Here is a 119,796-nt window from a genome sequence, read left to right as displayed (position 1 = left end):
ACAGTAAGTCAAGAGCTGAATGAAGTTATTAATAATAGCTTGCTGCACACCTTGTTAAACATAAATCAATGTAAAATCTTTATATTGTTTAATATGAACACAAAATAAATCTAAGTTTTATGGCCAAGGTTTATCTAATGCTTGCTAATAACGTCAAACGACAAGCCATTGTTTTGCAGCCTCTGCTCGTAGTCCGTGGTTCCAAACGCAACACCAGGAGTCCACACGCCACCTTTGGGGAGTTTATCGCGGTTTTCCAGCACGAGCAGCGCCGCCTGGACGAGAATGATAGGCGTCGTCACGTATCCAATCTCCGGACCTGTTACTCGCGTGATGATCTCCATGTCCGGTTGCTGTTTCTTCCCGGGTGGAACTTTGCTAGCGTCCTTGAAGCCGCGGCCAACGAACACCATCGAGAAAGAGGAGTTATCAATCTCCTCCTGCGAAGGCCCCGTTTTGCTGAAAACTCCGCCTGTGAAAACCTCCCAGCTATACCCACCTTCCTGTCCTCTGGGAGCTCACCCAGAACGCGCTTGCCAGTGAATCCAGGAGCCCCCCAAGATGATCACGTCTACCGCAGCGCTCTCCATCTTGAACAGACACTAGGAACTGAACGGTGAAGCTCAAAACCGACAAATAAAGAAAAATGTAGATACTTTTGCTAGTCCAAAACTCCATGCTTCGATAGCTTTTGTAGCCATACGGTCGTTTCTGAGGATCCATCTTCAGGGAGACTCTGCGGGAAAGCAAACCGTGATGTTAAACCATCTGAAAATTCTGGACGACAAACAAGCTTAGAGAGTTCACGAGAATTTCAAATCTTATGTAAGAATAGTTGTAGCAGCATCCAAACTCCTTGCATCCATTTCACGTGGAGCGGAATAAGTGCGTTCTAAAACTCAAAAGCCATTGTTAGAAACTGGTTCAAAGACATCTATACTGGAGCTTCAAATTGATCATTTTATTTGATCTAATTGAATTATGAATTTATCATTTGATAAGTTGATTGATCAATTCATTTCAATTTATGAGTTGATTGATCACTTCACCCATTGATGACTAATCAATTTTGTTATACATCCACGTGGACAGTTTATGCAAAATTTAGGGCCTTAATCAGGTGGTAGCAACATGACACCTGTCTGTTTGTCCACCAGGAGGGGTAAAATATCTGTTTGTCCCCCAGGAGGGGTAAAATTCTCTTTTTACCGCGGCTCCTCCTCTGTGGCAAAGCGTCCACTGCCCCAGGCAGCAGATCACCCAGCCCAAGAGGAGCCGGCCCCTGAGGACACCAGTGCTAGAGATGGAGGCCCAGAAGCTTGTGCTGCTTGAGCATGGGGATGTTCACGGTTCATGCAAAGTTTATCATCTTCCCTGTTGCCAGAGCGCTCATCACAAGGTATACTACACACATATGAATTAGATTGTGTCAGCAGGCTTGAAAGCTGTGCATCATCCTGGTCCATTCAAGTTCTTGAGGCTTGGAGTTCCAAGCAAAGTCAAGTACATTAGGTAGTAGTGTCTTGGTCACCAAATTCCAGTTCCGTTTGGGAAGGCTCCTCCACTTTCTTCTTTAGGCTTTGTCTTTTTGGATCCATCCTTCCATGGTAAAAATTGTTGTGTGTGCTTTAGTCTGTTTGGTATTATTTAGCAGTAGGATAGTAGGGTTATTGATGATTTTATGACTTAAATATTTTCAAGAACTTTGCCAATTAGGCAATATCAACAGTTGTAAATCTTGCTGGGTCTATGAATACCAAGAGATTACCACCAGGATTCATGGCAATTTTCTAGCAAGTCTGAAGATTTTTGCCTCTCCTTTATATGGATGGAATGCTTGGGGACTATAATCACGCTACACAGCCTGGCTAAAATAGGTGCACTAAGTTGGCTTTACTTATAACTTGAGATAAGGTATGAATGATGCCAAAGTCTTTTGCCTATATAATACTTGAAATTTATAGTATTTTTTATGCCTTGAGGGGGAGTATTATAAGCTTGGCACTAAACATAATTATATATATACTGGATACATGTTGCATCTTCAGGTTTATGTAGCTTCTCATTCACATGACGATGTCCCATATGCTTGCCTAGAATAGGAGAATTATGGTAAGCATAGAGAAAGTGTGGAATAAATATTAAAAGCACTATAAGTTGTAAATGATTATTAAGATTTATCCCCACAAAATAAATAAGGTTGTCTTTCAAGGGTTGAACACCCAGTCAATGTGATAACACCTAGTGTCCCTAGGCTCTAGATGTTTTCCTAGATGATAGTAGACTTCATAAGCAAACTCCAATTTGAGTTGATGAACCTCATGTCTCCTCTTATATCCACTGTTATGAGAAAGCTTCAGTGGGCCAGTAGCATTTCAGCATGAGCAATATTGAAAATATAAATGCTGAAATAACAAATTAATAAGTGATGCAAGATTTTCAAATGCATCGCAAAACTTTTGGATCCATAATTTAACCTTTTGAGCCTCATAAACTTCGTCAAGTGAAGGTAAATTTTGTTCCACACATTGTGGATATTGAACATCAAGTACAACAACCATTAACAGTATGGAATTTTGTTAATTCATAGATGCTAGAAAAATAAACTCATAAAAAATATAAGAAGAGAGCGAAGAAGGAAGAAGAACTCGAAAAAGGGTGTTAATATCAGCCATAAAAGTCCTTAAGAAATCAAAATTATATATCTAAAGCTTCAAAGTCCATTAATTAGTACGACAAATTAAGTTCTTTCACTTTAATAATGAAATAATTGCAACATGATCACCTTTTAATAATATCTGAGAACTATATAAATATGCATAAAGTTCCTTGAAATCCCAAACTATTGTTAAACACTCCTCTGTCATAAAGTAGTTTACCTCTATTGATTGTAATATACGGCTAATGTATGTAATGGGATGGTATTGGCTAGGCACACTCGGGCTCTCTTGAATCAACATACCAAGATTGATATTAGAAGCATCTATATACAAAATGAAAAGTCAAGTGTAATCAAGATATGCCAAAATTGGAAATAACTCTTTAAGATCTATAAATGCCTGTTTATAATCCACATACCAAATGAAAGATGACATTAATAACTTCAACAATGCTCACAATAGTGTAATACAATTAGAAAGATGAATAATGAAATAGCTAAAATACTACACTTTGCCTATAAAGCATTATACATTATTCATACACTTTGAAGTATGGAACTTAAAAACACCCACAAGTTTGTCAGAATCAACTTACAAATCTTTACGAGAAATATGGTATCCAAGATAAGTCGTGTCTTTAGACACAAAAACACATTTCGACTACTTCAACTTTAAACCAATTTCCTACAACTGATCCAACACCTTGCAAACATTACAAATGTATTCTTCTCACATCTCTTTTGAATGGATCAAGACATTATTGATGAAGTCAACAATCATTTCTTTTCAAGAATCTTATCTATCATCTATTTGAAAATTGTTAAAGCATTGTTCAAACCAAATAGCATTACCAAGAATTTGTACAAACCAAATGGTGTATGAAAAACAATTTTAAAATTATTTTCTTCGGCCATTAGCACTTACTAGTACCTAGAAGCAAAATCTAATTTGGCAAACTAATGATTTTTCCTAATCCAAAAGATCAATAGTGTGAGGAAAAGGGTACACATCCAAGATCATTATATCGTTTAACAAACGGTAATCGATGCAGAAACAAATACTCTTATTAGGTTTCGTGATAAAATGAGGTTTATATGCCCAAAGACTTTACAACTTTCAGATAGCACCCTTTTCCAACATGTCCTTGATATTTGCACATAAAATCTTGATGTCACAATAAATAGGAACCTTGATTGAACAAGTATCCCCCATTGGAATAGGATGATGTATTTCAATCTTGGATCTAAATGATAGGTCAAATTCAAAAAGATCAATGTACTTTTTCATGAGCTAATCAACTATTACAATACAAAAACTGTTTAAAAGATTGGAAGAGGGAATAAAAGAATAAAACTGAAACATAAAAAGAAGTTATAAGGAGATAAAGTGATAGAAGCAAAGATAGAAGTAAAAGGATGAAAAGGAACAAAAATGAGAAAAATGGAAGAAATATAAGAAAGTATGAGAGAAAGAGGAGAAGCTTTAAAGTCACATTTAGCATGATTACTCTGCAACTAATCCATACCAAGGATAATATCAAGAGCTTAACTCAACACCACTTGAAATGATTGAAATTCAAATCATCCATATGCACAACTAAGTCTACCCCATCCCATGCATATGCATATGTACAACTATTGCATAAAGAATGAAAATTGGCTCTATTGCACAATGTAAATATAGATGGTAACATATGGTAAAAGACCAAGCAATAGAAGATAAACTTGAGCCTATATCAACCAACACGAAAAGAATAATAAAAGACCTCTTATTATTAAAATGAGCTTAGAAAGTAAAAATTAGATAAATTGGTGCCAAGTGAACCTTTTGATGATACTTTTGAAAAAAGGATAGAAGGTCATTGATTTATTCACACAAAAATCCTCCACTACTTGTATAATTTCTTGTTTCTCAAAAGTATTTTAGTGTCCAAACCTTCCATTGCAACAACACTAATAGAACGTTGCTGATGTCAAGGTTTCCACCCAAAAAATAAAGAATGCTAATCCGAAAAACACTGATAATGCTGATATGTGTGACCAACCTTATCACACACCCAATAGTGGCTATCATAGCCACAACCACGTCCTCACCCTTATCATTGAACTCGGGTAGCAGTAGCATCAACTTCCATTGGAACATGACCATCTCCCACAGGAAGTGGAGTTAAAAGACATGCAACAAAAAGTGGAAGCAGTGATGTCTCATAACATTGCCAGGTGAAGAGCATTATCAAGGGTGGCTAAAGCAAGTGTTTACACAAGTCTAATAAAATCCTGACTAAGTGCTAGTCACAACATTCCTAACTTGATTTGCTATAATATATTTAGCTTTATATGAAGCAAGAAACTCTGGAAATGAATATCAAATTGCATCACTGACTCAAATGGCACTTGACAAAGATAATGCAATTATTACAAGGCATCATCACAATCATTAACATATCCAAATATGCATTTGAAGCTGTTCAGAAGAATGTTCCAATCCACATGAGTGGCTGCACTCAAACTATTGTACCATTATTACACCATCCCTTACAGATATATGGGAAACTCATATGAATGTTAAACATCATCCCTATAATGATATGTGGCCATTAATGTAAATGATCAAACCAATGGTACACGTCATCCTTAGGATTCTCACAGAAAAACTCCGGCCAGACACTATGAGACACAAATCCCTAAGCCCCAAAGTGGAGTTGAAAGTCTATATGGTAGTGGTTGAGGCAGAAGCCAAATGAGTGTAACATGTTTAGATTAAAAGCTTCAACTTGAAAAAGTCGAGAGTGGGAGTGGAACTCCTAATGAAATGCTCAAGGGCCGAGCACAAAATGAGTAATAAGTGAGTCTCTAGAAAAGGGGATATAAGAGGACCAACACATGACACGTGGAAGTGTCTAAGATGGAGTTTGAGAAGGAGTCTAAGATGGAGTCCAAGATGGACCCAAGATAGAGTTTGAGATGGAGTTCAAGGTGGAATCCGAGATGGACTCCAAGATGGACTCCAAGATGAAATCCAAAATAGACCTGAGATGGAGTCCGAGATGGACTCAAGATGGAGTCTGAGATGGACCTAAGATGGAGTTAAAGATAGAGTCTGAGATGGACTTGAGATGGAGTCCAAAATGGAGTTTGAGATGGATATGAGATGGAGACCAAGATAGAGTCCGAGATGGAGACCGAGACTGGGTTCGAGACTGAGACTGAAATTGAGTTTGAGTCTGAGTCTGAGTCCAAATATTAATACAGGCTTTGGGGTGAAAGCCCAAAAGCAATCGTTCCTCTAGAGGGGGTTCCAAAAGTATAGTAAGGAGAGTGTGAGGGTTGGATTCCAATAGAACTAGTTTGGCCAAGAAAGGCTAGTGTGAGCCAAGAAGGTTATACCCTCATGTTAGGTGATGATATAACCACTAAAGAGTCCAAGGCTAAAGTGAATACAAACAAACAAGTGGGGTAGTTTGGTGAAGTGTTCAAGAGTTAACTCTAGCTCTTCTAAGGGATCAAATAGTCAACGGTCCCAATCCAAATGTGGGTGGCACTACCTACTTGGATACTTAGCATGGATCATCAAAACCTTGCTCTAACCATATGGCTAGAGCACCCAAAGATGGAAGGTGGGGAGAGTAAGTTTGCGTAGGGTTGTGGTGTTTCAAAATGTTAATTTAGAGTCCTAGATTAAGGAAAGGAAGAAGAGCAATCCTCTTATATGGTGACCAAGGATGTAATCACATGGCAAAGAAATTCTAAAAGTCAATAGGATGTAGCAGTTGGCCTTCAAACCCTAACTTAGTGGCAGTGTTGGTAAATATGGCCGTGGATGGAAAGAGACTTAATAGAGACCAAAAAAGGGATATTAGGGAAGGTTGTTCTTTGCATCCTAAAGATCCTAAAAAGTGGATCTAGGTTGATCACTCATGGATAGATGAATTAATCTTTAAGAGATGAGATTGTGATGTAGGTGGTGTTAGATCATTAATGTAACAAAGGTGAATGGGTATGGCATTAGATATGTTAATGGTACCTTTAGGTGTCAGTCATAGGATTGAACACATAGAGCACTTGGACTAAGTGCAAAGATTAAATGGCATAGATACTATTCTTGGGGTTAGCAAGTCCCTAAGTCTAGAATAAGACTTATGGAGTTTATGAGTGAGACTCTTTCAAGTGGTTGGAGGTGTAGTTAAATGATTAAAGTAGAATGAAAAATTTAATCGTTTATAATTTGGTATTAGAGATATTCCTTAGTCCAACTCTTATTAGTGGTTAAATATATCACCACTTGATATTGGCATCGAAAGGTCCCAAGAGTGGGTCTTCCTCGAGGAATAGCATGTCGAGAGGGTATGACTCTCCACCTTAGTTCATATATGAACATGTTAGCAATATGGTGAATAAAAAAAGGCCAATAAAAGAACAACTTTGGGATCTTGGGAACAAGGTTATTCTCAGAGAGTTGAGGATATGATTCATAAAGGTGTTTGACTTAGCAAACTAGATAATGTGGTTGTTGTAAACAACTACAATTGGGATCACATGAATGATGAAAACTCCTAAATGATAAAGGAGTCATAAGATTATCCTTATATAATTGAGGATAGTGCTCAAGAATTTGAGATTGGAGTTAATGACCATAACAGGTTAAATATGGATGAGGATATAAGTCCTTGAAATAGTAGCTGGAGCTACTTTCAATAAATGTTAGAACAACCCAAAGAGTTAGGGGTATTCTTAGAAGATGAGTTAGTATTCTCATTATATAAACAGATAGTCCTAAAGGGTAAATATATCCCATATGAAATAAAAAAAATAATCAAGTGTTGGAGAAACACTTGCAAAGATAGTCTTTATAAGTAGGATATGAATACAAGAAATTGTATTCTAGTGAGTGGACATCTCAAAAGTAAGACCTTATACATCATTAGATTAGTAAAGTTCAAAAATTAGATGACTCAAGTAGAATAAAAAAATGGTCTAAAGGATTGATGGAAGCATTTGTATTAAGGTGTGTTGTACATTACAAAGGACGGAAAAGATCATAAGATCCAAGGATGAGAGTAGTGGGTATTTCATTGACAGCAGAACATACCATACTAAAGTCATAGGTAAGGTATTGCCGGAAAAAACAACTTTGGCACAGAGTTGTGTAGGAACACTATGTGAGACACAAAATCCCTAGGCCCCAAAGTGGAGCCGGAAGGGCGCCACATGGTAGTGGCCGAAGCGAGAGCCAAACGAGCGTAACATGTTTGGACCAAAAGCTCCGACTTGAAAAGTCAAGAGCGGGAGTGGAACTCCCAACGAAGTGCTCGAGGAACGAGCACGAAGCGAGCAAAAGGCGAGGCTCCAAAAAGGGACCCAAAAGGACAAACACATGACACGTGGGAGTGTCCGAGATGGACTCGAGTTGGAGTCCGAAGTGGAGTCCGAGATGGACCCGAGTTGGAGTCCGAAGAGGAGTCCGAGATGGACCCGAGTTGGAGTCCGAAGTGGAGTCCGAGATGGACCCGAGTTGGAGTCCGAAGTGGAGTCCGAGATGGACCCGAGATGGAGTCCGAGATGGAGTCCGAAGTGGAGTCCGAGGTGGACCCGAGATGGACCCGAGTTGGAGTCCAAAGTGGAGTCCGAGATGGACCCGAGATGGAGTCCGAGATGGAGTCCGAGATGGAGTCCGAGATGGAGTCCGAGGTGGACTTGAGATGGACCCGAAATGGAGTCCGAGATGGAGTCCGAGATGGACCCGAGATGGAACCCGAGATGGAGTCCGAGATGGACCCGAGATGGATCCGAGATGGAGTCCGAGATGGAGTCGGAGATGGAGTCCGAAGTCGAGACCGAGACCGGGACCGAGACCGAGACCGAGACCGAGACCGAGATCGGGACCGAGACCGAGACCGAGGCCGAGGCCGAGACCGAGCCCGAGCCCGAGTCCGAGTCCGAATCCGAGTCCGAGTCCGAGTCCGAGTCCGGAGCCTGAGAGGGTGAAAGCCCAAAGCGTTCGTCTCCCAGACCCTGGGGGGTTTGGTGAGCTCCAAAAGTATAGTAGGGGGAGGACTGCAGTGGAGCCAGTTTGGCCAGGAAAGGCCAGTTTGGCCCAGGAAGGCCGGACCCAATGTTGGGTGATGAGCTGCCCACTGGGAAGTCCAAGACTAGAGTGAACACAGACCGACAAGCGGGGTAGCTTGGTGAAGTGTTCAAGAGCCGGCTCTAGTTCCCCCGGGAGATCGACTGGCCGATGCTCCCAGTCCAAGTGTGGGTGGCACTACCTACTTGGATACCTGGTGTGGCTCAATGGAACCCGCTCTAAGCCCATGGCTAGAGCACCCAAGGGCAGAAGGCGAGGAGAGTACCCAGGTGGCTCGCGTAAGGCCACGGTGTTCCGAGATGTTGTCCCAAAGGCCCAGACTATGGAAAGGAAGAGGAGCAGTCCTCTGGGGTAGTGACCAAGGACACAGTCGTGTGGTGAGGAAGTCCCAGAGGACCGTGGGACTTAGTGGTCGGGCCTGTGGGTCTTGATCCAGTGGCAGTGTTGGCAAACACGGCCAAGGGCAGAAAGGGACTTAGTGGGGACTGACAGAGGGATATTGGGGAAGGCTATTCCCCTTGTCGGTGGGCATCCTAAGGATGCTAAGGAGTGGATCTGAGATGACCACTCACGGATGGTTTGCCTAGTCTTGGAGAGCCAAGACGGTGATGCAAGTGGTATTGGACTACCAGTGTGGTAAAGGTGATTGGGCATGGCCTTAGCGTAACGGGCTGCTATGTCGGTGGTACCTTTGAGTGTCGGTCATGGGATCGGACACGTGGAGCACTTGGACCAAGTGCAAATGTTGAGTGGCATGGATGTCATTCTCGGGGCTAGCAAGTCCCAAGTCCTGGATTGGACTTATGGAGGTTGTGAATGAGACTCCTCCAAGTGGTCAGAGGTGTGGTTAAGTGACTAAAGTAGAATGGAAAATTTAGTCGCTTACACACTATAATGCAATACTAACTGATAGATGGCATGAAAAACAATTATTTTGGTTTTGGCAAAGATCTAGACATAAGTGGAAAGTGTTGTGAAAATACGCTTGTGGAGCTAATGGAGTGGAAACCCCAAGTGTCTTAAGGGATGAGGCCTTGAAGTTAAGCTAGTTGGTTCATAAGGACTTTTGCCAAATGAATCCTGATGGAAATGGGATTGGCATGGCCTAAGTTGGAAGGCATGTGATTCAAATGTGTGGACCCAAATAATGATGGAGGTGTAGAAACACTAGCAATGAGTTATAGAAATTGACGACTATGAGGCAACTAAACAAAATATATGGCATAATTGAGTGAATTAGTGGAAATCAATTTCCTAAAACTTTTTATTGGGATAAGAAGGAAGATAAATATATCCCTTAAGGGATAAATTGTTTATGTAAAAGGAAATGTTTGTTGTAAAAAAAAGTCCATAATGAGGACATTTAAGCACTCTTAAACACCTAGAAAGTTGGTATCATGAGAGCATTAGATAAGACCGTAGTGATTAAGTCCCCAAAGAATAATAGATATGAAGCGCTATCCAATGTCTAAGTTGCAAAAAGCTAAAGATGGGAGAAGTCTATTTATCTAAAAATGGATAAAGCCAAAAAAGATTTTGGCTAGGCTAGTGATAGACACACAAATGCCCATGAATATTAATGTTAATCTCAGCATGTGGGATTACAAGAGGAGCATATCTAGATTGAGAAACCACTCCTTAGGCTATCGGGTAGGTTCATCTCTAAGAATACTTGTTAAAGCATGGTAAAAAGTGCAAAGCTATTTTCTTAGTGTATAGGAAGAATAACCAAAGGCCACATGTAAGGTTGAGAGCAAATAATAAAGGGATAGAACAGAACTATAGAAATTGAAGGGCATAACTAAGGGTGGTTATATAAGTTAGAAGTAGAGGATTAAGTGGGTGTTAGAAAGTGTTACCATTGGTAACTGTGATGTCGTGGAAAGTCTAAAGTATAGAATTGTCTATATTAAACGATATAGCAATTAAAAGGCTTACGAAAGGAGAGGTTTTAGCAAGGGAAAGGACAAAATCCCTTTAAAGTTCCCAAAGACAATTCTAGGTAAATTAATACCTAGAAAGACAAGTATAAATAGTTCATAGGAATATATGAAATTACAATGGCACAACAAAAGTGTAGTCTTGAAGTTTGCCATAAAGTGAGGCTATCAAGAGTAGGGAATTAATCCCCGAGTGTTCAAAGAAATGACTTTGAATAAAAGTAGATAGCTAAGGACTTTCATGATTATACATGAAACTATATTACACTAGTCAGGTGACTTGCTAAGTGAGATTGGCAAAGTCGAGGGAACAAAGACTCTAGTTGAAGGTGTTAACTTAAAAAATGGGTGGCCCATGAAGATGGAGGAGTCCATGTATAATCCCAAACTTGTTAAGTAAGAAGACTTAGCAGTTCGGAGGGACTAAGTTCCTAACTTGTAATCCATAGTGCACTTTGGGTATAGTTGGTGCATTAGCGTGAGTAGTTATACCAAGCATCTTAGATGATGCTATTTGTAAATGCATATATAGAGGTTGAGTTTGAGTCCCAACTCACTAGAATATGGTGATGGTTTAGAATATAAAGACACTTATTTTTTAGTGATCATAGACTCTTAATAAGGAGATTGGTTTAGGCACACCACCAAATAGGGGATGCCTCATATGAAAGCTCAACATATTTAATTTGACCACTTTAGTGTAAGTGGCACCAAAGATGTGGTGGATGAGATGGGGACACCTAGTCTTAGTTATTATGAACCCTTTGCTAGAAGGGTTGGCTTGGGTGCACCGCTAAGTGTGGGGGATGCCTCTAGGGTCATAGTCAACAACTAAAGGTCTAAAAGACTTAATACCTTTTGGCAAACCTATTAAAATGTCAAAGTGATATCACTATATGATCATATGGATAAACAAAAATAAGGTTTTTGCTAGGTTAAGAAACAAGGTTCTCGATTCAAAGTGTTAATTTGAATTATTGGCAATGGTATGACTTGGTCGAGGTGACCAAGTGGGAAAAACACATAAAGGAAATAAGCAATATAGTGAGTCCAAGAAAGTAGTTTTTAAGAAAGACCCATAGGAAGGTCATAAAGTTAGGCCATGAATAGAGCACATAACATAAAATGCTAAAGGGATGAACACCCTTTAAACTTAGCAAAGCTCAATTGGATTTAGAATATGCTACTAGGTCTGTTGCACATTTGAGAATAATACTATACATATGTGCAAGGAAATTGAAGGAGCATATTCTGTCAGGGATTTAGATATGCTGCCAAGGGCTCAAAACATTTCTTGAGAATAATACTCAAGGTACCAACTGCAGCTAATTTGCATAATATAGCCTCCTCCCTTATTTAGGAGTACCTAACTATCAAATTCCTCTAGAGTCAAGCTACTAGTTGCACTTGATCAGCTTCGGCTGTTGTCAAAGCTGAAATTTTTCCTTAAAATTCAACTCAAAAAATATAAATACAATTAGAGAAATCGGGGGGAATTACACAAATGCACCTCTAGCCAAAAACATAAAGTTTCCAAAGTCATGATTGAGTGGGTAATTGGTCTAATTCCATTCCAACTTAACACAACGATCAAGATCACAATTGAGTGGACAGCTAGTCTAATTTATTCCAACTTATTACAATGGTCAAGAGGAAGAGGCCACTCTTTTAAAGTGTCATTTCAACCTCTTGCTCTACACAACTATAGTTAAGTAGGCTTACAACTAAATTTAAATACTTATAAAAGCACAGTTGAGTATGATCTCGTGTTGGTTTGCATGGTATCTAGATGTTCATTTCTAGGTGATATAAGAGATAGCAATCAATTTTTTGTGCTCAAGCTTAGCAATAAACCTTTTTTTCACATGGAATACCTTGAATAATGGCAGTATCTTAAAGAGTGAGAAAGAGCAATGAACACCTTTACTTTTATTTTTTATAGTTAAAAAACATATTACTCATTAACTTACTTCATGATGCATATAGTAATGCTTGGTTTCTTCTCTTGTTTAGTATTATTATTAATATAATTAATCAATAATTATAAACATGCTAATAATTTATAAACACAAGATTAATCTGATTGCATATCAACCAATTAGATGATAAAATATACTAAAAAGTGTTTAGAAAGTTAAATACAAAATTGTCTAAGGTAAACTATTCTAAAATATTTAAGCATAGCTACGCTCTTTGGGCCTTGGAGAGTCCTCCCCCCTTCCTCCCTCTGTCGTACGGTAGGTGGGGGCCCCTCCCCTTTCCTACTGCATGACATTGGCCCTTGCCAAGCAGCCACACCACCCCCGAGGCTTGCCTCCCTTGGAAGCCCGAAGGACCACACTGTTGCCTCCCTCCCCCTTGCCCAACAGGCATGCAGATGTGGTCCCAAGGTCATGCCCATGGACCACACAACACGACTCTACTGAACATTGGAGCGGGTGTTAGGGAAGCTATGCCAAGGCTCTCTTCACAGTCGAGAACCCTTGCACAACCCCACCCCCCATCAATATTGGGGAGCCCCCCACGCCACTAGCTAATGGCCATGAGCACTCATACATGCAACACTGCTCAGGCATTCTATGTTAGGAGTTCTATGTCTAGATCGCCAATTGGGTAACACCTGGACAGATGCTGCATGTGCTTGCCACTAGAGCACTTGAGCACCGTTTCCTTCGGCCAATGGGTACAGGAAGCCCACAAGGTGAGGCACACAAGAGGAGCCATCAAAGCACCACGATATAACCTTGGCAAGCAAGCCAACTCTTGTTTGTATGGGAAGTAGAGTTAGGCAACTGCGATTCCCCAACTGCCCGAGAGCCTCCACTCCCCACCCATCATTCTATAGGTAAGAAAATCTCTCCTCTTTCTGGGACAACTAAGTATATTCACTACCATCTATAGAAGAAATACCTAAAATTCATGACAAACTAGCAAAGCCCTAGCTTTGCAAAAATCCAAGTGACAATAGGTTTTCTATTATGTATCTTGATTGGCAAAGTTATTATTTTCAATGCATACAAAGTTAATTTTTCTAGAATTTGCTACCATCTATATTCATTGCATCCTGCATTTGCTATATCCTTATAATTTATTAGTTGGTGGAACTTAAGATGGTTTGAAATATTCATCATCTAGATGTCATTCCATGAAAGATAGTAATGAGTAGTTTATTTCAAAGATAGACAATTATTAGATTGTCCATACATTCTATATACTTTATAGAGCAGTTTTAAGTCGTTTTAAAATCGTAGTGTGGAGTCAATTAAGTATAAGTATGTAGCATCAAGTGTTTTTATTTTCCATTTTGCTGTTAATTGTCTCAAAAGTTTTGCTTTAGTTGTGTATGTGTAAAGGACCTAATGTAAGAAGCTCATATTTCTTATTTATTTTTCTCCTTATGTACTAAGAGTTTTTTTTTCTTATATCATAGATAAAAAACCTTCAAGGCTCCTTTGTGCTGATGTAATAATACTTGCAATGATCAAATGATAAGGAAAGATAAAGTAAAATATCAATGCTGTAATTTTACCATCCACCCAAAGATACAAAAACTATTTCAAAAAACTTTTACATAAGAGAAACTTTATATATCTTCTTTACCATTTATCTTATTTTTATCTTAGCTCCATTTTTACTGAATATGACATTTTTAATACAACCCTAACAGGATTTATCAACTTCACATAGTTTCAACAATCAACAGTTTATAAGACTTTTTGCACCAAGAGAAAAAAATTCAATATTTGAGATAAAAAGGAACTTTAAATTTTATGAAGACCAAGAAAAGTTCAATATAAATAAGAGTTTTAAATGATATAGAAAATGGTAGTTTAATAATGGTCTTACTACTTGTAAGTAGCATCATTACAACCTTGAAATAGCTGTTTTCTATGAGAAATAAATATATGGAGAAAAAAAACTGGTTTAAATTAATAGGCAATCATCCAAGTTTTTTTTTTTTAAGGAATGCTTTCATGTAAACAACTTCTGCATGCAGCATGTAAGCTTTCGTTAGTCATGCACAATTTGCCCTAAATTACCCTGTTTTGGACAACAGACATTGGCAATTCACTCTCTGCTCAACTTTAGCCGCAAAGCACCACAAAAATAGGTCCAGAAGAGCTTATCTACCTGAGAGCATACAAGAGATTGTAAACCTTTAGAAGAGAAGAGACTGTAAATACCTTGCTTAAATAGCTAGCGCTGCCATCTCTACAAGTAAAAAAGCCTTATTTTTTAGAAAAAAGAGCAAGAATTCCAAAGAAAGTATTTACCTTCGATTGTTGAGAGATCAGTATGCTGTCATAGCTGTGGCTGTGGCTAGGGCCCTTGCAGCTCATCACCTCTGGGGTGATGAGCATTGCACACCTGCATCACTACCCACCATTCCTCTCCTCATGAAGCCTGCCAAGGAGACTATTCCAGTCCATTGCAGCTGTGGAGCTTGGACATGAGCCAGAGCTCTCTCCTAGCCTCCCTCCCCAATCAAAACATCTTCCCAGCATAGCTCGTGACACCTTGAGTATGAAAACCTGGCCTTGGCGCCCACAGCCCAGCCTGCCAGCATGACCCACCCCAACAGTGCTAACCGAAGCGATAATTTTGTAAAACCTTTACTCCTTATATCCTAAAATTATTATTAATATACAAGTATTACCCAGCAAATGCTGGGTGAATATAAAAATCAATGAATATATTAGAATATAATATATTCCTAAGCATAAGTAAGAATAAATATTTATTAATAAAAAATCAGATACAAAGTACTATTTGGAAATATGAATATATTTAAAGGGATGAGCTTATATCAATATTTATCAAACAAAAGTAAGATAATAATTAGTAAGAATAATTATTACTAATTTAGTTATTAGCAAGACCTTGCTTAGTTATGTGTTTTAATGAGTATAGAACAATAAGATTTTAAGAAACATTAATATATTACTACCTAGATAAAGTCAAGGAAATAATTACTAAGAAAATGTTTTATAATATATATGTTATATAAACTGTAAATTCAAATATTATATTCCATAATATGTACTAAAAATACTACATTTTTAGTTAGAAAAAGTATTTTAAATATTACTGCTTAATCAAATTCTTTTTCTGGTAAGGAGTTAAATTGTAAACGACTAAGGCTAGATATAAGAATATAATATATACTTTTTTTGTTTAATTTATTTATATTAACAATTGGAGCTTTCATTATAGCCTTACAAACTTATAAATCTAAACAAACCCAAATTTAGCCACTTCAGTGGTAACAGCTTTTATATATAATCACCTAGTGTTAGGTTTTATATGTTTCAGTGATATCTAAACAGGCCATTTGTATAAAATATAATTTTCTTGATATATTTTTAAGTACTATTAAAATAAAATTATAAAAGTTGATTTTGACCTAACATATTCAAGATTATATTACTATAGAAAACATTTTTTTGCTGGGATACCCACTCTAGGTACACCTCCCATCTTGAAAGGTGTACCTCCCAAAAACTTGCAAGCACAAATTGCTTGTTATAGTTATATATATTTTATGTTTTTACTTGAGATATAAACAAGATTAGAATGTTAATATTTCAAGAAAAATAATATATTAAAAGCAGAATTACTAAAAATAATTATTAATAATATATATATAATTGCAAAAGGACAATTATAATTAATTGTAGTTTCCTATTCATTTGTGTTAATGGCATTTGATTTGATGGGGCATTTTCCATACTTAACTGCTAACAATGAGTATGTTATTATTGTTTTTAACTTGCTGAGTGGAAATTTGTGCTTTTGTTTGCAACTATTATTAGATACTTCTTCCTCAATTGAGTGGTATTCTAACAATGTTGTCTAGAGCATTTTTTTTGGATAATGATCCCACATTTATGGTTACATTTTAACATTTAGGTTAGGGATACACCACACTTTTGCAAATGTTTATCATATACAAATAGATGGTTTAGTGGAATAGCTCATTTGGATCTTTAAAGAGATGATCATGAAGTATGTAAACTTTAGCATTTGGATAAAAATGGTTATTTGCCATTTCTTTGGTATACATATATCATAAAGGTACAAAGTTTTATTGATGCTTTACCATATAAACTTTTATATAGTTATAATTTGATATTAACAATGGAATTGAGTTTACCTTTGTGATTGCTACAAGTTGTCAATACTAAATCTTGGGATTAGTATTTAATGAACATTCTTCCATTTGTTTGAGCAAAGTCTACTAAACATTTAAGCCACATACAAGTGGGATAACAATAGCATTACAATTCCCATTATCATCCAATTACAAAGTACAAAGTGGATGATTTAGTATTAGTTTGTTTTCTCAATTTTACAGTATGTGGTTTATCTAAAGGGCTTTTTGCTCAGTGGAAAGGACCATATTAAGTGTTGTAGCAAATTGAACTACAAGTTTATAAGATATTCAATAGGCTAATCTTCCAAAAATTTTACATATACAATAGTTGAAACACAAAATAATTAGAAATAACTAGTACTACCTACAGATCTACCAGTGCCTCCTCCTAGTGTTCCTCAAGATTCTGGTCTGTCAACCAACAAACCCTAACTGCCTTCTATCCTTCTGAGAGGATAGGATGATATGAGCTTTAAGTGTATAGTTACAATGCTATATATTAATATTAATGACCGTACACTAATATTAGTATAATGGGATTTTGATAGTTGTCATATTAACTTCAATCTAGACCACTCACTTTTGTATATAAGTTAGGGTTTTTGGGTTAATTGATATGCACATTTCTGTATTCCATATCCATATTCCATGCACTCATAGCTTTATTCTAAAAATATTTGTGATTTTTATAATTCAAAATATAAAAAGTTTTAAAATATTTTATATTAAAAATTATAATGTAATTTTAGCGTATTTTAGCTACATTTTTTAATTACTTTGTTTTACCACTATATTATATATTTTATTTTCTTATGGAAAAAGCCATATATTCTACTTAAGGAGTCCTCTAGTGAACACAAATGATACCCACTAAAATAATAACTATTTAGGAGTTTATAAAGTTTTATAGAAACTAAATTTCTTTTATACAGATTAAGTTAAAATTAAGTACCTCATAAAAATGGTCTGCATTAGTGGAATATGTTCTTATTTTTATACTGTTTTAATTTTTTTGATAGATAATTTTAATGGTTGTGATTTATTTTCTTACTATGGTTTAAAAATCTTACACTTCTGTTGGATCTTATGGTTGAGATAATTAGTACTATTTGATGGCTGGAAGAGCTTAAATTCTCCCTGCATGAAGGTAGGAGGAGTTCCTTAGCTGTTGTCTAAGTACTTTGGCTATTATTGTCCTGGTGCTCAATAAAGCTCTCTTTCCTACAAAAGCTCAAAATAAGAAGATCCTGTATTCAATCTCTCTTTTTTTAAGCTATACAAGTTGTTACAAACACAAGGAGATTGAGATTTATTTTGGAATAAGGTTAAAGTATTTCCTCTTATGTTTTTAAAGTTTGATTATAATTTATTTTACATTTGGGAGAGTTTGAAGATATACCAAGCTGGAAGTAAAGTTTAGTCTTGGATTTAGTGATCTAGAGTATAATATTATGGCTTTAGTGTTAAAAATATTAGTTCCCATTATTATTTTTTACAAAGCAGGTTTGACACTCCAACCTTGTAGTTAACAGCCACCATAACTTTATAATAATTATTTTTATTAATTTGAAAGATTATAATTTATTCCTAAAATAGCACAACAAGCTACAATCTTTTCTATTTGAACAATTTTCTATTTTAATAAAACACCTTTATGTTTATCTAGGCGAGCATAGTTAGATTCTTTTCTAGTTTCGTGCAAATTTGTCCAACTAACATCTAACAAAATATGGGTGAGATTATATTGTGATAGATTGTGAGCATATATTATGTTGGGATCTTATGCTTCTAGATAGGCACTGCAAGATCTAAAAGAAAGCATATATACGTATTACTTTATAAGTATTGCAATATATTAGTAGCAAAGTTGACTTCCTCCACTTCATATGAATTTAAAAATGTTTAAGTGATCTAGGAAACATTCATCCAAACTACTCAGAAAACCTCATCCAAACAAGATGAGGTTTTCCTGTATTATTTCATTTTTCAGCATACTATTTTCTTTTGCATTATGCACACATTTACCACCACTACCCCAATGTGTAGATGGAATAATCATATTTGGGGATTCTCTTTCAGACACAGGAGCCTCTGCTAATGTGTTTCCAAGTAATCCAGGAAATCAGTCTCCTTATGGTATAACTTATCCAGGAAGTCCAACTGGAAGATTTTCAGATGGAAGGCTTATTATTGATTACATAAGTATGGCTATGTGTGATTATGAACTTTTCTAACATCTTCTCGTAGGTGCTGGCTTAAAGTTCAAGTATCCAGAGCCTTATTTTGTGACTATTAATCCAGATTATAGGACTGGTGTCAACTTTGCTCAGGCTGGCTCAACAGCACTCAACACCGTCTTTCAAAATCCCATATATTTCTCTTACCAGCTACAACAGTTTTTGCAGTTTAAACAGAGATTACAATCAGGTTACAATTCAAACAGAGGTAATTATATTATAGCAATTATGAGAGTATTAATCTATTTTATTTTAATCTATTTTTGTTTTTAAACAGATGCATATAGGAAGTCATTACCTCCACCAAAGTTTTATCAAACTTTCCTTTATGCTGTAGAAATTGGAATTAATGACATTATTAATAATATAATCTACAACAATAAATCTCTATCATATATTGCAAACATTACTATACCACAAGCAGTTGCAGCTATCAAATCTTCTTTACAAGTGAGGTTATTTTGATTTCCAATAACCAAAACCTTAGCGCTGTTGTTTTGCTAGTTACTTTATAACGAAGGTGGTAGAAACTTTTTAGTGTTCACAATAACACCATTGGGCTGCACTCCACAATTTAAGACTATTTTTGCCTCTCCAAATCCGACAGCATATGATTCCTATCAGTGCCTTATTGCATTTAATAATATTTCTCAATATTTCAACTCAAAACTTGTGGACGCTGTGGTTTCTCTACGAAATCAATACACTGACGCCAAATTCTACATTGCAGATATGTATAACCCTTACTATAAGATCCTTCAAAATAGTTCAACTTACGGTAAGTTTGATGCTGATATATGCTATTTACTTAAACTTGAAGGCAGGTTTTACTAATATACGAGATGCTTGCTGCGGAACTGGAGCACCATATAATTATTCTCCTTTCCAAATATGTGGAACACCTGGTGTATCAAGTTGTCTAAATCCCAGTACTTACATATCTTGGGATGGTCTTCACTACACCCAACATTATTATCAAATAGTAGCAGAGTTCTTCTTAAGTGGAATATTTTTAGATCCATCAACGAAAATTTGCTAAACAGTAAGTCAAGAGCTGAATGAAGTTATTAATAATAGCTTGCTGCACACCTTGTTAAACATAAATCAATGTAAAATCTTTATATTGTTTATTATGAACACAAAATAAATCTAATTTTTATGGCCAAGGTTTATCTAATGCTTGCTAATAACGTCAAACGACAAGCCATTGTTTTGCAGCCTCTGCTCGTAGTCCGTGGTTCCAAACGCAACACCAGGAGTCCACACGCCACCTTTGGGGAGTTTATCGCGGTTTTCCAGCACGAGCAGCGCCGCCTGGACGAGAATGATAGGCGTCGTCACGTATCCAATCTCCGGACCTGTTACTCGCGTGATGATCTCCATGTCCGGTTGCTGTTTCTTCCCGGGCGGAACTTTGCTAGCGTCCTTGAAGCCGCGGCCCACGAACACCATCGAGAAAGAGGAGTTATCAATCTCCTCCTGCGAAGGCCCCGTCTTGCTGAAAACTCCGCCTGTGAAAACCTCCGGATAGCTGAGCAGGAGCTTTCTACCCCAACCAAAGTTTGCCAGGACGTAGAGAATGAATCCCGTGAGCAGCAGAAAGCAGACCCTCCAGAGCTCCTTGACGCTCAAGTAGACGCCAAAGAGCACAGGCTTGATGTCCGTCCACTGCTTTAAGGACTGTTCTTGATGCTTGGAAGCTGTAGGAAGGCCGTCTGGGTTCTCAGCTACTGTTGCAAGAGTCCTACGAACCAGGACTGCGTCGGACGAAGGGATCTTGACGGCCCAGGAATTTACTGCGTCCTCCCAGTGCACCGCAGGGCGTTTCAGCGGCACTCCTGGAATCTAGTAAACGAACAAAGTTATCCACGGAAAAAAAAAAAAAACAGGACGACGCACAAACAAACCTGGAGTCTTGGCGATTTAATTGGCCTCGACTTCCTGAGCTTTTGAAGCTCCCCAACGCTCGCAATTCCCAGGACCGCAGACTCAAAAGTTGCAAAGTTGCCTTTCATCCGCGTCGAGGAACGCAGCGTGAGATAGGCGTCAATGCTGTTGGGCTTCGAAGAGCCTTGCCACTGCTTCGTATTGAAGATGACCCCAAACTCCGCCGGAACACTGTCGAACCCACAAGCGGACACCACCAGACTTTCCCTGTCCACGGCCTGCTCGTGGTACTTGGCCCTCATCCTTTCCATGAACTCGGGCTCGCCAGTGATGTCCAAGTAGTCTATTCCAGCTTCCACGCAAGCAGCCACAACAGGCTCTCCATAAAGCCTGTACGGACCAACGCAGCTGACCAGCAACTTTGTTTTCGAGCACAACCCCCGAAGAGAAGCCATGTCGTGAACATCAGCCTCGAATATCGGCACGGACGACTTGAGCCTCTGTTCTCCAGACGTATGTCCGAGAGCCCAAGAGAGGGACTCCTCCAGCTTTTGGCGGCTTCGCCCAGCTATGCCCACCTTCCTGTCCTCTGGGAGCTTGCGGAGGAACTCACCCAAAACGCGCTTGCCAGTGAATCCAGAAGCCCCCAAGATGATCACGTCTGCCGCAGCGCTCTCCATCTTAAACAGACCCTAGGAACTGAACGGTGAAGTTCAAAACCAACAAATAAAGAAAAATGCAGATACTTTAGCTAGTCCAAGAGTGGTATTGCCTCCATGCTTCGATCGCTTCTGTAGCCATACGGTCGTTTTCGAGGATCCATCTTTCTGAAGGTCAGGGAGACTCTGCGGGAAAGCAAATCGTGACGTTAAACGAGCTGAAAATTCCTTTCAGCTAACCTCTTGGATGGAACAGCAGGAATGCAATGCTTTGCAACGTCAGCACCGTTATCATTGAGAACCAACACCGACCTGCAAAAGTTACCGCCATGAGAGAAGCCTCGAACAAAAAAAAAGGTGGAAAAACGAAAGGAGAGGACTTACCCCACCGGCAACTGTGTAGAGAAAGATCCATCAAATTCTCCCGGTGCAGCGACGGACAGGCTCGATCCAAATACAATGCTGCATTGGCTGAGCAGCGAGACGGTGCAGAACGGCCGTAGAAAGTCGTGGTGATCAATATGAGGTGGGATACAGTCGCCTATTTCATAGATGTTGACGATGCAGCTGTCTGGAACGCAGGTGGGAGAGAGGACATGCCAGCGAACGAGGCGCTTGATGGTCGACTTGAGTAGTGGCGGCAACGGATCAACTTCCTCGTCTTGCAAGATGCCTGGAGTATTTCCAAACTTATCCTGGACAACAAAAAGGCTTAGAAACTCTTCACGAGAATTTCAAATCTTACGTGAGAATAGTTGTAGCAGCATCCAAACTGAAGCGTGACTCTCCCTTTCCCTTGCATCCACTTCCGTGGAGCGGAATAAGTGCGTTCTAAAAGCTCAAAAGCCCACGTCAGTACCATCGTTAGAAAATGGATCAAAGACATGACCTTTGAGCTCGTTCCGCTGGCCTTTGAGCTCAAGCTCGAAAACCATGTCGAGAAGGCGAGACTGTTCCGCGGCACTGAAGATGTTGGTATGTAGCTCTAGACCTTGGAGTATGTTGACTCTCATGCCTTTGATCCACTCCATGCAGACAAAATCTTTTTTCCTGACGACTTGCAAGTACCTGATGTGCTCCCTTTCTTGAGGCGTCAGCACTTTCTTCTGGCCCGCCCTTTGAGAAATCGAGGCACTTCCACTCATCACAGACTGCGTTTCCGAGCATCCTTCTCCTTCTTCATCTTCTTCGTCTTCTTCTTCTTCTTCGCAGTCTTCTTCCTCTTTCTGGACCTTCGCTGCTCTGTGCATTGTACATGCCCCATCGACGCTGGCATACTTCCTGCCGATGACCTCAGCTAGCTCCAAGCCTGCGACCAAAAGCCACAAGAAAATTTCAACAAGCTCCCAGTTTTCCAAATCAAAGCTTACCTGTGGCGATCCCCGATAGTCTTGTCGACAAGATCTGGCAGCAGGACGGACACAAATCCTCGAATACGGCCGGAAGGGCGCCTGCGAGGATCTTCATCGCTTGCGAGAGCGCATTATCCGCAAAGATTTCGCCGCTGCGCCTCGCCTCGCTCCAATCTTTGCCGATCCTTGCCACAGCGGCATAGCATTCCAACGGAGCTGACAGATCGTCTATTACCTCGTCGGGGCGCCCAGCTTCCCCCATAGCTGGAAGAACCCTAGATTCTATCCCGCCCAAAATAAGGAATATCCAAGGTACGTTGTCCAGGCAACGAAGGTTGGCTCAAACGGCATGTGGACGAGAAGATCTTCGGCATATTCCAGCTGCCCCGTGCGAGCAAAGAGATCGACGATACAGACGTAGTGATCCACCTCGGGCAGCAAATCACAGCCGTCCGTCATTCGCTGGAAGAAATCCACGGCATCGCGTACGAGGCCTCCATGGCTGCAAGCAAAGAGAATGCTGTTAAACGCCACATGGTCCGGAGATATGCCTTCGAGATCCATCCACCGCCAGATTCGAACCGCGACCTCCTCGTACCCATTCTCGGCATTTGCTCCAATCAGCGCCGTCCACGCGGAGAGATCGCACGGGTGGATCTTGCGGAAGATGCGCCAGGCATCTTCCACACCGCCGTGCTTGCCATAGACGTTGATGAGCTCAGCTCCAATCCCAGCCATCCATTCCATGGCAGGGCTTTTGCTTGAGAAGGCCGCGTGAACGAGCTTTGCCTCGCGCAAGCTATGGCATGCCGGAAGAACTGAAAGTATCGTCACTCTGTTCACTTGGATTCCTTCCAGATCCATTCTCTTGAAGAGCTCAAATGCTTCTTTCGTATAACCAGACCGGGTATATCCTCCGATCATAGCGTTCCACGAGGAGATTCCCAGAGAGATTCCATAGGTTCCATCAAAGAAGCTCCTTGCATCGTCCAAGCGCCCGCATTTCACATACATGTCAATGAGCGAGGTCGTGATTTCCGGACTGTTACTAGAATCGCCAGCTTCGATCTCATTGTGGATCACTTTTCCAAGTTTTAGATCCCCCATTTGAGATATCGCTACAAGAACTGCAAGGTAAGTTACTTGAACCGGTGACTGGCCCTCGAGATCCATGCAACAAAAAGTTCTCACCGCATCTAAAATATGCCCAGTTTGGGCATATGCTGTAAGAAGAATATTCCAGGAGACAACGCTAGCCATAGGCATAAGTTGTAGCATCTTCTTTGCTTCATAGAAATTATTTACATGTGCGTAAACTGTTAAGATAACGTTCCAGGAAACCACAGTGTGATGTGGCATATTCTCAAACACCCTTCTTGCGAGGCACAGATGCCCATTCCTGGCATATGCTAGAATCATCCCCGTCCATAGCACGACATCTCGCCGAGGACGATCAAAGATAAGCTTAGCTCTCTCAAAACACCCAATTCTCCCATACACTTTTACCAGAGTAGTTCTCACCTCTAAGCTCGATTCAAGCTCGGGAATCCTTGCCAGAATTTGGTGGATTCGCTCCACCTCGATTCGATCCATACACGCTTCCAGCGCAGCAGTTATTGTGATCCTATCGAGATGAATCCCCTCCTCCACCATCGCCCAAAACAATTCTAGAGCTCTATATTCCTTCTCGCCGCTCTTCGCAAAAGCCCCAATCATGGAATTCCAGGACACAATGTCACGCCATGGCATAACGCTAAACACCACAAATGCCCGCTCTAGATGCCCGTTCTGGGCATTTGCTGTAAGAAGGATATTCCAGGACCCCACATTCCTTCCGTACATGGAATCAAACGCATGCCGCGACCTCTCCATGTCTCGTGCGTCTCCGTACATCTTAATCTTCTTATTGCCCCAGGAGCTTGTAATCACTTGCTTGCTGCATCGATTTTTGGTGGCATCCATCGATTCTTCCAATATATGATTGCCACATTGCCTAATTCTCACTCCATTCCATCCCATTGGCTGGGCTATTGCTATTGCTCGCTTCTTACTCTAAACGTTACACGAATCTTCACGCAAATAGCAGTAGAATATGCGATATTCGCTGGAAAGACAAACAGTGAACACTTAGATAACCGGCGAGCCTTTAAAAAATCAAAGAGGAAGAGCGCGCATGGCCTTCTTGAATATCATTTGGTAGGGTTTGTGCGTTTCTTGGCGGAGCTATGGATCATTGCTGCTGCGCGTCGATCTTGCTGCTCCTCCTGTGCGCGTGCGCGGCTGCTGGCGCTGCCGATGACGATCGGAGCGGCGGGATTTTCAGGGTTTCTCTGAAGAAGCAGGCGCTGGACAAGGGATCGATCACCTCGTCTCGCCCGGATGATCGCCTCGGGTCCGGGTCCGGCTACAATCTGCCGCTCAAGAACTACATGGATGCGCAGTATTACGGCGAGATCGGCATTGGGAGCCCGCCGCAGGAGTTCACTGTGATTTTTGACACTGGTAGCTCGAATCTCTGGGTTCCATCGGGAAAATGTGTTCTGTCGGTAAGTATTCCAGGAATTCCACACGTTTTTTCATGGATTCTTGCAGCCTTCTTGTTGGTTTCATCGGAGATTCAAGGCGGGGCAGTCAAGCACATACAAACCAAATGGTGAGCTTGCGCTGATTGTTGTGGTGTGTGAATCTTTCACTTGGGAACTCTTTACTTGCTAGGCACGTCTATTTCCATTCAGTATGGTTCTGGATCGATGTCGGGATTTCTTAGCGTCGACGATGTTACTCTCGGCAAGCTTACAGTGAAAGGAGAGGTACGTTACTTGTAGGTATTGATTGGAGAGCCCACACAACGTGTTCGTTTCAGGTCTTTGCGGAAGCAACAAGCGAGCCCGGCCTAACTTTTATGGCTGCAAAGTTTGATGGAATCATGGGACTGGGCTTCCAAGCTATCGCACAAGCTCGCGTTGTTCCTATTTGGTGAGTTATCACGATTTTCAACATTGATTTAAACGATAGTTTTTGTTAGGTACCATATTGTCGAGCAGCAGCTTGTTAAAGAACCTGTATTTTCCTTTTGGCTCAATCGCGATGCAACCGATGGAAATGGGGGAGAATTGGTTCTCGGAGGAGTAGATCCCAAGCATTTTAAGGGAAAGCACAATTACGCTCCTATTACTCGTGAGGGATACTGGGAGGTAATTTTTTTGTTCTCTTCTCCTCGAGTTTGACTTGGCTTTATCAACATAAAACAGATCCGCATGGGAGATGTTCTAATTGATGGTCATGGCACAGGTTGGTATCCGCGTTAAGTCTACCTGAAAAGCATTACTGGTGGTTGCAGGCATGTGTAGCAAGGGATGTGCTGCGATCGTTGATTCTGGCACATCTTTGCTAGCAGGGCCCTCGGTAAGTAATTTTTTCAGTCATATTTCTTTAGTCATATTTGTTACAATTTAAACTTTTTTGCAGGCCATCATAGCGGAAATAAATCATGCTATTGGAGCTTCGGGAGTCGTAAGCCAGGAATGCAAATTGATAGTTGATCAATATGGCAATATCATAATCAATCTTCTGCTCGCCCAGGTGAGGGTATAACTACTTATTCAAAATGCTCTGGTTTTTATTTTTTGTATCCAGGTGTCACCTGATAAAGTCTGCTCACAATTAGGTGTATGCTCAGCTACAAGAAATGAGTACTTATACCTTCTTTATTTTCTTTGTTGCAACCAAAACTTTGTATGTTTTGCAGACCGGATATTGCAAGTGTCCTTGATAAGGAGCGAGAAGGTATTGACAACGACCTGGCTTGTGAAGCTTGCGAGCGAGCTGTTATCTGGATCGAGAACCAGCTACGAAAAAACCGGAGTAGGGAGGAGATTGTGTCCTACCTTGACGAGGTTTGTGTCCTTCGATGCATCTTTTCGTCCTAATCCTTCGATGCATTTTTCTTGCTTTCTGCTACTGATTACAGCTCTGTAGCCGGTTGCCTAGTCCAAATGGAGAGTCCGCAGTCGATTGCAGTTCCGTGTCTCGCATGCCGAAGATTTCCTTCACTATAGCTAATCACAATTACGAGTTGTCGCCGGAGCAGGTAACCGGATTTGCTAATTTTCTTACTTTGTTCATTCTTGCATTTGTTTTTCCAGTATATACTGAAGATTGGAGACGGGAACAAAAAGCAGTGTCTCAGTGGATTTATTGGACTGGATGTCCCGGCTCCAGCAGGGCCACTCTGGTATGCAATGATACGTTAATTGTTCTTGACCTCGTCAATGTTCTTCCTTTTTCTCAGGATACTCGGGGACATTTTCATGGGTGTGTACCACACCGTTTTCGATTTCGGAAACAAGCAAGTCGGTTTCGCCCTTGCAGCCTGAGCTAGCTTGCAATGATTTTTCCGTTCGATCTATCGTCTGTTTGTAAATAATATCAGTGTAATATCTACTGCTCTGCTGTTTCCATTCTTTCTTTGTTCTTCCGTCCTTGCAAGATCTGACAACAGTTGCAACAGATATTATTCCTGGTACGAAATTTTAAACTATTGTTTCTTTCCTATCTTACATTATCATTTGTCTCTTGCACAGGTTATAAGCTCTATAGATCGACAATGGCGAGCGAGCAGTGTTCACATATGCAAATTTAAAAGGTTCCCGCTCACCATTTTGAGTTGATGACTGACTGTGTGATATTTGCAGTATCTGCGCCATTACTAGGCCTGTCTGGACCATGCTCGTTGCTAAAGCGAAAGGGATGCACATGGGAACCTGAAGGTTTTTCTTGTTTGATATGGTTAACTCTTAGCTCACCACCAGAGAATATGAAGACAACCCGGTGAGTCTCGACGACGAGCTGTTCTAGTTTTGTGTAGCTAGATTTCCAACTGGATCATTGATCTGTTATGTGTGCTTTTGCGCAGTGCTAAGGCGACGAGAGGCTGGGAAAAGTGTGTATAGTAACTGTCGTGTAAGTTTGCAAGTCATTGCTTTAGCTGTGTGCTGTAGTTTCTGGTTTTCAGTTTGATACTGACCATGGTGCAGCCCTTTGAAAGGCAATTCACGTGAGCGTGTCAGGGAAAGTGAGTTTGGTCGCCATTTAAGAGAGCTGATGGGTGGTCCTTCCTGCATTACTCGTCGTAAACAGGTACTGTTTTGACGCTGTTTGGATTTCTAGTGATTCCTGTTTTGCTTTCCTATCTAAGCAAATCTGGCTGTCTCATTCAGCCTGTGGATCCACTCGTTAATGCATGCTGGTTGCCAGGATCTTTGTTAGCGATGAAGTGCAAAGTTGCAAGTAGCGTGTCCCTTCTTTCCGAGTTGGTAGAGCTTCGGCATCGCGGCATTTAGTTCGATTGCGTAGATCTTTAACCTTTTTCATCGCGCATATCAGGGAGAGGGGGAGGGGGAAGCACGACAATTAACAAACGTTTGCAGAAAGTCGCAGGAACATTTACGAGTGGTGGGGGGATCGTGTGTCACTCAACTTCACTCCTTCAAACGAGATAAGTTGGTTTTAAAAAATTTTATCATGTTGTTGACTTGAACTGGGAGTTCACTCTACAAATCACTCGGGGCAAGTAACGAGGTGAAATAATGCTCGAAATGGAGAGCGAGCCCGACAAGAAGTAGAAGACGATGCTTCCGGCGATTTAGAAAAAAAGAGGCCAAGGGCCGAGCGCTGGGATTCCTGCAAATATCACGGCTAAGGCTAAGCTCTGATGCGCATGGCAATCTAACGGCCTGGGTCGTGCCACGCACGTCCGCCGTCGACGCGCGTGTGGTGACGGGCAGCGACGGGCTGAGTCCAAGCAAGAAAGACAAAGGCCAATGAAGGCAATGCGGTGGAACTCTACAGCAGTAGCAGAGCGGGCGCTCTCACAGGGGGATGGCTATGGCCGAGCAGGGAAAAGGGTGTGTGGAGCTGGACTCCGCTCGCTGGAAGATGATTAGATAGAGCGGAATGGAGGGGGGAAATCTCGGAATCTCGGCATTCATCCTCTGCTTCTTGCTGGAATGAAGCGGCGGCTTGGAAGTTCTAGAGCTGAAGTCTCTCAAGCTGAGCAAGGCCATGTTCTTGGGAGGCAGAGTAGCGTAGAGCAGGCGAAGCAGTGGGTCATGGGAAAACAAGCTACATTGTTTGGGAAGACAGTGAAGGCCAGGAATTTGGGTCTGAGGGTGCACAGATTCTAGAGCACGAGAACATAGGCAAGATGCGACACCACGGGTGGGAGCTTCCTTACCATCCTCTGCAGGTAAAAATTGCGTTTTTTTTATGGTTTTTTGCTGATGTCTAGCCTCTAGGTGGTAGCTATTGCAGTGTTCGTGTCTCTAGCATTCGCGTTCTACGTTTTCTTCATCCCTTTTCTTGGTAGCAAGGTCCTCGAGTACCATGTCATCGCTATCTTCTCTCCATTGGTAAAAATGGCTCCTTTTCTTTGGGTTTTCGAGAAAACACAACTCCTTGTGCAGGTCATTCTGGTTTTTGCCTTGTACATTCGCTGTGCAGCCGCCAATCCAGCTGATCCCGGTATCGAGAAGCATAAGCTGTATGGAAAAGGTGGTTCCAACAAGTCGAGCAGTACCTCACTGTCTTTTTCCAAGGAGCACAACAAGAAGAGCCTTGATGTCTCGGCCTCCAGCAATGCAGGGGATAATGCACTCGGCTTCTGTGCTCCGTTTGGATGTCTTGCCGTGGGCTTGAAGAGGCTGATATGCTGTTCGTGGAGGAGGAACGCAGAGCGATCCAGACATCAGGAGGACTTGCTTTATTGTAGCTTATGCGAAGCAGAGGTACACTAAGTCATTCAGGCCAGTGAAAGTTCTAGCCTAAAATCCAGTGTGGCGATCCTGATTTTGTGTCCTGCAGATTTTCAAGTTCAGCAAACACTGCCGTGCCTGTGACAAGTGCGTCGATGGATTCGATCACCATTGCAGAGTAAGCTCTTGTTTTGTTTATGTTACGTGTTCTAGAATGTGGCTGGTATGCAGTGGATAAACAATTGCATTGGAAAGAAGAACTACAGAACCTTTGTGTCCTTGATGGTGTCCGGTTTGCTGCTGGTGAGTAGTTGTTTTTTCTGATGGATTGTCTCAAAGCTTACAACCGTGTGTATCTCGGACAGCTAATTTTGCAGTGGTCAGTAGGAGTTTTCGTGATCGTCAGGTGCATGCTCAATCGTAAGGAGTTTCAAGACAATATTGTTTCGAAGCTGGGAAGCAGTTTCTCTATCGTGCCGTTTGTCGTTGTAGTGGTAGGCCAACAATGCCAGCAATGTTTTTCTCGACTTGACTAACGAAAAGTGAAACCAGGGTCTCTGTACAGTTCTGGCGTTATTGGCAACATTTCCTCTCGGGCAACTTTTCTTCTTTCATCTCATACTGATTCACAAGGTATGTTCTTCCTAGAATCCTTCCGAACAGCTACAAAGTTGACATGACTACGTGGTACAGGGAATCAGTACATATGATTATATTGTCGCAATGAGGGAGCGGGATCAACTACAAGGTGACATGCACAGCTTGCAGTCTTCGCCTGTAAGCTCGGTTGCAACCGCCGTTAGCAACGTAAGTTCTCTCGGAGCTTTGCAAAGGAGGCCATGGTGTACTCCACCAAGATTGCTGGTGGAGCATCAGGTAAGCTCGCTTCTTTACATCTCTATGTGAGCGCCAAGCTGACGTTTGTGAACTTAGGACACGCTTGTGAAAGATCCTCTAGGCGGCGACATCGAGAGCGGCAGCAAGGAGATTGTCCCGCTGCCTCTGAAGAAGGACGAGGCCGGAAAGAAGGCGAAGAAGCCAGTCAAGATCAGCCCCTGGAAGCTAGCCCGTTTAAACGCAGAAGACGCCTCGAAAGCAGCAGAGCGAGCTCGAGAGAAGTCCTCGGTGTTGAAGCCCGTGGGGAACGACGCCTCGATCATAACCGAGACGGACAGCAGCCCGGAAAGTTTCGGCAGGAGTCCAGGTGCCGAGATAGTCCCACTCCCATCGAGCCGAAAGACGAAGAGAAAGCGCGACATATCCCCGGCGATCGCCAAGGACACCAGCGGCAGCAGCAGATCATCGAAGCAGCACTGGGAAAAGCAGAAACTCCCATCGTCCGTGGCGGAAGGTGGCGGAGTTCCAAAGCATCACAGCACCAAGAAGAGCCTGGGGAGCGATGACTCGGTGGCACCACTGCAGCTGGAGGCCAGGAGCGCGTTCTTGCCAAGCACTCCAGGGAGCTCCGCGATCGTGCCTTCCACGTCGCTCCTCTCGCCGGACGAGAGCGAGAGCTACCTGGTCGCGGGAGAAGTAGCACCAGCAGCAATACCACCAGATCTCGTGGCAGCATCAACCACAACTGGCGTCCATGGGACGTCCTCGCCACCAGCGACGAGCTTCTCTCGGCCGTGGCTCCAGAGGTCCGTGAGCGATGGCTACGACGCATCCGGTGGAGAGAGCGCCGACGATAGCGAGCACGGCCGGAGGCTGGCTCACGCATGGAGCCGCCTCAAGCAGAGCTCCACCTTCATGAACAGGAGCACGGTGAGGAGCGTGACCGCAAAGCCGCCCCCGTGGGTGGCGGCGAATCCAGGTGGTGGTGGTGGTGGCAAGGCCCGGTTTAACAGCGCCGCCGCCGCGAACTCGAAGATCGAGGCCAGCATTCTCAAGCACGTGAGTATGGGATGGTCGGCGCCGCCGCCGCCTCGCAGCAATGGTGGTGGTGCCATCGGCGGGAACTCCACCGAGGAGAGCAACTCGGAGTCCATCTCGCAGTACAACTCCCCCGACCGCGACTCGGATTTCTTCAGTGCCGGGGACTCAAGCAGCCGGCATCTCGCGGCGGCGGATGGCCTCCGGCATCACCATCACCACCAGCATCACCACCAGCACCAGCATCATCACCATGCCCACCACCATCGCAACCGATCTGGAGGCTCGCTCAAAGGCATCGAGGATCATCACCTCCAGTGAGAGCTCTCGCTCAACTTTTACAGTGAAAGATCCAAGCGTCTCCACACTTCCAAGATCATCACCACCATCGTCAAGTTTGGAGAGAGGAGAGAATGGAGAGAGAGGTGTTCTTCTCTCTCCTCCCTCTCCTCTTCTCTCGGCTACGCGGCTATATCCAATCACTTCTCCATATCGGCTTCTTCGTTACTTGTTTGTCCTTTTTCATTCTAATCGTTTTGACAATGAAAGGTTGTTATTTCCCTGCGAAAATTTGATTGAAAGGAAGCCATACCTCATCAACTAAACAGGGAAGCTCTCGTAGTAAAGAAATAACAAGCACTCTCTCGGGCCTACCTACAAGAACTGCGAATTAGTGGGCGTTTGAATGAATCAAAGCAAACAATCCCACCAGATGAGCTCTCTCGTTCGTCGTCAAATGAATCGATCCATACTTCGCTGTTATTTACAGTAGCCTCCACCATCTCACATCTGAAGGAGGGCGTTGCTTATCTTGCGTAGCTCTGCCAATGCCACCATTGCCGAAACGTGGCCCTTGCCACCGATGATGGCCTTGGAGATTTGCTCGCCTTCTCTCACTTTCTGGGACAGCACACCTTCCAACACCTGTAGGAAACAAAGCAACTTAAAACATCGCGAAGAAATGTGAGAGTTTTACCTGGATGTGTTCCATCATCGACTGGCCGAGCGACTGCAACGCCACGGGGCCCTTTGGTCTCCTCGGAGAGTCCCCTACTTCGTCTCTCTTCATCGAAATCTTCCTGAGAGCAGTAAACGGCGACGAGCTCGTGCTGCTGCCGGGTTCCTCCTCGGACGAGGAGCCGCTCTTCCTTGGTGGAGTCCTTGGAATGCGCAGCCTTGCGCTGGAGCTTACACCGAGAGGGTCATCAACAATGACAACCTCGTCACCATTGGTGTTGCTTACGCCGCCTTCTTTCTCGCTCGATCGGCCAGCTATTTTATCAACGTCGTCCTGTGGCGGCACTGCTTCTGCCAATGGAGCATTTGATGTGGAAGCAACAGCATCCTTCACAGGAACAACATCCGGTGTCTCACCATCCGATGATCCGGCATTCGAAGCAGGAGCGACTAGACCAACGTTCCTCTGCATGGCTTCTTCGCCATCCGAAGACTCAGACTTCACAGCCTCCTCGACAGGCCCCTTGGCGTCACCGTGTTCGTTGTCCAGATGTTTACTATGAGCTTGGACCCTGGAGCCATTTGAGCTGGGCTTTGGCGGAGTTACCGTCTCGGTTCTTTCTCTAGTATTTTCACTTGGACCATTGGAAGTTGATCCCTTTGGCTGTTCTGTTGTTCGAGAAGCTGGTCTCACGTCCTCAATACTAGTTCTTTGAAGGACCGAAGTCTTCCACTTTTCTTCCCAATATCCTTCTGCCAGAAACATCTTCAGCAGCTCTGGCGAACAGCCTGCTGATCCCTGCCGCAAAATGCCAGACTTGGCACTCTTTTGTGGAGACTTTGTAGTCCTGCCGACCTTTGCCACCGCAGGAAGGGGAGTCCCAGCTGTTTCCAGTGCTAAGTGCTGCAGACTCTTGGCATTCTCCAAAAATTTCCTGACGTCTTGAATGTGAGGTGAGTTTAAAAGCCTTTCCAAACATCCGGTGGCGTCGGGAGCAGCGAGTAGAGCAGCACGAGAGTGAAGCAAAAGTGACACCGCAATCGCAGAGATGATTGCACTTCTCGACGAAAGGCTGCCGTCCGCTGCGGAGTCACCAGGCGGGAGAATAGCCTCATTGGATGCAGCAAAAATGGCATCCCAGACCAGAAGCAAATCCTCCAGGCCAAACTCGCGTCCAAAAAGTAGCCGAAGCCATCGAAGAGCAAAGTACTGAGGTTGGACGCCAAGTGCCACAAGCTGCGTGTAGAGAGCGATGTCGGCAGCGGCTAAGGTGCGGTAAAGAGCCGATGATGCATCTGGAACACCTGACGTAACAAAGTAGTCGATCATACGAACCGCGCCGCCCCGACCACCCAGCAACGCATCGAACATGCAGTAAGCGTCATGTTCCATAAACCTCGCCGCAAACAAGGCCCCGAGCTCTCCTTCTGCTCCATAACTATCACTACCCTTGACGATGACCTTGAGATCGACGTTCAACTCATCGTGCTCGAAGATCCCCTGACTGTCCTGATAACCATTCACCCCCTGTGAGTCTTCAGCCTCAGAAAGATCGAAAGGTGATTTCATTCTTGACGACTTGTATTCTCCGTCTTCATCAAACCTGTCGTCGAACAGGTCCTCGTACCGCTTCTTGATTTGCGATAGCTGCATGACATCGACGTGAAGTGCGTAAAGCAGTGGAGCCAGCAGTTCATGCATTCCTAGAAAAACACAATAAGAAAACAATAGAGAGGAAAGGAAATGCATTACCTTGCCGGTAGCTCAACTGCGGATGGATCAAAGCCCATACTAAAAGAATTCTCCGGAACATAGCCTGGCAGCCAGAGCCTTGAAAAAAGCTACCATGCTCCGGGTATAACCGAGAAAGATCCTTGTCGATCACACGCTCGATCTCAGCGTTTCTGAAATACTTGCCCCACACACTGTCTGCCAAGACAAAGACACTCGCTCAGTAAGAACAAAAGAAAATAACCACACATAAGACAAGAACGTATGACACACACAGATAAAGCTAGCTAGTTGGGAGGGACCGCCTTCTTCTCTAGAGCTAAATTCCTCAGCAAGAACAACAAGAAAAAAAAATCTTACAGTTCCACAAATCTTGCCAATCCATTGACTCATGCACTTCTCCAGCTCTCACCAGGATCTAAAGAAAGTGGATTATCCATGCTGACGTCGGGTGGCTTCTGGCCCTCCTCCATGAGATGCGGATCGACCAACAATCGCCTTCGTAGATCTGCGTACCTGCGAAAGCAAAGTCGAGAGGGATGAAAAACCACACTGACAAAAGCCCCCTACCTATATTTTAAGCTAGACAATGAAAAAGAGCGCAGTACAAGGGAAGAACTCATCACTCACCTCCGGCGTCCATCGGCGGCAGCCCTACGCAAGGAATCCACGGAATCGCAGCGGCAGGGAAGAACACCGAGTTGCATTCTCCACAGCAATCCTCGCAGCCTCCACTTGCTCCTCTCATCCTGCCTCTCGCTCCGGGGGCTGGTGCTCTCCTCTTGATTCTCCACCGCGGCGGCAGCCTCATTGAAAGGGAGGCGCTGCGGCATCGCTCGCTCGCCACACTCAAATCCGCAGCGATGGCGTACCTGGACCGAAATCTCGTCAGACAATCTAGAATCCACAAACGCGATCGCGGCGCACCTTCCATCCAGAGGGAAGCAATCCAGCTACGCACAAGCCAAGAGCGTGCGTGCCGCCACACAATTCTCCTGGCGCTTCCCCGGCAGCTTCTGCCGCCCCTAGGGTTCCTCTGTCCCACAAAGTTTTTCACTCTAATTCTTGAAGGGCCGTGTCCTTAGCGGAGCATTTACATTGCCGTACACGTCAATGTCCTAGTCATACCAGTCAGCAGCCACGTAATTAAGCTTACCTAGTCTTTCCAAGCTAGAATATGTATTAATAATAATAATTATTATTATTATTAAATAAAAAAAGGTTTTTAATTTTATCACAATGAATTTTGGCCATTAAAATATTTTACTGTGTTGTAATAACTGTTGCTAAAAGAAAAGTTGATATGAAGTCAAATAAATCAATATCTAATCTTCACATTCTTAAGCTCAATGCCGGGGCAATCAATTTCTGTGGCCAATAGTCAACGCTGTCAAACGGTGAGGACATGCCGTTCAACGCTCCCATCCACGCTCATGTCGGTTGAGGTGGAGCATCGTCGAGGACTTAACGTTTTTGTCAAGAAGATCGAAGATTTCCCCTTGTTCTCCAGGTAAGCCAGTTTTTTTCTCTTTCTATTCGTTCTCATTGAGTTTTTCAGCTATTGATTCTCAGCATCAGCAATCTCTTCGCTGGAAGGTCTTTCTCCTCAGAATCTAAATCTGAATGGAAAAGCTTCGTGTTTTGAAAATAGAGCTACAAAACGATAGCAATGCATCAGCCGTCAAAATAGCTTGCAGCGCGCATTCTCTAAATTCCTGTACTCCAGATTCTCCATCGATCCTTCACTATAAGAAACCTTCACCATCGCTTCTTTGCGCAATTCAGCTCCAGTGATTCATGCAAATGCCCATTCTTGGAGTCTTACAAAGACTATTCTGTGAAGTTGGAGAAGCCCTCCAGGGACTTCCATTCAAAGCGCCGTGATTCCCGGCAGGAAAGCGTTCTCTCGCTGAGGGGGCGAGGCCCCTCCCGTTAAACACCCCCACCCGCCCGCACTCCCACCCGCCCCCGCGCCCAGCGTGCGCCCTAAAATTACTTCCACGTGGCCACAGCCCCAACACTTAGCCAAATTTCAATCAGCGCGCGCGTGGACGTGCTTTACGTGGCCAATGAGTGTCATCGATGACCATTAAGAGTGGTAAACGTATGAAATCTTCTCACTAATTTAAATATATGCAATGTAAGTATATAAAGAGTTTGTTTTTTTATTTATTCTTTGCTAAGATTGAGTTTTTCATTTAAAGAGCTTTTCTTTCTTGTCTTCCTCTGCCTAGTAAAAGGAGTTGCTTCTAGACTACTAGAAGCTTTTCTTTTACCTGTAATTCTTTCCACCAAAGGTTTTGCTCGCTTCAAGGATGTACCATAATTATCAACACGCTGTTGAAATTCTGCTGCAGGATGAATAAGATCATCTGGCCTGGCTTTAAAAGTTGCAACCTTCTACTATATCATTTCAAAATCGTTGTCAACCATAGATAAAAAAGCTTTTTCATCAAGAAGATCTTGTAAAATATCCATCATCTTTTGTTATAATGTCGTTTTTGTAACTTTTGATAGAGTGATATCTTCCTGCTTAAAGTTCATATCAATATTTAAAATTTACTTAGTGTAAATTACCTCTATAGTAGTCCTTAGTTGAATTTCTTGTTGATGCTGTATATTTTGATGGATATCTTCCTGCTCAATATTCATATATATTAGTATATAAAATATGTTAGTTTACCTCTAATGTAGTCTCCAACTGAATTTCTTGCTCATGATAAACATCTTGATGGATGTTTTCCTGCTCAAATTTTTATAAATATTTCAAAATCTTAATTAATAAGTGAATTACCTCTGTCATATCTTCCAAGTCAAGTGCTTCAAAAACTTGGTGACGATAAAATAAATCATCTAGCCCAGGTTCTAAGATTGCATGCGATTGTGATGGTTGAACTGTAAGGAACCAACTCGCCGAGGTGTCGTAGGCTAAGGGAACCCCGAAAGCATAACCAAAATGACAAAGAGTTCATCGGATGGGACCAAGTCAAAGATCGAGTCCAAGACCGACTCTAGGACCGAGTTCGAGATAGAGTCCGGAATTGAGTCCAAGACCGACTCGGGGACCGAGTTCGAGTCCGAGTTCGAGACCGAGTTCGAGACGGAGTCCGAGATCCGAAATCGGGTCCGAGACCGAGTCCGAAGTCGAGTCCGAGGTCGGGCCCGAGATCGGGTCCGAGATCGAGTCCGCGATCGAGTCCGAGACCGAATCCGAAGTCGGATCCGAAATCGGATCCGAGATCGAGCCAGAGACTAAGTCCAAATACTAATACGGGTCAAGGGGTGAAAGCCCAAAGCATGCATCCCCCAGGGGGGGGGGGCTGCAGGGGGTTCCAAAAGTATAGTAGGGATAGTGAGGTCCAGGAACCAGTTTTGAAGGGACTCTCCAGTTGGGCTTCCAAACCGACTTGAGGTTGGGACTGGGACTAAGGGGCCTTGGGTGGGAGTGAGCAAGGACTTGGCTGGTGCCGGAGGGGCCATCCAAGGAAGTGCTCAAGAGCAACTCCCACTCCCGAAAGGGAAACCGATTGCAGTGCTCCCGGCTCATGTGGAGTGGTGCCCCACTTGAGTACCATGCGGCTCATTGGTCCTCGCCCTTCCTAGGGGCTTGGGCCTTCCTTCGGGATGGAAGTGGGGGGCGAGAGGTACCCATACCGGGCCGTTAGGCCACGGTGTTTCGCCCCGGCGTCCCGAAGCAAGTGTTGCACTCAAGACTTGGGATTTAGAGGGTCCCATGATCAAGTCTTGTGGTACCAAGGGATGTTAGGAACCTGGAAGCTTGGTGTGCTTGGCTGCTTGTGCTTGCGGGGAGTGTAGCCGAACCTTAAGTCCAGTCTAACCCGGGGAGGGGGATTGAGAGTGATTTGGGAATCCGTGGAAGGATGGCTAACACTCCGTTGCTCGTGCAGTGAGTAGCTGAAACCAAGTAGGAGCTGGTACCATAGGCGAGAACCTTGGCAAGGGAACTTAGCAAACGCCAAGGCAGTGTTGGACGGATAGACGAGGTAAGCTGGCAAATTGGAAAGGAAAAATTTGTGGCTTACAATTTGGTATCGGAGCCTTTATCTCAGTTCTAGCGAAGGATAGAGGCGGATTGCTGGGAGATGGCAAGGGCAGGGCGTAAGCGAACCCAGGCGGAGACGGAACCTCCGCCGGAGCTGGAGCCTCCGGTTGAACAAGAGGCAATGGATGAGGAATCCTTGCATGAGGAGGACTCCAGTGAGGAAACTTCCAAACAGAAGTCCGGTGGCGAGATTCGGTCGTCCAAGGCTCGATTGGACGTGCTAGAAGGACAGTTGGCACAGACCAATGCCCTGCTGGAGACTCTCGTACGCAAGTTAAAGCGTGACGAGAAGCGGAAGAAAAAGCGAAAGACTGCGGATGCTGGCAGCGCAGAAGGTGCGGACCCTTCGGCAGGGACTGAGGCAAAACCAGACAAGGTCGAACAGACCGAAGTGGAATCAGTCCCTCAGACAGTTCCCAAGTACAAACCAAAGCCCCCATCAGTGTTCAAGGGAGTGAACGACTATAAGGTAGTGGAGGATTGGTTTTACGATATGGAGGACTACTTCCGAGCGTTGCGGTTACCGAGCTCGGAGAAGGTCCCATGTGCAAAACCATACTTGGCAGATAATGCCAAGTCTTGGTGGAGAACAACGGAGGCCAACGAAGGACCGGTGGCCACCTGGGACATGATGAAGGCGAGGATCCGCGCGACATACGTTCCTCCGAATGCCACTCTGCATCTGAGAGATGAGTTGAGTAGGCTGAAGCAGACTGGAACCATCCAGGAATATGTGAATGGGTTCATGGCAAAGAGGATACTTGTCACGGACATGGGGGATATGGATGCGTTCCATGCCTTTATATCAGGTTTGCAAACCTGGGCTCGCGGTGAGGTGATGCGCTGGAACCCGACCAACTACAAGGAAGCGTTGGATGCGGCCATCAAGGTGCATTTCAACGATAACCTGCGAAAGGGGAACACGACGGGGTCGGGATCCACGTTTCAAAAAGGGGCCAAACCGAGGGGAACATATAGCAAGGGGAAATTCAAGAAGAGTTTCTCTAAGAATGAGTCCTCGGGGTTCCGGAAAGGCAAAGCCGGTGGCCAGCGAGCGAGTACGTGGGGAAGTCAAGCGAAAAAAGACAAACCCACGGATAAGAAGGTCAAGTCGTATAGCAGCGTGGGCAACAACGTATGCTACAACTGCGGCGAAGCGGGACACTTCTCGAGGGAATGTCCCTACCCGAAGAAGGCCAGAGCCAATATGGCCATCAAGTCGGGTGAAGTCCAAACTGAGGTATGTGATCCAGTCCCTAACTCAAAGTTACTCATTACACGAGAAACTTTGGTAGAGAGTCGTTCGCGACATCTATTAGCCCTCCGAGGGAAGCTCGGAGGTAGCTTTGTTAAGATCCTTATTGACACGGGTGCTTCGGATAATTTTGTGGCTGCAGACATAGTCCGGCAAGCCGGACTAACGGTGCAGCGGCTAGGCGAACCAAGGACTATAGAGTTTGTTCAGGGTAGCCAAAGCACCGATGAGATACTTCGACAAGCGAGAGTCGAAGTGGGGACATGGAAAGTGGACATGGATTTCACCGTCTTGGACATGGCGGGATTTGACGTGATCTTCGGAATAGATTGGTTTAATCGGTTCGTGGTAGCCCTGCATGGACAAGGTAGGAACCTTGTGGTATTGGCGAATGCCCAAGGAAGAAGATCTAGGGTGGAAGCCCAGGATCTAAAGGTAGGGCAAAGCAAGGCCAAAGAGTCATGCTTAAACTTGGTGTCCACGAGAGGACAACTCACTAAAGGAACTAAGGCAGCCTTTTTGTGCTTACTCTCGGTGAAGAGTGACAAAAAGACAAGAACGGAAGAAGTACCTTTAGTGATCCAGCAGGTGCTGGACCAATTCCAGGATACCATGCCAGAGGAGCTACCGGCGGGGTTGCCCCCCGCACGACCGATAGAACATAAGATTGAGCTGGTCGAGGGTGCTGAGACGGTGGTTCGTCCACCCTATCGATTGAACGAAAAAGAACTCAAGGAGCTCAAGAGCCAACTAGAAGAGTTGGTGGGCAAAGGGTATGTTAGGTTGAGCAAGTTGCCGTATGGGGCGCCGGTGCTATTTGTGAAAAAGAAAGATGGATCTATGCACATGTGCATAGACTACCGGTTGCTCAACAAGTATACCAAGAAGAACAAGTACCCTTTGCCAAGGATCGAGGACCTGTTCGATAGGTTGGGAAAGGCAAAATACTTCTCGAGGATTGACCTAAGGTCAGGATACTACCAGATTAGGGTAGCTGAGGAAGATGTTGAGAAGACAACCTGTCGAACGAGGTATGGGAGCTTTGAGTTTTTGGTGATGCCCTTTGGGCTGTACAATGTGCCGGCAACGTTTTCGGCGTTGATGAACCACATCTTTGTACCCTATCTGGATCGCTTCGTGGTCGTCTATATTGACGACATCCTGATCTATAGCGAGACGCTAGAGGAGCATGCCGAACACTTGGCGAAGGTGTTTGAGAAACTAAGGGAACACAAACTGTATGCTAAAGAGAGCAAATGTGACTTTGCTCAACAAGAGGTAAAGTTTCTCGGGCATGTGGTGGGCCAGGACGGGCTCAAGGTGGACCCGGAGAAGGTCCAAGCGATCCAGGAATGGGAACGACCATCGAATGTACATGAGTTGAGGGCGTTCCTGGGGCTATGTAACTACTATCGAAAGTTTATCAGACACTATTCGAGAGTAGCCCTGCCCTTAACGGACCAAACAGGAAAAGGGAAGATGGTATGGACAGCGGAATGCGAGGCGGCATTCGTCCACCTCAAAGGGAAGTTGAGGAAGGCTCCGGTGTTGGCATTACCAGACTTTGGTAAGGACTTTGAGGTAGACACGGATGCTTCGGACTTTGCGTTGGGCGCAGTTTTGAAGCAAGACAACCATCCAGTAGCGTTCTTCTCGAAGAAGCTGGACAAGGCTCAACGGAAGTGGCCTGCCCACGAGAAGGAATTGTTTGCGGTGGTCAAGGCGCTCAAGGAGTGGCGACACTACCTTGGGAGACACTTCAAGGTTTACACGGACAATGTGGCAACGAAACACTTCTTGTCACAGCCCGACCTAAGGGGAAAACAAGGTCGGTGGGCCAATGCTTTGGCCGAGTTTGATTGCGAGATCCTGTACAAGCCTGGGAAGAGCAACATCGTGGCAGATGTGCTAAGTCGAAAAGCGAGCTTGAAGTTGGCGATATCTAGCGCGACAGCAACCTTTTGGAACGATGTGCGGACCGCATACGAGAGTGATGGTCTAGCACAAGAAGTGTTGCTGAGGAATCTGGAGGCGCGGGAAGCTCACCAGAGAGGTGAGCTGCCAACGGAAGAGAAAACGGGCTATGCGGAACGCAACGGACTCATATATTACAAGCAAACGAGGGTGTATGTTCCAGAAGGGGAACTAAGGAAAGTAGCCTTGGAAGAGTGTCATGACGGACCTCTCGCGGGACACGGCGGAGTGCCCAAGACGATGGGCTTACTCAAAAGGAAGTATCACTGGCCAGATATGGCTAAGGACGTCCAAGACTATGTAAAGACATGTCCAACATGTCAGCAGGTCAAAGCCGTGATGAAGGCTAGTGGGGGCTTGTTGCAAAGCATCCCCATTCCAGATCGTCCGTGGAAATGTCTCACGATGGACTTCATCACGGGACTACCCCCAAGCGAGGGGTTCGATGCGATATTCGTGGTGGTGGACCGATTTTCAAAGATGGCACATTTCATACCCACCACAACGGATGTGGATGCGGAAGGTGTGGCGAAGCTGTTCTTCGAACAAGTGGTTCGAGTGCGGGGAAGGCCGGAAGAGATTATCTCAGATCGAGATAAGATCTTCACCAGTAGGTTCTGGAGGACACTCCTAGAACAGTATCGCACCAAGTTGAAATTCAGCACGGCCTATCACCTACAGACAGGTAATGGGTATTGAGTCAAGATTGATGGCACTAACACTTCTTGACAGACGGATAAACGGAAAGGGTGAATAGGCAGCTGGAGGATTATTTGCGATGCTATGTCTCGGGAGACCAGACCGACTGGGTAAGTCATTTGGGACTTGCGGAAATGTGTTATAACAACTCACCACATTCGAGCATCGGGGTGAGTCCATGGGAAGTCATCAATGGGCGAGCTATTGAAGGTCCTGTGGAACTCGGCGTGGCCGAGTATCATGGAGAGTTACCCGCAGTGGAGGCATTCACGGCGGAAAGACTCAACATTTGGAATCTAGTGAGGGATTCCTTGGAACGGGCTCAACAAAGGCAAACTAAGTACGCGAACCAAAAGCGTCGAGATGTGGAGTTCCAAGCTGGGGAGAAGGTGTGGCTGAACACCAAGAACCTCAGGCTACCAAGTGGGATCAGCCGGAAGTTGACCCAAAGGTAAAAATGCATGTATTCCTGTAAATGAATTGATCTTGAGTTCCTTAAGCAGGTTCGCGGGGCCTTACGAGATTGAGGCTCGAATCGGTAAAGTGGCTTACCGTCTTCGACTTCCTCGAGAGATGGGGAAGATGCATCCCGTGTTCCACGTGAACTTACTCAAGCCGTATTTTGAGGATCCGCTTCGCAAGGACCAAGTAAGACCTTTACCTGAGGTTATCCAAGGGGAGGAGGAATACGAAGTCGAGGCCATCCTCAATGTGCGCAAGAGCAAGCGACAAGGACGCGAGGTGAGAGAGTTCCATGTGAAGTGGAAAGGATTTCCACACTGCGAAGCAACATGGGAACCGGAGGAGAACCTAGCGAACGCGCGAGATCTAGTGGAGGAATTTCTGCATGGCAGAACTCTATGTACTTATGCAAAGTTCAATTAAAAGTATCAATTTGAGAAGTTGAGCAATGGCATATGTTGGGACCCAAAGGCGCGCCGAAGGTAAGCTAATTAGCATGGGTTAGCTAGGTCGACCAGGCGTAGGGAGCTACGCCCGACTCCCTGCGGGGATGTCGAAACCGTAGACGTATTCTACGGAGGTTGGGTTCGAGTCCCAACCCCCTAGTAAAGCAAGGCTGGGTTCAAGTCCCGACCCCATACTAGGGCGTGGTGAGGGGAGGAGTATAGGGACACCTATATTCCGTTGTCATGAGCTCTTGGCCGGGGAGGCTAACTTAGGCACACCGCTAAGTGGGGGGATGCCCCCGGAGACATGGTCAACAAGTCGTAGGATAAAAAAAAAAAAAAGAGACGTTCGATGTGGGCATCGAACTTCTTCTATGGGTGGTGGAGTTGTAAGGAACCAACTCGCCGAGGTGTCGTAGGCTAAGGGAACCCCGAAAGCATAACCAAAATGACAAAGAGTTCATCGGATGGGACCAAGTCAAAGATCGAGTCCAAGACCGACTCTAGGACCGAGTTCGAGATAGAGTCCGGAATTGAGTCCAAGACCGACTCGGGGACCGAGTTCGAGTCCGAGTTCGAGACCGAGTTCGAGACGGAGTCCGAGATCCGAAATCGGGTCCGAGACCGAGTCCGAAGTCGAGTCCGAGGTCGGGCCCGAGATCGGGTCCGAGATCGAGTCCGCGATCGAGTCCGAGACCGAATCCGAAGTCGGATCCGAAATCGGATCCGAGATCGAGCCAGAGACTAAGTCCAAATACTAATACGGGTCAAGGGGTGAAAGCCCAAAGCGTGCGTCCCCCAGGGGGGGGGGGCTGCAGGGGGTTCCAAAAGTATAGTAGGGATAGTGAGGTCCAGGAACCAGTTTTGAAGGGACTCTCCAGTTGGGCTTCCAAACCGACTTGAGGTTGGGACTGGGACTAAGGGGCCTTGGGTGGGAGTGAGCAAGGACTTGGCTGGTGCCGGAGGGGCCATCCAAGGAAGTGCTCAAGAGCAGCTCCCACTCCCGAAAGGGAAACCGATTGCGGTGCTCCCGGCTCATGTGGAGTGGTGCCCCACTTGAGTACCATGCGGCTCATTGGTCCTCGCCCTTCCTAGGGGCTTGGGCCTTCCTTCGGGATGGAAGTGGGGGGCGAGAGGTACCCATACCGGGCCGTTAGGCCACGGTGTTTCGCCCCGGCGTCCCGAAGCAAGTGTTGCACTCAAGACTTGGGATTTAGAGGGTCCCATGATCAAGTCTTGTGGTACCAAGGGATGTTAGGAACCTGGAAGCTTGGTGTGCTTGGCTGCTTGTGCTTGTGGGGAGTGTAGCCGAACCTTAAGTCCAGTCTAACCCGGGGAGGGGGATTGAGAGTGATTTGGGAATCCGTGGAAGGATGGCTAACACTCCGTTGCTCGTGCAGTGAGTAGCTGAAACCAAGTAGGAGCTGGTACCATAGGCGAGAACCTTGGCAAGGGAACTTAGCAAAAGCCAAGGCAGTGTTGGACGGATAGACAAGGTAAGCTGGCAAATTGGAAAGGAAAAATTTGTGGCTTACATGAACCTCATAACTAGTTGTAGTTCAATCGGTTTTTTCTCCTTGTTTTAACATAATAACTTTTGCTTGATGCTTGCAAAAGTTTCCTTTAATTGCCCACAGATAATTACACTAAGTCGAAAAAGCCCAATCACTGTGTCCTTCACCTCCAACAAAAAGATATCATATAGTTGGATCTGAAGAGAATTATACATAAGATTTGAGAGTATTGTCCTTATCGAATTTTACTTGAGAGTCGTTAATATTTCTTGCTTTAACAATCGCACCATTGATTAGCTTTTCATATGCATGGTTTCGAATAAAACCATAATCTTTGCAATAAGTAGTAAACCAGTACCTCGCATGAACCTTAGTAGTAAGTTGATGAATTGCCCAATCCATCCTTCGATTGCGAGCATGTTTTTTATCATACGAGAGTATAGCTTTCATATTTGCATGGAATGCCTCAATCGAACTATTTGTTTCCTTGTTAGCATAAGAGAAATTTCAAGCAGCAACAACCCACATATCTATCAAATATAAATTAAAATAAATTATAAAAATTAAATTATTGATTCACTTACCAACTTTGTCCTTCCATTCGTCTTGAAAATACTTGATAAAGGCTACTTCATTTTGAAAATCCACCTCAAAATGTTCAATAAGTTGTTTAATCTCAGTTCGCATAATATTATCATCATGAAAAGCTGCATGAATTGAATGATACATAATATCTCCGAGACGTTTCCATATTTCTATCCTAATATCCCAAGATTTCACCTTACAAATAATATGTTTGAGCCAATTCCTCCTTACATGCCAAATACATAATAGAATTTGACAATCAAATGTAGCTCTATATAGAAGAAAACAATTAAATTATTTCATATCAAATTAATTACCTTATAGCATTAATCTTTGCTTCAGCATCATCAATCATTATCGCCCGTGGTTTCCAATTTGGCATGTGTCCTAAAACTTGTTTTTTAAGAGCTATCATCCAATTCTTCATATGTTCTCCTTTTTCACTAGAAGTTAAAACCCATGCAATTGGAATACCATTTCCATGATAATCAAAAGAAAGCATGGTGTATAATGGGAACTGTAAATTATTAAGTATTAATCACTTAAAATTGAATGAAAATATTACCTTGTAGCAATTAGTTCCAAAAGTTGTGTCAAGACTCAATAAATTATTATTTGAAAAGTCCACCATCTTTTGTAGTTGCCAAGTTGTTTGGATCCCAATAGTAAAACAATCTTTACCTTGATCACCTTCCTGATAGAAAAATACTTTCTCGGGATTTGTGTTCCTCCAAATACGTACACTTTGTGCATCATTTTCATGTAATCGATAAGTTGAAAGCAAATACTTCCTATGCAAATTGTTGATATCCTGCATAGTTAGAAAATCATCTCGATGAGGAGGTTCACCAGCTGACTTATTCCTTTCCACAATCTGTATATGCTCATTATAAATCTGATTTGATGTGAAATCCTGCTGAATCATATGAATCACCCAATATCGAATATCTACTAAAAGCTTCTGAGGAAATAATGACTTTCCTCCAGTCAGATCAAGTTGACCATGACAAGGAATCCCATTCTTATCACAATGTTCTCTATGATAATATGTAATCTGCACATAATCAGGCCATTTGTAAAACTATTTGACCAAAAAATTGCAAAGGCAGCCCCGCTTATTAGAACTTCGACCTGGTCTACTTCCAAATCCTGACTTTGGTGTAGATTCAGCAACCATAATAGAGGATGTTTCACGAGCATTTTGTTTTCCATATTCACACCAATACCTGTAGCATGAAGTTAGTAATTATATTTTGTTAAAAAGATATACCTGATTAATGATAAAAAACTTGTGTTTTTGGGTCGTTTCAAATCTCTAGGATCACGATTTTTGTTAGAAAATCGCCAAAAATCCACTCCATCACCCCTTCTCCTTTCACCATCTAGAAACTTATTCACATCCTTCTGGAATATATACACAATAGGAACTATAGTTTCATTTGATTTCAATCTAAATCATCTGCACAAAAACAATCCTTTTCATGGAATTCTTGCACCTCATCAAACCATGGGGGATCCTAAATGATTTTCTTGAATCAATATGAAATTGAATTGATTGCTTACCTCTGGAAATTGATGTGCTGCTGCCATGATTGATCATAAAAGAAACAGAAACGTTTTTAGGTCAATTATGGGGCAACCATCCGGCGTGAACAGGTGGACCAGGGCGCGCTGATTGAAATTTGGCTAAGTGTTGGGGCTGTGGCCACGTGGAAGTAATTTTAGGGCGCACGCTGGGCGCGGGGGCGGGTGGGAGTGCGGGCGGGAGCCGTGAGGGCGAGCGGGCGGGTGGGAGCCGCGGGCGGGCGATAGCCGCGGGCGGGAGTGTGCAGCGGCGACGGACGGGAGAGGGAGTGCGCTGGAGATAAAACAAAAAGGAGGGCTGATGCCACGTCATCGCCAGGTAAGCGGAGAGAGAGTGAATCAGGATGGTGTTTAACGGGAGGCGCATCGCGGAGGCAGTTCCAGAATGGTCAGTTGATCTATATGCCTCCATCAAGCGCAAGCCCCCAGCGATCGCCCAGCTCCAAACTCGTTTAAAAGTTTCCTAAATCTCTCTGAATTCTTTCCTTGCTTTATACTGCTGGTGCGAGGCATTGTGCACTGCGATAGCACTAGAAACATACCAGTGGTAGAAAGACGGCACCAGTGTCAAAGTTATAGCCATAGACTCACTGGGCATCTCTTCGCTATATACCTTGACGTAAGCATGCAACCGGGTCAGGAAATCTGAAGGAAAAGCGTGGAGGTGAGCCACGGTGACGGTGTCGTCATGGTGTGGAACGATTTGGTCCTCGGACACACCTTGTAGGTTCGTGCTCTGCATCGCCGGGCAGCCTCTCAACTAGCACGGCCCCTTCGTCATGAACACGCGGGAGGATATAATAATAGAGGGGATCCGGGACTACAAAGGCTTTAGGATTGGATTTGTGTGATTGTTTTATAAACTTAAGTTTGAAACTAAAAGATTTGGTGCTTGTCACCAGAGATTTCAATCGCTCAAGTAGGCGTGCAAGGATTTCGCAGTGAGGATGGACGCGCTGAAAGTGGTATCTTTAAATTCATCCATGTTAGTTTCTTTTTTTCCTCTTTAGAATTGTTCTGTTCATTGCTAAATGTTTGATAGACCGAACCTTGCAGAAAAAAAATCAGGCTGGGCATCAGGTCGAGAATGCTCTCAGAACCTTTCTTCATCACGGAAGCAGCAAGCCACATTGTTGTGGCTTCATATTTCCTGCCAGCCTCGTCTAGAAATTAAGGTGACGGACTGCAGCTCTGAGGGGCTAATTTGACCTTTCACTTTGTTGCGTCTTTCTTTGCTCCAGATCAATCTCCTGCTGCACACACCAAACAATCACCACAAGAACTTCGAAGTATCAAAGACAGCGGATTGCCAGAAACCAGACATCAAATTATTCAAATTTTAGTACAATTTTTACTAAAACCGTTCAGCCTGACAAGCCAGAAAATTTCAAAACATGGGTGATCTTGTTAGGATACCTTTCCTGGCCCGCGTTCTAAATCCTTGAAGAGCAGGAGCTTTAGGCTTCTCAGGCTCGACAAGGGCACTAAACGCACATACTGCTTCGTTCAGCCTCCTCGCCTCAGTGGCTTTCGTTTCCTGTTGCACTGAGCCTTCGCCTTGGGAGGCCGAAGGACCACTTGGGCTTGATGATCGTTGAGCTCACGACAGTCTCCATCATTCGGTTGCATTCGTGCAATTCGGGCCACCTTGCGAGGCTGGGCAAACGGTGACGAAATGTTCTCGTCCTGAGCCTGATCAACTTGGGGCTGCTGCAGATGCTCAAGCTCTCCTTGACACTGGAGTTTACAGGAAAGCGAGCTTTGTGCAGGACCCTCCTGCAGTGGCGGCAGACTACCGAGTTTGGTTGCACGGAGATACAAGATCGGGTTCCTGTTGATTCTAAATGTTTCCAACCCCAATGTATCGATGACCCGTTTCGCATCGCACAACATGATTGCCAAAAGGCGGCTTGCGACTAAGATCTGCGAAGTGTTCGTGTGGTCGCAAGTTCCATGATAGTCTCTGCATTCTTGGCTGAGTGGCACCTTGTACTCGATGCAGAGCAGGTTCTTCCTGGGTGTGGAACTGGAGTGGCGTTGGAGGATAATTTAGGTAACCTGGGGCGCACAATGCCTCGCGCCAGCAGCCATCCAATAGAAGAAACTATCATGATAAAGCAAGAAAAGAAAATCAGAGAGATTTAGTAAACCTTTAAGTCAACCAGCTTAAATAGTGCCTGTCGACGAGTTTGGAGCTGGGCGGGCTTGCGCTTGATGGAGGCATAGATCGCGACTGACCATTCTGGAACTGCCTTGGAGGCCGACCGAGCTTGCGCTTGGGAGGCATCATTTCTGGAGCTGGCCCCTTGCGACGTCGACCGTGCTGCGCTTTGGAGGCGTGGCCTCGAGAGAAACCATCTGTGGCATCGTCGCTGCGAGAGAGCGAGAGAACGCTTTCCTAACGGGAATCACGGCGCTTTCCTGGAGGAACTTGACAGCATATTCTTCCCCAAGAATGGGGCATTTGCATGAATCACCGGAGCGATGGCGCGCAAGCGATGGTGAGGGTTTCTCAGAGTGAAGGATCGATAGAGAATCTGGAGTACTGGAATTTAGAGAATGCGCGTTGTTTGGTCTATAAGCGAGAAAGAGTTTCAAAGATGGAGGCTAATTTGGGGCACGAGTTCTCGTCGTGGGCAGCCATGAATTTGCCGATTTGCCGAGCATTGGCTATGGCAGGGCAGGACTCCCCAGAATCGTCAACCAAGAATCGTCACCAGGTGCCTCCCAATCAAGGTCATCCTGGCGGCACTCCAGCGGCCCCTGGGCCTCGTCCGCGAGGCGGTGGAGCTTTCTTCCACCCCTGCGCCGCCGAGCTCTCCCAGAAGCCCGCCAGCTCCATGCGACGTCGTGCTCCACACCACGCTGCTCAACAAGTACGTGGCCTGATTAAGGCCCAGAAGCTCTTCGACCAGAAGCTCGAGCCCAACAACATCACCTTCTCGGCCTATGCTAGAAACGGCCACTTTGGCATGGAGCATCGAACAGGACGGCTACAAGCCCGACAGCGTCACCTTCACGCACGTCCTCTAAGCTTGCAGCCATGGTGGCTTCGTGGACCTTAGAGCGACGCTGGGAAGTGGGACATGGCCGCCAAGGTCCACAAGTTGATATCAGGGAATAAAGAAGCCCGGCAGCAGGAGCTGGATCGAGATCAATGGCAAGATGAACGAGTTCATCGTAAGCGATTCCTACCTCGCCCAGATCTGCCAGAGAAGTGATGAAACAATACGTCTACATACCTGATACAAATCAAAGGCAGCATGACGCCGAAGAGGATGAGAAGCAAGACATTCTCTACTTCCATAGCTAGAAGCTGGCCATGGGGCAAACTCCTCCAAAGACGACCATCAGATTGATTGTTATTATTTATGTGAGTAATTCTGTTACTTAGCACTGATTATCATTTTTAATATAGTCCACCTCTCCAGAGAAGTAGCTGGCTATGGTGTCCCACGGATTTGGAAGATTATCATTGGTCACATAAACCCAGCCCACATTCTGCTGGTAAGCACGATCAATAACATCTCCATAGTCAAAGCTTGACACATTCACATCCGTGACATTGTAGAACAGGGCATAAAAGTTATACCTCGAATACTTGCTCGTCCAGGAACTCTGAGTCATAGACAGCCCACCAACACCGCTCTCAAAAATACAAATCACATCGGCTACCCGAGAACCATTATAGAAGAGGTATGTCTCCAGGGTTGGAGCTCCGGGATTATTAACCACTAGAGAACTCGAATTCTTGGACTTCACGTAGTTGTAGAGGCTTTGATAGTAAGGCTGCTTCCCGTCTGTGTTGGCAACTTCGTCGAAGAAAATTCCATTGATAGTTGGATAGAAGCTGTACCACCTATCGACATCGTCTTGGACCAAATTGGAAGCTCGGTTGCTGTAATTAGTCGAGACATAGCCGATAACCAGGCCTGTTTGGCTCTGGAGGGCCGTAATAACATTCTGGTAGCTTGATTGAGCTGCAGAGCCTGGACCATTGGACGGATTTGCGATTGCTACGATCCGGTTTGGTAGCGTGGTGGCAGCAGAATTGAGAGAAGACCATGCCTGGGAATTTGAAGAAGGATCGAAGTAGGCCGGTACCATGATCCTCATTTTTTCACATCTTTGGGACCACACTAACTGGCATGCAAGGCTGAGCACCTGGAAGAACAAGAGAGCAAGAGAAAGCATGGTCTTCAGGATTTTCCTGAACAATGAGCTTCAAGGTCAGGGTAAGATGGCTTAAGAACTCGACCACGAACTTACTGAGTAGTTTCAAGCAGGACAGCTGTCATTGAACTTATGGCTCAAGGTACGTAAGATTAACGGCAACTTTTAAGTCAAAGCCGTTACGTAAGCAAGACCAAACTTCGCAGCGAACATGATAGCTACACAACATCGACGTACCAGCAGTTCATGCATTGCTAGCAAAACACAATAAAAACACCATATAGAGAAAAGGAAATGTATTACCTTACCGGTAGCTCAACTGCAGATGGATCAAAGCCCATACTAAAAGAATTCTCCGGAACATAGCCTGGCAGCCAGAACCTTGAAGAAAACTACGGTACAACCGAGAAAGATCCTTCAGCGTTTCTGATTCTCCATCTTGAGGGCTGGTGCTCTCCTATTCTCCACCGCGGCGGCAGCCTCGTTGGTGGCATCGCTCGCTCGCCACAATCAAATTGCGTACCTGCCAACCGAAATCTCGTCAGATAATCTTGAATCCACAAATACGATCGCGGCACACCTTCCATCCAGAGGGAAGCTTCCCCGGTCCCACAAATGGCTCAATGTCCTAGTCATAGGCGTCAGCCACCATGTCAGATCCCTCATTAGAAAAGTTGACAAGCCTTTTGAAAATATAATTGTCTTTAAGCAGGGGCACCAAAGATCAAGAGTGCAAAGTGTGTAAACAGTTTATGAATAAATGAAGATCCAAGATTTCCCCTTGTTCTCCAGGTAAGCGAGATTTTCTTTTCTTTCTATTCGTTCTTATTGATTTTTTCAATTAATTCTAGCAATATCTTCTCTGGAAGGTTTTTCTCCTCCGAATCAAAATCTAAATGGTAAAACTTCATGTTTTGCAAATAGAGCTGGAAAACAATAGCAATGCATCAGCTGTCATGGTTTCAGGCTTTGTTGGACATCAAGAACATCCCTAGGTGTTGTTCTGCATTGAGTGCAAGGTGCCACTCAGCCAAGAATGCAGAGATGATCAAGGGACTTGCAACCACACAAACACTTCGCAGATCTCTGTCCTAGGCCACCTTTCCACACTCAAAGTGTGCAATGTGAAGTGGCTCATCGATACATCACATTTATCATCAATAATAACCTAATCTTGTATTTCCATGCCAGAGTCTAGTGCCAAGGAGAGTTTGTTGGTTGCGTTATAGCATGATTTCTTCTTGGCAAGAAGTTATGGCTCACTCCCTTACTAGACATATAGTTATCTTATTTTCATTGAATAGATCTTGACATGAAAAATGTAGATAATTGCCATGGCAATAGAAAAAAATTGATTGTTGTCCTCTTTTTGATTCTGTCCTATATATAATATTTTACTTGAGTGAATTTAATTTTTGTCCGGCAGTCCCTGGCCATAAAACAATTATAAGTAAATATGCAACAACTAAATATGAAACTAAATGTCCAAATTATGTAAACATAATATGCAACTAAATGTCCATATAGCTTTGGTCTTTCTTATGATGAATCTAAAGTTATTTTAGCATCTAAAAAACAAACAGATAAAAAACTTTAAGTTCTAACTTAATATCCCAATATAGAAAACTTAATGTTCACATATTTAGCATGCTAGAAAAAGAACCCTAAACCCTGAGAAGCAATTAAGAAAATTAAGATACCTCCAAAGCTAATCCACTACTAGTTATGTGGACCAATATACCCTCAGCAACCTGATCCAGGCAAGAGAAATCAAAAACCCTAGCAAGGATAATGTGGCAAAGAATGAGTGGGGATGATGCATATAGTGCCAGGGTGATGTATGGGCATGAGCATGAGGGGCATTGATTAAAAAGAATATTCTACTTGGGACATTTAATTCACACTTTGATCATTCACAAGATTGTGATATATCTTGCCTAGTTATACCTTCCCTTTTGGGAGGTATACCTTTCCCCTAATACCTGCAATCACATATTGCTTGCCATACCAAATGACTAATATATTTTCATTACACAAGTTTTTCAAATAAACTTTTATATAGAATAATTAGTTTAGATCACATCAAATCACATAATCTATTTTCATGTTTATTGCTGCTACCTATAATATAAATTTCTAAGCATAGATCATATTCAATTTTGACAAATTTTTTATGAATATCACCATCCACCACTATATAATAATACTAGAAATCTAAGAAATAATGACCTGTGCCGATTTAGTTTAGTTATAACATTTAAGCTAAACATAGGTTACAAGTAAGTAAATGCATTTGCCTAACTCCCGCTCATGCATTAAAATCTTAAAATCTTCTCTATCATTCGGTTGCATTCGTGCAATTCGGGCCACCTTGCGAGGCTGAGCAAACGGTGACGAAATGTTCCCGTCCTGAGCCTGATCGACTTGGGGTTGCTGCAGATGCTCAAGCTCTCCTTGGCACTGGAGTTTACAGTAAAGCGAGCTTTGTGCAGGACCCTCCTGCAGTGGCGGCAGACTACTGAGTTTGGTTGCACGGAGATACAAGATCGGGTTTCTGTTGATTCTAAATGTTTCCAACCCCTATGTATCGATGACCCGTTTCGCATCGCACACCTTGATTGCCAAAAGGCGGCCTGCGACTAAGATCTGCAAAGTGTTCATGTGGTTGCAAGTTCCATGATCGTCTCTGCATTCTTGGCTGAGTGGCACCTTGCACTCGATGCAGAACAGGTTCTTCTGGGTGTGGAACTGGAGTGGCGTTGGAGGATAATTTAGGTAACCTGGGGCACGAGTTCTTGGGCAGCCATGAATTTGCCGAGCATTGGCTATGGCAGCGCAGGAGTCCCCAGACTAGATGCTCAGACGAGGCGTCTCCCAATCAAGGACATCTCCATCCTGGAGGAGAGATTGATCCAAAGCTGGAGACCACGTTGTACACCAGTGCTATCGCAGTGCACAATGCCTCGCGCCAACAGCAGTCATCCAATAGAAGAAACTATCATGATAAAGCAAGAAAAGAAAATCAGAGAGATTTAGCATACCTTTAAGTCAACCAGCTTAAATAGTGCCTGTCGACGAGTTTGGAGCTGGGCGGGCTTGCGCTTGATGGAGGCATAGATCACGACTGACCATTCTGGAATGCCTTGGAGGCCGACCGGGCTTGCGCTTGGGAGGCATCATTTCTGGAGCTGGCCCCTTGCGAATTCCTGGCGGGAATCACGGCGCCTTGAAATAAAACCCTGGAGGTGGCATTTGCATGAATCACCGGAGCGATGGCGCGTAAAGAAGCGATGGTGAGGGTTTCTCAGAGTGAAGGTTCGATAAAGAATCTGGACGCGCTGCAAGCTATTTGGTTTTCTTTTGGTCTATAAGCGAGAAAGAGTTTCAAAGATGGAGGGCACGAGTTCTCGTCGTGGGAGCCGAGCATCTGCTATGGCAGCGCAGGACTCCCCAGAATCGTCAACCAAAGAATCGTCACCAGGCGCCTCCCAATCAAGGTCATCCTGGCGGCGCTCCAGCGGCCCCGGGCCTCGTCCGCGAGGCGGTGGAGCTTTTCTTCCACCGCTGCGCCGCCGAGCTCTCCCAGAAGCCCGCCAGCTCCATGCGACGTCGTGCTCCACACCACGCTGCTCAACATGTACGTGGCCGGGTTAAGGCCCAGAAGCTCTTCGACAGACGCTCGAGTCCAACAACATCACCTTCTCGGCCTACGCTAGAAACGGCCACTTTGGCATGGAGCATCGAACAGGACGGCTACAAGCCCGACAGCGTCACCTTCACGCACGTCCTCTACGCTTGCAGCCATGGCGGCTTCGTGGACCTTACAGCGACGCTGGGAAGTGGGACATGGCCGCCAAGGTCCACAAGTTGATATCAGCGTGACCGGGCAATAAAGAAGCCCGGCAGCAGGAGCTGGATCGAGATCAATGGCAAGATGAACGAGTTCATCGTCAGCGATTCCTGGCACACGTACCTCGCCCAGATCTGCCAGAGAAGTGATGAAACAATACGTCTACATACCTGATACAAAGAAAAGGCTGCATGACGCCGAAGAGGATGAGAAGCAAGACATTCTCTACTTCATAGCTAGAAGCTGGCCATGGGGCAAACTCCTCCAAAGACGACCATCAGATTGATTGTTATTATTTATGTGAGTAATTCTGTTACTTAGCACTGATTATCATTTTTAATATAGTCCACCTCTCCAGAGAAGTAGCTGGCTATGGTGTCCCACGGATTTGGAAGATTATCATTGGTCACATAAACCCAGCCCACATTCTGCTGGTAAGCACGATCAATAACATCTCCATAGTCAAAACTTGACACATTCACATCCGTGACATTGTAGAACAGGGCATAAAAGTTATACCTCGAATACTTGCTCGTCCAGGAACTCTGAGTCATAGACAGCCCACCAACACCGCTCTCAAAAATACAAATCACATCGGCTACCCGAGAACCATTATAGAAGAGGTATGTCTCCAGGGTTGGAGCTCCGGGATTATTAACCACTAGAGAGCTCGAATTCTTGGACTTCACGTAGTTGTAGAGGCTTTGATAGTAAGGCTGCTCCCCGTCTGTGTTGGCAACTTCGTCGAAGAAAATTCCATTGATAGTTGGATAGAAGCGGTACCACGTATCGACGTCGTCTTGGACCAAATTGGAAGCTCGGTTGCTGTAATTAGTCGAGACATAGCCGATAACCAGGCCTGTTTGGCGCTGGAGGGCTGTAATAACATTCTGGTAGCTTGATTGAGCTGCAGAGCCTGGACCATTGGACGGATTTGCGATTGCTACGACCCGGTTTGGTAGCGTGGTGGCAGCAGAATTGAGAGAAGACCATGCCTGGGAATTTGAAGAAGGATCGAAGTAGGCCGGTACCATAATCCTCATTTGTTCACAGCTTTGGGACCACACTACCTGGCATGCAAGGCTGAGCACCTGGAAGAACAAGAGAGCAAGAGAAGGCATTTTCCTATTCATGATCTTTAGGATTTTCCTGAACAATGAGCTTCAAGATCAGGGTAAGATGGCTTAAGAACTCGACCACGAACTTACTGAGTAGTTTCAAGAAGGACAGCTGTCATTGAACTTATGGCTCAAGGTACGTAAGATCAACGGCAACTTTTAAGTCAGCGCTCGTTACGTAAAACCTCGTGATAGCTACACAACATTGACGTAAGGAAATGGGCCAGCAGTTACTAAAAGAATTCTCCGGACGCCAGAACCTTAAACTACCGTTCTCCGGGTATACCCGAGAAAGATCCTTGTCGATCACATGCTCAATCTCATCGTTTCTGATTGGCAGTGTTGTACACGTCAATGTCCTAGTCATAGGCGTCAGCAGCCACGTCAGAAGCCAGCCTTCCCTCATTTATCATCTTCAATACGGCCATGTTAACTGAAGCACATTGACATATCACCAGTAGACAATAATGTGCCAATTTAATTTGTTGTAACATTTAAGCTAAACATAGGGTACAATTAAGTAAATGCATTTGTAAGTCGGCTTACCTAGAACTCACCTTGAGTTTCTTTCACCGTAACGAACAATGGAAAATGGTGCTTGAGAGAAACCAAACCTTGATAGTTAAAAGTTTGGTTTATGGAAAATGGTGCTTGAAATTCCCTGAAAGAAAGCAAACCTTATCTTGGTTTCGAAGAGATTGCCCGTCCTTGGTTTTGAAAGATATTGGCTGAAGAATAGCTTGGTTTTGAGACTAACACTTTGGGAGATGATGAATCAAAGGCAGTTGAAACAGGTCGAGATAATTTGGATGAACCGCTTCAGAGTTGTATCGAAGCTCCAGAGTTGACAACAAAGTGATGTATAATGTTTCTTTCTGAGGTCTTGGGTTCGATCTTATGCGGCGCCAAAGGAATAATTCCATTTGCCAAAATTATCCAGCTAGCATATTCCTTCCCAGCGGTCAATGCGCTGAAATATAGGGCACCTCGCGCCCTAGGGTTTCCCACACTGTGCCCTTTCTTTCTCTCTTCTGCCTATCGCCGCCTTTCGATCTTCTTCGCAAGGATGCCGCGCAGCCGTGGCGGTGGTATGCGCCGCGCAGTGCGATTCCAGTTCCCAGTTCTAAGCGTTTTCTTTTTTCTTGTCTTGCAGCTCGACCAGCTCCTCGCGCCCCAGCCAGGAGGGCCGCTCCGCCCCCCCAGCCCGGTAAGCGCGTGCTCGAGATTCATTCCTTTTCATCGGCATTTACGGTTTGATTATTCTGCAGTTCATCACGCGCCAGCTCCTCCCCCGGCTCCACTTCAGGCTGGAGGCGGTGGGATGATGGGTGGTTTGGCCGGTACCATCGCCCAGGGTAAGAAATATCTCTCTGAAAATAGGTCACCCTTACCTTTAGAAAAAAGAAAAAGACTCCGTTTTTCTCTTTGATGGTGAACTCTTTTCGCTGAGTTCTAAGGAGATCTCTCTCTCCTTTTTACTTCTAAGATCTAAGAACTGATTGAGATGGTGAACGTAGGTATGGCGTTTGGAACCGGCAGTGCCATCGCGCACCGCGCTGTTGACGGGGTTATGGGACCCCGCACTGTGCAGCATGAGGTTGCTGAATCTGCAGCATCGCCGGCATCGCCGGCGCTTGCTACTGTTTCCGCCGATGCCTGCAGCAATCAGATGAAGGCTTTTCAGGACGTAAGTGAGACTGGACTCTTTTTTTTCTTTCTTTTTGGCTTTTCATGACTGTTTTTTCTCTCTTTTTTTTTAAAAATTTCCAGTGCATCAGCAGCAATGGTAGCGACATTGGTCGTTGCCAGTTCTATGTTGACATGCTGAACGAGTGTCGCAGGGCTCCTTCCTCCTCTTCAGGTATCTGTCTACCCAAAAACGATATTTTCACTTACTGTGCTTGTGTTTTTTTACCAGTGATGCTTTGAGCAACTCCGAACAAGTGATAATTTCATAAGCATTAGCAGCATTTGCTTGTGAACTCTAGATTTCAATCTATGTTGTCCTATGTTATGATCTTTTAAACTTTGAAGAAAGTCCTTGTTGAGCTAAACGACTGATGGTTTCCAGAAATCCATAAAATCCAGGTCTGCGATGCCGCGCAAGCCAGCAGCAATACTTGGGTTCTTCGCTTTGGATCATCGGGCTGGCCTCGATCACCTCCTCTCCTTGTCGACTATAGCCAGCCAAGAAGGCCAGGAGATTCTTGGTGGCTACGGGGATTCCAAGCGAAATCTCGTCGTCATTCCCGATGTAGCCGTGGACCCGCATCTCAACCAGAGTTCCAGCGAGGAAGAGTCACAGCCAAGCTTGGAGTGCAAATCCCTCTCGCCGGGATCTCTAGAGGCCAGAAGCTCCGCAAGCCATGGCAGCCGCAGTGAAAGTGTGGTGATCGGGCGTGGGACAAGCTCCGGTGGTGGTCATCCGTGAGAAGGGCTGTCATTGCCTGGATGTATCATGGGAAAAAGAAGGGACATCCGTCTATGTTTGTGTGCTCATGCCTTACGAAAAGGAGAAAGCTCTTGGAATTTCAGGAAACGTTGCAGCATTTGCCCCGCACGGGCACTTCTTCAGGGCTCTTGCTTTGCCTCGTCGCCGCATTGTTTTAACGGGATGGCATGACATTCTTCTCCACTGGTCTTGAGTTCGTATACACAATGGCGGCCTGCAAGGAAGAGCGTCAAGGGCAGAATTGGTGGGCATGTAGCAAGATGCGTTGCAGCATTTGCCTGGCTTGGGTATTTTTTGTGGCGCCTGCTGGTTCGTCAAGACTCTTGAGCCGGCATCCAGCTCGCCACGGGCACGGGTCTGGAGCATCATCTCCTGAGCGCCTTGCTTCTTCTTGACATGCTGAGCGTGGCGCTGCTCATGCTGCTCTTCCTGCGCGTGCTGTCCAAGGCTTACTGGCAGCGGCAGCTGCTGGCCATGGGAAAGGACGATCATCTTTGGGTGATCGACATACCTGGTCTCTGACGCTTGCGAATGCTTGAAGGAGAAAGTGTGCTAGCTCTGTGGTTCAACAAATGAGCGCTTTTCTAGCATCCATTCTACGGTGGTTACTCTATCGCCTCTCAGCTTGTCAGCTTGTCATAATCGACAACTTGTGGCTCGGGAACGATTGATTTCAAGGGGTAGGAGATAAATCAGTTTATCTTCTCATGGAGCAGAGGAAAACCAGAGCTACAACGGACGTGAAATGCGACGGACAGGTTGATTTGAGTTTAGAGCAGCAGCTCTGGAGGAGAGAAGTGATAAGTGAAAGCAGGGCACTTCAATGGCTTGCCAGAGGCACGGAGGATGTTTATCTGGAGACTTCAGACTTGCCACTCCAAGTCTGGTTATCCGGAGTTGGACAGGGCTTACAGACGAGGAAGGCTCTAGGCTGTGGAAAGCTTGCCAATACTGGACAAGGATAAGGTAGATGCCGCCGGAGTTCACCCACGCGGTCGGATGCTCAGGGACATCCAGCTTCAAAGAATAAGCGTGCAATCCCGATCGCAGTATCAGCTGCAAGGTAAGTTTCGTGGCGATGAAATTTTCACTGCGATCGTCAACACCATATAGAAAGTCTTGTGGCTTGGAAGAGCCAGCTTCAGGTGGTGACCGCCACATGGTTTGTGGATTTAGCTGGTTCACCGAGAATGAAGAAGTGCTCTAAAAACCTGGAACATAGAAAAGCAGCCTCTTGTTTTTCCAGGGCGATGGTGATGATGCCAAACACGACGGTGGCTGCAAGCCATCACTTTTTGGTAACTCTCGCTTTTTCTTTTCCTTTTCTTACCTTGGTTCCTGCTTTCAGGGATGGAGTTGAGCTAGCTCTGTGCTAGCTCTGAGCTAGCTAAAGTGCTTCGCGATTGGTCTACCACAGCTGCAGTTACACTTACACAAGCTTGTGGAAGCTTCAACTGGTTCCTCTCGACGTCCAACACCTGATGCACAGAGAGATTACTACGGTGGTTACTTTGGTGTGCAGCGACATGGAAAGACAAGCACTCAGGAGTTGCTGCTCATGGATCAGGCGATCTACGGCTCACAAAATGAAGGTCAAACGGTTTAAACTAAGAGCTCCAACAGGAACAGCAACGAGGTTGTGCCTCTACAGCGAGTGGAAGTTGCTTCCTTGGAAGGCGAGCAGCTGAGAAAACGACGAGCAGCTTCGAAGAAGCTTGCAACTTCTTCTTCCAAAAGAGCATGGTCTTCATCACAAAGCTGCAGCTCCGACTCTTCTTCTGGAACCCTGGGGCGGCGTCTCTTCGAGATCTTCTTTCAAATGCGGACGAGAAGCTACTTCAACTTCCGAGCAATCAATCGCGGGCAGATAAAAGAAGAGTGGCCAAACCTTGCCTTCCACCACTTGTGCAATAGGTTGTCCTGCCAAGGCTCTCGGAGTCGGGTGCACCGCTTTAAAAGGGAGAAACCCTTGAAGCGAGTCAATGTTTGAGGCGACACTTGAGAGTTTTCGGGGCGTCCGACGTCCAACGTGTGATCTACATCATCCAGCTTTCGAAGTCAGAATGCTCAACTCCAATCCGGATGGTGATGGCTATTTGAGGCAGCATCCACATTCTATCATCTTGGTCTCGGAGTTGTCAAGCAACTCGACTCCAATCCGGATGGAAGATATTTGAGACGCAGCATGGCTGCACCGCAGCATCGAGATTAGTTTGTGATTTGGAGAAGAGAAGTGATAAAGCAGCAATGTCGTTGTGGTTCAACAGAGGCGAGTAAAAGAAGATCTTGGGACGTCAGCATGGAGCGGCTCAACACGAGTTACTAGTTCGTGTTCTTTGGCTACAAGAGATCATATGAAATTTTACTTTTTGTATTGTCACTTCCTTTTCCAGTTTTTCGCAATGGAGCACAATGCTCTCTTCTATGCTATTACGAGGCTTGGCGGACTCTTCCTCTTCTTCTTCTAGTGGACAGCGCCAAGAATCTCCTCGAAGGCAGGAAGCTCCATGGATTTCTGCGCGACACCGGGCAAGACCAAGACACATTTCTTGGGAATCTCCTCGTCCAGGTGCATGGGGGCTGCGGTAGCACGGATGAGGCATACGCTGCCTTCTCCAGGATTTCCAGGCGGAATGTCTTCTTGTGGAACATTTTAATCACAGCATTTGCCCAAGCCGGGCATTTGCAACGAGCGGAGATTTTGTTCCAGAAAATGCCCGAGCGTGATCAGGTCTCCTGGAATGTGATCATCGCCGCTTTTGCTCGGGCCGGCGACATCGATCGGATGCTCAGGCTTTTGAACGCGATGGAGCGACAGGGAATCTATCCAAACAGGCTGACTCGTGGCTCTTCTCGACGCATTTGATAGCAGCGAGATGGATCCATCACGATCTTCTGAGGAATGTAAGCTCCTTCACTCCAAAATCTCGCAGCATGGTTTCCATTTCGATCTCCAGATCCAGACTGCTCTGATCAAAATGTATGACAGACTGGGGAGCGTCGAGAAAGCCATCGCGGTGTTTGATCGGATCAGCAGTCCAGACGCCATCGCGTGGAACAGTCTTCTATCAGCGTTTGCTCGGAACGGAGATCTCGCCGCCGCAAATGCTTTGTTCCAGCTAATGCCGGAGCGAAGTTTGGTGTCCTGGAACATCGCCATCGCTGCGAACCTCCACTGCGGCCTTGCAAAGACCGCTCTCTGGTTGCTCTAAGTTATGGATCTCGACGGTGGCGATACCGCAGATCGAGCGATCTTCATCACTGCTCTCTATGCTTGTGGAGTACCCGACGAACTGAGACTGGGCGAAGCCATCCACTCCGAGATCGCTGCGTCCGGCCTGGGAACAGATGTTTGCATCGGAACAGCCCTGATCAGCATGTATGGAGCTCGAGATTGATAATGGAAGTGGTGAGAGAATGGGAGGAGAGTAAATTGGGCGATTTCGGTGGTGGTTTATAGTGGCTAGAATGACAATCGCTGAAGGGATTGACGATGTTTTTGGCGATCGCAGCGATGGGCGTGGTCCACAGCTGGACATGCAAACATCCGCTAGCTGGCTACTATATGAAAAACATTGACCTAAAAGAAATCTGTGTCATCTACCTTTATGGAACTTACAGATTTTCGTTTATCATTTAGTTAAGGTGGCAGATCTTTGAGTACCAAAATACTTCCTGGAAAAGAAGAGGATTCGAACAATTTAAGGGTTTTAGTTATGTCGTGCGATGGAGAAGGATGTTGGGATTTTGTGCTTCGCGAATTCCTTCCCCGGTTTTAGAGCTGTTCTCAAGCAAAGGTATGGACAATGCCGCGCTCTCTTCAACCATGGTTGCATTCTTTCATTCCGTTCTTTCAGGTACTCCGACTTCATCGTTAACAAGGTGGATCTCGATGGCAATGTGGTGCAATTGACGAGCTTAACAGCGCCACCAGAGGTCCTTTGACGTTTCCATTCTTGATCATGGCTGTTTAGCTTCGTTTTTCTCTTTCGTCTTTCAGGATGAAACCCGGAGTGATGCCGCTGCCGCGGAGTTTTCCGTGGCTTCATACGAGGCTCAGCTCGATGCTTTCAAGGAACTCGCCGGCGAGGAGAATGCTCGTATTGTCAAGCAGCTCCTTGACAAGATTTCTCAGGAAAAGTCCGATGATGGAAACTCACTGGTGGAAACTCCCACGCCAAACGAGGATAAAGGCAGCCGCACGGTATCTTTGCTGCTTGTCTTTCTTGTTGTCTATGAAAGTAAGTTCTTCGTGTTGCAGAAAGTTCACGCGTTCTTTCGGGAGAGAATGCCGATGCTTATAACTGATACTGTGGCGGACAATCGCATTCGCGTGAGATACGGTGGCGGCTCAGCTTCTGACGATCGAGCTGGCAAAAGGAATCGAAGCTGGAAAGGAAAGCGAGGCCATGAATCGAAGCGACAGAGACAAGACAGTGACAAGTTTGATCGTCGTGCAGGAAACTACTGGCCAGCTGATAGACACAAGTTTTGCCAGCAAGTTTTTTTGTCTTCCCTAGTTTTTTTTTCTCAAGCTTCGGTTTCTTTTCCTTGTAAGGTTTTACCTATACAAAGAGAACAAGACTACGCAGTCGGCTTTGATGATTGTAGCTCAGAAGATTGGCGTAAAGGTAACCTAAGCATAAATGTTAGTTTTCCTAAAGGATCTTACCAGGCAAAGAACATGGGTTTTGCGGGGACGAAAGATAAGCGTGCAGTGACGACACAGCGGGTAAGATCCACCCATTAGAGTTTGGAGAAAAACAAAATGCTATCTTTTGTTCCAGCCCACTGTTTACAGCAACACAACTCGCAGCACTTAACAAATCCTTGTTTGGTATCAAGCTAGGAAACTTTAGGTGTTTATTCTCTCTACCATTCTTTCCAATTTCATTTTTTCTTTTCTTTAAATTTTCTTAGCTACGTTGAGAAGGGCTTAGCTCTTGGAGAGCTTTCTGGAAATCGCTTCAACGTGATTTTGCGGTGATTTCTAGCCGATGGAAAGCATTCTCTAATGGACTGCTTGCAGTGATGTCGTTGCGGAGTCCGAGAATGCGATCAAGGAAGCAGCTGAGGGCATGGGGAACTCTGGTTTTATCAACTACTATGGCTTGCAGGTATGTGATGACTTTGATCCAGAGTACGTACTACCTTTACATTTTTGCAGCGTTTTGGAAGCTGTGGTGTGCCGACGCATGCTATAGGCGCCAAGGTGACTGGAAAACCGCAGTCGATCTGATACTCCAAGAGAGAGAAGGAGATATCCTTTTTTTATCTTCTAGTTTTAAATGCTTTAACGAAAACTTTTGGTGCCTTAACGCGGTTTACACAGCAGCAAGCAGCCGAGGAATCTCGTAAGATCTTCAAGACTGCCGGTCCTGCCGAGGCCTTAAAGCTCATGCCGCACCATATGATTGCCGAAAGAGCCATTGTAAGATGCCAAGATTATGACGGGCCTGAACCATTTTTCGTTCTTTGTTGGCGCAGCTTCTTGGCTTGAAAAAGGATCCTGCAAACTACTTACAGGCCATCCAAAATATTCCCAGGCCAATGCGGATGATGTAAGTTTTGCAAGAGCTTTCTACTTGTTGTGTGATGTTTCTTATGCTTGTTCCACAGGTACGTCCACAGCTACCAAAGCTATCTGTGGAACAGCGCTGCAAGTGCGAGGATACAAAAATATGGTAATCCATCATTCTCAAACGGTGTCAAAGACGTAGTGTTTACAGGGGTGGATGCTGTTGTGGAAGGTGATCTCGTCTACTGTCAAGAGGATGAGATTTCTAAAGAAGCCGGGAGGGATGATGTGGATCTTGAGGATCTCGTCGACACGGACGTCCTAGAGGATGACGCTTGCATGGAACTTGCTCGCCCATCTCGGAAGAAAGTAAAGGTAACCAGACATGGTAATCTTACCGCTTTAACACCATTTTAGCATGTCCCAGCGGAAGATATCGCCTCAAAAAAGTATGTGATAACCGACGTGGTCTTGCGAGTGAGCATGCTTGTGAGTTTCGTTTTTTGCTACAGGAGATTGATCTACTTTTTTTGCAGGTCCACCTCCATCAAACGATGTGGCCAATGTCTACCACAAAATCACGAAAATGGTTAGTTCCTTTCCAACGTTTTGATGTACAAACAATCGCTCTTTTTTCCCAGGAATCAATAGATTTGAAGTCTTGTACACACAACGTAAAGTACGTGTTTTGGTCCAACATTGATTTACTTCGTTTTTGATAATTTTTGTAGAGAGTTCTCGGTGGAGTATTTGACAGGAGCATATCGAAACTTACTCGTGAAGCCTATCGACTTCGAGTGGAAATTTGTCCGGCTGCTTCAATGTCGCAAAACTCACATCTTTCGGTTCCAGGAGATTATCCTCGTACAGCGACTCTCGGAATCCTCTGACGAAAACGGACATGGATTTGCTCCACGATCCTAGCACTAGCGTTCCAGAAGAAGATGCGAACTCCACTCAAGGCCCCAGCCTTCTGGCATTGGCTGCAATTCACTCTCCCAACGTCGGCCTATGCCACAATGGCGATAAGAAAGGTCATGAAAATGTCTACCTCGGTAAGTTTGCCATGGTCCTTCTAGAAAATTTTCTTGAGCTTTGCGATTCACAGGTCTCCGTGTATAAGCTGTTATCACGGCAGCAAGAGCTCCCCAAAAAATATGGTGATTAACAAGGATTCTATGTTTTGTTGCTGCTGCTGCTTGTTTCCTTCCGCTTGGATTGGAGTATTCGCCGGGATATTCGTTTTAGGGTTCTTGAGATGATTATTCCTGGGATATTCTTACTTGAAACAACCGTTAGGGCTCTTGGAGTTTTATTGTCGAGAATTTGCTGCTCGTGCCGCCGCGCTCAAGATCTCTGGCCGCAGCTCCAGGCGGTGATCGACTGCCTTCTCCAGTGTGGGAATTCGAGGGATTTCCGGCGCGCCAGAGAGATCCAGGCATGGATTGGGGCGAGCGAGTTCCACAGGCACAACAGGTTCCTCGCCAATGCGCTGGTTTATGGCCGCTATGGGCGGATCGAGGAGGCGAGGGCGGTGTTCCAGGGGATCGCGAGACCATCGATCAGTTCCTGGAATGCTTTGCTCCAGGTCTACAATCGCAGCGGCCAGGTGGAGCGCTCCAAGGAGTGCTTCGATCGGATGAGCGCCAGGAATGTGGTGTGTTGGACGATTCTGGCGGCGGGATTTGTGCAGCACGGGGATGGCCAAGAGGGGCGCTTGGTCTTCCACAAGATGCCCGAGAGGAGCCTAGTCTCTTGGAATCTAATGATCGGTGCCAGCGTTCAGGATGGAGATTTGGGCGAGGCCGAGCGATTGTTCTTCGCAGCGCCAGATCGCGGCGTTGTCTCGTGCACGACGATGATCACGGGATATGCCCAAGTGGGTGATCTTGCCTCTGCGAGGAAAATGTTCGAGGAGATGAGCGAGAAGAACGTCGTTTCGTGGACAGCGATGCTTCAGGCCTACTCGGAAAATGGGCTTGTCATTTTCGCAAAGATGGTGCTTGATCGAATGCCGGGGGGAAATCTAGTGAGCTTCTCGGCAATGGTAGCAGCGTATGCCCAGAACGGGCATCTGGATGAGGCAAAGGTGGTGTTTGATCATGGCTTTGATCGAAACTTGGTTCTCTGGAATATCATGTTCCATGGCTACACCGCAAAGCAGAAGCTTCTAGAGGCAAAAGATATCTTTGTCAAAATGCCCGAGAGAGATGTGGTGGCATGGACATCTATGCTTGCAGAAAATGCCCAAGAAGGGCATCGTGAAGAAGCTAAGGCTGTGTTTGCAGCCATGCCCGAGAGGAATGCCGTGTCATGGACCACCTTGATTTTCTACTGCAACACCATCGTGGACGCGGAGCACTGCTTCTTCGATCGATGCCCGAAATGGTCGCTCGTCTCCACCAACGTGATGCTCCAAGCGTATGCCCAGGCTGGGGATCCCCAGAGAGTTTGGAACTTGTTCTCCTCCATGCCGGATCGAGACGCCGTCTCCTGGAATCTCTTGCTCCAGTCCGTCGAGGATTCCACCTGGGTCTTCGAGAGGATCCCTCGCAGGGACGCGGTATCCTGGTTTGAGATGATCCAATCGATCGTGCAGAGCGGGGCTATGGAGTCGGCCAAGATCTGGCTGGAGAGGATGCCCCGCCACAGCACCATGGCGTGGACGTGCCTCCTCTAGGGGAATTCGCAGCTGGGCAGGATCGAGGAGGCGCGCGCGATGTTTGATTCCATCCCCTGCCGCGATCTCGTCGCCTGGACCGCCATGATCGTGGGCTACGCGCAGAGCCAGTGCATCCACGACGTCAAGAAGCTCTTCGATCGGATGCCCCAGTGGGACGCGATGCTGCTCGCCTCCATGGATCTCTTCCCGTAGATGCTGGGCGATCGCTCTTCCATGCACGCCTGGAACACGATGACCGAATCCTTCGCTCTTGCGGGGCCGGTGGAGCGGCGCAAGCTGGCGATCCATCTCTTCCACGCGATGCTCGTAGAAGGTGTCAAGCCCGATGGATCCACGCTCGCTAGCGTCATGCTCGCTTCGGCCAGGGGATTCTTCCTCTCCATTGCGGGGGATTTCGGCCTCGATCCGGTCAAACAACACTACAGCTGCCTTGTCGATTCGCTCAGCCGCGCCGGGCAGCTCCGCGACGCGCAAGATCTCATGGATTCCATGCCCTTTCTTCCATCGCGGCTGGATTGGAGGACGCTGCTGGGCGCTTGCAAGAGCCAGCCAGATCTGGCCATGGGGGCTCGAGCGGCGGAAAATGTGGTGTCGCTGGAACCCCGGAGTGGAGCGCCATACGTGATCTTGTCGAGCGTCATCGCCGTGGAATCCATAGCTCACCTTGAGACAATAGGATATAGTCCAGAATAAAATCACGACAATAGCTAACACCTTATGACAATAGGATAAGTTCATTGTTTGATCTCCATAAGTCAATAGGATTCACATGGAGTGACAATAGTTACTGTTCACCATGAGACAATAGGATTCACATTGCTTACCTTTCACGCTCTTTTGATAGGAAGAGTATTTCGCTTTAGCCACTCGCGAGCACTCTCATTCACAAGCGGAGATACCTGATGAATGAAAGAGTGGTTTCACTGGTAATTTCTTATGGAAGCTTACCTTGCCCCAGACTGCAGCGTGATACTTGTTCACCCAAGAGATATCCTCGTCGGACAAAAGATGAAGGGCCATGAGTTTTGTCTGGAAGAACAGATGAGTGAGGGATTGGATGTGAGTCGCATTACCTGGATTGGAACGAACGACAGGCATTCAAATCCTAGATAGGAAACTCTTCCAAAGCAGTTTGGTGTCTCCACCTCGCAAACATGAAGTAAATTCTGCACAAAGATTGAAAAAAGAGAGTGTTAAGAGAAAATTTTCTGTCTCACCTCTATTCGAATTCCAAAGTTGTGATCTTCATAGTAACCAGGCTCATTGCTGATTATCATTCCCGGTTGCAAGCCAGTCATGTTTCCGAACCGAAAAATGATGCTTTGAGGACCTTCCTGGACATTGAGAGCAGCGCCAACTCCATGACCAGTTCCTACATTTCCACTGCACAGTCAAGAGAGTACTTAATTCACTGCAAATACCGTGACGATAGTCAAGTCCAATTCTCCACAAGGACGAACGAGCCAGAACGTCGAGTACGAAGCCAGGAGTATTCTCTGGGAAAACTGCTTGATCAATCGATATGTGCCCCTAAAATACAAACAAGTCAGCTAAAAAGACAAGACAAGATCCGGAGCGTACCTGTAAACTCGCGTAAAGCACTCTTTCCGGTAATCAGTAGGCACCCCAAAATGAACAGTCCTGGTTATATCGTTGTTCCATCTGAATATTGCGCGCCACCGTCGAGCAAAAGCAGATTTTCATCGTCCACTAAGGCTCCGTTTGCACCCAATACTGTAAGGACTGGTAAGAGCCAACAATTTTGCAATGGTAGAAAATACAAACCAAAAATTGTATCAAAGCTAGTTTCTAGAAATCCTTCCTTGTTGGAACGAAAGCTGAGAAGTTCATCGCCCACTTCCACCTCCGTAAGTTTGGCTTTCTCAGGAACGATTTTTACTTCGAGCCAAGCCCAAAACTCAACCAGCACTGCAGCATCCCAGCTCGGAAAGACCTGGTTACAATTGCGAAGAAAACGACGGAACTTTTACCTCAAGTGTTCTTGTTTCATCCCTGAGATCTCAGCAGGATTTTTTATGGCCTTCGGCACAGACAGCGGCGATGGTCTGTGTAATGCAGCCGGTCCATCTGATGTTCCATTTTTCCCGTCGACATCCGCTTTGGCATAAAAGCTCGTACATCCTTCCGAAAATGCATTCACAACGGCCATGTTGGTTTTGGTTGGATCTAGCCACAATTTTGAGCCCGACTCAGCTAATCTAAAAGAACATTCCGTTAGCAACTCCCTAACATCAAAATGATAGCACACCTTCGAATCGTTGATAGGAGCGCGGAGTACTCTTTGACAGTCACGGAAGAGTTTTCCAGATGCATCTCAACGTCTGGCGTCACCTTTGACACATCAGTGAAAAGAGTTGCCTTGTCCATCTCGACAAGCGCGTAAGCATAAGCCACTGGAGAATGAGGGACATTGCCACCACGCTGAAACATAAAAATTCAGAAGAGAAAAGTACAGACGTTCACTTACAAGATTAAACAGCCATGCAACTTCATCAGAGCATGGTTATCACGATGCCAGTAGAACCAGCTGCGGAAAGTTTCTTTCTCGCATCCGAGAGCTTCGTTGCGACATCAGCGCCAGCGTAAATCATATCGTGCACTCTCAGAGGAGACTTGGCGGACAAGGTCTCCCATCGAGCCAAATCTCATCAATCAAGTTGCGATCGACAAAAGTGAGTTGAATCTCTTTGGCTGACAACCTCCGCACCATCGTGGCTGACAAGAAACCGTCAAGACAATAATTACATGAGAACGGAGGTTTAGAAAAGCACCGTAGCTTACAGGATCAGAGAGATTGTTTCTGAGCCACTCACTGTACGAAGGCACGCCAACAGAGCCACCTCTCATGAGCGTCCATTCATGTCCAAGTTGGTTCTCAGCCTACACAGAAGCAGCAAAAACAATGAGAAATCTGTGCAGGAAGAAAGCAAAAGAATGAAGTTGAATCAATTACCTGAAGATAGTATCGACCATCCGTCCAAAGCGCAGCCTTCTCCATGGTGATCACAGCAGTTCCTGCGCTTCCCGTGAATCCTGAAATGTAAGCTCGTCGCGTGAAGCACTCGGCTATAAATTCACTCTGCATACGCAGCAGTGAGCTACTTACAAAAAAGAAAAGAGGAAACAAGAAAAAAAATTGCTAGACTCCTTGTTCTCTTTCTCAAGGAAGACGCCAAGTACCTGGTGAGCGTCCTCCGAAGGCACGATGTAAGCTTGGACACCCGATTCGCTCATCAATTTCCTCAAATCCTCCAGCTTCTTATCAGGAACAAATTCCTTGTCTTTGACATTCTTCCTCGCAATCCTGACGGACGAAGGCTCTGCCGTGATCCCGTGCCCCGGATTCCTGGATCCCGAACACAATGCTGCGAGATTTCCTACATTGCCATGGAAATCGAAGAGAAGCGTCTGATTCCGGCGCCAATGCCCCTGTGCGCGGCAGCAGCTGCGAGAACCGAATGGCGGCCCGGGCGATTGGAAATCCAAATACACCGCAGCAATCGCGCGCTCCCGAGCGGCACCATCGCTCTAGAGGCGAGGAGCCCTAGAGCTTATTTTTTAACTAGCTCTCAGGTCTGGAGCTCGATTCCAAGGACGAAAACAATTCGATGAAAAACTAAACATCATGTTATCCTCGGACCTACTCTGGCAGCCTAAAGGGCCCAATCATTTGGGGGAGTGATAGAATAGTTGAGTCCTATGTTTTGGCAGGGTGATCGATGATGAAATCCATTAACAGTAGCACCCCTTTAACACTATTCTTCGTTTGGTCCGACTATGTCCACTTTTACTTTAGGATTAGACCTAGTTAAGACATAAAAGTGTTATGTAAAGTTTGTATTAATCCCATTAAGACACCGACCTAATGGGATTATTTCTCTAAATGTGACAATTGTTCAGTATGAAATTTCTTGAGCTCGAGAGGATACTTCGTGTGGATTTTTCCGAGTCTTCTTCGCCAGTGGCTAAAATGTCTTCTATAAGAAAATGACTTCTCCGTCTTGCAGTAGCTTACCAAACTGAGTCCTCAGACTATTACTTCAAATTTGCCATTCAAAAGAAGAGAGAGAAATAAAACTTCACAACAACCTTTCGAAAGAAGCCAACTGAAGTCTGGTTTGTGCAGGATATATTAGAGAGGCTAATCTCAAACTTGTGGAGTGAGTGCTTCGTTCCTTCTCGCAACATGGAGCTTTTCCTGCAGTCCTGGAATGCTCTGTACTTTCTCATGTTTCTACTCTCTTTGTGGCTAATCTCCCGAAAGTTCTACAAATCATCCACGATCAAACTCCCGCCGGGAAGCCATGGCTTGCCTCTTGTCGGAGAATCTCTCTCTCTCTTTTGGGGATCCCCTCTAGGCTTTCTCAGCACTCGACGCAAGCGGTCCTTCTGTGACTTTCGCTTCAATCTTGCTTTAACTAACTGTGATCATTCTACAGATTTGGAGGAGTTTTCTGGAGTAACTTGCTTGGATCTCCCACCATCGTTGCAACAACGGTAGAGTCGGCCAAGTTCTTTCTCAGCTGCGCAGACTGTGGCCCCTCGGGTCTGTTTGCCCGATTGCTTGGGCCGGAAACTATAAACGAGGTCATCGGGAGTCAGCATGCGCTCTACCGGAGAATCTTTCTGGGGCTGATGGTTCCAGAGGCGCTCAAGTGCCACGTCCAAATGATTGATATCTTGGCTCAGGATACTCTCGAGTCATGGGGGTCGATAAAGACGGTGTCGGTTATGGAAGAAACTCTCAAGGTTTTCATCACATCTTTGTGTCGCTTGATCGTTTGATCTGGTTTTATACTTTTGCCAGTTCAGCTACTGCACGTTGATTGGATTAGTGTGCAAGAAACTCCTGCCCTCCACTCCGGAGATGATTGATCTCATGAAAGACGCCCAAACGATAGAGAATGGGGTGCTCCAGTTTCCAATCGACTTACCCTTCTCACCTTATCGCAAAGCGTTACAGGTTTTTGCGTGGTTTTTTATTTTTCTAATTCTAGATCTATTGTTGTAATTGAGCAGGCCAGGGCAAGGCTCCACAGATTCTTGGATGGGCTCATCAACGAGAGAAGGGCCGAACTAGCTGCCAACGGTGAAAAGCGCAAAGATGCGCTGGACGAGTTTCTTACGCACAAAGATGACAAGGTTGGATTCCTCTCGAATCAACAAGTGGAAGACAATCTCGTGGCACTGCTGTTCGGAGGCCACCACACCACAGCCCTTGCTCTCGTGTGGCTGATGAAACACTTGAATGGGAACCCACAGGCTTTCAAGGAAGTGGAGGTTATTATTATTGTTATTATTATTATTGTGATTTTCTAAAATTCTGTTTTGATTTTTAGGAGGAGCAAAGGAGAATCTTTCTTGGTAAAAGCTCCACCAATTACAACTTAACTTGGGAAGACACAAGACAGATGCCAGCCACTCTAAGGGTTGTGGACTAAACTCCAATTTTATGTTAGATTTAATTCGAGTGGTTTTGTAGGTTGTCAATGAAAGTCTGAGGCTTTCTAATGTTGTGGGGGTGGTGACACGTAAAATCACTAAGGATATCAGCTACAAAGGTTTTATTACATATGATTGAAGCTAATTCCAATTATTTGTCTACTTTGTTGGTGTTAACAGGTTACACCTTGCCCAAAGATTGGATGGTTCATGTCTATATGCCACCAATCCACTTAGATGACAGCATTTACCCTAATGCAGCAAAATTTAATCCATCCAGATTTGAAGTATGGTATTTTTCGTGTTTATACTAAACCAAACCTTTTATTTTAGGTTCCAGCTAAAACTGGCACATTTATTCCATTTGGCTATGGAGATAGAATATGCCCAGGAAGTGCATTAAGTCTGTTAGAGCAAATGATTTTCATACACAGGCTTATCACAAAATACAGGTAAATTCTTTTGCTCCTCTTTTCTTGTCAACAAATTGCAATCTTTTATTGAAGATGGGAGCCTGTCAATCCAAACAGTAAAACAAGCTACTGGCCAATGCCATCCGTGAAAGATGGATACCTCGTACATGTTATGTCCATTTAGTAAGAAATAATAAGAAAATAAAGTAAATTCTGCACAATGAAAAAGAGAATGTTAAGAGCGCTATTCTGATTAACTTTCTTGTCTCACCTCTATTCAAATTCCAAAGCTGTGATCTTCATAGTAAACAGGCTCGTTGCTGATTATCATGCAGTCATGTTTCCAAATCGAAAACTGATGAGGGCCTTCATGGACATTGAGAGCGGTGCCAACTCAATGGCCAGTTCCTACATTTCCACTGCACAGCAAGAGAGTACTTAATTCACTGTAGGCAAGAAAACACTACCGTGACAATAGTCAAGTCCAATTCTCCACGAGGAGAACAAAGCCTGGAGTATTCTCTGGGAAAACTGCTTGATCAATCGATATGTGCCCCTAAAATACAAACAAGTCAGCTAAAAAGACAACAAATGATCCGGAGGGTGCCTTTAAAACTCGCGTATCTCCCATTACACGGACAAGCCCTGGCACGTTCAGGTTAGCGAAGAATACCAAGGCTTGTCTTTACCAGCGGGACATGCCTGAGGGACGCTATCGTGCGCTTGGAAAAGGTACTCCAAAATGAACAGTCCTGGTTATATCGTTGTTCCATCTGTATATTGCGCGCCACTGTCGAGCAAAAGCAGATTTTCATCGTCCACTAAGGCTCCGTTTGCACCCAATACTGTAAGGACTGGTAAGAGCCAACAATTTTGCAATGGTAGAAAATACAAACCAAAAATTGTATCAAAGCTAGTTTCTAGAAATCCTTCCTTGTTGGAACGAGAGCAGAGAAGTTCATCGCCAACTTCCACCTCCGTAAGTTTGGCTTTCTCAGTAACGATTTTTACTTTGAGCCAAGCCCAAAACTCAACCAGCATCCCTGCTCGGAAAGACCCGGTTACAATTGCAAAGAAAACGACGGAACTTTTACCTCAAGTGTTCTTGTTTCATCCCTGAGATCTCAGCAGCATTTTTTATGGCCTTCGGCACAGATAGCGGCAATGGTCTGTGTAATGCAGCCTGTCCATCTGATGTTCCATTTTTCCCGTCGACATCCGCTTTGGCATAAAAGCTCGTACATCCTTCCGAAAATGCATTCACAATGGCCATGTTGGTTTTGGTTGGATCTAGCCACAATTTTGAGCCCGACTCAGCTAATCTAAAAGAACATTGCGTTAGCAACTCCCTAACATCAAAAGGATAGCACACCTTTGAATAGTTGATAGGGGCACGGAGTACTCTTTGACGGTCACAGAAGAGTTTTCCAGATGCATCTCAACGTCTGGCGTCACCTTTGACACATCAGTGAAAAGAGTTGCCTTGTCCATCTCGACAAGCGTGTAAGCATAAGCCACTGGAGAATGAGGGACATCGCCACCACGCTGAAACATAAAAATTCAGAAGAGAAAAGTACAGACGTTCACTTACAAGATTAAACAGCCATGCAACTTCATCAGAGCATGGTTATCACGATGCCAGTAGAACCAGCTGCGGAAAGTTTCTTTCTCGCATCCGAGAGCTTCGTTGCGACATCAGCGCCAGCGTAAATCATATCGTGCACTCTCAGAGGAGACTTGGGCGGACAAGGTCTCCCATCGAGCCAAATCTCATCAATCAAGTTGCGATCGACAAAAGTGAGTTGAATCTCTTTGGCTGACAAGGTTCGCCTGAGCTCCTCCGCACCATCGTGGCTGACAAGAAACCGTCAAGACAATAATTACATGAGAACGGAGGTTTAGAAAAGCAAAAGAAAAACCGTAGCTTACAGGATCAGAGAGATTGTTTCTGAGCCACTCACTGTATGAAGGCACGCCAACAGAGCCACCTCTCATGAGCGTCCATTCATGTCCAAGTTGGTTCTCAGCCTACACAGAAGCAGCAAAAACAATGAGAAATCTGTGCAGGAAGAAAGCAAAAGAATGAAGTTGAATCAATTACCTGAAGATAGTATCGACCATCCGTCCAAAGTGCAGCCTTCTCCATGGTGATCACAGCGGTTCCTGCGCTTCGCGTGAATCCTGAAATGTAAGCTCGTCGCGTGAAGCACTCGGCTATAAATTCACTCTGCATACGCACCAGTGAGCTACTTACAAGAATGACAAGAAAAAAAAATCCTAGAGTCCTTTTTTTCATTCTCAAGGAAGACGCAAGTACCTGGTGAGCGTCCTCCGAAGGCACGATGTAAGCTTGGACACCCGATTCGCTCATCAATTTCCTCAAATCCACTAGCTTCTTACAGGAACAAATTCCTTGTCCTTGACATTCTTCCTCACATTCCTGACGGAGGAAGTGAAACGAACAAGAGAGCGAACCCTAGGCCAACCTCCCAACCCTAGGCGTTACAGCCTTAAATCCCATAGGCCATGGAATATTCTCGGAATATTCCTGTGGTTCGTGTCATTCTCCCCTCCCTCATGACCCAGCCACATACGGCAGCCTTGAGAAGCTAAACGAGCCTCACATGAAGGGAGTCCAAGGCAATACGGCCATGGAGAAAAGATGTACAAACGGCAACACTAACATCGCGACAAACGGTCACGAAAGAAAGAAAGCAATACGGCTTTCTCACATGACAATACGGTCATGGAAAACAAGAGAATGAGAATAGAACAAACTGCTCAAATCATATAGCAATACGGCTATAGAACTTAATTCTCCCCTTCCTCAGGAATGTCATCCAAGTCATAACCAAAACTCGGAAACACTCTCTTCACATCATCCTCAATTTCCCATGTAGCTTCGTCCATGGAATAACCATTCCATTGAACTAACAACTCCCTAGATGTTTTCCGGCGTGTTTTCACCAATCTTTGAGCAAGAATATTGGCCGGACTAGCCTTCTCTGCATCAATCTCTGGAACCTGGATGATGGACTGATCCACGATATCACCAGAGTGCAAACACACTTTAAGCTTGCTCACATGGAATGTTGGATGAATCTTCGAACTAACTGGCAAATCCAAAGTGTATGCAAGATCCCCCACACGTTGTAAAATTGTCCAAGGCCCACAATACCGTGGGGACAACTTAGCACTACCACTTCCTTTTAGAGATCGTTGTGCATCTGACAGCTTAAGGAAAACCTTGTCACCAACTTTGTACTCTTGATGACGACGATGCTCATCAGCCAATCTTTTGTCTCGTTCTTGAGCTTGCCTCATGTTCAATTTTGCCAACTCAAGCTTGTCTTGCATATCCTCCAGGAAATCACAAGCATGAGGAACCCGAACCAAAGCCAAATTCAAACTCACAGGAGACCTAGGCTCATAGCCATATATCGCCATAAAAGGAGACATGCCAATAGCCGATTGATGAGCGCTATTGTGAGCAAACTGAAGCAAAGGTAAGTATTTTTCCCATACTCCCTATCGAATCAAGTTTCCCACAAAAGACCGTAGCATATCTTCTAATAGCTGATTCATGCGCTCTGTCTGCCCATCAGATTGTGGATGCTCACCACTACTCATGCTCAGTTTAGTCTCTAGTTTTTCAAAGACCGTTTGCCAAAACTTGGACGTGAACTTAGGATCCCGATCACTCACAATGTCACCCGACAAACCATAGAGACTGAATAACCGGTCTACAAACAACTGAGCAAGTTCAGAAGTTTTTATCATTGTCTTCACAGGGAAAAAATGAGCCATCTTCGTCAAACAATCCACAACAACCCAAATAGCATCATTTCCTCGAAAGGTTTTGGGCAAACCAGTGATAAAGTCCATTGAGATGCTATCCCACTTATTCTCGGGTACACGTAAAGGATGATAGAGGCTAGCGAGCTTCTGATGATCAACTTTAACTGCTTGGCAGGTCAAGCAACCACGTACGTACTTCTCAACATCTGACTTCATCCCAGGCCAAAAGAAATGCCTCTTCATCAACATATACGTTCTCAATACCCCCGGATGCCCAGCACTTGGCACATGATGACACTCAACCAAAATCCGTTTGATGAGTTTGTCAACATGAGGAACCACTACATGTCCTTTCTTCACCAGGATTCCATCTTGTATTTCGAATGACGCAAACTTGTCACCCTTCAAATCTATAGAGGCGTCCCTCAACAAAACCTTCGCGCGAATATCAGTGATAAAGGAGTCGAAGTCAACAAACTCCTTAAGCTCATCCAAGAGATCGCTGGATAGCTTCACGAACGGGATAGAATTTACCATCCTGGATAACACATCAACCACCTTATTGTCACCTCCATGCTTGTACCGGATCTTAACAAACATTTCCTGCAGGAACTCTTGCCAATGAGCAAGGCGGCCTCGAAGATCCACATCTGAAGAGACTGATGATCTGAAACTATATAGAAGTCCGATCCATATAGATAATGTCGCCATTCTTGAGTAGGTCAATTCTGTTGTGTGACATCAAACTTGTGGCTCATGAAGGCGAGAGAATGCCTAACTTGAAGCAATACGGCCTCAAAAGCACTATCACTCACATCATTGCCTATAATTTCCACCACAGTCACCTTATCATTCATTGACCCCTTCAGAACAATCCTTGCTCTGATGTCCAGCTCTATGGCAACAAAAACAATTGCCCTCCGCCTTGTCTTTCTCTCGCTGGTCCAAACGAAGTTTCTTAGCTTCACTGCCATCTTCATGCTTCGAGCCACAACGGAATAACGACCGTTTCTTCCTTGAATATGAAGAATTAGCAAGCTGGTCATCATGTTGACTACTCCGTGGACTATCTCGTTGACCAGAGTTGACCGAGTTGACTGACGGTTCGGGCGAAAAGATCTGAGCCTTAGTGATAGCATCAGTCAATGTTGCTAGAAAATCCTTCTTGACCTTTTACTGCACATCCACCGAGCTCAATCCTTTGATAAAACATTGCACCTTTAGCAACTCATTGTAGGTGCCCGTGAGACTAAGGCAAAGATCACGGAACTTGCGGGCATATACATCCAAAGACAAAGTCCCCTGCCAGATCTCTAACAATTGATTCACGAGATCAACCTCTTCAAACTTCTTGACAAACGAAGCGTGGAAAACCTTTGTCAAATCAGTCCAAGAAGTCGGCTTTGGATTAGCTTTGATGTAGTTCTTCCACCACGAAGAAGCATGGCCCGTAAGCTTCGTCACAAAGAAATCTATCTTCACCTTATCCTCACAAGGATTGTGAGACTAACAACTTTCCCACAATTCCAACCAAAAATTAACCTCTTGACTATCACAAACATCCGGTGATGATTTCCATTCCATAATACCATAATCCTTGGCATGCTTGACGTACCAATGGTAATCATGGACATGAGATCGATTCAATCCTTGAGGGTCCATGTGAAACAAGAAATCCTTAATGAGATTGACAGAATCCTTAACCTCTTTTATGTCGCTCTGAACCGCAGAAATCTGGTGTCCTTGCCGCAGAACAACATCATCAAGAGTCTCTTCCGCATCGTCATGGCTATCATCACTAACGCCATACTCCTCATCAGGATCAATATCTTGCTCTCCCGCCATCCCCAAAAGAACGTGTTGCTCCGATACCAATGAAACGAACAAGAGAGTGAACCCTAGGCCAACCTCCCAACCCTTAAGGCGTTACGGCCTTAAATCCCACAGGCCATGGAATATTCTCGGAATATTCCTGTGGTTCGTGTCAGGAAGGCTCTGCCGTGATCCCGGGCCCCAGATTCTTGGATCCCGAACACAATGTTGTGAGACTTCCTCTTCGAGACGGCATTGCCATGAAAATCGAAGAGGAGCGTCTGATTCCGGCGCCAATGCCCCTACGCGCGGCAGCAGCTGAGAGAACCGAATGGCGGCCCGGCCGATTGGACATCAGCAATCGCGCGCTCACCATTGCGGGAGGGCGACGAGCCCTAGAGCTTGAACAATTTTTTTTCTTCAGCTCCATTTTTTAACTAGCTCTCAGATCTGGAGCTCGATTCCAAGGACGAAAACAATTTGATAAACATAGACTTTATGTTTTAACTATAAACTATTATATAATATTAAATATTATTATAAATACAATAAATTTTAACTCAAATCCATACACAATCCATATATATATAAGAATTAAGTTGCTTTCTACTTCTGTCTCACCTTTTTTGTTTTTCTTTTTTCTTCTTTTGTACATGATCATTAATGAGCTTTGATATAAAAGTTGACTCTTTCTTAACACACATGTTATAATGTTCTGGATGCCTCTCCATAAACTCAATTACAACCTTTGCATAGAATGGCATATCATTAGGAGTTTTCTTCATAATAACGTGATGAAATTATTGCACAATGTCAGGATCACAATCTAGTCCAAAGGCATTGCAACTATTGTGTTGAGTAACAATCAAGAAAGCCCTTGTGCCATTGAAGAAGTCAAGGATACAACCACCTTTACGGCAAAGGCATTGCACAACCATGTTTGCCAAAGCTTCTTACTTTTGCAAAAGAGGTCATCTATAGAAAATATTAGAGGTATTTTCTTGTTTAAAAAGAAATAACTTACCAAACTTTAAATGTCATTTATAGCAATGTTGGCTAGTTCATGTTGGAGGAGATTTGACGAAAGGTTCAAAAACAAAACCACTTTTTCCCCTACTTCCATTCTTTTGCAGAATAATAACATTGAAATAGTTTTGATTTATATTGCAAAATCAATTACTAATCAAGAAACACAAGAACTTTAAACATATTTGCTTTTTGCCTTTGAAACCCCAGCTTGTTTGTGACTCCAGTATGTAGTCTTCGATTAAAACAAAGTGAGCTCGAGAAAACACCTTTGCCATCTTAATTGTTTGTGATGTCGTTGCAAAAGTTAAACACCAACACACAAAATTCATTTGTAAGACTAACACTAAAATAAAATCGGGTTGGATCATTATGGTCATATTTCTTAATTAGCCCCCTTAGTAGTTCTGATGAAGCCAAAGGGAAGTAAAAAATAACCAAGTTTAGAAAATTATTCAATAAGTGAGCACAAAAAAGATTAAAAAAAAAATTTACTTGCTCAAGGTTCACTAGTAGAGGAAATCTGAGAGTGGTGATACATAAACTTTTACTTTTTTAGCTCATTAGTTTCAAACCTTATGACACTTTCACCCCAACAATTGAGTAAAGCACTAAATAATTTTTTAGCACTTACCAATAAATGAAAGTAAAATCTAATCAGTTTGAAATATTTTTTTTATACTCACTTTAAAATAACTTTGCAAAATGTGAACTGTAATAGAAAATTTCATAAGGAAATCTCTCTTTTTTTTTGAGAAGTCCTCAAGTTTTGATATAGTTGTAAAGTTTAAAAATGAGTTTAGCTACAAATTCTTCCAAAAACATTATTTTTCTAGGATTAATCCAAGTTGAAGTTGAAGAATAATATCATGTTTTTAAAATGTAGGTGGATGGTATTAGAAGTGGAGTTGATCTCATTATGCAGATGTAACTAAGTATAGATTTGCAATATTTTTGGGTGTGCTTTGATCATACATATAAGATTCTTGAATAGTCTACAATGACTACCACTATGTATGATCCAAGGTAAATATGCATTTATTTAGTTATTATAATAATAATGTTATTTTATATAGAGCATAATCCTTAATGGTGATAGTTGTTTATGAAATGAAAAGAGAAGATATAGCAGTTTAATTCTTTTTAAACATTACTAAAAAAAAACATACTAAATTAGGGTAAAATCTTTAACACCACCAATATTTTATGGCTTTATGAGTGATGAAGTGCAAGCAATATTAAAATTCTTTATAATAATGGTCTAAACAAGGTTTTAGTTGGCTGAGAGAGGAGTTGCTTTTTCCATTGGGAGTAGTGTCTACATGAACACATGAAGAAATGCATTTGAGTTAAATATTGTGATGAGCATAAGCAATTGTGCCAGAGTTTAAAAGCTATAAACACTTTAAAAGATGTAAAAAACAATATAAATTCATATGTTTATGGTGGGCTAGAGATAATACTTATAAGAAAGCAATTCCAGATCTACAGACTTAGCTGGCATGATAATTTACTCCTTTTCTACATTGGTTGACTGTAATAATTTCTCAAGTATTAATATTGATTTTTTACATTAATTCTCTTTCTATTGTAGGTGAGTTCTAAAACAATTGTTGCCCAAATTCCAACAACAAATCTCACTAAGAATTACTGTGCAATATGGTTAGCAAAACATATGGCTCTAAACATGTACTTTTATTTAAAGCTTGCTAAAATGACTTGGTCATTTTTATTTTACAACAAGCTATATGAAAGCCTATGTTATAAAAAATGGACTGAATCTTGTGAATTTGGTGGCACACTTATCTACTATAACATTGATATAACTTCGTAGTCATAAGCTCATAAAGGTAATGGGATCAGCTTTAGATGATTTTGGAATTTAATCTGCAACAAAACCAATTGGAAATCTTAAAACTATCAAAAGGAAGCGATGAGCAAATGAGCTAATGCAATCAATAGATTCGCTCCATTATGAGTATGAGTATATTATTAGAGAACAAGGAGGACCAATGCTTCTAAGCAACCAAGAATTTAAGTGTTTTCAAGTCAAAGAACAAAAGATTTATAATATTGAGTGGGCTACACATTAAACTAGAGTAAGATTTGCAGTCAAGTATCTTGCTTAGATTAGAGGAAAATTATGTGGTAAGCATATTGCCATAGGAACTTTAGACACTCCAACATTTTGTTTTTGGGGACGATGACAATATAGTGATTCTCCATAGCATTGTGATCAGTTTATGTGGTTCTATCTAATAAAAGTTCAAGTTTGTTTGTTTAAATGGTTTGTGGTAACATAGATTATCCAAAAACCTGAACATGTACCATATACTTGGCTAATTGAAGAAGAGTTGAACTTGATGAATTTGGAGCTTTAGACTTTGGTTGAAGTAGGCTTTAAATTTGAAAAGAATACATTATAGCCACATCTATAAACTCAACCTCAACACTATTCTTAAGAAGTTCTGAAAACAAAAAACATATAAAAATTACAAATACTTTGTCAAGGGAAGCAATGTGTAGCGCACCTTATCTCTCTCCCCTTAAGCCAACTGGAAAAGGGGCAATTGCTTGATGAGAGAGCCCTTAGTGGCTATTTTATCCCCATTTATCCTCCAAGGTTCTAAGGATCTACGGTGACAGTATATCCAAATCTCATCCCATGATCACATGCGCTACACTCACCCCCCCTTCAGAGATGTCAATGTCCTCATTGACTATTGACTAACAACCCCTACTGAGCCGAGGGGAACCAGCACCTCCATTTCCACACTCAATATACCAATCCTTCCATTGTGTAGACCAGCTATTCCATGTGAGGCAACTAGTCATCCACCCGTACCGCAGTCCCACGGTGGATACCTTCGTCCGTGGATACTCTACACAAGAGGAAGGACGTACGAATGGATGCCCAATACGTACGATTTCAAATTTAGGGGTAGGAATATACCTTGCTCAAGGGTATAATATACTTTTAAGTAGCCACTAATCAATGGGAATCGAACCCGTGCCATTTGCTCCGATACCAACTGTAGCGCACCTTATCTCTCTCCCCTTAAGCCAACTGGAAAAGGGGCAATTGCTTGATGAGAGAGCCCTTAGTGGCTATTTTATCCCCATTTATCCCCCAAGGTTCCAAGGATCCACGGTGACAGTATATCCAAATCTCATCCCATGATCACATGCGCTACACAATGGCAATACACTCAAAAACATTATAGTTGAAGGTGGAAGTTAAGAGTGTCAATATTAAGTAACAATATCGTTATCATGAATATACAATTCTCAATTATGGAAATAATATAAATGAGAAGGTTTACAACATCATAATTAACCAATTCCCAAGTTGCACTTACATATACTTCTTTCAATATCACACTTTTGGTAGATCTTTCATCCCTTGCAAGCATTTATGTTTTATATATTATATACTTCTTGGGATATATCCAAAGGTTAAACTTTGAATTCATTACCCTGCAATGACTAAACATGAGATGTTTATGACATTGAAAAAGGATTAGATATTGGTATTGTGCTTGAATTTGATATAGGATAAATACTTATTTATTTATAAATTATATCTAAAATAATATATGGCATTTCTTATAATAGGGATTTTATATAATAATAATAAATTTAATATAAATTTACATTTTAAATTAGAGGTATGAGTGTATGGAATATAGAAAGAGAATATAGAAAATAGCATATCAATTAGCCCAAAAACCCTAGTTTATATACAGGATCAAGTGGTCCAGATTGAAACCAATTCAATAGCTACCAAAATTCATTATGCTAATATTAACATACAACATCATAACCATACACTTAGACTTGATATTATCCCCTCCTCTTAGAATGATGGAAGACCGTTAGGGTTCTCTTGTGGATTGGCTAGGATATAGAGGAATATCAGGAGGAGGCATTAGCGGATTTATATGTGATGTTAATTATTCCTAATCCCTTTGTACAAAGCATTTTAGTTGTTTTATACAAGGAAGATGGGGAATATTCTGAGGACTAGAATATTCCCTCTCTCTCACTCTCTTGGTGATAATTTCTACTAGATGTCATGCCAAACATTATAAACTTGTGGTCCAACTTGCTGCAACACCCAATATGGACCTTTCCACTTAGTAAAGAGCCTCCTAGATAAACCACATACTGTAAGATAGGGAAAACAGATTAACACCAAATTATCCTCTTTATACTCTACAGGTGGATGATGATAGAAGTTATAGCGTCATTATTGTCCCATTTGTATGTGGCCCAGATGTTCAATAGACTTTGTTTAGACAAGTGGAAGAATGTATATCAAATACTAATCCCATAACCTAGCATTGGTAGCCCCCGGCAATTATGAAAGTAAACCCAACTCCGTTGGGAATATTAAATCATAACTATATAGGAGTTTATATGGTGAAGCACCAATAAAACTTTGCACCCCTGTGATATACGCATACCGAAGAGACGGCAAATAACCATCCCAATCCGAATGCTGAAAGTTCATATACTTCACGATCATCCCTTTGAAGTCTGAATGAGATGTTCCACAAAACCGTTTAACTGTGAAGGATAAACACTCTTGAAAGTGTGGCATATCCCCAACCGAGATATCAAAATGTGAAATGCCTTAGCTATAAATATGGGACTATTATCTGAAAGAATCCACTCCAAACAAGAATGTTGGAACACCACTTGATTAAAAAAAAAGTATTTAATAGCAATTGCAGATGAGCTAGTAAGAGCACTGACTTTCACATAGCGAGTCAAGTAGTCAAAAACAATAATGACATATTCATTGCTAGTCCGTGTGGAAAATGTCCCATCAAATCAAATGCCACCAACTCAAATAGACAAGAAATTGCAATTGACTCCAACTGTCCTTCCGCAGCACAAGGGGGAGTATTACGAATTTGACACCAAATGTAACTACGCTCATACCGGATAATATCACGTCGCATCTTTGATCAATAAAAAGACCTACACAATTTCTTGGTCATACAACAATGTCCTATATGCCCACCTAAAATAAGAGAATCATGATACGTGAGGAGAAAGCATGGAATAAAGATTGAAGACACCACTAGTTGTAAATGATTATCAGGATTCGTCCCCAAAAAATAAAGAAGACCATCCTTAAGGTGATATTGAGAATATAAATGTCGAAATGGCAAATCATTGGCAAGTGATGCAAGAATCTCAAACTCATCACAAATCCTTCGAATCCATAGCTCATGTAAGCAACCAAAGGGAACGACTCGAGAAACGATCCATGGGGTTCAAATATAGAGGGAAAGGGCCCATGAACAAGAGTGCACCCCCTTGTCCAAACGGTTAAAGGTCTTGGGATATTTGGGGTTAAGCGTCCTTGGGTGTGAATAGTACTGGGCTGGGTGACCTCCTGGGAAGTCCAAACTCAGGAGCTTACATTTGGTATTGAAGTGGTCTTGGGTCCGACTCTGTTGGTTGGTTAAGGGAATCACACCACATGTTGATTGACATCTGGCTAGTCCAGTTTTCTCCCGCTGGGCTCGACCCGAGGGGCAGGGTGTCAAGAGAGCGAGGCTCTCGGGAGAGTTACGGCTCTCAGCTTCCATTTACGAGGGCATGAACTTGCAGGGAAGCGTGGTGGATTGTAAGCAACCAAAGGGAACGACTCGAGAGACGATCCATAGGGTTCAAATATAGAGGTAAAGGGCCTATAAACAAGAGTGCACCCCCTTTTCCAAACGGTTAAGGGTCTTGGGATATTTGGGGTTAAGCGTCCTTGGGTGTGAATAGTACTGGGCTAGGTGACCTCTTGGGAAGTCCAAACTCAGGAGCTTACAGCTCAATCTTTTTAGCCTCACAAACCTCATCAAGAGAAAATAAATCTTACTTTACACCTATGGATATTGAACGTCAAAAATACCAATTGTCGGAATCCTTATCCAAATAATCTATAGATGCTAGAATAACAAGTTCATCAAAAACATAAAAAAAAGAGTGAAGAAGGAAGAGGAGCTCGAGAAAGAGCATCAGCATCAGCCATAAAACTCTTCAAGCGATGAATAATATCAAAACTATATATTTGAAGTTTCAAAGCCCATCAAGCAATATAACTAAGCAATATAACCAACCAAGTTCTTCCATTTCAAAAATGAAGTAACTATAGTATAATCACCTTCTAATAACATCTGAAAACTATATAGATATATATATAGTTTCTTGAAACCTTAAATTGTTGCTAAACATTCCTTCTCTATTGTGGAATAGTTCACCTCTGTTAGTTGTAATTCATGACTAATATATGCAATGGGATGGCACTAACTAGGCACACTCGGGCTTTTTTGCATCAACATACCTTCAAGATCAATATCAAAAGCATTTATGTGCAAAATGAAAAGTCAAATGTAGTCAAAAGATGTCAAAATTGGAGGAGTCATCAATAGCTCTTTGTGATCCAAAAACACCCACTCATAGTCTACAAACCAGATGAAAGATAACGTTGACGACTTCAGCAATACTTACAACGGTGTAGTGTGATTAGAAAAATAATCAACAAAATGACCGAGATATTAAACCTTGCCTAAGAAGTGCTACACATCATTTCACACACTTTGGAGTAAAAAACTTTAGAACACCCATAAGTTTATTAAAATCAACTTGTAAACCTTTACGAGAAATACAGTACCCAAGATAAGAACCTAAACACACACTTCGACAGTTTCAGCTTTAAACCAACTTCCCATAGTCGATCTAACACCTTACAAACATCATGAACATATTCCTCTCATGCCCCCTTCGAGTGGATTAAGACATCATCAATGAAATCAGCAATCACCTCTGGCATATTGTAAAGAACCTTGTCCATCATCCATTAAAAAGTTGTTGGAGCATTGTTCAAACCAAACAATATTACCAAAAACTCATACAAACCAAATGGTGTATGAATAACAATCTTAGGAATATTTTTTTTGGCCATCAGTACTTGCTAGTACCCAAAAGCAAGATCTAATTTAGTGAACTAACGACTTCTCACTAAATTATCCAAGAGATTAGTAGTGTGAGGAAGAATGTACACATTTGGGATTGTCACTTCGTTTAATGGATGATAGTTAATGTAGAAATGAATACTCCCATCAGACTTCTTTATAAGATGAGGTTCACATACCCAAAGACTCCGACTTTTGAATATTTCCCTTTTCCAACATCTTTTTGATATTTGTATGTAAAATTTTAATCACTTTGGGTGACTAATGATGAATAGGAATCTTGATTGGATAAGCATCCCCGATGGCATGTAGCAATCTTAGCTTTAGATGATAGGTCAAATTCAAAGAGATTGGCATACTCCTTCATGAGTTGGTCAACCACTTCAACACAAAGATCGTCAAAGGGATCAGAAAAAGAAGGAGAGGAACAAGATAGAAACTTAGGAGGAGGTAAGGGGGAAACAAAAGTAATTGAAGAAGAAGTAGAAGCAAAGAGAGAAAGAAATACAAAAGTGAGAGGAATGGAAGAAATATTAGGAAGTATGAAATAAGGGGGAGAAACCTCAAACTCACACTCAGTATAATTGTGTCATGAATGTGACTTCGGGTATCGAAAGTTACCTATCGGCTAGTCCTTTTAGATATTCTTTCCTTACGACCACAACGGCAGGAGGTTGGTATTGTTGGGTCTTTTATCAGTCTCCACCTAAATTAGTTGAGAAATTGGTCTTCGCGTGTGCACTTGACTAGATGAGCATAAGGATAAAATTCTTAAATGCTATTAGTCATGCATACTAAACTTGGTTAAAGAAACTCATTCGTTAACTTGCACTTGCTAGTGTTGAGAACCCCCACGATATTAAAATTGGTCCCTCAATATTCACTAGATGATAGTTTACCGTGTTTGCCAAACACCCTCGCTATCATGCCCTTTATGTTAGTCTCATTTCGGTGCTAAATACTATGTATGGAAAGTGTCCAGATTTGCTCATTTGGCATATCTACAGAATGTAGAGATTATTTTGAACACAATGGTGTTCATCTCATATCCAATTCGAAATTTAGGATATTCCATATTTAGTAAGTGTCAAGCTTATCCCAAAGACTAACTCCTGATACTAAAGGAGGCTTGGGGTGAAAGCCTAAAGCATGTGTTCCTCACGGGGGGGGGGTTGTGGGGGGTTCCAAATGTATAATAGGGATAATGGGTAGGTGTCGCAAATATGACTTCGGGTATCGAAAGTTACCTGTCGACTAGTCCTTACGGACACTCTTACCTTACTACCACGATGGCAGGAGGTCGGTATTGCTGGTTCCCTTTATTGGCCCCTCTTGTTCAAGTGTTAGTAAACTGGACTTTGCATCTGTACTTGGTCGGATGAGCATAAGGAAGGAATTCCTAAGTGTCTATTTAGCTAAGCATACTTGGCCCGGCTTGTTAGTTCTCTTTTGCTCTGTCTTGCACTGGCTTGACAAAAACCCTTGCGTATTGAGATTGGTCCCTCAATATTGCTACATGATAGCTTACCGTGTCTACCAAACACCCTCGCTATCATACCCTTTGTGTTAGTCTCATTTCGGTCCCAAATGCTATTTATGGAAAGTGTCTAGATTTGCTCATTTGGCATATCTACGGGAATGTAGAGATCGTCCTGAACACAATGGTGTTCATCCCGTGTCCAAATTTGCAATCTAAGGACATTCCATATTTAGTAAGTTTTGAGCTTGTCCCAGAGACTAACTCTTGAAACTAAGGGAGGCTTGGGGTGAAAGCCCAAAGCGTGTGTTCCTCAAGGGAGGGGGGGGGGGGGGGGGTTCCAAATGTATAGTAGGGATAGTGGGTAGGTTGGGCATGGGCGACCAACTTGAGGCATAGTCTAGCTCCTGCTTGCGTGCCTGTCCTTGTTCTGCGTCTGACTTGGGTCTAAGCCCAAGTTCCATTCCATGCTAGTTGGTGGAGTACCCATACCCTCGTGTTAGGCCACCGGTATGCCGAAATAGCGCCAGACTCTGTTTGGCTCCGTTTTGCGTGCTAGTCCTGGCATTGGGATGCTGGTTACTCTAGGACTGTTCCAAGTCGCTTCGGGCTCCTGTTCCTTCGCTCCTTGGGCTTTATGCTCGGGAGTTGCTCCATGGTTCGGTTCCATCACTTCTCCGCTCCATGCTTGGGAGTTTGGCACCATTCCTTCGTTCAGTGGCCCAAGGCCCTGAACCTCGGGTTCCTATGGACACGTGGCATGTGACATGTGGCATCTGTCATGTGGCACATAGAGGGTTTAGGTTCCGCTTCGTGGTGTTATCCTATGGTAAATCACCATAGGATAAAGGGTCAAAACCACGTGCGCTACATTTGGTATCAGCGGATGAGTCTCAATGAGTACTATACAATGAGATTGGGCAACTAGTCTCGTTGCATACGCAGAGATGAACACAATGATCCGAGTGGGTACACATTTGGGTGCAAAGGCTTCGCATTTGTTCCTTGGGTATGGATTTGGTTACCTTGTTGTACCATATGTTGTGAGCTTGAGCTTGGGCTCACAAAAAGGATTGAGTTATTCCATTCTCACGAGTTTGAGCTTGGACTCGTGAGTGAGGCACATTACCAACTCAAGGTTACACTTTGAGTTGGCAGAATTAATGTTAGCCTATTGGTGGTTCCATGAGTTGTTCCATGTACCATGGGTGAAAGTAGCAAATAGGCTGGTCCATAGTTGTTTAGCACGGTGTTAGTGGATCCTTCCTAGGCATGATTACAAGTGAATCAACCAAGACTGTAGGGATTAGTCTATTGGTTCAGATAGTCATTGTCATGCTCTCTCATAAACTTTTCTTAGATTGGACTGAAGGCAGTGCAAAAGCAAGTTTGAGGTTTAATCAAAGATAAGACCGAAAAGAGAGTTGTCGGGGACGAAGGATCAAACACGTAAATCATCTTCTCTTCTTGGAGAGATGATTTGTAACGAGGTGTGACTCATTGCTCGTGTTCACATCATGCAATCAAAAGTCCCTACCTTGATGCATCTTGGAGATGATGGTCTTACAATGGTGAGTTATGGGATGGATAGCGGTGAAGCGCTAAACCATTTTGTCTAGACTTGCTATTGGAAGACTTGGGTTGCAATGCTCAATTCTTTTCTGGGGAATCTTGCTATTACTCCTTGAATAGCTTGGTGTTGGACTAGTTTTGAGTTTGGTCGGAAAGAAAGTGGCATGAGCTTGTCCGTGTTGTGAACAAAAGTTAGTGGTGTTGGGTGTTGTAAGTCTCTATCAGTGGAGTGTAGCATTTATGTTACATTTTGTTGAATCGAGTTGACACTTGATACTCACATAAACCTTTGAAGTAATGACATGGGTGTTGCTCATGGTGTTGCTCAATTGATGATCAAGTCATTGTGATTTCTATATCATATCCATGTGATAATGAGTAATGTGTTTACGAAGTTGCTTGGTTAAACGATAATCAACCCCAAAGTGGTTGATGGTGAAGCTAGTTTACTTGCACGAAGTAGCATTGTAGTAGCTTTGACTAGATTGTCGATGGTGGTTCATTATGCTAAGCTTAAGTTGGTTCTTTGTTCCTTGTTTTCTTGAGGGTTTGCCCATAAGCTGTTGGAAAGGGTTGTAACATTCATTTGCTATAGCTCATTAGTTAATCTGTTAATACTTGGAGTAAATTGTTGGATAGAGAAGGTGTGAGGTTGAGGCATTGACATTACTAGCACTTGTGTTAGTGGAAGTGGCATTGTTATTTTAAGTGATAAGGAAGTTTCCTTAGAGCTTGATTTTCCATGTCATTTTTCTTGTTAGTGTTTTAGCTTCACATTGGATCTTGAAGGTGGTTGAAGAAGAGTGTTAGTGCAATGTGGATATTCGAAAATCTGGTCTTCATGATCAAGCCTTGGATGCTCATTTTGCATTTTTGCGAATGTCGGACTTGGATGTCGGAGGTATGGGCAAAAGATGTTCGAGGGTTAAGCATACTATAGGTCATGAGAATTTGTGTTAAGGTGAACCTATGTGAAGTTGTTAGTAGGAGGAAGTTGGTTGAGTCTTGGAAGTTTGTATTTCTAGACTAAGAGTCATTCTTTCTCTAGGATGGAAATTTTTCCACAAATTTTCTTAGGCTTTTCCAATGGCTGATCTATTGATCACATTGCCCGAAAACCATTCTGTTTTCGTAAGCCAGTACAAACTAGTGAAAGGGTTGGAGTTAACTTCGGTTGGCTTAGACCTTAGTAAATAGTTTGTATGATGCGGCCCAAAAGGGATGCTGACTTTTGAAGCTAAAGCAATTGAGTTGGATAAAGTTTGGAGTTGGTGTAGAAAAATGGCTGTTGCACTTTTCTAAGAAGGATAACCCTTGTGCCTTTCTTCTGTAGCGTTCTGCTTGGTGGCAAGTTGCACTTTGCATTTCGTTAGACTCTATGAGAGTAGTGAGCTCTCACTCATCTTGACTTAGTCTTGGTGTCCCTACGCCTTGGCTGAGGGTGGTGATGTCCAACTTAGTTGTTTGTAGTTGAGATGTTGGTACCCGTACTATAGCTTTGTCTAAGTGGAGGTTGTGTACTGATATGAGTCCATCTCATGGTCTTCACTTTAGCTTCGACTAAGTGTTGGTCATGTATAGCTAGCCTCTTCAAAGGCATGCTCAGAGTTATTGACTAGACATGTTGGTGAGCTTATTACAGTTGAGTTGAATTCGAATGGTCATTTAGTTTGTGCTTGTCAATGAACCTTTATCTTGACTTAGGGTATCACGTTCATGTTGGACAAGTATATGACTCAATGGCATGAGTTTAATGTTTGGGTCTTGTGGAGACAAGTTGAAGAGTGGTTGTTAGTTGCTTTGTGACTAGTGATTGCTTGTAAACTTCGTCAAGGACCTCTGATACTTGCTTCGCTCGATGATGATTTAGCAGTGATGGGTTTGCTTTACCGGATGGTGTTGCGGAGGATCGTGTCGTTAGACTTACATGGGTTTTCCATGTTAGCATGTCGACTCTACCTTTATTGATATTATTTGGTTGTGTTTAGTTCATAGTGTTGGATTTCATTGAGTCTTGGACGTAGTGATTCACTCCTTGAGGAAGTGTTATCTGTAACTGAGTTTTGCTAAAGGATTGGTCTCAGATACTAACTAAAGTATCTTTGATCTTGGTTAGCTTGGTTGCTAGAGAGCTTTGAGTGGTGATACACTCGTGCTTTCTTCTAGCTTTGTTATAGTGTCGATGGCATTGAAGTGATGCCTTGTCATTGATATTATTGATGTTAAGATTCAAGTGAGATGAGATGTTTCTCCTTAGGATTGATATTGAGTTTCATTAGTCTTAATGAAGATAGTGCTCATGATTTAGCTATGGCTTTGTGTTATTAGCATTCGTGCATTTGCTAGTTAGCAACTATGTTGACGTTCAAACAAGCTGAGTGGCAAGTTTGAGTTAGTTGTGTTCTAGACGAGATTGTTTAGTAGAGGTTGAGCTTTGACTTTTCCTTGAAAAGTGATTTTAGTCATGGACTATGCTAACTTTACAAGAGGAAAAGTTAGTGATCGATATTGAAGTGTTTGAATCCTTATTGGATTTGAGTTGAAATATATTGATCATTGATAATTCTTCTTGTGCTTGTTATGAAGTGAGTTACGTCTTGCTATAGATGAATTCATGGAGGATCGGTTAGATGATCACTTGTTGAGCATAGCTTCGTTATGCTTAGCTTTTGGATTGATGCAAATGTGCTCTTCATTAGCTTTGCATTATGAAGTTTAGCTTATGAATGTGTTGAGGAGGATATTGTGAGTTATACCATGATTTCTTCTTTAGCATTAAAGTTAGTTTATGCAAAGCTTGTGATCATTGTAGGCAAGACTTAGCTATAGGCTTCTTCAAGCTTTTGGTTCTTTGAGTTTTATGCTCATTGTTCCATTTGTTAGAAGTTGTTGGGGAAGGCATTTTAGCTCATTAGCTTCGATGTTGAAGTTGGCTTTTGCATCTAGCAATCATTAGCGATGATTGACTATCATCTGGGATAGTTGATTATCCTTGTCAAAAAGGTTTTGCTTGATTATTGTTGGTATAGATTGAGTTGCCGTTCTTCAGGATGGTAGATTCTTTCTTCAATGATGATTATGCATCTCTTTATTGATGGGATAGTTGATGATCTTTTATGATAGTTAGTTCTTCTCTTTGATGGCTTCTGGCTTTTTGTAATACCACATGTTCTTTGTGGTTTGCTCTGGATTGGTCTCTTGGGTTTGAGACATCGGTAAGATGTTGCTGACACTTGCTTAGGCAACTTAAGTTCTTTGGTATTGTTGGTTGAGATTTATTCAAATTGGCTTTTGTGATAGTTGACAGGAATGAGTGTTTATTAGTCTTACCGCATTCATTCTCTTTTGTTCATTGTTGCTCAAGTTAGTTTTGATAGATTTGGATGTTATTTTCTTTGGGTGATACATTCGCGAGCATTTTGCTTGTCAGTCAATGATACTTTGTGTTCTTTGAGTTATTTTTCGTAAGTTGTTTGGCATTCTGTCTACAATCTTTAATAGTTAAACTTTATCATTGAGTTTACTTGATAACATACTTGCTATTGAATTTTGTTTGATGGTGAATCCTATGTTTACCAATTATGATGATCTTGGTGGTTCCTTCACTATCATACTGGTTTATTGGATGATAACTTACTTAGAATACTTTTGTGTTCTACTCTAAGATATAATCACTGATAATTAAGCTTCTAAGATATCATTGTCTCTGACTTTGATATTGTCCATCTATTGATCTTTGAGTTTGGGCCAGTATAGGCAGACTGGCTTCGGCACTTCGTGTGCATGGTGAAATCTTTAGTCATGGGGTAGCTACTGTCGACTGGTCACATAACCTGCCTCTCTGTTGATGTTCCTTATTCCGTTAAAAGGGCGTGACCGTGTAAACAATTCTAACTGTTTGTTTACAGTAGTCTATCTAAACCTTACCGACGAGTTTGGTTTCTTTGCTTAGGAGGGTTGGGGCCTTTGGCTTCTCTCTCTATGTCCCTGCGGGTAAGGGCGTATCACACTTTTGTAAGCTGGGTGACTCCCAGAGTAGCAAGGGTGGCTGACTCCGTTAGTCATTTCCTTGTCGGCGACGGCCGAAAGGTGTCTGAGCTGATAGCGCATCCGTGTTAGACAAAGAGGTTATCTCCTAACTCATTTAAGTTGGTACATTTCTCACATAGTGTGAATACCGTGAACTTTTTGGGAGTTGTTTCCTTGGCGGTATTTTAGACTCGAGTATGCATCGACGAGGACGTCGATTTTCCCTAGGGGGGGAGAATGTTGCGAATGTGACTTCAGGTATCGAAAGTTACCTATCAACTAGTCCTTACGGACACTCTTACCTTACTGCCACAATGGCAGGAGGTCAGTATTGCTGGTTTCCTTTATTAGCCCTCTTGTTCAAGTGTTAGTAAATTGGACTTTGCATCTGCACTTGGCCGGATGAGCATAAGGAAGGAATTCCTAAGTGTCTATTTAGCTGAGCATACTTGGCCTGGCTTGTTAGTTCTCTTTTGCTCTGTCTTGCACTGGCTTGACAAGAACCCTCGCGTATTGAGATTGGTCCCTCAATATCACTACATGATAGCTTACCGTGTCTGCCAAACACTCTTGCTATCATACCCTTTGTGTTAGTCTCATTTCGGTCCCAAATGCTATTTATGGAAAGTGTCTAGATTTGCTCATTTGGCATATCTGCGGAATGTAAAGATTGTCCTGAACACAATGGTGTTCGTCCCGTGTCCAAATTCGCAAATTCGCAATCTAAGGACATTCTATATTTAGTAAGTTTTGAACTTGTCCCAGAGACTAACTCTTGATACTAAGGGAGGCTTGGGGTGAAAGCCCAAAGTGTGTGTTCCTCAAGGGGGGGGGGGGGTTGTGGGGGGTTCCAAATGTATAGTAGGGATAGTGGGTAGGTTGGGCATGGGCGACCAACCTGAGGCATAGTCTAGCTCTTGCTTGCGTGCTTGTCCTTGTTCTGCGTCCGGCTTGGGTCTAAGCCCAAGTTCCATTCCATGCTAGTTGGTGGAGTACCCATACCCTTGCGTTAGGCCACCAATATGCCGAAATAGCGCCAGACTCTGTTTGGCTCCGTTTTGCGTGCTGGTCCTGGCATTGGGATGCTGGTTACTCTAGGACTGTTCCAAGTCGCTTCGGGCTCATGTTCCTTCGCTCCTTGGGCTTTATGCTCAGGAGTTGCTCCATGGTTCGGTTCCATTACTTCTCGGCTCCATGCTTGGGAGTTTGGCACCGTTCCTTCGTTCAGTGGCCCAAGGCCCTGAACCTCAAGTTCCTATGGACACGTGGCATGGACACGTGGCATGTGACATGTGGCATCTGTCATGTGGCACATAGAGGGTTTAGGTTCCGCTTCGTGGTGTTATCCTATGGTAAATCACCATAGGATAAAGGGTCAAAACCACGTGCGCTACAGTAGGTCAGTTAGGTATAACCGACCACTGAGCCATAGTTTAGCTCTCACTTGTGTACTTGTCTTTGTTTTACGTCTGGCTTGGGTCTAAGCCCAAGTTCCATTCTATGCTAGCTGGTGGAGTACCCATGTCTTTGCGTTAGGCCACTAGTATGCTGAAATAACGCCAAACTCCATTTGGTTCCATTTTGCGTGCTGATCCTAGCATTGGGATGTTGGTTGCTCTAGGATTGTTTCAATTTGCTTCGGGTTCCTATCCCTTTGCTCCTTGGGCTGTATGTTCAGGAGTTGTTTTATGGTCTAGTTTCGTCACTTCTTGGCTCCATACTTGGGAGTTTGGTATTGTTCTTTTGTTCAGTGGCCTAAAGCCCTGAACCTCGGGTTCCACACCACTGTCCTTTGGACATGTGGCACATGGAGGGTTTAGGTTTCACTTCATGATGTTATCCTATGGTAAATCACCATAGGATAAAGGGTCAAACGTGCGCTACATTTAGTATCAAAGGATGAGTCTTAGTGGGTACTATCCAATGAGATTGGGCAATTAATCTCATTGCATTGACTGGGTACACGTTTGGATGCAAAGGCTTCACAATCGTTCCTTGGGTATAAATTTTAGTTACCTTTTTGTACCGCATTGTATGAGCTTGCTCTTGGGCTCATAAGATGAATGTGAGATTTTTGTTTGCACGAGTTTACACTTGGGCTCATGAGTGAGGCACATTAGCAACTCAAGTTTACACTTTGAGTTGGTAGGATTAATGTTATCTTATCGGTGGTTTCATGAGTTGTTCCATGTACTATGGGTGAAAGTAAACCTTTCCTGGGTTTGCTACTGGCACTACTGGATCCTTTTTAGGCATGATTATTATTGGATCAACCAAGACTGTAGAGATTAATCTATTGGTTTAGGTAGTCATTGCCATGCTCTCTCATAAACTTTTTTTGGATTGGACCGAAAGCACTGTGAATCATTTTCTCTTCTTGGAGAGATGATTTGCAATGAGGTGTTGACTCATTGCTCATGTTCACATCATGCAATCAAGAATCCCTATCTTGATGCATGTTGGTTATGATGATCTTACAAATAATGAGTCAAGGGATGGATAGTGGTGAAGAGTTATACCATTTTATCTAAGCTTGCTATTGGAAGACTTAGGCTGTAATATTTAATTCTTTTCCGGGAAACCTTGCTATTGCTTCTTGGTGTTGGATTAGTTTTGAGTTTGGTTGAAAAGAGAGTGGCATGAGTTTGTCCATATTATGAATAAAAGTTAGTGGTATTGCGTGTTGTAAATCTCTATTGACACTTACTTCACTCGATGATGATTTAGCAGTGATAGTCTTGCTTTATCAGATGGTGTTGCAAAGGATCGTGTCGTGGCTTGTATGATTTTTACATGTTGGCATGTCGATTCCTTTATTAATGTCATTTGGTTGTGTTTAGTTCATGGTGTTGGATTTCATTAAGTCTTGGATGTGGTGGTTCACTCTTTAATGAAGTGTTATTTGCAACTGAGTTTTGCTGAAAGATTGGTCTTAGATATTAAGTAAAGTATCTTTAACCTTGGTTACCTTAGTTGTTAAAGAGTTTTGAGTGGTGGTTCACTTTTGCTTTCTTCTAGTCTTGTTTTGGTGTTGATGGTATTGAAGTGATGCCTTATTATTGACATTGTTGATATTGAGATTCAAGTGGGATGAAATTGTAAGGAACCAACTCGCTGAGGTGTCGTAGGCTAAAGGAGCCCCGAAAGCTTGACCAAAATGATAAAGAGTTCATTGGATGAGACCAAGTCTAAGATTGAGTCCAAGACCGACTCTAAGACCGAGTTTGAGATAGAGTCCGGAATCGAGTCCAAGACCGACTCAGAGACCGAGTTCAAGACCGAGTTCAAGACCGAGCTCGAGACGGAGTCCGAGATCCGAAATCGGGTCCGAGACCGAGACTGAGGTCGAGTCTGAGGACGGGTCCGAGATCGGGTCCGAGATCGGGTCCGAGATCGAGTCCGAGACCGAATCCGAAGTCGAATCCGAGATCAAGCCAGAGACTAAGTCCGAGTACTAATACAGGTCAAGGGGTGAAAGCCCAAAGCGTGCGTCTCCCAGGGGGGGGGGTGGGGGGCTGCAGGGGGTTCCAAAAGTATAGTAGGGATAGTGAGGTCCAGGAACCAGTTTTGAAGGAACTCTCCAGTGGGGCTTCCAAACTGACTTGAGGTTGGGACTGGGACCGAGGGGCCTTGGGTGGGAGTGAGCATGGATTTGGTTGGTGCCGGAGGGGCTATCCAAGGAAGTGCTCAAGAGCAGCTCTCACTCCCGAAAGGGAAACCGACTGTGGTGCTCCTAGCTCATGTGGAGTGGTGCCCCACTTAAGTACCATGCGGCTCATTGGTCCTCGCCCTTCCTAGGGGCTTGGACCTTCCCTTCGGGATGGAAGTGGGGGCATAGAGGTACCCATACCGGGCCGTTAGGCCACGGTGTTTCGCCCTGACGTCCCGAAGCAAGTGTTACACCCAAGGTTTAGGATTTAGAGGGCCCTATGATCAAGTTTTGTTATACCAAGGGATGTTAGGAATTTGGAGGCTTGGTGTGCTTGGCTGTTTGTGCCTGCAGGGAGTGTAGCCGAAACTTAAGTCTAGTCTAACCCAAGGAGGGGGATTGGGAGAGATTTGAGAATCCGTGGATGGATGGCTAATGCTCTGTTGCTCGTGCAGTGAGTAGCTGAAACCAAGTAGAACCAAGTAGGAGCTAGTACAATAGGCGGGAACCTTGGCGAGGGAACTTAGCAAAAGCCAAGGCAGTGTTGGTCGGATAAATGAGGTAAACTGGCAAATTGGAAAGGAAAAATTTGTGGCTTACAGTGAGCTGCCACCTCAAAAGTGGGACCTTGCGAATCAGTGGATTAGCCAAGTCCAAAAATGTGTAAGGAACCAACTCGCCGAGGTGTCGTAGGCTAAGGGAACCCCGAAAGCATGACCAAAATGACAAAGAGTTCATCGGATGGGACCAAGTCAAAGATCGAGTCCAAGACCGACTCTAGGACCGAGTTCGAGATAGAGTCCGGAATCGAGTCCAAGACCGACTCGGGGACCGAGTTCGAGTCCGAGTTCGAGACCGAGTTCGAGACGAAGTCCAAGATCCGAAATCGGGTCCGAGACCGAGTCCGAAGTCGAGTCCGAGGTCGGGCCCGAGATCGGGTCCGAGATCGAGTCCGCGATCGAGTCCGAGACCGAATCCGAAGTCGGATCCGAAATCGGATCCGAGATCGAGCCAGAGACTAAGTCCAAATACTAATACGGGTCAAGGGGTGAAAGCCCAAAGCGTGCGTCCCCCAGGGGGGGGGGGGCTGCAGGGGGTTCCAAAAGTATAGTAGGGATAGTGAGGTCCAGGAACCAGTTTAGAAGGGACTCTCCAGTGGGGCTCCCAAACTGACTTGAGGTTGGGACTGGGACCGAGGGGCCTTGGGTGGGAGTGAGCATGGACTTGGTTGGTGCCGGAGGGGCCATCCAAGGAAGTGCTCAAGAGCAGCTCCCACTCCCCAAAGGGAAACCGATTGCGGTGCTCCCGGCTCATGTGGAGTGGTGCCCCACTTGAGTACCATGCGGCTCATTGGTCCTCGCCCTTCTAGGGGCTTGGGCCTTCCTTCGGGATGGAAGTGGGGGGCGAGAGGTACCCATGCCGGGCCGTTAGGCCACGGTGTTTCGCCCCGGCGTCCCGAAGCAAGTGTTGCACTCAAGACTTGGGATTTAGAGGGTCCCATGATCAAGTCTTGTGGTACCAAGGGATGTTAGGAACCAGGAAGCTTGGTGTGCTTGGCTGCTTGTGCTTGCGGGGAGTGTAGCCGAACCTTAAGTCCAGTCTAACCCGGGGAGGGGGATTGGGAGTGATTTGGGAATCCGTGGAAGGATGGCTAACACTCCGTTGCTCGTGCAGTGAGTAGCTGAAACCAAGTAGGAGCTGGTACCATAGGCGAGAACCTTGGCAAGGGAACTTAGCAAAAGCCAAGGCAGTGTTGGACGGATAGACGAGGTAAGCTGGCAAATTGGAAAGGAAAAATTTGTGGCTTACAATTTGGTATCGGAGCCTTTATCTCAGTTCTAGCGAAGGATAGAGGCGGATTGCTGGGAGATGGCAAGGGCAGGGCGTAAGCGAACCCAGGCGGAGACGGAACCTCCGCCGGAGCTGGAGCCTCCGGTTGAACAAGAGGCTATGGATGAGGAATCCTTGCATGAGGAGGACTCCAGTGAGGAAACTTCCAAACAGGAGTCCGGTGGCGAGGTTCGGTCGTCCAAGGCTCGATTGGACGTGCTAGAAGGACAGTTGGCACAGACCAATGCCCTGCTGGAGACTCTCGTACGCAAGTTAAAGCGTGACGAGAAGCGGAAGAAAAAGCGAAAGACTGCGGATGCTGGCAGCGCAGAAGGTGCGGACCCTTCGGCAGGGACTGAGGCAAAACCAGACAAGGTCGAACAGACCGAAGTGGAATCAGTCCCTCAGGCAGTTCCCAAGTACAAACCAAAGCCCCCACCGGTGTTCAAGGGAGTGAACGACTATAAGGTTGTGGAGGATTGGTTTTATGATATGGAGGACTACTTCCGAGCGTTGCGGTTACCGAGCTCGGAGAAGGTCCCATGTGCCAAACCATACTTGGCAGATAATGCCAAGTCTTGGTGGAGAACAACGGAGGCCAACGAAGGACCGGTGGCCACCTGGGACATGATGAAGGCGAGGATCCGCGCGACATACGTTCCTCCGAATGCCACTCTGCATCTGAGAGATGAGTTGAGTAGGCTGAAGCAGACTGGAACCATCCAGGAATATGTGAATGGGTTCATGGCGAAGAGGATACTTGTCACGGACATGGGGGATATGGATGCGTTCCATGCCTTTATATCAGGTTTGCAAACCTGGGCTCGCGGTGAGGTGATGCGCTGGAACCCGACCAACTACAAGGAAGCGTTGGATGCGGCCATCAAGATGCATTTCAACGATAACCTGCGAAAGGGGAACACGACAGGGTCGGGATCCACGTTTCACAAAGGGGCCAAACCGAGGGGAACATATAGCAAGGGGAAATTCAAGAAGAGTTTCTCTAAGAATGAGTCCTCGGGGTTCCGGAAAGGCAAATCCGGTGGCCAGCGAGCGAGTACGTGGGGAAGTCAAGCGAAAAAAGACAAACCCACGGATAAGAAGGTCAAGTCGTATAGCAGCGTGGGCAACAACGTATGCTACAACTGCGGCGAAGCGGGACACTTCTCGAGGGAATGTCCCTACCCGAAGAAGGCCAGAGCCAATATGGCCATCAAGTCGGGTGAAGTCCAAACTGAGGTATGTGATCCAGTCCCTAACTCAAAGTTACTCATTACACGAGCAACTTTGGTAGAGAGTCGTTCGCGACATCTACTAGCCCTCCGAGGGAAGCTCGGAGGTAGCTTTGTTAAGATCCTTATTGACACGGGTGCTTCGGATAATTTTGTGGCTGCAGACATAGTCCGGCAAGCCGGACTAACGGTGCAGCGGCTAGGCGAACCAAGGACTATAGAGTTTGTTCAAGGTAGCCAAAGCACCGATGAGGTACTTCGACAAGCGAGAGTCGAAGTGGGGACATGGAAAGTGGACATGGATTTCACCGTCTTGGACATGGCGGGATTTGACGTGATCTTCGGAATGGATTGGTTTAATCGGTTCGTGGTAGCCCTACATGGACAAGGTAGGAACCTTGTGGTATTGGCGAATGCCCAAGGAAGAAGATCTAGGGTGGAGGCCCAGGATCTAAAGGTAGGGCAAAGCAAGGCCAAAGAGTCATGCTTAAACCTGGTGTCCACGAGAGGACAACTCACTAAAGGAACTAAGGCAGCCTTTTTGTGCTTACTCTCGGTGAAGAGTGACAAAAAGACAAAAACGGAAGAAGTACCTTTAGTGATCCAGCAGGTGCTGGACCAATTCCAGGATACGATGCCGGAGGAGCTACCGGCAGGGTTGCCCCCCGCACGACCGATAGAACATAAGATTGAGCTGGTCGAGGGTGCTGAGGCGGTGGTTCGTCCACCCTATCGATTGAACGAAAAAGAACTCAAGGAGCTCAAGAGCCAACTAGAGGAGTTGGTGGACAAAGGGTATGTTAGGTTGAGCAAGTCACCGTATGGGGCGCCGGTGCTATTTGTGAAAAAGAAAGATGGATCTATACGCATGTGCATAGACTACCGGTTGCTCAACAAGTATACCAAGAAGAACAAGTACCCTTTGCCAAGGATCGAGGACCTGTTCGATAGGTTGGGAAAGGCAAAATACTTCTCGAGGATTGACCTAAGGTCAGGATACTACCAAATCAGGGTAGCTGAGGAAGATGTCGAGAAGACAACCTGTCGAACGAGGTATGGGAGCTTTGAGTTTTTGGTGATGCCCTTTGGGCTGTGCAATGCGCCGGCAACATTTTCGGCGTTGATGAACCACATCTTTGTACCCTATCTGGATCGCTTCGTGGTCGTCTATATTGACGACATCTTGATCTATAGCGAGACGCTAGAGGAGCATGCCGAACACTTGGCGAAGGTGTTTGAGAAACTAAGGGAACACAAACTGTATGCTAAAGAGAGCAAATGTGACTTTGCTCAACAAGAGGTAAAGTTTCTCGGGCATGTGGTGGGCCAGGACGGGCTCAAGGTGGACCCGGAGAAGGTCCAAGCGATCCAGGAATGGGAACGACCATCGAATGTACATGAGTTGAGGGCGTTCCTGGGGCTATGCAACTACTATCGAAAGTTTATCAGACACTATTCGAGAGTAGCCCTGCCCTTAACGGACCAAACAGGAAAAGGGAAGATGGTATGGACAGCGGAATGCGAGGCAGCATTCGTCCACCTCAAAGGGAAGTTGAGGAAGGCTCCGGTGTTGGCCTTACCAGACTTTGGTAAAGACTTTGAGGTAGACACGGATGCTTCGGACTTTGCGTTGGGCGCAGTTTTGAAGCAAGACAACCATCCAGTAGCGTTCTTCTCGAAGAAGCTGGACAAGGCTCAACGGAAGTGGCCTGCCCACGAGAAGGAATTGTTTGCGGTGGTCAAGGCGCTCAAGGAGTGGCGACACTACCTTGGGAGACACTTCAAGGTTTACACGGACAATGTGGCAACGAAACACTTCTTGTCACAGCCCGACCTAAGAGGAAAACAAGGTCGGTGGGCCAATGCTTTGGCCGAGTTTGATTGCGAGATCCTGTACAAGCCTGGGAAGAGCAACATCGTGGCAGATGCGCTCAGTCGAAAAGCGAGCTTGAAGTTGGCGATATCTAGCGCGACAGCAACCTTTTGGGACGATGTGCGGACCGCATACGAGAGTGATGGTCTAGCCCAAGAAGTGTTGCTGAGGAATCTGGAGGCGCGGGAAGCTCACCAGAGAGGTGAGCTGCCAACGGAAGAGAAAACGGGCTATGCGGAACGTAACGGACTCATATATTACAAGCAAACGAGGGTGTATGTTCCAGAAGGGGAACTAAGGAAGGTAGCCTTGGAAGAGTGTCATGATGGACCTCTCGCGGGACACGGCGGAGTGCCCAAGACGATGGGCTTACTCAAAAGGAAGTATCACTGGCCAGATATGGCTAAGGACGTCCAAGACTATGTAAAGACATGTCCAACATGTCAGCAGGTCAAAGCCGTGACGAAGGCTAGTGGGGGCTTGTTGCAAAGCATCCCCATTCCAGATCGTCCGTGGAAATGTCTCACGATGGACTTCATCACGGGACTACCCCCAAGCGAGGGGTTCGATGCGATATTCGTGGTGGTGGACCGATTTTCAAAGATGGCACATTTCATACCCACCACAACGGATGTGGATGCGGAAGGTGTGGCGAAGCTGTTCTTCGAACAAGTGGTTCGAGTGCGGGGAAGGCCGGAAGAGATTATCTCAGATCGAGATAAGATCTTCACCAGTAGGTTCTGGAGGACACTCCTAGAACAGTATCGCACCAAGTTGAAATTCAGCACGGCCTATCACCCACAGACAGGTAATGGGTATTGAGTCAAGATTGATGGCACTAACAATTCTTGACAGACGGACAAACGGAAAGGGTGAATAGGCAGCTGGAGGATTATTTGCGATGCTATGTCTCGGGAGACCAGACCGATTGGGTAAGTCATTTGGGACTTGCGGAAATGTGTTATAACAACTCACCACATTCGAGCATCGGGGTGAGTCCATGGGAAGTCATCAATGGGCGAGCTATTGAAGGTCCTGTGGAACTCGGCGTGGCCGAGTATCATGGAGAGTTACCCGCAGTGGAGGCATTCACGGCGGAAAGACTCAACATTTGGAATCTAGTGAGGGATTCCTTGGAACGGGCTCAACAAAGGCAAACTAAGTACGCGAACCAAAAGCGTCGAGATGTGGAGTTCCAAGCTGGGGAGAAGGTGTGGCTGAACACCAAGAACCTCAGGCTACCAAGTGGGATCAGCCGGACGTTGACCCAAAGGTAAAAATGCATGTATTCCTGTAAATGAATTGATCTTGAGTTCCTTAAGCAGGTTCGCGGGGCCTTACGAGATTGAGGCTCGAATCGGTAAAGTGGCTTACCGTCTCCGACTTCCTCGAGAGATGGGGAAGATGCATCCCGTGTTCCACGTGAACTTACTCAAGCCGTATTTTGAGGATCCGCTTCGCAAGGACCAAGTAAGACCTTTACCTGAGGTTATCCAAGGGGAGGAGGAATACGAAGTCGAGGCCATCCTCAATGCGCGCAAGAGCAAGCGACAAGGACGCGAGGTGAGAGAGTTCCATGTGAAGTGGAAAGGATTTCCACACTGCGAAGCAACATGGGAACCGGAGGAGAACCTGGTGAACGCGCGAGATCTAGTGGAGGAATTTCTGCATGGCAGAACTCTATGTACTTATGCAAAGTTCAATTAAAAGTATCAATTGGAGAAGTTGAGCAATGGCATATGTTGGGACCCGAAGGCGCGCCGAAGGTAAGCTAATTAGCATGGGTTAGCTAGGTCGACCAGGCGTAGGGAGCTACGCCCGACTCCCTGCGGGGATGTCGAATCCGTAGACGTATTCTACGGAGGTTGGGTTCGAGTCCCAACCCCCTAGTAAAGCAAGGCTGGGTTCAAGTCCCGACCCCATACTAGGGCGTGGTGAGGGGTGGAGTATAGGGACACCTATATTCCGTTGTCATGAGCTCTTGGCCGGGGAGGCTAACTTAGGCACACCGCTAAGTGGGGGGATGCCCCCGGAGACATGGTCAACAAGTCGTAGGATAAAAAAGAGACATTCGATGTGGGCATCGAACTTCTTCTATGGGTGGTGGAGTTGTAAGGAACCAACTCGCCGAGGTGTCGTAGGCTAAGGGAACCCCGAAAGCATGACCAAAATGACAAAGAGTTCATCGGATGGGACCAAGTCAAAGATCGAGTCCAAGACCGACTCTAGGACCGAGTTCGAGATAGAGTCCGGAATCGAGTCCAAGACCGACTCGGGGACCGAGTTCGAGTCCGAGTTCGAGACCGAGTTCGAGACGAAGTCCAAGATCCGAAATCGGGTCCGAGACCGAGTCCGAAGTCGAGTCCGAGGTCAGGCCCGAGATCGGGTCCGAGATCGAGTCCGCGATCGAGTCCGAGACCGAATCCGAAGTCGGATCCGAAATCGGATCCGAGATCGAGCCAGAGACTAAGTCCAAATACTAATACGGGTCAAGGGGTGAAAGCCCAAAGCGTGCGTCCCCCAGGGGGGGGGGGCTGCAGGGGGTTCCAAAAGTATAGTAGGGATAGTGAGGTCCAGGAACCAGTTTAGAAGGGACTCTCCAGTGGGGCTCCCAAACTGACTTGAGGTTGGGACTGGGACCGAGGGGCCTTGGGTGGGAGTGAGCATGGACTTGGTTGGTGCCGGAGGGGCCATCCAAGGAAGTGCTCAAGAGCAGCTCCCACTCCCCAAAGGGAAACCGATTGCGGTGCTCCCGGCTCATGTGGAGTGGTGCCCCACTTGAGTACCATGCGGCTCATTGGTCCTCGCCCTTCTAGGGGCTTGGGCCTTCCTTCGGGATGGAAGTGGGGGGCGAGAGGTACCCATGCCGGGCCGTTAGGCCACGGTGTTTCGCCCCGGCGTCCCGAAGCAAGTGTTGCACTCAAGACTTGGGATTTAGAGGGTCCCATGATCAAGTCTTGTGGTACCAAGGGATGTTAGGAACCAGGAAGCTTGGTGTGCTTGGCTGCTTGTGCTTGCGGGGAGTGTAGCCGAACCTTAAGTCCAGTCTAACCCGGGGAGGGGGATTGGGAGTGATTTGGGAATCCGTGGAAGGATGGCTAACGCTCCATTGCTCGTGCAGTGAGTAGCTGAAACCAAGTAGGAGCTAGTACCATAGGCGAGAACCTTGGCAAGGGAACTTAGCAAAAGCCAAGGCAGTGTTGGACGGATAGACGAGGTAAGCTGGCAAATTGGAAAGGAAAAATTTGTGGCTTACAAAATGTTGGACAACTCAAATAGAGTCAAGGAATGGTCCTAAAGGATTAGTAAAAGCATTTGGACTAAAGTGTGTTGTGCCCCACAAAAGTTGGGGAAGGTTATAAGATCCAGGTATGAGAATAGTGAGTATCTCATCAAGGGCAAAATGTGCCATACTAATGTGGGGAAGGTGTTCAAAAGAAAACAACTTTGACACAAAGTTGTGTGTAAACTTTATAATGCAGTGCTAACGAATAGTTAGCATGAGAAAGAACTATATTAATCTTGGCAAAAACCTAGACACAAGTAAGAAATGTCATAAAGGTAGGCTTGTGGAGCTAACGGTGTGGAGACACCGAATGTGCCAAGGCGTGATGCCTTAAGGTGAGTTGGTGGGTTCGCGAGAACCCCTTCCCAAAGGAATTCTAATGAAAATGAAAATGGCATAGCCTAAACTGGAAGGCATGCAGTTGGAGAGTGGTGACCCAGATAATGATGGAGGTGTGGAAAACATTAGCACTGAGTTGTAGAACTTGACAACTATAAAACAACTAAGCAAATGGTGCAAGATAATCAGTTAAAATGGTAAAAAGTAATTACCCAATACTTCCCAATGGCATAAAGAATTTAAATATACCCTTATGGGGGATAAATTGCTTATATTGCGATATAGTAAGTCAATGTTGTAAAAGGGAATACTCATTGTCAAAGAAGTTATCATTGAGACACCCAAACACTTTAGAACACCAAGAGGTGGTATTTGGTGTCGCAAGGGCAATAAATAAGGCCCAAGGGATTAAATCCCTAGCGAATGATGGATAAACGATGTTATCTAAACATCTAAGGTTGCAGAGATGGAAGAAAACTATTTACTTGAATTGGACAAAGCCAAAAATGGAATTTTGGCAAGGCTAGTGATGGGCATATAAAGGCCCATAAATAGCAACGTTAATCCCGGTGTGTGGGATTATAAGGTGAGCATACCCAGATTGAAGAACCACTACCTACACTATGGGGTAAGTTCATCCCTAAGAATACTTGCTAAAGCATGGTAGAAAGAACTAAACTATAGGAATTGAAAAGCATAACAAAAACTGATTATGCCAGTTGGGAGTGGAAAATCAAATGGGCACTCAAGCATGTTGTTACTAGCAACTATGATGCCATGAAGAGTCTAAAGCATAGAATTGTCCATATTAGACCATATGGCAATTAAAAACCTTGTGAAAGGAAAAGCCTTAGCAAGTTAAAGGACAAAGTTCCTTCAAGGTTCCCAAAGACAAATTCTAGATAATTTAGTACTTAGAAAGCCAAGTGTAAATAGTTCATGAAATGCACGAAATCAAAGTGGCGCAGTAGAAGTGTGGTCTCGAAGCTTGTCATAAGGCAATGCTATCAAGGTTGGGGAAGTAGTTCTCTAGTGTTCAAAGAGATGTCTTTGAACAAAAGTCAATGGTCAAAGACTTTCACGCTTATGCATGAAACCATGTTACATTGATCGAATGACTTGCTAAGCGAGATTGGCAAATCAGGGGAACAAATCCCCTAGTTGAAGGTGTTAACATCAAAAGGGGTGGCCCATGGGGCCAAGCATGAAGGAGTTTATACATGACCACAAACTTGTCAAGTGAAAGGATTTAATAGTGCGGAGGAATTAGGTTCCTAAGTTGTGATTTCTAATGCACTTTAAGTATAAGTTGGTGCACTGGCATGGGGAGTCATGCCAGGCATCTTGGGTGATGTCATCCATAGATACATATACAGAGGTTTGGTTCGAGTCCCAACCCTCTAGTGCTTAGGTTCGAGTCCCAACTCACTAGGGTGCGGTGATAGTTTGGAATATGAGGACATTCATTTTTCAGTGGTTATGGACTCTTAGTACGGAGACTAGCTTGGGCACACCGCCAAGTGGGGGATGCCCTAGAGTCGTGATGCACAATTAGATTATTTAGTGTGGCTTGGCATATCTAACTAATACTTTGGTGTGAGTGGCACCAAAGACGTAGTGTAAGGGATGGGGACACCCAATCTCAGTTGCTATGGACCCTTGGTCGAAAGGGCTGGCTTGGGTGCACCGTCAAGTGTGGGGGATGTCCCCCGAAGCCATGGTGAACAACTTAAAGGTTTGGAAAACTTAATACCTATTGGCAAACCTATTAAGGTGCTAAGGTTAGATCACTAAGTGATTTTATGGCTAAAACAAGGACAAAGTCCTTGTGAGGTTAAGGAATAAGGTTCCTAGTTCAAAGTGTTGATTTGAACTATTGATAAAAGTGTGGTTTGGTTAAGATAACCAAGTGGGAAGAACATCTAAGGGAAATGAATTATGTCAATGCGATGGCATAGAGAGTCTGAAGAAAGTAGTCTTTATAATAAACCCATAGGAGGGTCATAAAGTTAAGCCGTGGATAGAGCCCACAGCAGAAAATGCTAAAGAGATATACTAGAGGTGAACACCCTTTAGACTTGGCAAAACAAAGTCTTTGCTATGCAAGCAAAAGAATACCTCAAGAATGGAGGTAGCGATCCTATGTTACTAGGTGCAATAATCAAGGATAGGAGCAAAAGACTAGTGGCTAAAAAAATAGCCATGAGAATTATGGGAAAGAATCCAAATGGCAAAGTTAGGCCAAGACCACTAATGTATTGGGTGCTAACGAATTATGGGAAAGGCAATGTTTTTCCAAGGATGGATTCCCAATTACTCCGATTTGGTGAAAGTGGAAGCTCCAAGGGGGGGAGCAGTAAAGTAGCCAAATGATAGAGCCATGGGCAGCCTTAGCACAAATTATGATAACTGAAACTTAGTGCCAAAGATGGCACGAAATCAAAGAGAGGATAATAATGCCCTTAAGTAGAGAACTTTTTAGGATGGGGAAGTGGAGTTGCACCATATGTGCAATGCAAAGTGTCGAAGACATTTAAGAAATTGACTTTGAGAAGTCAAAATTAAAAATTCTAAAGTGCAAAGGTTATGTCGATAGAAATTGAGACTACTTGAGCATAAGTAGTAGGTTTGAGATAGAGAAGGTGTCTCTAACAGGTTTAGTGAGAACTAAACCAATAAAATGAGAGAACCATCACAAGTGGTCAAATGAGTTTTTAAGTTGGAGAGACTATGCTCCTTGGAGGATGGGCAAAACATGGTAAGCCTTCAGTATTAAACCATTGACAAATATTGCCGAGGGGCCAAAGATGGAAAGGGTAATACAAATTGGTATTACTTTATAAAATAATTTATCGTTCAACAAGGACATTGAACTTTGTCTATGGGTGGTGGAGTTGTGAGACTCAAAATCCCTAGGCCCCAAAGTGGAGCCGAAAGGGTGCCATGTAGTAGTGGCCGAAGTGAAAACCAAACGAGCGTAACACATTTGGACTAAAAGCTTCAACTTAAAAGGTCAAGAGCGGGAGTGGAACCCCCAACAAAGCGCTCGAGGAACAAGCATGAAGCAAGATGGAGTCCAAGATGGACCCGAGATGGAGTCCGAGATGGACCCGAGATGGAGTCCGAGATGGACCCGAGATGGAGTTCGAGATGGAGTTTAAGATGGGCCTGAAATAGAGTCCGAGATGGAGTCCGAGATGGAGTCCAAGATGGAACTGAGACCGAGACTGACACCGAGACCAAGTCCGTGTCCAAAACCGAGACTGAGACCGAGTCCGAGTCTGAGTTTGAGTCCGAGTCCAAGCCTGAATACTAATACAGGCTGTTGGGTGAAAGCCCAAAGCAATAGTGACTAATGATACAGTCATATAGTAAGGAAGTCTCAGAGGACAATGGGACTTAGTGGCCGGGCCTGCGGGCCTTGATTTAATGGCAATGTTGGTGAACATGGCCATGGATAAAAAAGGGACTTGGTAGGGACTGACAAAGGGATATTGAGGAAAGTTATTCCCCATGTCTATAGGCATCTTAAGGATGCTAAGGAGTGGATTTGGGATGACTATTCGTGGACAAATGGCCCAGTCTTGGAGAGATGGGAAGGTGATGCAAGTGGTATTGGACCACTAATGCAACAAAGGTGAATGGGCATGGCATTAGCATAACGGGCTGATATATCAGTGGTACCTTTGGGTGTCGGTCATGAGACTAGACACATAGAGCACTTGGACCAAGTGCAACAATTGAGTGGTAGAGATACCATTCTTGGGGCTAGCAAGTCCCCAAGTTCGGAATAATATTTATGGAGGTTGTGAGTGAGATTTCTTCAAGTGGTCAAAGGTGTAGTTAAATGACTAAAATAGAATGGAAAAATTAGTCACTTACATTTGTCTAGGCTTGCTATTGGAAGACTTGGGTTACAATGCTCAATTCTTTTCCCAAGAACCATGTTATTGCTCCTTGAGTAGTTTGGTGTTGGATTAGTTTTAAATTTGGTCAAAAAAAGAGTGGCATAAACTTGTGCATGTTGTGAACAAAAGTTAGTGGTATCTGATGTTGTAAATCTCTATCAGTAGAGTGTGGCATTTATGTTGCATTTTATCGAATTGAGTTAGCACTTGATGTTCACATAAACTTTGAAGTAGTGATATGGGCATTGCTCGTGGTGTTGCTCAATTGATGATCAAGTTATTGTAATTTTTATAACATATCCATGTGATAATGAGCAATATTTTTACAAAGTTGCTTGGTTAAATGATGATCAACCTTAAAGTGGTTGATGGAGAAGTTAGTCTACTTGCACAATGTAGCATTAACTAGATTCTCAATGGTGGTCTATTATGCTAAGCTTAAATTGGTTCTTTTGTTCCTTGAGTTTGTCTATTGAGGTGTTGGAAAAGGGTTGTAGCATTCATTTGCTATAACTCGTCAGTTAATCCATTAACACTTGGAGTAAATTGTTGGATGAAGAAGGTGTGAAGTTAAGGCATTAACATCACTAGCACTTATGTTAATGGAAGTGACATTGTTATTTTGAATGATGAGGAATTTTCCTTGGATCTTAATTTTTCATGTCAATGTTTTGGCTTTGCATTAGATCTTGAAGGTGATTGAAGAAAAGTGTTAAGTGCAATATGGATATTCGAAGATGTGGTTTTCATCATCAAGCTTAGGATGTTCATTTTGCATTTTTGCGGATGTCAGTGTTAGATGTCAGATATATGGGCAAGATGTTCGATGCTTAAACATACTGTTGAATCATGAGAATTAGTGTTAAGGTGAACTTATGTGAAGTTGTTAGTAAGAGGAAATTGGTTGAGTCTTGAAAGTTTGTATTCTTGGATTGAGAGTCATTCTTTCTCTGGGATGGAAAATTTTTCACAAATTTTCTTAGACTTCTCCAATGGCTAATTTATTGATCATTTTATTTGAAAACCACTCTATTTTCGAAAGCCAGTACAAACTAGTGAAGGGGTTGGAATTGAGTTCAGTTGGTTTAAACCTTAGTAGATAGTTTGTATAATGCAGCCCGAAAGGGATTTTGACTTTTGGGGTTAAAGCAATTAAGTTGGATAGTGTTTGGAGTTAGTGTAGAAAAGTGGTTGTTGCACTTTTCCAAAAAAAGTCACCCTTATGCCTTTCTTCTATAACATAGTGCTTGGTGGTAGGTTGCATCTTGCATTTCGTTAAACTCTATGAGAGTAGTGAGCTCTCACTGATTTTGACTTAGTCTTGGTACCCTTGCGCCTTAGCTGAGGGTGGTGATGTCCAACTTAGTTATTTGAGGTTGAGATATTGGTACCCATGTTGTAATTTTATCTATGAGGAGGTTGTGTACTAATATGACTCCATCTCATGGTCTTCATTTTAGTTTCGACTGAATGTTAATCATGCATAGTTAGCCTCATCAAGGCATGCTTAGAGTTGTTGGCTAAATGCATTAGTGAGTTTAATGCGGTTGAGTTGGATTCGAGTAGTTATTTAGTTCGTGCTTCTCCATGAACCTTCATCTCGTACTAGGGTATTACATTCATGTTAGACAAGTATATAACTTGATGGCATGAGTTTAGTGTTTATGTCTTGTAAAGGCAAGTTGAAAAGTGATTCTTGGTTGTTTTGCAACTAGTGATTGCTTGTAAACTTCACTAAAGACTATTGACACTTGCCTCGCTCGATAACAATTTATCGATAATGGGCTTGCTTTACTAGGTGATATTGTGAAGGATCGTGTTGTTAGACTTGCATGGTTTTTCCATGTTGGCATATTGACAATACCTCTATTGATATCATTTGGATACGTTTAGTCTCTAGTGTTAGATTTCATGGAGTCTTGAATGTGGTGAATCACTCTTTAATGATGTGTTATCTATAATTAAGTATTGTTAAAGGTTTAGTCTCGGATACTGACTAAAGTATCTTCGACTTTGATTAGCTTGGTTGCTAAAGAGTTTTGAGTGGTGATTCACTCTTGTTTTTATTAGTTTTGTGATGGTGTTAGTGGCATTGAAGTGATGCCTTGTTGCTGACATTGTTGATGTTGAGATTTGAGTGAAATGAGATGTTTCCCTGTAAGAGTGATATTAAGTTTCATTAGTCTTAATGAAAATAATGTTGATGATTTGGCTGTAACTTTATATTATTAGCATTCGTGCATTTGCTAATTAACAACTATATTAGCATTCAAATGAACTGAGTGGCAAGTGGAGTTAGTTATGTTCTAAACGAGATTGTTTAGTTGGGGTTGAGCTTTAGCTTTTCCTTGAAAAGTGATTTAATCATGGACTATACTAGCTTTATGAGAAGAAGAGTTAGTGTTCAATATTGAAATGTTTGAATCTTTATTAGATTTGAGTTAAAATATATTAATTATTGATGATTTTTCTTGTGTTTGTTATGAAGTGAGTTACGTCTTAATATAGATGGATTCATGAAGGATCGATTTAATGATCACTTGTTGAACATAACTCTATTATACTTAGCTTTTGGATTGATGTAGATATGCTCTTCATTAGCTTTAGCATTATGAAGTTTGGCTTATGGATTTGTTGAGAAGAATATTATAGGTTATACCATAAATTTCTTCTTTAGCATTGAAGTTAATTCATGCAAAACTTATGATCATTGTTAAGCAAGACTTAGCTATAGACTTCTTCAAGTTGTTGATTCTTTGAGTTTTATGCTCATTAGTCCATTTGCTAGGAGTTCTTGTAAAAGGTATTTTGGCTTATTAGTTTCAATATTTAAGTTAGCTTTTGCATCTACCAATCATTGGTGATAATTGATTATCATTTAGGATAGTTGATTATCTTCGTCAAAAGCTTTTGCTTGATTGTTGTTAATCTAGAATGATTTGCCATTCTTCGGATGGTGGATTCTTTCTTTGATGATGATTATACATCTTTTCATTGATAGGATGATTAACTATCTTTCTTGATGGTTAATTGTTCTTTTTGATAACTTATGGCTTTTCGCAATACCACATGTTCTTATGGTTTTCCTTGGATTGGTTTCTTGGGTTTGAGATATTGCTAGGATGTTATTGACGCTTGCTTAAGCAACTTTAGTTCCTTCGTATTGTTAATTAAAATCTAGTCAGATTAGTTGGTGTGATAATTAACATGAATGAGTTTTTATTGGTTTTGCCGCATTCATTCTATTCTATTGATTATTGTTTGAGTTAATTCTGATAGATTGAGATGTCATTTCCTTCAGATGATACATTCGTGAGCATCTTGCTTGCTAGTCAATGATATTTGGTGTTCTTTGAGTTATCTTTGGTAAGTTGTTGAGCATACTGTCTATAATTTTCGGTAGTTAAATTTTCTCATTGAGTTTTCTTGATGATACACTTGCTATTAAATTTTGTTAGATAGTGAATCCTATGTTTACCAACTCTAGTGATTTTGGTGGTTCCTATACGCTCATACTAGTTTATCAGATGATAACTTACTTAGAATACTTTTATATTCTAAAATAAGATTTAATCACTGATAATTAAGTCTCTAAGATATTGTTGTTTATAAATTTGATATTGTCCATCTATTGATCTTTGACTTTGGGTCAGTATGAGCAGACTAGCTTCAGCACTTCGTGTGCATAGTGAAATCTTTAATCATGGGGTAGCTACTATAGACTGGTCACATCACCCGCCTCTCTATCGGGAGTTAGGGCCTTTGGCTTCTCTCTCTATGTCCTTGCAGGCAGAAGCATATCACACTTTTGTAAGCTAGGTGACACCCAAAGTAGCAAGGGTGGCTAACTCCATTGGTCATTTCCTTATCAACGACGGCCAGAAAATGTCTGAGTTGGTAATGCATTCGTGTTAGACAAAGAAGTTACCCCTAACTCATTTCAGTTGGTGCATTTCTTATATAGTGTGAATACCGTGAACTTTTTATAGAGCTGTTTCTTTGGCGATGGTCTAGATTCGAGTATGCATCGACGAGGACGTCAATCTTCTTTAAGGGGGGGAAAGTTTTTTGAATGTGATTTCAGGTCAGTTAGTCCTTTCGAATATTCTTTCCTTACTACCACGATGGCAGAAGGTTGGTATTGTTGGGCCCATTATCATATCAATCTTCACCTAAACTAGTTGAGAAACTAGTTTTTGCATGTGCACTTGACCAAATGAGCATCATGACGGAATTCCTAAATGCTATTAATCAAACATACTTGACCTAGTTAGAGAAACTCATTCATTGACTTGCACTTGTTAATGTTGGGAACCCCTGTGATATTGAGATTGATCCTTTAATATTCGCTAGATGATAGCTTATTGTGCTTGTCAAACACCCTTGCTATCATGCCCTTTGTGTTAGTCTCAATTCGGTCCCAAATGCTAATTATGGAAAGTATCTAAATTTGCTCATTTGGCATATCTACGGAATGTAGAAATTGTCCTAAACACAATGGTGTTCATCCCGTGTCCAAATTCACAATCTAAAGACATTTCATATTTAGTAAATTTCGAGTTAATCCCAAAGACTAACTGCCAATACTCGAAAACCAAGAGTATTTCTCTTCCCATCATCCTCAAAGTTCACCACCAGGCACTCAATCAATTTAGAGGGTCCCATGATCAAGTCTTGTTGTACCAAGGGGTGTTAAGAACCTGGAGGCTTGGTGTGCTTGGCTGCTTGTGCCTGCAGGGAGTGTAGCCAAACCTTAAGTCCAGTCTAACCCGGGGAGGGGGATTGGGAAAGATTTAGGAATCCATAGATGGATGGTTAACACTCCGTTGCTCGTGTAGTGAGTAGCTGAAACCAAGTAGGAGCTGGTACAATAGACAAGAACCTTGGCAAGGGAACTTAGCACAAGCCAAGGCAGTGTTGGTCGGATAGATGAGGTAAGCTGGCAAATTGGAAAGGAAAAATTTGTGGCTTACAATTTGGTATCAGAGCCTTTTTCTCAGTTCTAGCGAAGGATAGAGGCGGATTGCTGGGAGATGGCAAGGGCAGAGCGTAAGCGAACCCAGGCGGAGACGGAACCTCCACCGGAGCTGGAGCCTCCAGTCGAATAAGAGGCTATGGATAAGGAATCCTTGCATGAGGAGGACTCTAGTGAGGAAACTTCCAAACAGGAGTCTGGTGGCGAGGTTTGGTCGTCCAAGGCTCGATTGGACGTGCTAGAAGGACAGTTAGCACAGACCAATGCCCTGCTGGAGACTCTCATACGCAAGCTAAAGCGTGATGAGAAGCAGAAGAAAAAGAGAAAGACCGCGGATGCTGGCAGCACAGAAGGTGCGGACCCTTCGGCAGGGACTGAGGCAGAACCAAACAAGGTCGAATAGACCGAAGTAGAATCAGTCCCTCAGGCAGTTCCCAAGTACAAACCAAAGCCCCCACCGGTCTTCAAAGGAGTGAATGACTATAAGGTGGTGGAGGATTGGTTTTACGATATGGAGGACTACTTCCGAGCGTTGCGATTACCGAACTCGAAGAAGGTCCCATGTGCAAAACCATACTTGGCAGATAATGCCAAGTCTTGGTGGAGAACGACGGAGGCCAACGAAGGACCAGTGGCCACTTGGGACATGATAAAGGCGAGGATCCGCGCAACATACGTTCCTCCGAATGCCACTCTGCATTTGAGAGATGAGTTGAGTAGGCTGAAGCAGACTGGAACCATCCAGGAATATGTGAATGGGTTCATGGCAAAGAGGATACTTGTCACGGACATGGGGGATATGGATGCGTTCCATGCCTTCATATCAAGTTTGCAAACCTGGGCTAGCGGTGAGGTGATGCGCTGGAACCCGACCAACTACAAGGAAGCATTGGATGCGGCCATCAAAGTGCATTTCAACGATAACCTGTGAAAGGGGAACACGACGGGGTCGGGATCCACGTTTAACAAAGAGGCCAAACCAAGGGGAACGTATAGCAGGGGGAAATTCAAGAAGAGTTTCTATAAGAATGAGTTCTCGGGGTTCCAGAAAGGCAAATCCGGTGGCCAGCGAGCGAGTACATGGGGAGTCAAGCGAAAAAAGACAAACCCACGGATAAAAAGGTCAAGTCTTATAGCAGCGTGGGAAACAACATATGCTACAACTGTGGTGAAGCGGGACACTTTTCGAGGGAATGTCCCTACCCGAAGAAGGCCAGAGCCAATATGGCCATCAAGTCGGGTGAAGTCCAAACTGAGGTATGTGATCCAGTCCCTAACTCGAAGTTACTCATTACACAAGCAACTTTGGTAGAGAGTCATTCGCGACATCTACTAGCCCTCCGAGGGAAACTCGGAGGTAGCTTTGTTAAGATCCTTATTGACACGGGTGCTTCGGATAATTTTGTGGCTGCAGACGTAGTCCGGCAAGCCGGACTAACGGTGCAGCGGCTAGGTGAACCAAGGACTATAGAGTTTGTTCAAGGTAGCCAAAGCACTGATGAGGTACTTCGACAAGCGAGAGTCGAAGTAGGGACATGGAAAGTAGACATAGATTTCACCGTGTTAGACATGGTGGGATTTGACGTGATCTTCGGAATGGATTGGTTCAATCGGTTCATGGTAGCCCTACATGGACAAGGTAGGAACCTTGTGGTACTGGCGAATGCCCAAGGAAGAAGGTCTAGGGTGGAGGCCCAGGATCTAAAGGTAGGGCAAAGCAAGGCCAAAGAATCCTACTTAAACCTGGTGTCCACGAGAGGACAACTCACTAAAGGAACTAAGGCAACCTTTTTGTGCTTACTCTCAGTGAAGAGTGATAAAAAGACAGGAACGGAAGAAGTACCTTTAGTGATCCAACGGGTGTTGGACCAATTCCAGGATACCATGCCGGAGGAGCTACCGGCAGGGTTGCCCCCTGCACGACTGATAGAACATAAGATTGAGCTGGTCGAGGGTGCTGAGGCGGTGGTTCATCCCCCCTATCGGTTGAACGAAAAAGAACTCAAGGAGCTCAAGTGCCAACTAGAGGAGTTGGTGGACAAAGGGTATGTTAGGTTGAGCAAGTTGCCGTATGGGGCGCCGGTGTTATTTGTGAAAAAGAAAGATGGATCTATGCGCATTTGCATAGATTACCGGTTGCTCAACAAGTATATAAAGAAGAACAAATACCCTTTGCCAAGGATTGAGGACCTGTTCAATAGGTTGGGAAAGGCAAAATACTTCTCGAGAATTGACCTAAGGTCAGGATACTACCAGATCAGGGTAGCTGAGGAAGATGTCGAGAAGACAACCTGTCAAACGAGGTATGGGAGCTTTGAGTTTCTGGTGATGCCCTTTGGGCTGTGCAATGCGCCGACAACATTTTCGGCGTTGATGAACCACATCTTTGTACCCTATCTGGATCACTTCGTGGTCGTTTATATCGACGACATCCTGATCTATAGCGAGACACTAGAGGAGCATGCCGAACACTTGGCGAAGGTGTTTAAGAAACTAAGGGAACACAAATTGTATGCTAAAGAGAGCAAATGTGACTTTCCTCAACAAGAGGTAAAGTTTCTCGGGCATGTGGTGGGCCAGGACGAGCTCAAGGTGGACCTGGAGAAGGTCCAAGCGATCCAGGAATGGGAGCGACTATCGAATGTACATGAGTTAAGGGCGTTCTTGGGGCTATGCAACTACTACCGAAAGTTTATCAGACACTATTCGAGAGTAGCCCTGCCCTTAACGGACCAAACAGGAAAAGGGAAGATGGTATAGACAGCAGAATGCGAGGTAGCATTTGTCCACCTCAAAGGGAAGTTGAGGAAGGCTCCTGTGTTGGCATTACCAGACTTTGGTAAGGACTTTGAGGTAGAAACGGATGCTTCGGACTTTGTGTTTGGCGCAGTTTTGAAGCAAGACAACCATCCAGTAGTGTTCTTCTCGAAGAAGTTGGACAAGGCTCAATGGAAGTGGCCTGCCCACGAGATGGAATTGTTTGCGGTGGTCAAGGCGCTCAAGGAGTAGCGACACTACCTTGGGAGACACTTCAAGGTTTACACGGACAATGTGGCAACGAAACACTTCTTGTCACAGCCCGACCTGAGAGGGAAACAAGGTTGGTGGGCCAATGCCTTGGCCGAGTTTGATTGCGAGATTCTGTACAAGCCTGGGAAGAGCAACATCGTGGCAGATGCGCTAAGTCGAAAAGCGAGTTTGAGGTTGGCGATATCCAGCGCAACAGCAACCTTCTGGGACGATGTGCGGACAGCATATGAGAACGATGGTCTAGCACAAGAAGTGTTGTTGAGGAATCTGGAGGCGCGGGAAGCTCACCAGAGAGGTGAGCTGCCAATGGAAGAGAAAACAGGCTATGCGGAACGCAACGGACTCATTTATTACAAGCAAACGAGGGTGTATGTTCCAGAAGGGGAACTAAGGAAGGTAGCCTTAGAAGAGTGTCATGACAGACCTCTTGCGGGACACGGCGGAGTGCCCAAGACGATGGGCTTACTCAAGAGGAAGTACTATTGGCCAGATATGGCTAAGGACGTCCAAGACTATATAAAGACATGTCCAACATGTCAGCAGGTCAAAGCCGTGACTAAGGCTAGTGGGGGCTTGTTGCAAAGCATCCCAATTCCAAATGAGAAAAGGGGGTGCACTCTTGTTCATGGGCCCTTTCCCTCTATATTTGAACCCCTATGGATCGTCTTTCGAATCGTTCCCTTTGGTTGCTTACAATCCACCACGCTTCCCTGCAAGTTCACGCCCTCGTGAACGGAAGCTGAGAGCCGCAGCTCTCCCGAGAGCCCCGCTCTCTTGACACCCTACCCCTCGGGTCGAGCCCAGCGGGAGCAAACTGGACCAGTCAGATGTCAATCAATATGTGGTGCGATTCCCCTAGCCAACCAACAGAGTCGGACCCGAGACCCCTCTGATACCAAATGTAAACCTCCTGAGTTTGGACTTCCCGGGAGGTCACCCAGCCCAGTACTATTCAAACCCAAGGACGCTTAACTCCAACTATCCCAAGACCCTTAACCGATTAGAAAAGGGGGTGCACTCTTGTTCATGGGCCCTTTCCTTCTATATTTGAACCCCTATGGATCGTCTCTCGAATCGTTCCCTTTGGTTGCTTACAGATGGACTTCATCACGGGACTTCCCCCAAGCAAGGGGTTTGATGCGATATTCGTGGTGGTGGACCGATTTTCGAAAATGGCACATTTCATACCCACCACAACGGAAGTGGATGCAGAAGGTGTGGCGAAGCTGTTCTTTGAACAAGTGGTTCGAGTGCGGGGAAGGCCGGAAGAGATCATCTCAGATCGAAATAAGATCTTCACTAGTAGGTTCTGGAGGACCCTCCTGGAACAATATCGCACTAAGTTGAAATTCAGCACAGCCTATCACCCACAAACATGTATGAGGTATTAAGTCAAGTTTAGTGACACTAACACTTCTTGACAGACGGACAAACGGAAAGGGTGAATAAGCAGCTGGAGGATTATTTGCGATGCTATGTCTCGGGAGACCAGACCAATTGGGTAAGTCATTTGGGGCTTGTGGAAATGTGTTATAACAACTCACCACATTCGAGTATCGGGGTGAGTCCATGGGAAGTCATCAATGGGCGAGCTATAGAAGGTCCTGTGGAACTCGGTGTGGCCGAGTATCATGGAGAGTTACCCGCAATAAAGGCATTCACGGCGGAAAGACTCAACATTTGGAATCTAGTGAGGGATTCCTTGAAACAAGCTCAACAAAGGCAAACTAAGTACGCGAACCAGAAGCGCCGGGATGTAGAGTTCCAAGCTGGGGAGAAGGTGTGGCTGAACACCAAAAACCTCAGGCTACCAAGTGGGATCAGCCGGAAGTTGACCCAAAGGTAAAAATGCATGTATTCCTGTAAATGAGTTGATCTTGAGTTCCTTAAGCAGGTTCGCGGGGCCTTACGAGATTGAGGCTCGAATCGGTAAAGTGGCTTACCGACTCCGACTTCCTCAAGAGATGGGGAAGATGCATCCCGTGTTCCACATGAACTTACTCAAGCCGTATTTTGAGGATCTGCTTCGCAAGGACCAAGTAAGACCTTTACCTGAGGTTATCCAAGGGGAAGAGGAATACGAAGTCGAGGCCATCCTTAATGCGCGCAAGAGCAAGCGACAAGGACGCGAAGTGAGAGAGTTCCATGTGAAGTGGAAAGGATTTCCACACTGCAAAGCAACATGGGAACCGGAAGAGAACATAGCGAACGCGCGAGATCTAGTGGAGGAATTTCTGCAAGGCAGAACTCTATGTACTTATGCAAAGTTCAATTAAAGTATCAATTTGTGAAGTTGAGCAATGGCATATGTTAGGACCTGAAGGCACGCCGAAGGTAAGCTAATTAGCATGGGTTAGCTAGATCGACCAGGCGTAGGGAGCTACGCCCGACTCCCTGTGGGGATGTCGAATCCGTAGACGTATTCTATGGAGGTTGGGT

At 44.4% G+C, this 119,796-nt stretch overlaps 9 protein-coding genes, 1 long non-coding RNA gene and 3 pseudogenes across 12 annotated transcripts; 6 read left to right on the top strand and 7 right to left on the bottom strand.

Moving 5' to 3' along the window:
• Nucleotides 1-20,171: 20,171 nt before the first annotated feature.
• On the bottom strand, nucleotides 20,172-21,652 carry LOC9641576 (probable mitochondrial saccharopine dehydrogenase-like oxidoreductase At5g39410). The gene is made up of 2 exons (XM_002970935.2): nucleotides 20,983-21,652; nucleotides 20,172-20,920 (listed from the first exon to the last, which is right to left on the bottom strand). The coding sequence occupies exons 1-2, from the start codon at nucleotides 21,640-21,642 to the stop codon at nucleotides 20,249-20,251; spliced, it is 1,332 nt and encodes a 443-aa protein (XP_002970981.1). The 5' UTR covers nucleotides 21,643-21,652; the 3' UTR covers nucleotides 20,172-20,248.
• LOC9641575 lies at nucleotides 21,542-23,291 on the bottom strand. Of its 3 annotated transcripts, none has more exons than XM_024676069.1 (7): nucleotides 22,992-23,291; nucleotides 22,511-22,930; nucleotides 22,367-22,452; nucleotides 22,006-22,316; nucleotides 21,862-21,933; nucleotides 21,709-21,807; nucleotides 21,542-21,654 (listed from the first exon to the last, which is right to left on the bottom strand). In XM_024676069.1, exons 1-6 carry the CDS (start codon nucleotides 23,233-23,235, stop codon nucleotides 21,714-21,716), a joined length of 1,227 nt encoding a protein of 408 aa, XP_024531837.1. In that variant the 5' UTR covers nucleotides 23,236-23,291; the 3' UTR covers nucleotides 21,542-21,654; nucleotides 21,709-21,713. The 3 variants fall into 3 exon arrangements, with proteins under 3 accessions (XP_024531837.1, XP_024531838.1, XP_002970980.2); XM_024676070.1 differs by having other exon boundaries at nucleotides 21,623-21,661; XM_002970934.2 differs by lacking the exon at nucleotides 21,542-21,654 and having other exon boundaries at nucleotides 21,658-21,807.
• LOC112346656 (pentatricopeptide repeat-containing protein At4g02750-like) lies at nucleotides 23,256-24,935 on the bottom strand. The gene has a single exon (XM_024676137.1). It carries the CDS (start codon nucleotides 24,933-24,935, stop codon nucleotides 23,256-23,258), a length of 1,680 nt encoding a protein of 559 aa, XP_024531905.1.
• Nucleotides 24,936-25,147: 212 nt separating this feature from the next.
• On the top strand, nucleotides 25,148-27,436 carry LOC9642301 (aspartic proteinase A2). Its single transcript, XM_002971152.2, has 13 exons — nucleotides 25,148-25,519; nucleotides 25,566-25,626; nucleotides 25,689-25,783; nucleotides 25,837-25,949; nucleotides 25,999-26,167; nucleotides 26,225-26,264; nucleotides 26,314-26,378; nucleotides 26,442-26,555; nucleotides 26,610-26,665; nucleotides 26,722-26,869; nucleotides 26,944-27,063; nucleotides 27,119-27,207; nucleotides 27,265-27,436. The coding sequence occupies exons 1-13, from the start codon at nucleotides 25,199-25,201 to the stop codon at nucleotides 27,347-27,349; spliced, it is 1,476 nt and encodes a 491-aa protein (XP_002971198.2). The 5' UTR covers nucleotides 25,148-25,198; the 3' UTR covers nucleotides 27,350-27,436.
• A 123-nt stretch (nucleotides 27,437-27,559) lies between these two features.
• LOC112346641 lies at nucleotides 27,560-28,192 on the top strand. The gene is made up of 3 exons (XR_002992532.1): nucleotides 27,560-27,618; nucleotides 27,668-27,803; nucleotides 27,889-28,192. It is a non-coding gene; the product is annotated as an uncharacterized LOC112346641 (long non-coding RNA).
• A 475-nt stretch (nucleotides 28,193-28,667) lies between these two features.
• LOC9641574 (probable protein S-acyltransferase 22) lies at nucleotides 28,668-32,170 on the top strand. The gene is made up of 9 exons (XM_024675829.1): nucleotides 28,668-29,220; nucleotides 29,270-29,383; nucleotides 29,438-29,758; nucleotides 29,835-29,903; nucleotides 29,957-30,028; nucleotides 30,091-30,219; nucleotides 30,278-30,358; nucleotides 30,419-30,601; nucleotides 30,659-32,170. Exons 1-9 carry the CDS (start codon nucleotides 29,179-29,181, stop codon nucleotides 31,919-31,921), a joined length of 2,274 nt encoding a protein of 757 aa, XP_024531597.1. The 5' UTR covers nucleotides 28,668-29,178; the 3' UTR covers nucleotides 31,922-32,170.
• On the bottom strand, nucleotides 32,151-51,637 carry LOC9641573. Its single transcript, XM_002970932.2, has 6 exons — nucleotides 51,625-51,637; nucleotides 34,920-35,161; nucleotides 34,702-34,805; nucleotides 34,311-34,487; nucleotides 32,577-34,261; nucleotides 32,151-32,524 (listed from the first exon to the last, which is right to left on the bottom strand). The coding sequence occupies exons 2-6, from the start codon at nucleotides 35,120-35,122 to the stop codon at nucleotides 32,384-32,386; spliced, it is 2,310 nt and encodes a 769-aa protein (XP_002970978.1). The 5' UTR covers nucleotides 35,123-35,161; nucleotides 51,625-51,637; the 3' UTR covers nucleotides 32,151-32,383.
• A 3,574-nt stretch (nucleotides 51,638-55,211) lies between these two features.
• On the bottom strand, nucleotides 55,212-56,418 carry LOC9642300 (spherulin-4). The gene is made up of 2 exons (XM_024676136.1): nucleotides 56,273-56,418; nucleotides 55,212-56,043 (listed from the first exon to the last, which is right to left on the bottom strand). Exons 1-2 carry the CDS (start codon nucleotides 56,416-56,418, stop codon nucleotides 55,212-55,214), a joined length of 978 nt encoding a protein of 325 aa, XP_024531904.1.
• A 552-nt stretch (nucleotides 56,419-56,970) lies between these two features.
• LOC9642299 (uncharacterized protein C6C3.02c) lies at nucleotides 56,971-58,066 on the top strand. Its single transcript, XM_002971150.2, has 6 exons — nucleotides 56,971-57,100; nucleotides 57,166-57,219; nucleotides 57,281-57,367; nucleotides 57,530-57,699; nucleotides 57,783-57,873; nucleotides 57,931-58,066. The coding sequence occupies exons 1-6, from the start codon at nucleotides 57,079-57,081 to the stop codon at nucleotides 57,939-57,941; spliced, it is 435 nt and encodes a 144-aa protein (XP_002971196.1). The 5' UTR covers nucleotides 56,971-57,078; the 3' UTR covers nucleotides 57,942-58,066.
• A 101-nt stretch (nucleotides 58,067-58,167) lies between these two features.
• Nucleotides 58,168-66,247, top strand: LOC9641571 (annotated as a pseudogene).
• Nucleotides 66,248-67,404: 1,157 nt separating this feature from the next.
• LOC9642297 lies at nucleotides 67,405-71,278 on the bottom strand (annotated as a pseudogene).
• LOC9641570 (abscisic acid 8'-hydroxylase 2) lies at nucleotides 71,105-72,769 on the top strand. Its single transcript, XM_024676067.1, has 8 exons — nucleotides 71,105-71,435; nucleotides 71,494-71,649; nucleotides 71,706-71,966; nucleotides 72,026-72,115; nucleotides 72,169-72,247; nucleotides 72,309-72,415; nucleotides 72,462-72,580; nucleotides 72,635-72,769. Exons 1-8 carry the CDS (start codon nucleotides 71,322-71,324, stop codon nucleotides 72,723-72,725), a joined length of 1,017 nt encoding a protein of 338 aa, XP_024531835.1. The 5' UTR covers nucleotides 71,105-71,321; the 3' UTR covers nucleotides 72,726-72,769.
• A 710-nt stretch (nucleotides 72,770-73,479) lies between these two features.
• LOC9642296 lies at nucleotides 73,480-76,000 on the bottom strand (annotated as a pseudogene).
• Nucleotides 76,001-119,796: the final 43,796 nt, after the last annotated feature.

Source organism: Selaginella moellendorffii, unplaced genomic scaffold (assembly GCF_000143415.4).
Source record: "Selaginella moellendorffii unplaced genomic scaffold, v1.0 SELMOscaffold_16, whole genome shotgun sequence".
NCBI lineage: Eukaryota > Viridiplantae > Streptophyta > Lycopodiopsida > Selaginellales > Selaginellaceae > Selaginella > Selaginella moellendorffii.
The sequence above is the reverse complement of the archived record's forward strand: the minus strand, read 5'-3'. Positions and strand labels throughout refer to the sequence as shown.

Excerpts from the sequence above, each read along its gene's own strand:
- LOC9642301 (XM_002971152.2), top strand. The coding sequence starts at position 25,199 with ATGGATCATTGCTGCTGCGCGTCGATCTTGCTGCTCCTCCTGTGCGCG. Across the intron at positions 25,950-25,998 it reads GCTCGCGTTGTTCCTATTTG|GTACCATATTGTCGAGCAGC; the intron begins GTGAGTTATCAC and ends AGTTTTTGTTAG. Across the intron at positions 27,064-27,118 it reads ACGAGTTGTCGCCGGAGCAG|TATATACTGAAGATTGGAGA; the intron begins GTAACCGGATTT and ends TTGTTTTTCCAG.
- LOC9641574 (XM_024675829.1), top strand. The coding sequence starts at position 29,179 with ATGCGACACCACGGGTGGGAGCTTCCTTACCATCCTCTGCAG. Across the intron at positions 29,384-29,437 it reads TCGCTATCTTCTCTCCATTG|GTCATTCTGGTTTTTGCCTT; the intron begins GTAAAAATGGCT and ends CTCCTTGTGCAG. Across the intron at positions 29,904-29,956 it reads GATTCGATCACCATTGCAGA|TGGATAAACAATTGCATTGG; the intron begins GTAAGCTCTTGT and ends GCTGGTATGCAG.
- LOC9641575 (XM_024676069.1), bottom strand. The coding sequence starts at position 23,235 with ATGGGGGAAGCTGGGCGCCCCGACGAGGTAATAGACGATCTGTCAGCT. Across the intron at positions 22,317-22,366 it reads GCTGCTACAACTATTCTCAC|GATAAGTTTGGAAATACTCC; the intron begins GTAAGATTTGAA and ends TTTGTTGTCCAG. Across the intron at positions 21,934-22,005 it reads TCTACACAGTTGCCGGTGGG|GTCGGTGTTGGTTCTCAATG; the intron begins GTAAGTCCTCTC and ends TAACTTTTGCAG.
- LOC9642300 (XM_024676136.1), bottom strand. The coding sequence starts at position 56,418 with ATGAGGGAAGGCTGGCTTCTGACGTGGCTGCTGACGCCTATGACTAGG. Across the intron at positions 56,044-56,272 it reads CCGGAGAACGGTAGTTTAAG|GAAAATCCTAAAGATCATGA; the intron begins GTTCTGGCGTCC and ends CTCATTGTTCAG.
- LOC9641576 (XM_002970935.2), bottom strand. The coding sequence starts at position 21,642 with ATGGAGAGCGCTGCGGCAGACGTGATCATCTTGGGGGCTTCTGGATTC. Across the intron at positions 20,921-20,982 it reads TTAAATCGCCAAGACTCCAG|ATTCCAGGAGTGCCGCTGAA; the intron begins GTTTGTTTGTGC and ends TTCGTTTACTAG.
- LOC9641570 (XM_024676067.1), top strand. The coding sequence starts at position 71,322 with ATGGTTCCAGAGGCGCTCAAGTGCCACGTCCAAATGATTGATATCTTG. Across the intron at positions 71,436-71,493 it reads TTATGGAAGAAACTCTCAAG|TTCAGCTACTGCACGTTGAT; the intron begins GTTTTCATCACA and ends TACTTTTGCCAG. Across the intron at positions 71,967-72,025 it reads AGGCTTTCAAGGAAGTGGAG|GAGGAGCAAAGGAGAATCTT; the intron begins GTTATTATTATT and ends TTTGATTTTTAG.
- LOC9642299 (XM_002971150.2), top strand. The coding sequence starts at position 57,079 with ATGCCGCGCAGCCGTGGCGGTG. Across the intron at positions 57,101-57,165 it reads GCCGCGCAGCCGTGGCGGTG|CTCGACCAGCTCCTCGCGCC; the intron begins GTATGCGCCGCG and ends CTTGTCTTGCAG. Across the intron at positions 57,368-57,529 it reads GGCCGGTACCATCGCCCAGG|GTATGGCGTTTGGAACCGGC; the intron begins GTAAGAAATATC and ends TGGTGAACGTAG.
- LOC9641573 (XM_002970932.2), bottom strand. The coding sequence starts at position 35,122 with ATGCCGCAGCGCCTCCCTTTCAATGAGGCTGCCGCCGCGGTGGAGAAT. Across the intron at positions 34,806-34,919 it reads GCCGCCGATGGACGCCGGAG|GTACGCAGATCTACGAAGGC; the intron begins GTGAGTGATGAG and ends TTGCTTTCGCAG. Across the intron at positions 34,262-34,310 it reads GCAGTTGAGCTACCGGCAAG|GAATGCATGAACTGCTGGCT; the intron begins GTAATGCATTTC and ends GTGTTTTTCTAG.
- LOC112346656 (XM_024676137.1), bottom strand. The coding sequence starts at position 24,935 with ATGGATGCCACCAAAAATCGATGCAGCAAGCAAGTGATTACAAGCTCC.